This window comes from Dama dama, chromosome 6, assembly GCF_033118175.1.
Source record: "Dama dama isolate Ldn47 chromosome 6, ASM3311817v1, whole genome shotgun sequence".
Classification (NCBI taxonomy): domain Eukaryota; kingdom Metazoa; phylum Chordata; class Mammalia; order Artiodactyla; family Cervidae; genus Dama; species Dama dama.
The window spans coordinates 675,304-810,000 of record NC_083686.1 but is presented as its reverse complement, the minus strand read 5'-3'; the positions used below and the strand labels follow the sequence as shown (position 1 = coordinate 810,000).

Here is a 134,697-nt window from a genome sequence, read left to right as displayed (position 1 = left end):
TGGCAGGGTGGGATGCCCAGGAAGCTGGCTCTGAGGTCTGTGTCTAGGGTACAACCCCAAATGAAACCGACGCGGGGGGCCCAGTGGCGATCACCAGCAGGACCCCCAAGCGGGGGCTTCCCTGGGCTCAGGGTCTGCGAGGAGGGGCTCAGAAGGGGCTCCTGCACCCCAGTCTGGGGATGGCTGCCCCCCCCTGCTCTGCCTACCGTGTCTGTGACTCCGTAAACTCCGGGAGCTGGTGATGGACAGGGAGGCCTGGCGCGCTGCAGCCCATGGGGTCGCAGAGTTGGACACGATGGAGCGACTGAACTGAACGGGACTGGAGCTCCGGGGGGCACGCGTCTGCCTCCCCAGCACCCTCCCAGGTGTTCACATCCCGTCCCATCCCGGGATGGCCCTGTGGAGGTGGAGGTTCAGTCTCCTGAAAGCTGCTCAGCAGAGAAGCACCCAGGGGCCTCTGCATGCTGGGTCCACCCAGGCACTCGGGTCTCACACAGGAGGCCCGAGGCACACATGCACACACGTGCTCACGCCCCTCGCTCAGCCTGGGGGCCCTGGAGCTCCCCACTCCAAGCCCAGTGCGGTCAGCCTCGGGTCCGAGGCCTCCAGCACGGCTCAGGCAGCCTCGGGCCCCACTCCCTGTTCCTGGCAGCCACCTGGTCATGGGCAGAGAGAGGAGCAGCCTCCAGGCTGGGTGCCACGAGAGTGCCAGTGTCCCCCGAGTGGACCCCCGTGGCTGAGTTTAGCATCCGGGAAAGCGAGCTTCTGCTCTAACCTGGGAGCGCTCCAGCCCCTGGACTGGGTGGGAACACTGGAGGACGCGGCAGTCACGTGGCAGCCCCCTCTCAGGGCCGAGGAGGGCCCCCCAGCGGTCCTGGAGGTGCCAGCGGGGCCTTCAGCAGGTGTGGACGAGGCCTGCCCTGGGCCCGGCCCCGGAGCTCAGGCTGCCAGAGGCTTGGGCAGGGGCTGGCTCAGTGTTGTCCATGGTGTCTTTCCAGCCCTGGAGGCCGTCAGGTCAGCTGGTTCAAGGGAACCACCGCCACACCTGCCGCCCGTGAGCTGGCTGTGGCAGGGCCTCCTGTTCTCCAAGCACAGCTGCTATGTCGGGGGCGGGGGTGCCAGGCGCGCGGGGAGCCCACGCATGACCCCGGAGGCAAAGTGATCTCAGCAGCGAGGTGGGGGCTGCTGCGGGGCACGCAGGGCAGGGCGCTCCTGCCGACGCATCTGTCCCGCGCCCCGTCTCTGCGTGAGTGTCCACCCGGAACCAGGGAGAGGGGCCTCCTGCGTGGCCGTGGCCTGCGGTCACCTGGCTTAGCTGCCGGGCTGTGAGGTGCCCTGGAGGGGCAGGGGCCACAGGCACGTCAGTGTCTGCAGATAGGAGATAGGGGGCAGGGGGACGGCCCAGCCAAGCACCCGCCGTGGGCCCCATCCTCCGGGCACAGGGGCCTGGCCGAGCCCCCAGCACAACTCTGTCGCCCCCACGGAGGCAGGCGGAGCAGTTGGGGCCCCGGAAGTCACGTCACGAGCACAGTGAGTGCATGGTGGTCTTGACCCGCTGGGGACGCCGTCGGGCCGCCCCTGCTGCCGCCATGCCCGCCCTGGGCCTTGGTGCCCGGCAGCCCTGAGCACAGTGGCCGAATTGGATGCAAGCCGCTCTGCCCTGCCCCTGCCTGACACTCGGGAGCCAGTGGGCAGGGCCCGTGTGCCAGGGCCCCCCAGTCTCACCCCAGGGGCACCCCGCCCCGTGTGTCAGGCCCCCTCCTGCCAGCCCTGGGCAAGCAGGACAGCGGTGTGTCGACCCCTGGGCCAGGGGGGACAGCAGGGTGCACCACATAGGCACCCCGCCGGTGCCCGGCCTGGCCAGCCCACAAACCAGAAGGACGAGGAGGGAGTCCGGGGCCAACTGTTCCACCCACGGAACCAGGGCCTCCCCCCACACCCACGGACAGCAGTGAGGGGCCGGGGAGACTCAGTTCTCTACTAAAAGGACTGTCTTCTGAGCTCCGTCCTGCTTCGTTAAAGGCAACTGGAGCTGGATCGCGTGCAGTTGGGGGCGGGGGTCCTAACCAGCTGGAGGGTCACCTCCACCCACCGAGCAGCCCTCCCGGGACAGTGACCCATGGCCGGTACCACCCGGTCCCCATGTCTGTGTGGCCGCTGACCTCCTCGCAGTCATCAGCTGCTTTTTAATTAACTTCTGCCATCTCACCCCCAGCAAGGAGGCCCTGGAAGAGGCAGGGGTCACCGTTCCTTCTGAAGCCTCTCTGGGCTGACTCAGGGTCCCTGCCTCCATGCCCCCAGCCCTGCGCTCCCTCCAGCCCGCAGTGCTAGGAATTCCACCAAGCGACCACAAGTCCTTCAGCCCTCACGGGCGTCCACCCCCAAGACGCTGCATTTGCAGAGGAGCCAGGGGCCTCGGGGAGGGCGGGCCGTCCAGGGGACACCCGGGGTGGGGCAGGGGTGAGGCCACCTGAGCGTGGATATGTCCCCTCGCAGGAGCTGGAGCCGCCGGCCATGGGCCCGCTCCCCACAGCAGGCTGCTTCTAGGGCCATGGCCAGCCAGGACCCTGGCGGCACCTGGGAAGAGCTGGGCGGTGCGCCGGGCTGGCCCCCGGGACAGGGCCTGCTGCAGGGAAGGGCCCAGCAGCAGTCACTTACGCGGTGACCGCCCCTGGGGCTCCAGAAACCTCCTCCAGCAAGGCTGCCCGATCGTGAACCCAGGCCCGCTCCCCCGTGTGGGCCTGTGCTGGCCAGCGTCCCCACCCTTCCAGGTGGGGGCCTGGGGGAGAGTGGACGGCACACGGCAGGGGGGAGGGGCGCCATCTCTACCCGGTCAGGTCAGGGGGTGCTTCCCAGAAGCGGCAACACTGAAGTCAGGTCAAGGTCCTAAGGCCGGAGGTGACCGTGGCTGGAACACAAGAGCGTGAGACTGGGGGCGGGAGGGGGGAGGCAGGAGATGGGGCAGGAGGGGCTCTGAGGGGAGTGGGGGTCCTCTCTTGGAGGCTCTGCAGGCCAAGCTGCCTGGACCCCAGCCCGCGGGCCCTGGACGGCAGGCAGACACCACCAGGCAGCTTGACCCCGGGACCCCAAGCGAATCAGGTGCGGACCTGCTTTAGCATCCCTGTGTCCACCCCGCCACGCCCCGCCCCGCCTCACCCCGTCCTCACCCCCATCTCACCCCCATCTCACCCCGCCTCACCCCGCCTCACCCCCATCTCACCCCCATCTCACCCCACCCCGCCCCACCCCGCCTCACCCCGTCCTCACCCCCATCTCACCCCACCCCGCCACGCCCTGCCCTGCCTCACCCCCATCTCACTCCCATCCCACCCCACCCTGCCCCGCCCCGCCTCACCCCATCCTCACTCCCATCTCACCCCGCCTCACCCTGTCCTCACCCCATCTCACCCCACCCTGCCCCACCTCACCCCCATCCTCACCTCCGTCCTCACCCCCATCCTCACCCCTATCTCACCCCGCCTCACCCCCATCTCACCCCATCTCACCCCACCCCGCCCCGCCCCGCCTCACCCCCATCCTCACCTCCATCCTCACCTCCGTCCTCACCCCCATCTCACCCCGCCTCACCCCCATCTCACCCCATCTCACCCCACCCCGCCCCGCCCCGCCTCACCCCCATCCTCACCTCCGTCCTCACCCCCATCCTCACCCCGTCCTCACCCCCATCTCACCCCACCCTGCCCCGCCCCGCCTCACCCCATCCTCACTCCCATCTCACCCCGCCTCACCCTGTCCTCACCCCATCTCACCCCACCCTGCCCCACCTCACCCCCATCCTCACCTCCGTCCTCACCCCCATCTCACCCCGCCTCACCCCCATCTCACCCCATCTCACCCCACCCCGCCCCGCCCCGCCTCACCCCCATCCTCACCCCTATCTCACCCCACCCCGCTGTCGGCCCCACCTCCTCCCTTTCCTCCCCTGACCCGTCATAGGCTCCTGCGCTTCAGCCACGCTGACTCCCAGGACGAGGGAGGAGACGGGGTGGGCTACACCCGGGGCTGCAGAGACGCACACTCACGACCACCAACGCAACCACAACACTGACATACAACCAGCGACACACACAGCAACACACGGGGTCAGCAGCGCACAACGGGTCACCCCTACGAGCACTTGGAGACTCCCCAGTGCACACGCACACTTCTGAGCACACACACACACGTGCACACACACACTTCTGAGCACACGCGCGCGCACACTCGTGAGCACACGCACATGTGTGCACACACTCGTGAGCACACAGCTCTCAGCAGCGCACCAGCCCCCCACCATGGCGCACAGGGGCCACGCCGCCCTCCCCCTGCCTTGCACACCAGGTGCCCTCGCGGGACAGCAGGGGCCACGGAAGCCAGGGTGGCCGCCGGGAAGCCCAGGGCCCCGTGGCTGTGTGGGCCCTGCATCTCGCTGACAGCGCCCTGGAAGCTGCCCCCCTAGACAGAAGGTGCCCACACTGTGGGCTCGTCTCGGGGAAACACGGTCCAGCGCAAGGCCACCCGGGCCCTTGGTCGGAGGATGGCGCCTGGCGGAGGGGTCTGGGCTCGGCCGCTTCTGTCTGGAGGGGCCATTGGGGCTTACTGGGTGGCCCCAGGGCAGGAGGGGACCCGGCTGTACCCCGAACTCCAGCACAGGTGGTGGGGACAGAGCCCAGCCCACGGGCGTCCTACAGGCCTTCCCCTTGCCAGTCTGTCCCCAGGCCCAGCCCAGGGCTGGTGGCCCCCGCACGGGGCAGGCCTCAGCCGGTGGGCTCCCAGCCATCCCCCCCAGCCATCCACCCACCGCCCGCCTCGGGCTCCTCCCTGCCCACACCCAGGGTGAAACCCCCGGCCCCTTCGTCCCCTCCCCATGTTTAGTGGTGGCAGGGGCAGCCAGGCGCCAGGGAGAAGCCCGGATTTCTCAAGTCAGGCCCCTTGGGTGAGCGGTCAGGGCCCCCGCCAAGGTTCCTGAGCCGGAGGTGCCTGAAGCTCAGCGCAGGGCGCAGGGGGCAGCCTCCGCCTTCATGCTTTATTCCCTGACAGTATCCATCTTTCCAAATTGATTTTTGATATCCATAGTGACCTGGAAGGGAGACACGGTGATAACTCTCGGAAAGTGGAAAACAATATTATCGCCACAAATATGAATTACTGGCCGCCAGGTTAAATCTACTGTGCGATGAGTTATGTGACCCCGGCACTCCTATAATTCTCGGGAATTTTATAGTCAGGAGAGGACTGTGGACGCTGACAAGCACTTAACAGCCAGAGCCGGCCCCCAACAAGTCTCGGGGCCATTTGATTTAGCCGCCCCGGGCACCACGGGCCAGTCGGTTCTGCCTTGGGGGCGGGAGGCGAAGGGCAGTCACTCCCAGACTCAGAGACTTCATTTGCCGGTTCCTGTCGCTCTCGGGGCTGGGGACGCCCGCCTGCTGCCCCGACAGAGCGGCAGAGCCGCCCGCCCGATAGCACTGTCATCCCGGGCCCGGCGGGGAGGGCCATGCAGACCACTGTGAGGCTCGCTGAGTGACCGCACGCCCTCCAGGGTGGGGGGCCCATGGGGCTCTCCGGGACCTGCCCAGATGTCACAGGAGCAGCCCCCGCCCCTGCAGGTGAGGACCGGGGGCCTGGCCGTGAGTGGACCCAGCGGGACGCAAAGCGAGAGCCTGTGGTGAGAAGTGGACCGGCTCTCCGGGGGCCAGGCCCACCCCTGGGCGGGCCGCATGGCAGGGAGCGGGCACCCAGGATCTTGCTGTAAGCCTTGCCTGAAGCTACCACCCCCTAGTTGAACAAGAAGAATGAACAAATGAATGAACAGGCAAATGAGCGAGCGAACAAGTGAACATGGAGCCTGACAGGCCACATGAGGCTGGGCACCCCCCACCCCCGTCAGAAGGGGCAGCTGGGGCCGGGGGAGGGGCGGTCCTTCCAGGCTAGGGTGAAGCCCAAGAGGGCATCTCCTTCCTCCCTGTGGGGACCTCACCCAGCTTGCCTCTGCCCCGGGGAGGGGCTTGGGCCTGAGCGCAGAGGTGGGGAGCCAGACACCTGGGGTGGAGGGCCAGAGGTGCAGGGGGAGGGGGCCGCCCAGCTGGGAGGGAGGGGCCACCGGACGCAAGGTTGCTCAGGGCACCCTCTCCGCAGCGGCAAGGATGGTGCAGGCCCCTGGGTCACGCCTCTCGGACCCCAGCCCTGAGCGGGACTCCAAGGAGGGCCTGGGTCGGGGGCTGCAGAGAGGCCGGGACCGTTCAGGGTCCCTCGTGTGGAGGAGGAGGGTCTGCGCCTGGTCCGATGCCCGTGGCCCCCAGCTCGGGCTGTGGGCCCTCCTGAGGGTGGTGACGGAGGGCTCCAGGTGGGCTGCAGGGCCCGGCTCTTGCCCTGACGTTCGCAGGGCCGGCCAGGTGTCCCCTCCGCTGCCACCCTCGGACACCAAGACCCGCCCCTGCAGGAGGGGCCTGGGGGCACAGGAGGGGACGGGACACGGCCGCAGCTGAGGGGCGGGGTTGCCCTGGGAACCTGCTGGAAGCTGAGCCCCAGAGCCTCCATCCCTGGACTCTGCGGGGTCTCCCTCCGTCCTGGGGCCTGGGGCCCACGCTCTCCTCGGGGTGGGGGGCACCCGGCCGTCATGCCCGCGTCAGGGGACCCTGGGGAGGGATGGGCCAGCCTGCGCTCCCCCTGCCCCTCACAGCGCCGCTGGGCAGGGACAGGCTGACCGCGGCAGGACCTGTGGCCCGTGGCCGCCGTCTCCCACGGAGGAGCCGGGAGACAACAAACTGTGTCATTTAATTTACATGACAAAGTGCCACCATTATTGCAGGCTGACAGAATGCCGCTCGGGGCAATTTCCGAAAATTATTTAAACAATGTAATGAGTTAAATGTCAGCTGCTGGCTAATTATGTTTATGCTAATTGTTAATTAGCGCCATAATGGAGACAGTCTTAATTAACAATAGTTATGAGTGTGGGAGGTGGGCTCACTCGTCGTGGGCTCCCACGGCCCCACTCGGAAGAAAGCAAGCCGGGCTGTCGTGCCTCTGGGCTCAGCCCGGGGGGCCCCTGCCAGCCAGCCCGGGGGGCACGAGCCTTCTGCCCCTTCCCGCCCCGAAGGAAGGTGCCCACACCCCACCAGCCACAGTCCCGGCTCTGCCCACCTCAGGACGGCCCACAGGTCCAGCACTCAGCCACCCGGGACAGGCTGCCCGGCAGCACCGGGCCGCACCAGCTTCCTCTGCCCAGCGGGGACGGGGCTCGCCGGCACAGCGGGCGGGGGTGGGGGGCAAAGGGCAGGTGAGCAGCGTCTCCTCCACGGCTCTGTGGAGGGTGGCACACAGCGGCTGCACACACACACACGTGCACGTGCACACACGTGCATGCACGCCTGCCTCACGCCAGCTCGGCTCTCCTGCTTCCTAGACCTGGAGTCACAGCAGGAAGAGGCTCCACGGGTGAACCCTCCAAGGGGGTCCCCGACTCAAAGCAGCTGTGACAGTAGCGGGTGAGGGGCCCAGGACAGAGTCCGCTGGAGAGGCTGTGAGCCTGCGACAGAGACAGAGGCAGGCAGACAGACAGACGGAAAAACCAAAGCAAAGGAACACTTTCCAGGAACATGTTGCCAAAGAGGAGACAAAAATTTGACCAAACAGTTCTCTATAAAAAGCAATGAATTTGCAGATGACAGAAATGGCCTCCGAGAGATGAATCCAGAGTTCAAACCAGAAATAACAAAAGCTCAAGAAAGAAAGACAATGAAAGGGAATGATAAATGAGCTGACAGTTCTCGGGGAAGAAGCTAGAGTGAAAAATACAAGCTTCACGTGAGCCACTCGACCTGTTGATTCAAACAAGGGTACTTTGGTTGCAGCAAAAGAGGGCACCCCACCACGGAGGGGGGGCCACGGAGTCAGGGTCGTGGAGTCGGGGTCACGGAGTCAAGGCCACAGAGTCGGGGCCACGGAGTCAGGGCCATGGAGTCGGGGTCACGGAGTCAGTGTCACAGAGTCAGGGCCACGGAGTCAGTGTCACAGAGTTGGAGCCATGGAGTTGGGGTCACAGAGTTGGGGTCAGAGTCGGGGTCACGGAGTTGGGGTCATGGAGTCAAGGCCACAGAGTCAGGGCCACAGAGTCGGGGCCATGGAGTTGGGGTCACGGAGTTGGGGTGATGGAGTCGGGGTCACAGAGTTGGGGTCATGGAGTCAAGGCCACAGAGTTGGGGTCACGGAGTTGGGGCCATGGAGTTGGGCTGCTGGGATCGGTCCGAGAAGCTGACGCCCACGAGACAGACGAGCGCTGCTGAACCAAACCAACACACGACACCAAGATTCCAGGAAATTTTAAAAGTTGAAGAAAACATCACTGAGACTTGAGAATACGGTCCAGGACACCTAAGCCAAGAGAGAGCACAGCCGAAGGGCACCCATGGGAGGAAAGCGGCAAAACTGGAGCTAGACACCTGGGCAGGCTCAGATTTCTCCAGGACAGAAAGGTTACTGGAAGTGACAGCCCTGAAGCATCACACAAACACGTCCTGAAGGAGCCCCCGAAAGCCAACCCAACTGACCAGGAGAGACGCGGAGACCGCAGTGGGAGGGCAGCATGGAGCTCCGTGCGGGAAGCAGACCCTGCGAGCTAGTGGCCTTCAGCCTCTGGGACCGTTGCCAGGAAGGGAGGAGAGGAGGGGGGCTGCAGGGAGCCGTGAAACTGGGGGGGTCCCAGAGGGGACGCCGGCCTGGAGCCCGTCTTCCCAGCCCCCCATCTTCAGGGGCAGCAACTGGTCCTGGAGCCCCCAGCCCCTCCTCCAAGCCCACCCGTGGCATCCCCTTGTGCAGACACTGCGCGCCGCAGGAGGACGGGACACACCCCCCCCTGGCGTCCATGCCTGCCGCCCACACACAGCCGAGAGGCCTTCCCATCCGGGGACCGCCACCGCGCCCCCTCTGCCTGAAGGTCACGGCCACCGCATGCCACCCCTCCCTGGGGGGTCACCGCCCAAGCGCAGCCTGGGACCTAGGCCTGAGAGCCCCCTTCAGCCTGCAGGAGGCGGCGGTGGGCTATATGTGTCCCTTCGTGTGACAGACACTTAAAGCAGAGAGGGGGACTTGCGGACCCTGAAACGGTGGCCCTGGTCCCGGACTTGCTTTATTTCTGGCAACAGCAGTAAAAGTTCCATTAACGGGGCCTCCTGCTCCTGGCTCCCCAGTTTCGCAAGGACGTGGTTTACGAGGAAGCTGACCAAGCCACTTCCTAGGCTCTGGCTCTGGGGGGTGGACGCCCGCAAGGTGCTGGGCTTCGCCAGCATGAAAGCCAGGGGCGGGCAGCGCCGACCCGGGACCCACACCCGCCCCGGATGGCGGCCTGAGGTCCCAGCCGCCGCCCTGCAGGCCCAGGAGGGTCTGGGGGCTCGTGGCCCCTCAGGGTGGCAGCCTAGGCAGGCAGGAGGGGGAGGTCGAGCGGCTGACTCTCAACCCACCAGCTGGCGGTCTGTCCTGCCCGATCACTGACCGCAGCGCTGGGCCCCTCCTTGGGGAGAGACCGGCCCCGTCACACAGCGCACCACGGCTATGCTGCGGATGGGGGCCCATCCCAGGTGAGAAGTCAGCTCAGGTCTCTCAGAAGAGGGGCAACCCCCCAGCTGTGCCAGGGTGGGGGGCGGCTGCAGGACCTCGTGCGGGGACTGGGCATCCAGGCGGACGTGGGGAGGCCTCCTGGGTGGTGCACATTTAAGGACCAGGTGAGGCGGGTTCTCAGGGGAGCCAGGGCGGCCCGTCAGGCAGCACCCCAAGTCCAGAGTGTGAGGACCGCGTGGTCAGACAGGAGGTGAGGAATGGCTGGGCTGAGTGGTGGCGATGCTACCTGGCTTGAGGGGGTGTCAGGGGCCGGCGGGGGCCCGGGGGTCTCTCTGGGTGTGTGGCGGAGAGGGACTCTGTGCTCCCCAGTGGGCAGCCAGTGGACGGGCCTGGAGCCCAGGAAGGCGACCTGCCCGGAAGCCTGCAGAGGAGACGGAGGGGGTGGGGCCTCGGGGTACGGGGCAACGGGAGAGAGCCAAGGGCACAGAGTAGGGGGCTGTGTGGGGCAGCGGGACCCTCCCGGAGGCCCCACCTGACCCGGAGCGCACAGGCCCCACCATTGGATGGTCTGATGCAGAAAGCTCTCTACCCAGCCGGGTGGGGGGAAGGGAGCGGGGCCAGTTCTGACCATGTGCCCTCAGTCCTGGCCTAGCACTGGGGGACAGTTTAGGGTGTTGACCTTGGTCTTGATATGAAGCCAGTGTGGCGGCACGGGCAGAAACATCCTCAGGACCACGACCCTCCTCTGCCTCAGAGGACTGACACTCAGAATCGACTCCCAGGACGTCTCTGACAGCGCTTCGGCCAAGTCTCCTGCCCCTTCTCGTCCGTCCTGTAGCTGCAAAACCAAAACCCCACTGCTGGGCCTCGAGGTGGGAACACCAGTGAGATTGGATCTGGCGCCTGTGAGCTCTGGGAGACCCTTGAGGCCTGCTGGGCTGGGTTCTGGGTGCCTGCTGGGGGTGGTGTGGGGTGGGGTGGGGGTCCCATCCCCCTGGGAGTGAGGGGCCCTGAGGACACTGCAGTCACGGCAGCCCCCTGACCCCGGGTCCCCGCGCTGACCCTCCACCGCCCTGGGTTTCCCCCGAAGTGGGCCTGGGCTTTCGGAGGAGCGGCCAGAGTGAAGAGTCTGTACTGACATGGAGCAGACCGGTGGGGCTGGCTGGGCCAGGAGGAAGCCTGTGGGCAGGCGGGCGGTGCTGGGGTCTGAGCCCCCACGCGGCCCCAGCCCAGGGAGGCCACCAGAGACCGCGTGCATCTCCCTGACGTCCATGTCCTGCCTGATCGGACGTGACCCACACCCCACACCTGCTGAAGACCCAGGGCATCACCTGGGGAGTGAGCGCCTCATGGGACTGGGCCTGCCCGCGCCGCCGTCAGCCACGCCCACTGCTGCCTCCTAAGGCTCATGGGGATCGGCGCCTGCCGCTCCCGCTCCATCCTGGGGGGGTGGGCTCGCGCACAGAGAACAGGCTGGCCCGAGGCTGGGGTTGGAGGGGGACCAGCAGTGCCCAAGGCTGCCACTCCAGCCCCTGGTGGAGGAGCCCCAAGGTCTCCAGCCCCTCACCGCCCTCCCAGCTCCTGTCCCTCCCCCAGCACCTTCCCAGCCCACCCAAGACCCTGCCCCGCAGACCGGGATTTGGCCTGCAGCCCCTTGACGTCAGCTCCCAGCAGGCGGAGGATGCCCACCGGGCCCAGAGCCCTCTGCCCTGGGGACAGTCGTCCCGGCTCAGGGACCCTGACCTGGGCCTGGAGCCTGGAGATGGTGCGGGTGGCTCTGTGGACACTTCTGGTTGTGGGGGGCCCGCCAGGAGTGCGGGAGGCCAGACCAGGTGTGTGGCCGGCACAGACACGTCCCTAGAGGCCCTCCCAGCAGCTGGAAGGGTGGGCGGGAACCCCGGCTCAGACCCCCTTCACCACCACTCGGGGCCAGCACTCCTGCCGCCGGAGCCCCCCCGCCCGCTTCTCTCAGCCCCGACGGCCCCCACTCGGTTGTGAAGGTCATCGTGGGGGTCCACCCAGCCCCGGTCCCTCCCCCAGCCCTGGCCCAGGAGAAGGCCCACTCCGCTGCGTCCACAGCGAACGCCCTGGTGCGGGGCCCGCCTGAGCCCGCTCTGCTTGTCTGGGCATGCCTGCCCTCGAGGTGGGACGCTCCTGGGCAGGAAGCCCTGAGCGTGTTCACTCCTGTGTCCCCAGGCTCCGTGAGGTTTGTTGACCAACGGATTGACTGTGCTCTGAAACCGAGCCTTCTGTGGACCCCGGAGCCCAGCCCTGGCCCGTGGGTTGCTGCCCGCGTTTCGGCTCTCACAGCTCAGACCGTGGGCCCAACCCTGCGGGAAGCCCCATTTTATCCAGGGGCGGCAGGGGTGGGGGACGGGGAGGCTGATCTGCTCCCCCTACAGGCCCACCTGCCCCCAGGCCAGGAGCTGCACCAGCTCCCGCAGTGGCCACTCCGGCCCTCAGGTTCCCCAGCTTCAAGCCAAGCAGTGGACCGCAGTGGCCCTCAGGCAGCTGAGCCCTGAGTGGGAGCCGTGGCCAGGGCACGTGGCCGGCCACCCTCCCACCCTGCTGTCCCCACGCCTCCCCTTACACCTCCGCCCGTGAAAGGCCGACGGCCTCGGTGCCATGGCTCTGGCCCTGGTCCCGAGAGACGGTGCTGAATGAGGGCCTGGAGGCCTCCCTCCCAGGACCAGCCCTTCGGCCTTCCGGCAGGCGGTCAGCCTGACAGAAGGAGATGAGAGGTGGCAAGGATGAAACCAGAGAGGCTGGGCCCCAGGTGCCTCCTACAAGCCAGGAGCTCTGGGCACGCTTCCAGGACGCCTTCCAGGAGGAAGCGCTTCAGTTCCTGCATCACCCTCTTTACAGATTGGTAAACTAAGGCTGGGGACCGACGTGGTTGTCACAGATCCCATTCGTTAAAGGGCCACCCAGTCCACTCAGCTCCCAGGAAGGAGAGCCTCAGACACCAGGCGGGGACGTACGGACCCTCACCCGCTGCGGTGGACAGGCGTCCTGCAGCCCGGGGGTCAGCGGCACAGACCCCACCTTGGCAGCCTGTCCAGCTATGGAGCAGGGCAGCGGGGACTCCTTGCTTCCCGGGCCCCAGTCCGCCAAGTGGTGGTCGGGCTGGGGGACGAGGACCAGGAGAGGAGGCTGGAGGCATCAGACCCTGCAGGGTGCTGTCGGACCAGTCCCAGACCACCTCCCCCCAGCCAGGAGCCCCTCCACCAGCCAGGGCCCGGGGAGGGGCTGCGGAGGGCCGGCCTCTCCTGCGGCCTCTGGGGCTCCTGCCGTCCTGCATCCTAGGCAGGCGCCCTGGCCCCGCGGCGCTCACCACTGCGCTTCAGACCTGTCCATGGAACGCGCAGATGGACCGCAAACATGGCCAAGACCAAACATGCTGTCACGTGGAGTTTTCTGAGAACCGGCAAAGTGATGGGCGTGCAGGGAGGCCCCACCCAGCGCAGCCCGGAGGAGGCCCGCCTTGCCCCTCCCCCTGCCTCGCCCCCTCCCCCCGCCCCCCAACGGCGGGTGGGGGTGCTTGGGTCGTAGTCGGGTCTGGTGGCGTTAACTGCCGGTCCAAGGGCCAAGGCAGCTTAAGATGAGGGTGTCTCACGGGGCACAGCGGCAATGGGGCTCGTTTTAAAGCCAAACCCGAGGGCACGCTCCCTTATCCCCAGACACCCCAGGAGCGGGGCTGGGGCGGTGAGGATGGAAGGGTGAACAGCGCCACCCTTGGGTCCGCATAGGGCGCAATGGGTGGTACCTCTCTTTAGGAGAAGAGAGGAGACTGTGGACAGCTCTGCCTACCCGCCGGTGTTTTCAGGAAAGAAGAATGAGAAGGTGGACAGAACATAAATTAAAGCAGTTACCTACGCGGTGGAGAGAACAGGGTGGCGGCCGGGAGGGAGGCAAGACAACTGTGCAGGCCCTGAGCTGTGGGGTTTGCACGCTGGAACCACACGAAGGTTTCACAATACTCTGGCCACCTGATGCCAAGAGCCGACTCGTTGGAAAAGACTCTGATGCTGGGAAAGGTCGAGGGCAGGAGGAGAAGGGGGTGACAGAGGATGAGATGGTTGGATGGCATCACTGACTCAACGGGCATAAATTTGACCAAGCTCCAGGAGACAGTGAAAGACAGAGGTGCTTGGTGTGCTGCAGTCCTTGCAAAGAGTCAGACACGACTTAATGACTGAACAACAAAGGTTTTACAAAATAAAAAATTTAATAAACAAAGAAAATATCAATTCACCAAATTTTAAGACAAAATAGAACCAGTGATCCAAACACAGAGAAAAGGCTCACTCCACCCGACCGCAACGCCCAGCGCTTTTATTGACACGTATGTGCCGAGCGAAGTGCTGCCTAAGCACAAACAAATGAGCTGCATTGAGAAATCTTTATACTCGGAGATCTTCTTACTGACACAGACAGTGGCACTGCTACTCTGAAATTACTGTAGGTATATTGTAGGATGAGGCATACAAGTAATCATGTTAACATCATTAGGAAATAGGATTTTTAGCATAAGAGAAGAAAAACGAACTTGCAAATCAAAGAAATGAAATTTAAAACTGTAATCTTAATAAACTATCTGAAAATGAAATTAAGAAAACAATTCCATTTAAAATCCCATAAAAATTTTTAAAAATAAATTTAACCAAGAGGGTGTAAGACAGGCACACTGGACACATTGCTGAGGAGATGGAGCGATACTCTGCGGTCATGTTTACGAAGACTTAATTCTGTTTTAAGACGACAGTGCTCTCCAAACTGGTCTTCAGATTCACTGAAATCCCTTTCAGAATCCTAACTGACTTCTTTGTACAAATTGACAAGCTGACTCTGTAATTTCCATGGAATTGTGGGGGACTCAGAATAGCCACAATGATCCTGAGAAAGAAGAATACAACAGAAGGACTCGCTCTCCCACTTCAAAGCCTGTGAAGTGATGATCGTTCTGACAGCGTGCTGCTGCCACAAGGACAGACATAAAGGAGAGTGGGCTCGAATAGTCTAGAAACAGAGCCTGTGTCTCTGGTCCACTGACTGCCTGCCATGGTGCTAAGACTAGTCAACAGGTAGGGAATACTCTTCAACAAATGGTGTTGGGAAGACAGAATATCCACATGCAAAAGAATAAAGCTTAACCCTTACCTCACACCACATACAAGGATTAACTCTGAATGGATTGAAAACCATGTAAGAACCAGAATTATATAACTCTTAGGAAAAAAGAGGGGTAAATATTCATGGTCTCAGACTTGGCAATGGCTTCTTAGATGTGATGCCAAAAGCATCAACAACAAAAAGGAAAATAGATGAACTTAGAGTTAATAATATCTGGGTTTCAAAGAACACGGTCAAGAAAGTACAGTGACATCCTTGAGAAGAGGAGACAGTATTTTCAAATCATATATCTGACAAGTATGTTGTATGTTGAATACACAAAGAACTCTTAAAATTCAATAATAAAAGACCAAATAGGGATGGGGAGGGAGGTGGGAGGGGGGTTCAGGATGGGGAACACAGGTAAATCCACGGCTGATTCATGTCCATGTGCGGCAAAGACCACTACAATATTGTAACGTAATTAGCCTCCAACTAATATAAATAAATGAAGAAAAAAGTAGATAGGATGAGCCTGAAAATTTAATTACTTTTTTTCTTTTAAAGCAGGGCATAAACATATTACTTTCAATACAATAATTTGGGGGAAGTATTTTAAAATTAATTTTGTAAGGCTGCCAAAATACATATTTTTATATAATGATAGCTGCTGCTGCTGCTGCTGCTAAGTCACTCCAGTCGTGTCCGACTCTGTGCGACCCCACAGATGGAAGCCCACCAGGCTCCCCCGTCCCTGGGATTCTCCAGGCAAGAACACTGGAGTGGGTTGCCATTTCCTTCTCCAATGCATGAAAGTGAAAAGTGAAAGGGAAGTTGCTCAGTTGTGTCCAACTCTTAGCGACCCCATGAACTGCAGCCCATCACGCTCCTCCATCCATGGGATTTTCCAGGCAAGAGTACTGGAGTGGGGTGCCATTGCCTTCTGCAATATAATGATAGCAAGAATAACAATAAAAACTTTATTTAATAAAAAAAGACCAAATAATTGTTTAAAAATAGGCAAATGATCTGAATAGACATTTCTTCAAGAGACATGTACAAATGGCCAATAAACACATGGAAAAGATGCTCAGTGTCACTGGTCATCAGAGAAATGCAAATCAAAACCAAAATGAGATACCATTTTACACCCCCTAGGGTGGTTAAAATCAGAAGGTCAGATAATAGTAAGTGCTACAAGGAGGTGGGGAAATTGGAACCCTTGTGTGGTGCTGGAGGGAATGTAATATGGTATAGCCATTTTAAAACTTTCAAAACAGTTTGGCAGTTTTCCAAATGATTAAACAGAGTTACCCAGTGACCCAACAATTCCACTCCTAGGTATCTACCCAGGAGAAATAAAACCATTACACCCACACAAAAACTTGTACAGGTATGTTCATAGCAGCATTATCCATAATGTCCATCAACAGATGATTAGAGAAAGAAAATGTGGATGTCTGTACAGTGACATACTAATAGGCAAGAAAAGGGAATGAAGAACTGATATATGCCCAACACAAAGTCCCAGGAGGAGGGGAGAGAGTATAGAACACATATTTGAAGAAATAGAGACCCCAAACTTCCAAGATCTGCTAGAAGACATACATTTACAGGCTCAAGAAGCTCAGTAAACTCCAAAGAAGGTAAACTCAAAACAAATTCATTCCCAGAAACATCATAATCAAACCACTGAAAACCGAAGACCAAAAAGAAAAAGAAGAAAACCACAAGAGCAGCCAGAGGAAGGTGGTTATCTGAGGGAAACAGCGTAGGAAAGACTGTGGGCTTCTGGCCGAGATCACGAAAACAAGAAGGCAGGGGAACGAACGTTTTTACGTGCTCACAGGAATGAAATGTCAACCCAGATTCTGTATCCAGTAAAAATGCCCTTCAGATATTAAGACAAAAGCAAGACACTCTCAGACAAAGGAAAACTAAGAGAATTTGTCACTAGTGAACTTGTTCTAGAATAAATGCTAAAGGGGGGCTTTCAGGTAGAATGAAAATTATATCAGAACGAAACTTGAAACTTTAAAAATGAGGCAAGAGAAATCATAAATGTCTGGGTAAAATCGTGTTTTCCTTCTTACTTTTTAAAATTTATTTTTGTTTTAAAAAAATTTTTGTCTGCACAGCAGCACAACCTGGCCAGGGATCGAACGGTGGAAGCGCGGAGTCTTACTCAGTGGGCCATCAGAGCAGGCCCTCTTCTCACTTCTCTAAAATACATGATAGCTGAGGGCAAAAGTTATAACATTGTCTGAGGGAATTCTGAATATCTGTAGATGTAACGGGACTTCCCTGGTGGCTCAAAGAGTATTATAATCTCAAGAACAATCACTAAAAAAATAATTACCCCAGATGTTCACTAAACGATTGTGATAACCGCTTCGTGATGTATGTAAACCAGACTGTTACGCTTACACCTTAAACTTACACAGTGCCATGCATCAATTACATCTCAATAAAACCAGGGAAAAAGTTAAAGAATCTAAACAGATATCACTTGGAAACAGTAATGAAAGCTGAAGTGGCATTAATAATATAAGATGAAAGGAAACTACTTGGGGTAAGTAGATACATTACATAACGATAAAAGGGCCAATTAATCAAGGAGACACGCAAGCCCAGATGTGCGTTCACCTAACAGCCTGAGCAACACGACCTTCAAAACACATGAAGCAAGAACTGAGGACTGGAAGCAGGACCCACAGCTGTGGGGTCCTCTCTCCGTGTCAGTAGAACAAGTAGACAGACCATCCCTGGGAAAACAGAGGAACTGGACAACACCATCGACCGGTGTTTCTAAATGACATTATAGAACAGCACTCCACATCTAACAACAGCAAAATAATATCCTTTTCAAACGCACAAGCAACACTCTCCAAAGAGAGCATATGCCAGGCTATAAAATCAACCTAAGAAATTTGAAGAATTCAACTTATGTAAAATGTTCTCGACCACAATGAAATTAAAGTAGATATCAGTAATGGTAAGAGATCTTCAAAAATCCCAGATGCAGGGCTTTCCTGGTGGCTCAGTGGTAAGGAGTCCACCTGCTAATGTAAGAGCCACGGGTTCCATCCCCCGTCTGGGAAGATCCCACATGTCGCAGAGCGACTAAGCCCTCGCGCCACAGCTACTGAGCCTGTGCTTTAGAGCCCTGCTCTGCAACGGGACGCGCTGCCGCAGCAAGAAGCCAGCTCTCCACAACCAGAGGAGAAAGTCCCGCAGCAGCAGGGACCCAGCAGGGACCCAGCCAACAATAAATCAACAAGCAAGAAATCCCCGACGCTTGGAGGGGAGCAAACTTCAAAATCATCTGTGGATCAAAGAAGTCTCAAGGGAAACTGGAAAACATTTTTGAACTACATGAAAATGAAAAACTTTAAATATCAAAATTACTTGTGGATTGCAGTTGAAGCAGTGTTTAGAAGGGAAATTTATGCCTTTAGTGTTTATATTGAAAAAGAAGACGACTTCAGTGATCTAAGCTTTCTTCTTAGCAAACTAGAAAAACAAGAGCAAACGAAATGCAAAGCAGCCAGAAGGAAGGAAATAACAAAGGTGAAGCCCAGATCACTGAAGGAAAAAACCAGAAAAACGTTAGGTAAAATCAATGAAATCAAGAATCAGTTCTTTGGGAAAGTCAAGTTCATCAACCTCTAGGTGGACTGAAACGGGAAACACAAAAAGGGAAGACACGAATGACCAGTAACAGGGGTGAAGAAAGAGCCATCACCACGGAGCCCACGGACACTCAGAGGACAGTCAGGAACAGCTCGACTCACTCGAACGCAACAGTTTCAATGGACGGGCCGACTTCCTGAAATCCACAAACTATCAAAACTTACCCAAGAACTAGCAACCTGAATATCCCCCATCTACTGAGGCAATTGGCTCCATAGGTAATGACCTTTCAAATAAGAAAACTCCAAACTCTGATAGTTTCACTGACAAACTCTTCAAAATAGTTAGAGATTAAAAATAAAACCAATTCTACCTAACCTCTGAGGAAACAGAAGAGACTACACTCCCCTTTTATGAGGCCAGCATTACCCTAATTCCAACAGCTGACAGAGGCAGAACCAGATAAAAAGCTACAGAACAACACCTGTGAGGAATAACCATGCGAAAACCTTCAACACAATGCTAGAAAACTGTATCCAGCAACAGATAAAAAGAACAAGCTGCTAAGACCAAGAGGGTTCATCCCAAGACGGCAGAGAGGGTCGACACTGCAGCAGCCGTCCTCGTCCATCCTCGTCCTCCAGCCGGGGCTGGCGGAGCAAGTGCTCCAGGCACAGACCAAAAGCTGCTGGGTCACACCAGCGGCTGCAGAAAAGACGTCACAAACCGCGACATCCGATCATCATAAGACTCAGAACCAGGGATGGGAAGGAGCCCCTAGGCCTGAAGCTACTGTACATTTTTCAAGTTTCCAGTGGCCGATCGCTAGCAGATAGAAATGTGATTGACTTTTCCAGAGCGCATCCTCTGAGCTGCCAACCTTCCGAGCCCCGGGAGGTCAGTTCATGGGATTCTCTGTGGGTAATCGTGTTGTCTGTGTGTGTGACAGTTGTGTTTTTTTCCTTCCCCATCTGGATACCTTTTTTCCAGCTTGTTTTCTTGGTGGAAATAGTCACAGGTGAAATGGTTTGATATCTGGAGATACACTTTAAAATATTCCGGAAAGAAAAGTGTGGCTATGAATGGATGAACCCGCAGAGACAAGACGTCGATAATCATTGGAGCTGATTATACGCTTCTCTGTTTCTCTGTGTGTCTGAAATATTTTATAATTAAGAATTTTTAACCTATTATTACAGCACAGCAACCCCAACAGTTGAACAAATAGAAGAGGGGCAAAGGCAGTTCGCGAAACCCACACAGGACCAGCGTCCACCGAACAAAACTCACGGCCGGACAGCGGATCTGCCTGCCTGGCGCCTGGGAGCTCGGGACCAAGCAGGACTTCGCTTCCACCTGGCAGCTCGTGTCTGCTGTCTCCTAAAGAGGGGATCCAAGATAAACCAGACCCCACCATGGCACATGAGCACCCCGGCCACCTGAGTGATGAGGGGTCGGCTGAGGGTTGAGCCCGGCTCGCGACGTCACACGGGGCACGCAGCACGGAAGGCTGAGCTTCCAAAAACAGAAAACAGGATGGGAGGGACGCGGGCGCCCGGGAGACGTTCTAACTTCTCGGCACCTTCGTCAGCATGTCCCCTCTGTGGTCAGAGGGGGACACCACGGGCCCGGCCCAGTCAGCGGGCTTCCCCCTCCCACTGGGAGCCTTGCCCCCAAACCAGGGCTCCTGGCCCATTGTCTCCGCGGGCCTCGATCCCGGGGGCCTAAGTGTATCACCCCTTCTCTGCTGACAGTGCTGGAGCGGTTCCACATCCGCTGTACACGGGAGGTGAGCGGGAACCCAAACGCCCACCCATGCCGGCGGGAGGGTGACGGAAGGCCCCAGAGAGGGGAGAGGGGCGGGGAGGAGCCTGGGGCAGGGGCGCTGCACTGGGGCCCCAAGAGCCGGCGGCCACCAGGATTTGAGACCAGCGGCACACAGATGGTTCTTGCCAGCAGTTATCAGAAGATAAGCAACCACAGCAAGGCGATCCAACCAGTCCATCCTAAAGGAAATCAGTCCTGAATATTCATTGGAAGGACTGATGCTGAAGCTGAAGCTCCAACACTTGGGCCACCTGATGTGAAGAACTGACTCATTGGAAAAGACCCTGATGCTGGGAAAGATTGAAGGCAGGAGGAGAAGGGGACAACAGAGGATGAGGTGGTTGGATGACATCACCGACTCGATGGACATGAGTTTGAGTAAACTCCGGGAGTTGGTGATGGACAGGGAGGCCTGGTGTGGTACAGTCCATGGGGTCGTAAAGAGTCAGGCATGACTGAGTGACTGAACTGGACAGACAATAAACACCAATGGTGAGGATTTTCTTTTATTGAATTTTTACATCATCAGTAAAAAATCTAACCAATTTAATACTAAAATGCAAAGAAAAGGAAAAGGTAATGGGTTGGTACTTTTAGATCATGTTAAAATTTTAGTAATTTTAATAATTTTAAGTAAAATTTAGTATTTTAGTAAAATTTTCATCTGGGAATAACTTCAGGTCTGAGGGAGAGTTGCAGAGTACGGCAAGGAGCTCTGGAAGGCTCCTCCTGGCCCCCGGGTCAGCTCCTCCCCACTGCCCACCACACACCTGTCCCCACAAACGGCAGGGCTGGGAAACAGTCAAGGGAAGCCTGGCCGGGGTTTCGCCAGCTTTCTCCCACTACTGTCCTTCTTCCGCTCCCGGGTCCGGGGCAGGACCCCCTGGTGCACTGGAAGACGCCCTTGGGGTCCGCTCCGGAGCCGTGAGGATGGCACCTGGAACGGCAAGGCGGGGTCACACGTCCTGCATCTCCGTCTCTGGGTCTTCACATGGGGCCTGCTGTTTGCACGAGGCTGAGAGTAGAACACCGAGACGGCGACAGGTGCGGCCGGTCTGGGGCCTGGGGTCCCGATCAGCGTCTGCGTGGGTGACGCTCACACACAGGGAGAAGCTGAGCGATGTGGAGTCGGAAGTTCACAGACGTTTCTACAGACTGCAGTAACTACAGCCACCATCTAGAGCTTGGACCGACAAAGCATTTTTTTCCGGGAGGAATATTTATCACTGACATCGTTTAGACACGCCATGCTGGTGACAGTCGGAGGGGGCCAGCTGCTGATGGTCTCACTCCTGTTTTAAATTCCCTGCAGACGGAGGGCCCTCCTCCCACCACCCAGCACCGCAGCAGCTGGCCGTGAGGAGGTGCGAGCAGGAAGGGGCAGGCTGGGCAGTGGCTGGGGGCTGACCCGGAAGAGGAGGCACCGGGGTGAGGAGTGGCAGCCCTGCAGGGTTCCCACCCCATCAGGACGTCCAGACCCCGGGCTCTTCTGAGGCCCCGGGCCCCCAGGCAGGGAGACAGAGCGCCCCTTCCCACCTTCCTGCAGCCCATCCTAGCAGGACTGCACTCCTGGGAAGCAGCCCACAGCGTGGTTTGGGGGAAGGACCCCAGCAAGGGCAGGGCAGCTCCCGTGGCTGGAGCACAGCCAGGGGGGCGGTGGCCCCGCTGAGCTCAGCCGGGACCGCACACCCGCACGTGACCCTCATCCAGACCCCGGTTCCCTGGTTCTGTGCCCTCAGGAACAGCAGCACCGACCCCCCCATTCCCGCTCCAGCAAATCGACAATCGTTTGTGGTGGGGGCGTCTGAGACGGGGCCTTTGGGGAGGCGCCGCTGGAAATGAGCGTCAACGAGAAGTGAAATGTGTGTCAGTGAGAAGGCAGGCAGTTGGAACAACAGCAAAGGACCTGGGGCTGCAGCAGGAAGGCCTCCTGGCCGGGGGTGGGAGGAAGCCGGGGCGGGGGGGGGGGGGGGGGGGGGCGGGGTGAGTGGCCAGAGAGGTCCTCCAGACTGAGAGAGCAGGCCTGGGTTTTGTTCCCTGTGTTGGAAAGAGGTTGGATGGGCGTGAGGCGAGGCCTGTGATCTGAGCTCTGAGCATCTTGGACCAGGAACCCTCAGTCCAGCTTCCACGTGAGAGAGACCGGGAAGCAGAGGGGGCCTCCGGGGACCAGAGGCCCGGAGCATCCCTGGAGGAGGTCCAGGTCCCCCCCTCGCCCTCCCCCAGCTGCTCAGAGGCAGAGACCCACACCTGTGACCCACAGGCCCTGCTTCCAGGGGCCGCCGCTCTGGGCTGGTCCAGGGCAGAGGCAGCCGAGGCGCGCACGGGCGGCAGCGTCCTGGGCCTGCACGCGGCTCTCTTGCACCTGTCCTCAGATTAGATTTCCCCTTTCTCATTACCACCGTAATAGGTCCTTCAGACCTCATTCCAGCCCGAGATATTATCTGACCCGTATAATTAATTAATTATAGCCCAAATATTATAGATTATTAAAAATAGCATAACTAATAGTGTAATATCTCAAGCTGTCGACTTTAATAGTCAACATTGTCTTGGCGGCGCTTATCAGCCCGGGACACCCGGTGAGAATATTGATTCCGGGTAATTTTAGCCGTCATCTGCCATCCTGACGGCCGATTGTCGGGTCCTCACCCAAGCCGGGGCTCATTTGAAATCGTTAAACCGCTGTGCGGCTCACAGTGGATCTTAATGTTTCCTTTTTCTCCCCCTTCAATATGTTTCTGCAACAGAGGAAAATAAATTGAGAAGTGGAGGGGGAGGGGGAGGGGCTGGGGCGGGGAAGGGGGAGGGAGGGGAGGGGCGGGGGAGGGGCGAAGGGAGGGGAGGGGAGAGGAGGGGAGGGGGGCCTCTCTCCGCAGAGCAGCCCCTGGACCCTCCCCAGCGCTCCCAGCCCGTCTTCTCCTCTCCGGAGTCTCTGGGAGGAGCTTTGCAGGGGGCGGGGCCCGAGGGCCGGGCGGAGGCTTTGGAGTGTGCTGCCTAGAAAGCCCCCCAACCCCGCCCCCACCCCGCCCTCGGGGTGTCTCCCCTGGACCCCCGCCGGCAGGCTCACAAGCACGCCGGTTACCGACACGCAGGTCGGACCCACACGACACACAGGGGTTTGCACCTCCCCACACACGGGGGCAGACATGCAGAGACGCGTGTGAGTGACACGCGGCGCAGGACGCGGGTCGCGCGGCAGGCCCCCAACCCTGTGGAGTGCCTGGGGGCCTCCTGGGGGGCGATCGGGAGGGCACCGTGGGGGTGGGAGGGGAGGTGCCGTCACAAACCCCCGCAGGAGAGGGGCAGCCGTGGGGGCCGCCGGGGCTCCCAGTGCCCCCCACCCGTGTCCTGCTGCCCCGCCCGGGGGACGGCACTGCGGGTGACTGCGCGGCAGCCCTCGGACACGCGCGCGCCTCCACCCCGGCAGACAAGGCTCGCCACGCCAGGACACTTCCCTCTGCAAACACAGCGCCCCCCACCCCTGCCGCCGACACCCCTTCAACGCCGCACGCGCCCCCACCCCGCCCCGGGCCCTGGGAGGTCACGGCGCGCCTGAGTCGCTGCTCCGAGCTTTCCCCTGGAGCGTTACTCAAACTTCTAATTATGATTCATGCGCGTGATAATAATAATTTAATAATCAGGGAGCCGCGCAAGAGGCATTAACCTCAATTAAGCTCATTACGCCGCCTGACCGCCCCCCGCGTGCCCTTCCGACCTGCGGCCGCAAGCCCCTGAGTGCGGGCGGCTCCTGTGAATTCAGTTCCGGAGCGTTATCTGCGCTCCCTGCCCCCCTCCCTCTGGGCGGGAGAGGGGCACCTCCTCCCCCACCGCCTTCACCCGCCCTCCACCCCTCAGGCTGCGGTCACCGCCCACCCACCCTCCCTCCCTGTGGCCGGGGGATTGCAGGGGCTCCCCAGGCAAGACCTGCAAATCTTACTCTCTGCTACCCCCAGGCCCAGCCTGGGGCCGCACTGTCAGACCTGTGGCGAGAACGCAGAGTGATGAGGGGAATGTCTGGGGGGGTGGGCCACGCTGTGACCGAGGGATGGCTGAGCAGCGCTAGGCCAGCTGCTGGACAGGTAGGGGTCTGGCCACAGAGGGAGAAAGGACGGGAGAGCCAGGTGAGCGAAGCCCGGGCAGACGGGTGAGTGGGGCTGACAAGGGCGCCTTGTCTCCGCCCTGGCGCGTGGGCTGCCAGGGGTGCACTGTGTCAGTCAGGGCTCTGCCCCCACCCCGCTGTGTGACAAACAACCCCAAAGCTCTCGGTGGCCCACAGCATGGTCACTCGTTTCCTGCCGGTGGGCCAGGATCTGCTGCCAATTGCCACCCCGCTCCCTGGCCAGGAGCGTTAGTGGGGTTCTGGCAGCCTCGACACCTTCCTTTCTAGGCCCAGCCGAGGGGCTGTCAGGGCCTTGGACCGTGTTCTGATGGAAGAGATTGGAAGCGTCCACAGGCGGGAACAGGAGGCCTCTGAAGGCCTGAGTCAGGAGGCCTGGTCACTTCTGCCCGTGCAGGTCACATGGCCAAACCCACGTGGCCAAAGCTGGTTTCAGCAGTGGAGAGCATCCGTTCCCCACTGGCAGGCCTTGTTGGGAGGGAGAGTGAAGGGCAGGGGACTTGGGCTACACCATCCACCCAGGAACGTTTCTGATTTCATTAGAGTTCTTCCAGTTGGATGGGGCTGGGGGAGGGGAGGAGTTACTGTGAAAGTGTGTGTGCGCGCAGATGCATCCAGAACCCAGCTGTGCACCAAGACAGCAGGCCCACAGGCTGACCATGCTCCCTCATGCAGAGGAAGCCTAGAGTAGACCAGGTCCATCTCCAACCTCTGACCCCTGGGGAGGCCCAAGCAGCGATGCGGGTGCCTGGGATTTACTGAGGCAGGAGAAATCCAGGCGGGAGAGAGGAAGAGGCCAAGCCAGGTCAGAGCAAGGACACCGCCCTCCCAGTCCCGCCCCTGAGGAGGGGGCCCCTGGGACAGGCGCCTCCCAAGCAGCTCGTGGGTGTGAGCCTGACCCGCTGCACTCAGCAGCTCGAACCGGGAAACAGGCAGGGCAGCACCTGTGTCCACTGCACCCGGCAGAAACCTGGTCAGCGCCAGGCCACCCTGCCAGCGGAGGACACACCCAAGGTGGCCAGGGCCGTCTCCCTGTTCCCAGGGGAGGGACAGACAAGGGAGTCAACTGCTACGGGGGTGCAAGTGCAGTGCACGAGCGGAAACACACTCTCCACGCTCAGCATTGCTCCCTCCAATTGTTCTTGTCAATGTAAACCCACTTTTGCATTTTGCATCCTGCATCTGCTCTGACGGGAGACAGGGAGCTAAGGGAGCCACACACATGATGTCCCGGAGCCCACGGTCTGCGGCCAGAGCCGCGGTGAACACATAGAGGCACCACTGCGTGCTACACCATGACAGCGTGACGCTTGGGGTCTGGACAGGCCCCCAGGCTGACGCTGCCTCCGTGTGGGGAAGTCAGGCGGCCTCTGGGGGGGGCTGCCACTAAGGCGAGCAGGCAGGATGTGTGTGCACAGTAGGGCACCATCAACAGAGGCACTCTGCAGCCACACCGTCTCGGCACAGGACCAGGCTTAAGGGCCAGCAGGACCACCCCCAGGACCCAGTCAGGAAGGCCTTGCCTGATTCGGGCTGCAGAGCCCTGAGTCAGCCCTGGACCATGGCAACCTCAAGCAGTTGCTGGAACAGGAGGCCTGTGATTGGATTTGTGCTTTAGAGTGATGGGGGGCAGACGGAAGGGCCAGGCTGTGGCAGAGGCAGGAGAGGTGGCCACTGTCAGGGAACCCTGATACCCAGAGCTCAAGGCACCTGTCAGTCCACTTGGGAGGGGTCTTCTGAGCATTCACCCCTAGACAGAGGGACCTTGGGCATTCCCCAGGGCGGGGGGGCGGGGATCCATAGAAATCCCAGAAGCCTCTGGTGAGCGCTGACTGAAAATGCCTGAGCTTGGAGCTCTGCGTCTGGCAGGACCCTGGAGGACAGGGAGGGGAGGTGGCCATCCAGGGCTGGATCAAACCTGGAGCCCCTGCTGCCCCGCAGGGATGGACAGTGACAGGCAAAGTGGCTGACGAGGACAGAAACCTCAAGGGGGAGTCTGGAGGGACAGGGTCTGCTGGGGCAAGGACACCTCCCCCCCCCCCCTCGACACCGCATCTGAACTGTCTTCCCTGTCATCAGCTGGTGGCCGATTACCTGTCCTTTGTGCCATTAAAGATGCTGGCACCACGCGCCGGTGCGGCCAAAGGGCCGCAGGCACCGGGGCACGCTGCCCGGAGCAGAGCGCCAGGGGCCGGAGCGCTGTCCGCGGTGCCGAACACGGGCCTGGGCGTGCGCTCTCCGCGGTGCTGACGGCGCTCTGGACGCCAAGGCTGCGTGAGGCTGGGTCCCCCTTGTCCCGAAGCTTCCGTGCGGCAGCCCAGGCCCCCTCCCTTCTTTGGTGTCCTGAGTGTGGGGTGCCCTTTCTCGAGTCGTCAGGAGACCCCAGGTGAGGTCTCAGAGAAGACGAGAAAGCAAAGAAGCAGAGAGTTACCCTTTCATTTGCCAAACTTCAGGTGACCCACAGCCGTTGCCGGGGGGTATTTGGGGGTGCATAGGAGGGGGAGGGCGCACAGAGCCTTCTGTGGCCAGCCTCCGCCTCTGCCGCCTGCATTCTCCCCACAGGCTCCCGGGAGGAGCCCGCTCAGAGAGGACGCAGTGCCAGCAGAGGACCCAGTCCGGACTCAGGGACTGAAGCACTGGTCTGCAGACGGAGTCACCCCTGCTCTGCGTCCCTCATGGAGATGTTGGGAGGATCCTGGGCCATCTGGGGTGGGGTGTGTTTTGCATGAACCAAACATCACTCAAAGCGGGGGTTGTTTATCCATGTGCCCTGGAGACCCCCAAGCACTGCTGCTCTTCCAGCTGCAAGAGGAGAAGGGAGCTCCCCTCCCCCCCACCATGTACAGTGAAGGCTGTTAATTCTGTCATCCTTCGTCCTTTGAGGGGAGGATATGGGGACCTTAGAGGTCACATGGAATCCAACTCCCACAACTCACAGATGAAAAATTGAGGAGGGGGCTCACAAACGCGTGAAGGGATAGTGGCAGCGATGGGGGTCTGCTCCTCCTGCTGACGCATCCAGGCCGGCCAAACAGGAGGATGCTGGCAGCGGTGAGAGGACTGAGAGCTCAGCGCTCCCCCAGCTCCCTCAGGCACCTCCCTCCCCTCCCCTCTTCCACATGATCTCAGCCCTCATCCACACTTCGAAGGCCTTTTATCACCAGTCTCTCCCCAGATTTCTAACTTTGTCCATGTTGGTTCCAGCCTTGACACTCCCCCTCCCAACCCACCAGTGACCCCCTCTGGTCCTGACAGATGTGCAGAGTGTGGGGCTTAGTAATGAGGGGGGTTTCCTGGCCACCAGGCAGGTGGAGCCATCCCCACATCAAGCCCTGATTTCACCTGTCATTGCCCACCTGGGGCCCCCGCAAGTGAAGCTGGTGGCTTGGAGATAACCCGATATGGCAGATGGGCAAAGATTGCACAAATGAGGTTCTAATTGACAATCAATTGTGATTAGGAGCAAAAGGACGTCTTTATAGCCCCAGACGCTCTGAGCTGAAGTTGGGGAGATGGGAGGCCATCTCCAGGTCTGGTAGAGGAGGGGGTACTGCATATCTCCATGACCACGGCCGCTCCTTAGAGATGGGGGAGGGGTGAGGCGGTAGAGGACGCGACCATCTCCCCACCCCTGTCCACACACAGCTTCCCATGGGGAAGCATCCTGGGGTCCCCCGTGTACTCTGGAGGACCCCCCCACACCATCGCCCCACACTGCTCTGGGCTGCACGCTGCAGACTTCGAGATCCTTTCCCTGCCTGCCTGCCTGCCGAAGCTCCCAGCAGAACGCTGCGGGGCGGGGAAGAAGGGGCGGGAAGGATCTCCACACTCTGGGACAGGCACAGGGCTTCCATCCATGCCATTCATCCGAGTGGCCGTCAGCCTGGACCAGCCCGCACCCCTCGGGGCAAGAGCGCTTTGCTGCGCTGAGTGTGCGCATGTCCTTTGGAGAGGAGCACGGGTGGTTGTCTGTTCTGGTATAGTATTCCATTACGCTTATTACATATCGTATGTAATATACTGTGTTCTGTTTACTGTGCTTTAGTGATAATCACCATACATTACACTACATCTACATTATACAGGCCGTCATTTCATATGTGTGTGTGCTCGTGTGGAATGAAAGTTGTACCAAGAGAGCTCACATCTCTCTTCCTCACATGAGCGTGTAACCAGAGTAAGCGCAGGCTCCTGCCCGCCCCCCCCCTCCACCCACCCAGCAAAGGGTGGGGGTCTTGACTGCGGTGTGTGTGCCTCGCCTGGTGACCTGCAGTGGGGCCAGGCATGGTGTGTGAGCGTGCCCTCCAGGGGCTTGCCTCACTCTGAGCCTCGGCCACCCAGAACCAGGTCAGGGCCCAGGACTGCCCAGCAGCTGTGCCTGGGGGTGGGGTGGGCTCTGAGCAGTAGCTCAGGGGGCAGGGACCATGTGCCCCTCCTCATGGAGAGAGTGGAGGGGCACCAAGGCCAGCTTGGAGCCGGCGGGCAGGGGTGAGGCTGGCTGCAGGGATGTGACTGCGTTTTCGTGCCTGGGTGCTCTTGAATGAATTTGTGCCTGTGTGTGGTGTGTGCTGGTGAACAAGTGTGTGAGTGCGTGCGAATGGGTGTGCGCATCTATGTTCAAACTTTGCTGGGGGAGGGGTGGAGAGAGCCTAAGAGTCCCTCCAGGAAGGTGGGGGTGGGAAGGAGATAATTACCTCTCTGTGATGAGAGATTATCCACCCTCCTTCCCCCAGAGGTGATTTATAATTTAAAGATAAAGAATAATCAAGTCCTGGCAAGGAAGGACACAGTGTTGTGGGTCTGATTAGAATCTCCGGACGGACCAGCACGCGGGGGAGGGGAAGGGCTGGGGGAGGGGACGTCTGGCCTCCCCATCCCCCCACCCCGCCCCCACCTCCCTGAGGATCAGCCTGTCCGAGCTTGGCCCAAATTACAGCCAATCGGTCCCCCATTATTTCTCCCAACTTTTAATTTCTGCTTCCAAAGGATCATTGCCCGCGGTAATTGCGAAGGACCCGTCCTCGTGTGCAGAGCAGGCTCCGGGGACCGCAGTGAGGGGCGGCGCACACCGCTCGTGCACACGCCCGCGCGCACACCCCGCCGCCAACAGCGCACACCCTGAGGACCCTGCACGCGCGCTCCCACCGCCGGCTCCCACCTGGGTCCCGCGGCGGCCGGTGTGCTCATCGGCGGGCGCTGGGAGGAGAGAGCGGCGGCCCGCCCTCGGACGCGCGCCGGCCCCCCGAGGGCCGCAGGGCCGGGCGGTGCGCACCTCGCGGTGTGGACAAACGCACACGTAACACCCGGACCGAAGGACTTCTCCGGGAGCGGGGAGGGGAGTTTGCGGTTCTGTCTCCCCTTCCAGGAGGCTATCGATTTTTGTGTAAGCCTCCTGCACTGGGCACGAGTTTTTCGGCCCCTGATTTGTGGTGGGGACGGCAGGCCCAGCCAGCCGTCCCCGCGTTCGATTCCACTTCTGATGAGCGACCCCGGGGGCCGTCGGCCCCGCCCCCGGCGCGGACAAGAGGCCAGGCCCTAATTTGACGGCGCGAAGGGGGCGGGGGCGTGAGGGGACGCCGGCCCGAGTCGCTAAGCGAGCGAGACCGGGAGACTCGAGAGCAGAGGGACGAGGGAGGCGGGACTGAGGCCCGCGAAACGCCCGGGAGAGGGCTGACGACGCGGCCAAGATCCCGGGGATCGGTCCGCGGGGACCGCACGGCTCGCCCAGCCACCGAGGGGCGCGGCAGCCTCGCGAGCCGCTGGGATGCCCCAGCCAACTCGCCGGGCGCGCCCCGGGGCCCCCGCAATTATTTAAGGGGGCTGCGTCCCCCCGCCCCAAGCCTGGGGGGCCGGCGGCGTTTCCGGACGAGCGGAAGCGAAGCGAACCGCGACAGCCTCTCGCGCACCGCACTTGGCCCCGGGCTGCGCGTCTGTCGGTCGGGCCCGGGGTGCCGTCCGTGTGTCCCGCGAGGGGCCCGCCTCCTCCGCCCGGGACCGTTCGCAGCCAATTAGGCGCGCGCGCTAACGAGGGCGGCGGAGCCCGCGGCCGCCGGCGGGCGCACGTGTGTGCGGCGAGTGGGCGCGTGGGCGCCGCCGGCGGGGCCGCCATAAAGGAGCCGGCCCGGCGCGGCGGGCGCCTGAGGCGGCGGCGGCGGCGGCGGCAGCAGCACCGGCCGAGCGCGGGGCGGCTCGGGGAGCGAGCGGGGCGCGAGCCGAGCCGCGGCCGCCGGCGCAGGACCCAGCGGCGGCGCCCGGGCCGCCGGGGATGGGAGCCCAGTAGCCGGAGGGGCCCGAGCGGCCGACGCGGCGGGAGGCCGGCATGAGCGCGAGCGGCCCGGCAGCTCCCGGGGACGGCCCCGCGCTGCCGCCGCCGCCGCCGCCCGCGCCAGGCCCAGGGCCCGCACCGCCCGCGCCCGCCGCCGCCCGGGACGCCATGGACGGGCGCGCGGAACTGCCTGCCTTCCCGCGAGCCGGAGCCCCGCCGCTAGCCGCCAGTGACACGGTGCCCGCGGCGCCCGAGGGGGCTGGCGCGGCCCGGCCCGGCCCTCCGCCGCGCCCCACCTCCTTCTCGGTGCTGGACATACTGGACCCCAACAAGTTCAACAGCAGAAGACGCCGCTGTGTGCTGCTGGGCCCCGTGGCGCCCGCTGCCTGCGCCCCGTGCGCCCCGACCCCCGCCGCCCCGGGACGCCCGCCGCGCTCGGAGGAGCTGGAGCGCCGCGCCCTCGTCGCCGCCGGAGCTGGAGCCGGGACCGGAGCTGAGCCGCCGCGTGAGTAGGACAGGGCCGGCGCCGGGTCTCCAGGGCAGGGGCACGGGCCGCGGCTACGCGTTCGCGCTCCCGGGACCCCTCGGCGAACCTGGCCGGCCCGGCGCCAGGGCTCTGTGGGAAAGTTCGCAGCGCGCGGGGCCCGCACCAGCCCGCCCGCCGCCTGCGTCCGACCCGGACTCCCGGCCCGCACCGCCCGGTGCTTTCCAGATGGCTCCCCGGGCCGGGCGCAGGGCTGCGGGCCGCGCGGCCGGCGCAGGTTTGGCTACTGCGCGCCCTGGGCATGGCGGGCTCGCACGCCGTGACCTCCCCACTCCCGCCGCAGCCTCCCGAGGCCCCCGCCCTCCATTCATTTTTTTCCTTTTTTTTTTTTTCTCTTTCTCTCTCATTTTTTGGGGGGACAAATCAGACTAATTGTGACAAAACGCTGGTTATCTCTGGAAAAACAATTAAATCCCTTCGATTACAGTTAAGGGGAAATGTGCTTAGCGGCGGAAAGCAACCGCTAATGGGGCGGCCCGAGCCCCGGCCCGGTCGATATCCCATTATGGCTGCATGCATATCTCTTTCAAGCACCTTGCAAACTCCCCCCGAACATCTAAATTATAGGGTCAAAATTCGGATAATTACTCGATTAAAACCTATTACACTTATTAGGGGCCGCTATTGATCGAGAATTGCATTCGACCGGCTCCTGATTGCTTTCGGTGCCCCCTCCCCTGGCCCTTCCTCCAGCCAACTTCCCGGGCCCTCTGCCTGGCAGGGAGAGGTGCGCAGGGCGGGCAGGGCTGGGGGGCCTTTCTAGGAGAGGGGTCTCCAGTTTGGGGCACCCTCAGAGCTGGACTAACACCCGGGCGAACTGGAGGGGACCCTTCAGGCTTCCCGCCTGGCGAGGTTCTGGGAGTTCCACACAGAGCCTCCACTCTAATGGGGAACAGTCAGAAGGCCCAGTTTCTCGGGTTCAGGGAGGGAGCAGTCAGGCCCCCTCTTCCTCAGTCCAGCCCTGGACAGAACAGGAGCAAAGTACTCTCGGGCTCATCTTGGCACAGTCTCTGCTTGCAGCGAGGGGTACCTGGGGGCCTGGAGGCCCGCCTCCGGGCAGCCTCTGTGGTCACCCTGGAGGAGTCTCCCAGGACTGCATTTGTCCTTTATTCTCCAGTTCTCGGTGCTGTCCTCACGGGGCCTGGTGCCCCACCGCCTGGCACAGTGCTGGAGGCTGTCCTGGCTTCTTCCCTGGTTGTACGACCACCTGTGGAGCCGGGGCTGCATAGAAACTCCCCAGCCCCACGCCAGGCCACCACCAGGTCAGACGCCGTCCTTCAAATTTCTGAGATTCGGATTGCAGCCACCTTGCGGGCCTCTGCCTGGAGGATCCCAGGCTGCTGCTCAGACAGGCCAAGCAGAGACTCCATCCCTGGGATCTCAGCGCTGCCCTGGACCCCCACCACCCAGGCTGGGATTTCCCTGTCAGGCCCAGTCCAGGCCTGCTGGGGCCTCAGCCCAGGGGCCAAGTTCTAGGCCCCAAGGCTCGAGGTAGGGATGGATCCAGGGCAGCGTTTTTGGTCCCCCGAAATCGCCTCCGGCAGCGGGCTCCAACCTCACCCCAGGCCTCTGGTCCGGCCCACTCTTAAATGCTCAGTAATTGGCTGGCCCGGAGCCTTGCGGTAATTGGAGGGTAATATACGCCGAAATAAATTAAATGGCCGTTTAACTAGTTTGTACATTACACAAAATGAGTTTAATTAAGTTTGTATCTGCCCCGCGGATCGATGGGATCCTTCCCCCCGCCGTAAACCCGGCGGCCCGGTCCGCCCCGCTCGGGCAAAGGCGCGGACCCGGGAGACTGCGGGAAGAGGAGCCGCGGGAGAGGGGGGGTGCGGGGGGTGCGGGGCGCGCGGGGCGCGGGAGGAGGGAGGGAGCGGGCAGGGAAACGAGAGTGCCCGGGGCCGGGGAGGCGGCAGAGAAGAAACGGAAACAGGCGCGGGACGGCGGGGACGAGCGCGGAAGGGAGCGCGCCAGTCCTAACTGTCTTGTCCTCCCGCCCCGCCCGGCCCGCAGACGCCGGCGACCCCTGCAAGGCGGACGAGGCGGAGGCCAACGGCTACAGCAGTGGTGGCGGCCGCAGCCCGAGCGCGGACAGCGGTGACGAGGCGCCCGACGACGACGACGACGACGAGGACGAGGCGGCGCGCGGCGCGGAGGCGCGGGGAGGCGGCAGCGGCGGCGGCCTCGGGGCCCGCGGGTCGGGCTGCCAGGGAGAGGCCGAGGCACCCTCAGGCGCCGTCGACGAGGCCGCGGCCCCGGGTCCCCGCGGGACCTCGCCCGGAGCCCCGGGCCCGCAGGGAGCCGCGGCGGCGGCGGCGCCTGGGGGCGCAGGGACGGCCTCGCAGGGTGCGGCGGCGGCGGCCGCGAAGCCCAAGCGGAAGCGCACGGGCTCCGACTCAAAGTCCGGGAAGCCGCGGCGCGCGCGCACCGCCTTCACCTACGAGCAGCTCGTGGCGCTGGAGAACAAGTTCAAGGCGACGCGCTACCTGTCGGTGTGCGAGCGCCTCAACCTGGCGCTGTCGCTGAGCCTCACCGAGACGCAGGTGAAGATCTGGTTCCAGAACCGCCGTACCAAGTGGAAGAAGCAGAACCCGGGCGCCGACACCAGCGCGCCGACCGGCGGCGGCGGGGGCGCGGGCCCGGGCGCGGGGCCAGGCGCAGGGCTGCCAGGCGGCCTCAGCCCGCTCAGCCCGTCGCCGCCCATGGGCGCGCCGCTCGCAATGCACGGCCCGGCGGGGTACCCGGCGCACGGCCCCGGCGGCCTGGTGTGCGCCGCGCAGCTGCCCTTCCTGTCGAGCCCGGCGGTGCTTTCGCCCTTCGTGCTGGGCTCGCAGACCTACGGCGCGCCAGCCTTCTACGCGCCGCACCTCTGAGCGCGGCCGTGGGACCGGCCGGGCGGCCCGAGGACCCGAGGGCGCCCGCGGGCTGGCTCTTTGGCAAGGCCGCGGTTGCTGACTCTGTATATAGCCGATTGCTACAGAAGAGTTTTAAATTTATAAACGACTGTCCGCGTGCATCGGGGCCAAGCTCGGTCCGCTCTGAAGCACTTTGCCGAACTCTACCCAATCAATAAACCGAAGGAGGCCCGCGTCCCTCAGGCTCCTCGCTGCCCTTCCGGGGGGACTTCGGCGCGACCCAGGCGCCCCAGGGTGCTGGACCCCGCGCGAGCCGTGGACCCCCGTTTCCCCGCCGGCCCGGGTTCCCGTGGCCAGGCTGGCACGTCCTGCGCCCCGAGTTCCCCCACGTGCTTGGGCACCTTCGCCGTGGAGCCTCCAGCCCCAGAGAACCGGGTCCCCTGCCTTCCCTACTAAAGTCCCCCAAGCCTCCGGACCTCCTCTTCCCCTCCCCCCGCGGGGGGCGCCCGGGGATGAGGAAAGTCGCGGGAACTTTGCCAGGGCTGGCGGGGCCGCGGCAGGGATTGGGTCTGCCCCTGCCTGGTGCTCCTGCCTCACTGCGCCTCGGCCCCGCCAGTCCTGAGCACCAGGCCTGCCGAGGTGGTGGGGGCGTCTGCTGCTTCTCGGGGAGGCGCCTGAGCCCAGCCCGTGGGGTCCCTGCAGCGGCGCCTCTCTGCCCGCAGCCCGGCACCGAGCCCCTCCTGCCGGCTTCTGGAGCGCGGGGTCAAGGAGGCAGGCGGCGAGGCTCCGCATGCGGGCGCTACCGCGCAGTGATGGGGTCCCCTCCGCCGGCACTCAGGGTGGCCTCCCACGGTCGCTGGACAGTGAGTGGCAGGGCCGTGTGCCTGCCCAGCCCTGCGGCTGCTCCGTGGCCGAGCCCTGCGCCCGCGGGGGTACATCTCTCTCCGTGACCAACTCGTGTGTTCTCAGAGGGACTCTTCCCTGTGCTGGTCACTGACCACGGGGCCAGGGCTGGGGCTGAGGCTGGGGTCGTGGAGCAGGATGACCCTGCGGCCAGTGGGTGACAGCCACCCCCGGCCGGTGGGGGTGGAGGACGGCGCACCGCGTTGTCTCGCTGTCTCTGGTGGGCAGAGGCTGGAGGAGGTGTGGGGGTTGGGTGGGGTGGCTGAACTGCACTGCAGCCCCCACCCTGGCCTTGGGCCTCCATCCTCACCCGCAGCACCGCCCCTACCCCGGGCGCCCCACCTGCACAGGGCCGGTGCTGCAGAAATTCTGCAGTAACCTTCCGGCTGGCGGTCAGCACCCTTGGGATCCTCTGCCCAACCTGCAGGCAGCCAGGAGGCCCGAATCTCAGGACGGGCGGGTGTGGAGTGAGAGCGCCCCCAGTCTCACCGCCGAGGCCTGGCTTCCCGAGGGCGCAGGCAGCGGACATTGGGCCCCCGAAGTCTCCTGGCCTCAAGCTTCCCGGATTACTGTGCACTTAGCCCAAGCAGGGTCCCCGGGCTGCGGAGCAAGAAACCGCAGCCTGCACTTCTGCTGGGCACCCCCTCAGGACTGCGGAGGGGCAGGATCCATCATCCCCCCCCCCCTCCCCCGGGACCCCTTGCCCGCCTTCCCCACGCCCACCTTGGGGAACCGAGGGCAGGAAGGAGGAGGGAGTTTCACGCACAAGAGGCAGCAGCTCTGGGCTCCCTCTCCCCACCCGACCTCTCACCCACACTCACAAGGTCACCCGGACACATGGCAGCCACACCTCTGGACCCTGCAGTATCACCAGCCCTGGCTCAGGATGGGGGGAGGTTGGAAGCCGTGAGGCAGGGAAGTGATCCCGCCCCGCTCCCACACTCCGCTCCTCCTTGGGGCCCCCAGACTTAGCCCCGATCTGGTCCCACGGCACCTGGGCAGACTGCCCCGGCCACTCTGGGCACCTGGGCAGGCCCTGCTGCGGAAGTGGGGGCTCCCTGTCACTCCCCTGGGCCCCTGAGGTCTCCCTTCAGTGCTGAGCCCTTGTGGGGATGGACCCGTGTCAGCCTGTCTGAGCCTCCGGCACCCCGGGGGCAGGCGCGTCACTGGGAAGAACAGGCCTGGCGCGTGTGGGGCTTGCTGGGGGGCCCTGGCCCAGCCCAGGTACCCTTGCCCGCTTCTGCAGGCGCTCACGGGCCCAGCTCCCCGCCCCCCTCCAGCTCTCTCGCTCCCACTCCCACATGTCATCAGAATCTGCCACGAACCCAGGGAACTCAGAGGTGCAGACGCCACTTCCCCGGGGACCCTCAAACTGTCCCCACCAGCCTGACCCCCGAGAGGCTCTTCGGGGGCCCCTGCCTGCCCAGTTATGGGGTTCCTGAGCTGGAGGCAGAGGGGCGTGCTGGCCCCCCGGCACCTTATCCCTGTCCCCCTGTGGCCCCACTTTGCTGTGAGTGCTGTGAGGCTCAGCCCAGGATCTGGGTGCACTCTGGGGAGGCCCTCCTCCAGCCCCCAGGACCAGCCCTGGCCCCAGAGAGCACCGGCCCCCAATCCTAGAATGGTGCCCACGCAGTTCATCTTGTGGAGGAACAGGCAAGACACGGCCCCTCCCTGCCCAGACGTGCACAGGCACCCAGAGCCCCCCTGGGGCTCCCCTCCCTACACTACCCCCATCTCCTATTGCGTGAAAGAGAAAAGCTCAATGGATGGAAACTGAAGGAGACTTTCTTTCTCCTGTGTGAGGGAATGCTGGCTGCTGGCGGCCCTGGGCAGCTGTTGACACCTCCCCAGAGTTCTTGGGGGACCAGCTTGGAGAAATTTCCCAGAGTTCTTGGGGCACCAGCTCTGTCCAACTCTCCCATTGCCCCATCCTGGCTGGGCTGGGCATCATCCTCACAGACACACATGGAGGGTGAGGCTCCAGCCATCACACCCACATTCTAGGCAGCAAACGAGAGAGGGGGAGCAACCGCTTCCTTTAAGCAGCTTTCCAGAAGCCCTTGTAACAGCTGCTCAGATCTCATTGGCCAGAACTTGGTCACTTGATCACTCCTAGCCAAGGGTGTTTGGGAAATGTAGTTGCTTAGCCGGTGAGACCTGCCCCCCGCCCCCCGCCACCCGCCCCACGCCATGCGTGGTAAGAAGGGGAGTGGGCATGGGGGCTGCCAGCAGACCCACCCCTCCACAGAGCACCCAGCAGCTTCACCTGTCTCCCTGCCCACCTGCTCCACCTCTGACCAGCGCTGTTCCGTCTGGGCTTGCTGGGGACAGCCCTACCATCGCAGCCACACACTCGGGGGCACTCGCCCGGCCAGCAGCCTGCCCTGGCCCGCTGTGCCCGCCACCCCACTGCCCTGGCAGGCTCGTGCCCCCTGCCCATCCTGCCATCGCCTCCCATCCCCCTGCTGTTTGCACCCGGCCTCACGGTGCCTCTGGCTGCCTGCTGTGCGGTCTTCTTTTGGAGCCAAAGCTCCAGGCTGTCCACACGGGCCGCCCTTCCACCGGGGCCCGCTCCTTCCTTCTCGGGGCCCCAGCACCCCCGCTTGTCCTGCTGAGGTGGGGGGGCCCATCTCACTCCCTGCCTAGGACCCCCCAACACTGCTGCCACAGCCCAGGCGCTCCTGTCCTTGTCCCCACGGGCCCCTCTCCTCTGGCAGCGAGGCTCTCCTGGTGCCCAGCCCTGCCCACGCCAGTGGTATAGCCCGTCGTTCAGTGGCTGGTGCCCCTGCCACCCCACCCCCAGTTCCCCACTTGTGACCATGTGCCCTTGCTCCCGGGCAGCCAGCGTGACTTGGCACCCCTGCCCAGGGTGACCCCTGGCTCTCCCTCCTAGGCCACTGAAACGTCACCCAGCTCAGAGGGACCGTCCCTGGCCACCTGCGGCTTTCTGGAGGGTGTGCTGTTTCCATGGGGAAGGGCAAGGCTGGACAAAGTGGGCGACCTAGGGGTGGGCAGGAGAGTAACAGGTCATCCTCAGGAACGCAGGGACTGTCACTCGGGGGGCACAGTTTGCACGGGACAACTGCAGGTGCCCTGTCCCGCCCCACGCCAGACAGCGGCGTGGTGGCCCCCTCTGGAGAAGCCCCTGCCGGGCAGTGACCACTCTCTTTTGCCAGGACACAGAGCTGATGGTAGCTGGGTGCTGATCCCTGGGAGACAGACCACCTCTCCTGCTTTCTAGGCAGCTGGACATTCCCAGGGGATTAGGTTTGGCCAGGTTGATATGAGCAGTGTCTGCTGCTGGAGGCGTCCCCGAGGAGGCTCCTCACAGGACATGGCTGAGGCTGAGGTGCAGCCCTCTCTTCTGCAGACGCAGTGATGGCTGGGGCTCCAGCAGCCACCGTGGGCCAAGAGACAGTCTTGGGGATGCAGGCCTTGTGCTCTGATGCTGGGAAGGCATGGAGCCCAGTGGCTCCACGCAGTTTCCTCACCAACCTGAGCACCACCTTAGGACGTAAGCATGTTAAACCCTCGTGTCACAAGGCTCTGTCACCAGAGTTTTCCATTCTGTGCAGCCAACCTGACCCCCGGCCGCTGTGACGGCCCTGCCACCCCTCTGCTGCCCCCTGGCTGGCCAGTCAGTCTGCACTGGGCAAGGGGGCCGCACCATGCCACCCCACACCCCACAGCAGCCCCATGGCCCCAGGAATATCAAACGAAGAAACCATGAAAGGCTGGTTAAATTCAACTACATTTTAAAAAATCTACATGGCAGAAAACAATGTAAGCAAAATCAGAAGATAAAATTAGGATGTATTTGCAACTCATCATGTACAGCTTGTTTTCTCACTGAATAAAGAGTTCCCACAGTTTAATAAGAAACCAATAAACAGAAAAATGAGCAAATGGTATGGAATACAATTCCCAGAAAAGGATAAACAAGACTGCTTTAACATATGGAAACTGCTTGCTCTCACTCCTAAGAGAAACATCAACTACAACTATAAGCTACTTTCTCGTGGAGCAAAGATCAAAACATTCATGAAGGGAAAACCAAGTCAGGGTCAGCATCTGGCTAGTAGGACACTGAAGGTATGCCCAACACACCCACACACACTCCCACACACATGCACACACACCCCCAGTGCACACACTCATGCACACATGCATACACTCATACATGCACATGCACAATTACCCCCACATGCACTCACACACACGCACCCCACACATGCACACCCATCCATGCAATGCACCCCATACTCCCATGCACACTCACATGCACTCATGCACACTCACCCCATGTGCATGCACTCATGCACATGCACACACATCCCACACATGCACACCCATGCACATGCACGCACACCCCCCACTCCCATGCACACAGGCATGCACCCTCATGCAAACACCCCACACACATGCACACACATGCACACACAGCTAGTCGGCAAAACTACAAGACTCATTGGATCAAAGCATTTGAGGAAACCTAATGAGCTGATCAGGAAGCTGCCAGACAAGGACTCACATGGCCAAGCACAGCAGGTGCAGATTTGCACAACTGGTCCAGGAAACACACTAAACAAACAGAAACAACAATCTGGGGGATGGGAGGATCTTCCAGAGTTGCCACATCATATTACTTAAAAAAGAGACACAAGAAGAACCAGCAAAGTAGAGCCCACACACAGAGGGAGAAAGTGGTCAACAGAAACTCTTCTGCAGTAAGCCCAGATGTTAAACTTACTAGACAAGTACTTTAAGTCAGTTACCGTATGTTCATGTCTAAAGAATTACATTACAAGAATGATGTTTTACCAATAGAGTATCAATAACAAGAAAAAATTAAGAAAACAAAATAGACTTTTTCTGGACTGAAAAAGTACAATCACTAAAATGAAAAGCTCACTAGAGCAACTCAACACCAGACTGTGGTTGGCAAAACAAAGAATCTAGGCCCTTGAAGATAGGTCAATAGGTCCAGTCTGAGAAACAGAAAAAAGAATGAAAAAAAAAACAAACAGGCCTGAGAGGCCAGTGTGCACACATGATGGGGGTCCTCAAAGAGGAAAGAGGGGCAGGGCAGAAAGAATCTTTGGAGAAATAATGGCCAAAATCTCCCAAGTTCAAAGAGAAACCACGTCTACAAGCAAGCAGCTCAGCAAAGCCCCAGCAGCACATGGACCATGAGCCCCTGACTAGACAGCCTGTAGTTAACAGCAGGACGGTGAAAACAGAGCATCTTGAAAGCAGAGGAAAACCCAACTCAGTATGTAGAGGCTTCTTTCTCTGAAAGACTGACAGCTGCCTTTTTGCCTGGAACCCTGGAGCCTAGGAAGCTGTGATATGTATAACACATTCAAAGTGTTGAAAGAAAAAACTATTACACCAAGAATTCCATATCCACCAAAACGACTCAAAAATGAAGAAATGAAGATATCCCCAAAGAGACAACAACAAAGACAGTTCACGGTTGGCAGATTCAGATCCTCAAGGAGACACAGAGGGCGCGGGTGAAAGCAGCCTCAGGGCCAATAAGACAGTGTAAACACGTCTATGAGCCTTTTCCTTTCCTACTGAGCTAAAGAGCGACTACATACAGCAATAATCACACACCTATGTTGATGGGCTGACAACCCGTAAGATGCAACTTGTATGATAAGAACAGTGGAAAGGAGCTGGAAAGAAACAGAGTTCTAAGGAAGCAGCTTTGTAACCACTGAAATCAAGCCAGCATTAATCCAAACTAGAGTGTATTAAGTTGTTCATCATAATCCTCAAGGCAACCACTGAAAAAATTACCTACAAATAATGAAAGGCACAAGGGAATTAAAGTATTACAAGGGAATTAAACAGTTATTTAACACACAAGAAATCAGTAATAGAGGGAGAAAGGTTTTAAAAGACATGTAGAAAAAAAAGAAAAATGGCAGACATAAATCTTACCTTATCAGTAATTATATTAAAGGTAAATAGATTAAATGTTCCACTCAAGCAACAGAGTTGGTAGAACAGACCAAGAAACATGATCAAATACATACCATCCATAAGAAAGACTTTAGATTCAGAGATGATGACAGTAAAGGGCTGGAGAAGGATGTGTCATGCAAACAACAGAAGGTACACTCACATCGTACAAGACAGACTTTAAGGCAAACGTCGTTACTAGAGACAGAGAAGGCTATGCTCTAAGATACAAGGTCCGTCCCTCAGGAAGAAACACCAAATAGAAACATACATGCACTTAACAACAAAGCCCTAAAGTACATGAAGCAAAACTGACAGAAAAGGGAGAAACGTAGCTTTAATAGTTGGAGATTTCAACACCCCACTTTCAATAATGAATTTAACAGCTGGGGTAAAGATCAACAGGAAAAGAAACCTGAGCAGCACCAGACGCCAACCAGACCTACAGATTCCACAGGACGCCCACCACCCGCCGAACACTGGGCTGCACATAAGACTCTCCAGGACAGACCACAAGCCTCAAATCCTGAAGAATGAAAGCACACAGGACGTGCTCGATGAAATCAGAAATCAAGGAACAGGAGGAAGTGGGAAATTCACAAGCATGTGGAGATTAAGCAACAAACTCCTAAATAAAAATGGGTAAAAGAAGAAATCACAAGAGAAGTTAGAAAATAAGAATAAATAAATATAAATACACAATATGCTAAAATGTATAGGATGAAGCTAAATCAGTGCTTAGATGAAAATTTATACCCATAAACATCTACATTAAAAAGGAGACCTCAAAACAATAAGCTAAACTTCCACTGAAGAAAGTATGACAAAACTGAAAAATTATAAATGCAAAAAACCCAAGGAAATAAAGGTGAGAGTGGAGATTAACCAAGCAAAAAATGAAAAATAATGGAGGACAACTTCGAATAGATCAATAAAACTGACTAATTCTTTAGCTAGACTAACCAAGAAAACAGAAGGAGACTCACATTTCTAAAATCAGGAACCACAGAAGCGACAGTGCTGTCACCCTTGCTTTTGTTGTTTCGTCTCCGAGTCGTGTCCAACTCTGGGCGACCTCATGGACTTGGCAGCACCCACGCTTCCCTGTCCCTCACCATCTCCTGGAGTTTGCCCAAGTTCATGTCCATTGAGCCGGTGATGCCATCCAACCATCTCATCCTGTCGTCCCCTTCTCCTCCTGCCCTCAATCTTTCCCAGCATCAGGGTCTTTTCCAATGAGTCAGCCCTCTCCATCAAGTGGCCAAAGTATTGGAGCTTCAGCATCAGTCCTTCCAATGAGTATTCACGGTTGATTTCAAGATTGACTGGTTTGATCTCCTTGATGTCCAAGGGACTCTCAAGAGTCTTCTCCAGCACCACAGTTCAAGACCACCAATTCTCCAGTGCTTTGCCTTCTTTATAGTTCAGCTCACAATCGTCTATGACTACTGGAAAGACCATAGCCTGACCACAGCCTTGACTATTTGAATCTTTGTCGGCAAAGTGACGCCTTTGCTTTTTAACACATCATCTAGGTTTGTCACAGCTTTCACACCAAGAAGCAATCATCTTCTAATTTCATGCCTGCAGTGATCTGAGAGCCCAAGAAGAAGTTTGTCATTGCTTCCCCTTTTCCCCTTCTATTTGCCATGAAGTGATGGGACCGGAGGCCATGATCATAGTTTTCTTAATGTTCAGTTTTAAGCTGGCTTTTTCACTCTCCTCCTTCAAGAGGTTCTTTAGTTCCTCTTTGCTTTCTGCCATTTGAGTGGTATCATCTGCATATCCGAGGTTGTTGATATTCTTCCCAGCAGTCTTGATTCCAGCTTGTGCTGCATCCGGTCGGCATTTCTCATGGTGTGCTCTGCATATAAGTTAAGCAGGGTGAAAATAAACAGCCCTGTCCACTCCTTTCTCAATCCTGAACCAGTCTGTTGTTCCATACACGGTTCTAAACAACAGCTTCTTGACTGGCATACGGGTTTCTCAGGAGACAGGTAAGATAGTCTGGTATTCTCATCTCTTTTAAGAGTTTTTCACAGTTGTTATGATCCACTTTGTCGTTTTGGCGTAATCAATGAAACAGAGGTATATTTTTCTTTTTGGAATTCCTTTAATTTCTGTATGATCCAGCAAATGTTGGCAATTTGAACTCTGGTTCCTCTGCCTTTTCTAAACCCAGCTTGGACATCTGAAGTTCTCAGTTCATGTAATGCTGAAGCCTAGCATGAAGAATTTGAGCATTAGCTTATTAGCATGGGAGATGAGAGCGACTGTCTGGTGGTTTGAACATTGTTTAGCACAGCCCTTCCTAGGAAATGGGATGCGGACTGACCTTTCCCAGTCCTGTGGCCACTGCTGGGTTTTCAAGTTTGCGGACGTGCTGAGGGAGCGCTGTGACAGCGTCATCTTTTGGGATTTTAAACAGCTCTGCTGGAACCCCATCACCGCCCCTAGCTTTGCTGACAGCAGTGCTTCCTAAGGCCCGCGTGACTTCACAGCGCAGAATGTCTGGCTCTGGGTGAGTGAGCACTCCATCGTGGTTATCCGCATCATTAAGACCTTTTTTAGTACAGTTCTGTGTATTCTTTCCATCTCTTCTGCTTCTATTAGGTCTTTACTGTTTCTGTCCTTTTTTGTGCCCATCTTTGGCTGAAATGTTCCTTTGCTATTTCCAGTTTTCTTGAACAGATCGCTAGTCTATCAACCTTATGGAAACAAATGATTATAAAGGAATACTATGAACTGTATGTATAACCTAGATAAGATGGACAGATTTCTAGAAATATACAAACGACTGAACTGACCATGTGGGATTTATCCCATGAATGCAAGGGTGGTTCAACACATGAGAAGCAGCTAATGTGATGCACCGTACCAACAAAATAAAGGGTAGAAACCACACAGTCATTTCAACAGACACAGAACGTGCATTTGACAAAAATTCAACTCCCTTCATGACAAAACACTCAACAAACTAGGAACATAAGGGAACATCCTCAACCTGCTACGCGGCAACTACAAAAAGCCCAGATACCGTCACACTCTGTGGGAAAAGACCGAGAGCTCTTCCTCTCAGATCAGGCACGAGAAGAGGTCTCTTCTCTCCAGTTCTCTCTGGCTCTGCTCTGAGGCTCCAGCCAGAGCAACTAGACAAGACAAAGAGATAAAAGGAATCCAAACTGCAAAGGAAGAAACACAACTTTCTCTTGCAGATGACTTGACAGTATGTACAAAAAATCCTAAGGAATCTACACACGCATACACAGCCTTAGAACTAGTAAGTGAGCTGAGCGCTTTCAGGATATACGATCAATGTAAAACAATCAGGTGTAATATCTAGGTATTAGTAGTGAACAATCCCAAAACGAAATTCAGAGAACCACATTTACAATGGCATCACACAGAATAAAACATTTAAGAATAAATTTAACAAACGACACCTGGTATACGAAAAACTACAAAACCGTGAAAATACAAAGAAAACCTAAGTATATGGAAAGATGCTGTAAGTTCACTAAGTTTAAAATTTAAGACGACATTATGTTTGACCTCAACATCAAAGGGGTTGGGGGTACTACCTGCCCTGCATCTGTGGTTCTGCCTCCGAGGATTCACCCAACCACAGTTCATGTGGGACCCCAAAGTATTTACTGTTGAAAAAAATCCTCGCATAAAAGTCAACACAATCCGTAAAATCTCAGACACCTTTTTATTTTTTGGCAGAAATTGACAAGATCATCCTAAAATTTATTTGGAAATCTAAAAGACCCAGAACGGCCAAAACAATGTTTAAAAAGAACAAAGTCGGAGGCTTTCAAAACTTCCCACAAGGCTGCATCAGTCAAGACTGTGTAGTAGCAGCACAAGGTCAGGGAACAGAAGTGAGACTCCAGAAATGAATTCAGACATTTAGTGCCAACTTACAGTCAATAAAGGTGCCAAGACAATTCAATGGGAGAAAGAAAAATTTTTTCGATAAATAATGCTGAGACAACCAGATATCCACACAAATGATGCACAGACAGAAATTAACTCAAAATGGTTGATCCACACCAAAGACCTAAGTTTAAGAGCAAGATCATAAAACTCCTAGAAGAAAACATGAATTACATTCATGACTTGTGATTAAGCAACCGCTGCTTAACTATGATGTGAAAAGCACAAGTGACAAAATGAATAACAGACATATAGGATATCAAAATTTACAGTTTTTGTGTTTCAGAGAACACTGTAAGAAAATGAAAACGTAGAATGGGGGAAAATAATCATAAATCCCATAAGGGTCTAGTATCCAGAATATACAAAGAACTCTTACAACTCAAAACAGCAACTCAACTGAAAATGGGCAAAGGATCTAGATGTTTCTCCAAAGAAGATAAACAATGACCAACAAGCACATGAAAAGATGTTCAACATAGGTGGTTGGATGGCATCATGACTCAATGGACATAAGTCTGAGCAAACTCCAGGAGCTGGTGACGGACAGGGAGGCCTGGCATAATGCAGTCCCTGGGGTCACAGAGTTGGGCAAGACTTAGCGACTGAACAACAAGATGTTCACCATCATTCATCATTAGGAAAATGCAAGTCAAAACCACAATGAGATGCCACTTCACACCTACTAAGATGGCTAAAATTAAAAGGACTGATGATAACAAGTGTGGCAAGAACATGGAGAAATGAGCACCCAGATGCACTGGTAGGGATGTAAATGGTGCAGCTGCTTTGGAAAACATTTCAGCAATTCATCAGTAAAGTTATACACAGTTACTATACAACCCATCCATTTCATTTTTAGGCATAAACCCAAAAGGAATGAAAATATACGCCCATGCAAAAACTTGCACACAAACGGTCATTAACAGTATCTGTAATAATCCCAAAGTGCAAACCACCCACATGTCCATGATGAACAGGTAAGCGTGGTCTTGTCACACAGCGGAGCGTCATCTGAACCTAAGAGGACAATGCGCTGACAGCACCAGAGGGGACGGCCTTGAGGACACTGCCACGAAGGCAGCCACACCCAGGGCCGTGTGGGGCTGTGACTCCAGGCACAGGAAACGTCCCGCAGGCAGACCCAGAGGAGAAGGGGAGAAAGCTGGGGGCAGGGCAGGGCTGCATTCATCCTGGACGTTGAGCAACCCTGAACCACGTCACAAAGCGCACAGGCCGTACAAGATGCCCCCAGGGAGCCAGGCTGCCCGGTTCACCCCAGGCGACCAGGCAGGCGGCCCATAAGTGCTGGCCGAGGTCCCCGCAGCAGGAACGTCCACGCCTCTGGGACATTTAGATTAGAGTGTGTGCCAAGTCCTCGCATTAAACACACTGGATGATGACTGCTGTTATCGCCCGCACCCAGAGAGGAGGCGCTGACGACCACAGGGGACCATGAATGGGGTTGGCCCTAATTTAGGGCGTAGTTAAACTGGTTTGCAAACTTCTCATGCTTCTTCTGGTCCATCTGGTTCATGGCGGTGACCACCCTCTGCACAGCTGCCCTGAGGGGAAGCACAGCGAGATGTGACCAGGGAGGCCGGTCGGGCCCCAGGCCCCCAACTGCAGTCTGGCGGGACTGGGACCTCGGTGCTGGGTGGCTGCTGCACTCGGGACCGCGTGGGAGCCCCCCGCCGTGGCGCCCGCCTTGGCCTGGCCTGGCACATCTCCCACTGCTCCTTGAGCCCCAAGGGCAGCCTCCAGACCCCAATCTTGCCCTTGAGAGCACAATCCCCCACCAGCCAGGTGGGCAGAGGCAGCAGCCCCCGCCCAGAGCAGACACGCCACCCGTGTGCGCGTCGCTGCCCCACTCGGCTCCCGTGACAGGCGGCACCTGTGCCTGGGAGGCGGCACGGCCTCTCACACAGCACGCTGCAGGCCACACAGCTTGCCGCAGGAAGCCCCCTTGGGGGGCGCAGGGAGAATGCCGCAGCCCACACTCCTCCCGGCATCAGCAGCCACCCTGCCCTCCACCCCGGCCGAGCCACAGGGAACCAGCCATGAGCCCAGAGTCACGATGCCCTGGATGTAGCCACTCCCGTGCCCGCAACACAGGGGCTCTGCGGGGAGCTCAGGGAGCCACCCTCTGCACCCCCCGGACATGGTGGTCACTGGGAGCACATCCCCTGGCCAGTGCAGCGAGCGGAGCACTGTCGCAGCGTCCAGCCTGAGGACAGCCCCACCCCGAGGCCTGGGTGCTGACCTGGCGGGCGCCACTGCACCTTCCCCGGGCACTGGCCACAGCAGCGAGACGGACAGTGAGGCGCTGGGTGGGCGGCCCCTCCACTTGTGTCCCAACACCCAGGGCAGAGGACGGGATGCCGTGAAGAGCGCTTACTTGGCGAACACTTTCTTGGCAATGCGTGCGCGGGCCGTGTCAGCCTGCCGCTTGAGGTCGGTGAGGCCCGGGTGCTTCCGCCGCTTGCCCTTGCCTTTCCCGCCAGGCCTGGACGAGCCCAGATTCACCCCGGTGGCCGCCTCCACGTCCCTCAGGAATTCGGGGTCCTGCCAGTCTGCAGACAGACCCTGAGATTTCAGAAAACACCCGCACCAACCTCACCAAGGCCCGACCCCTCTGTGGGGGGTTAAGGGGGGGTGTCCCCATGGAGCCCCTAGGCAGGAAGGCAACCAAGTCTGGCGGCCGGGGGACAAGGCCACAGGAAAGTGGCTGCGTCAGCCTCCAGGTGGATTGTGGCCTGCTCGGCCCCCAGCGGGGCCCTTGGGCTGTCCCTACCAGAGGGTGGACGCAGGCCAGCCACGGCCAAGGGGGCAGTGCCCGCCGCGCCTCCTGATTGGCCTGAAGCTAACTTGGCTCCAGGCCCTGGTGAGGAGGGTGTCAGCTCCCCCAGGCCCCTCAAGACAGCAGGAGCAGGTGGTCCAAAGGGAAACAAATGTCCCCCAGCCCCAGCCTGGCCTCACCTGCCCTGGCTGCACCAGGGGCCATGTCCGTGTGCCCACTTGCCAGGATGGAAAGCGTTAACAGTCCAAACCCGGGAGAGGAGCTCCCAACCCACGGGCAGAGGCCTCAAGGTCCACTCCCCTCAATCTGCTTCTCTCCCGGGGGGCGGGGAGAGGCAGGGCTGTGTGGAGGTCCCTGAAATTCAGCGTCTATCCAACACAGCCCCTACCAGTGTCCAGACCTACGGACCTTGGCCCCAGTTGGCAGAAGGGTGCCAGACACCCCAGACCCCAACGGTGAGCAGCCGGAGCTGGCGAAGGGGCCGGCAGTGAGCAGGGTGCGTCCAGTCGGGGGGAGCCAGGCGCCCAGATACAGAGATGGCGTGGCCTCCCCAAGTTCATTTCTAAAGTGAAGGGATACGGGGCTGCACAATCCAGATACAGGAACGATTAATCCAAGATTAAGGAAAACTGTCCAAACAGTTTATCTCCCAGTAATGAGAAGGCGTCACAGTTTAGGAACCCAGTGAATGGAGCAATTGTTTAAACACAACGGAAAAACGCCGGCACCCAGTAGAGATGGAATGAGCATCTCAGGAAAATGAAGGAGCAATTTAAAAGCCTTTGAAGAAAATCAATAGGAGCCGGCAGCGGGCCGTCCTGCGTGCTGACGGGCCATGGAGCCCCGCACGCATTGTCACCGAGGTGAGCGCCAGGGAAAAGAAAATTGCCCGCGTGCGAGGGAGGCGGGATCGATACTGCAGTTAGTAAAGAGACGCTATTTCACATCTGACTGGCCAGCGCCGGCCGCGGCCCCGGCCCGGTACCTGTTGTTAACAAGTCACCGAGGGCTGCAGAACCTGATACTCTTCAGGGCTGACACAAAAAATAGGCACTTAATTTGCTCCTGAGTGTGGGCCACCAGGGAAGGCCGTGGCCGATGGATTAGCAGGTCAGGCCCTGCCTGCCGCCCTCCAGGCCCAGGGCCCAGGGGCTGACCCTGCTGTGAGGCTGAAATCCAACACCGATCTCGTGTGACGCAGGAAGGACCTGCTAAAGTGACACGTGGCCTGGCTAGGACCTGCAGGCCGCCAGCACCGCCCCGAGGACACAGCCACCCTCCGCCTCAGGAGGTTCTGGGCCTGAGCCTGTGGCCTTTGTCAAAAAAGTGGGGGCCTCCAGACCTCAGCCCAGGTTGACAAACCACGGGATTCTGACACAGGTCAGGCCCCCACCCCACCCCGAGGGTACCCGGGGCTGCCCTGGCAGGGGGCCGCTTCTGTGGGTCCCCACCCTGCTTGCAGCTCAGGGGCCTCTGGGAGCCAGGCAGCGGCCAGCGCACGGCCCACGCCAGGACGGAGCACCGGCTCCCTGCAGCACGAGGAGAGCTCCATGAAGGGCACAGAACAGTGTCTCAAGGGCTCCAGTCCCATGTCCATTTTGCATGAAACTGGCCTATGGGCCAGAAAACGGGGGCCCCGAGGACGTGCCCAAGAGAGCACTCCACGCTCAGAGGCCCAGCCTGGGGACTGCCTGGGGCCACGGGCAGGACCCTGGCCTTCTGCTCGCATACCACACACGGTCCACATACGCTGCACACCACACGCACCCACAGCCCTGTGTGCACACGCTGGCCAGACAGCAGGTGAGCAAGCAGACGGGAACTGGCAGCCTCCAGGCAGCCCCAGGGCCCAGCCACTTACCTTCCTCGCCTTGTTCCCTCACACGCTTAAACACAGATTAAAAAACCCAGAACCCCAACAGACCACCGGTGACAAGGCAGTTTCCAGCCGTAGGGGAACCCATGCCACCCAACAGGAGCCGTGTCCTGAAGACAGCAGCTGACCTCCGCAGGTGCCACGGGCTGGTCAGGAGGCTGCTAGGTGAGGGCATCCTCACGCCAGGCCTGCCCCTCATCCCCCAGACCCACCTGGGCGCCCCGCTGGCCTCTGCAGCTGCTGCCGCTGCTCCCGTGCCCTGTCCTCTGCGTGGAGGGGCTGGCCCGCGTCGTCTCTCGGGATGATCTTCCCGTGAAAAGGGCACTGCGCAGAGAACGGAGCTGTTCTGAGGCGGGCCTGGCTGCCGGCCACCCCAGCGACGGCTCTGAGGAGGGCCGGCTCACACCCCCCGCCCTCCAACACATGCCCCACAAGGCGGGGGCCCCCAGGTGCAGTGGGACGGAGCTGGGCCGGGAGAGTGCTCTGCGCTCAGTCTGCCTCCGCGGACCCCGGGCCCAGCACCACGCGGGCGGGGACGCAGGGACCGAGGTGCAGTGGCCTAGCGCTGTGCCCACGGGGTTCCTGGTGCCAGAAGGCTGGAGCGCAGCCCAGCCCTGCCCCGTCCACAGCGGGCTGCCCGGCCCAGCCCCACCTTCAGGCGGTCCTGGCGTGCACAGAGCTTGCCGTCAGGCCGCGGGGCGCGGCAGCGGTGCTGCACGGGCTCAAACCGCCCCGCGAAGGGGAAGCAGCGGCTCCTCAGGGCCTCGGAGACGCCGGCGCTGTCCACCTCGGCATCCACTTCGCAGGGCTTCCAGAACCGGTGCTCCGAGTCACACCTGCACACAGACCCACCGCTCAGTGCCCACAGCAAGGCTGGGCCTGCAAGTTCACACAGGGGAAGCGAAGATGCCGAGCATGGCAAGGGTATGCCAGGCACAGCTCAGCGGCCTAACACCCAGTGTGGCCTGGACGTGGTGGGGGGGTTCCCTGACGAGCGTTAACAAAACACAGACCTGTGTCCCCCGCCCCTCAGGTCTGCAGATAAAGTGCGGGCTGGTGCAGCAATGCAGCAGTGTCCAGGAAGCTCCTCGTAAAGCCCCGGGCCCGGCCCACAGGAGCTCAGGCAGAGGACAGAAGGGGGTGGTGACAAGGGCCTGGGGCAGAGCTGGGAGCATGGGCTGAGCTGGGCTGAAGCCCTCACACTGTCCTGAAGCTCCACCATCAGGGCGGTGACAGGGGAGGCCCCTCAGGGGGCCGCAGGGAGGTTCAAAAAGCCCACAGGCCTCTGGGAAGGGCCGGACCACCGCCCAGCCCTGGGGCTTCAAGAGCCCATGGGCCTCAGTGGGCATGCTAAGAGCTGTGTCCACTGCACGCAGGGGGCGCGGGGCCCTCACTCACTTGAGGACCTTGCCGGCCATCAGCTCCTCCTGGCCCCAGTAGCACAGGTCCACCCCAAAGGGGACAACAGGCGCTCGGGCCTGCTCTGCCGCCCGCCGCGCAGCCTGCTCGGGCGCCAGCAGAGCCCTAGAGAGCAAGCAGGGCTCAGAGACGGGGAGCCCGGGGCCGCCCTCGGCCACCCGCCTCTCCCACCCCCCAGGCCCCAGGGACACCCCTGGGCCCTGACCCCTGACCCCTGCACCTCGGGCCTGGACCAGGGGAGCCAGCCTCACACCATGCTCCTCACGCAGGGCTCGAGTGCCCTGACGTCTGTTCCTCTGGCCCCGGAGCCTTGGGCCTTTCCTTGGGGCAGCCCTGGCCTGCATGCCAGGAGAGAGGACTTGGGGCCCCAGGTCCCCACCCCAGGACGGACAAGGCAGGCACTGCCCGGGGGGTGCGCACACAGGGCCGCCTGGGCGTCACCTGGGGCTTGGGGGCGAGGCTGGGGGCCCGTGGGGCCGGAGCCGATGCCGCTGGGCGGCCGCAGAGGTGGGGTCACAGGCGTCCGTGTCCATCCCAGGCTTCTTCCTCGCTTGCGAGCCTGGTGCGGCCAGACCTTCCTCCAGCCCTGGAACACAGAAATGTCTGCTCTCGGTCACCACCCCCGTGACCCTGCACAGACCCCCTGGTGACGGCACAGCCTGTGTGAGCATCTGCCCGGCTGGTCCGGGCCCCACAGCTGGCCTCTCCCTGCCGAGGCCGCCGGACACCGATTTCTGCGGGCCAGGCGTCTGGGCCGAGTGCCCAGAGCGGCAGGGGCTGTGTCTCTGACACCCCTGGACCGCATTCACCAGGCCCCCTGCCCCACCGGTGCCAGTGCCCGGGCTGTCCCTGACCCCTGCCAGCCCTTCTCAGCTGGGCACGGGGCCAGCGTCCCGGGAGGCAGGGGGTGGAGCCATCAGGACCCAGAGGCGCTCCACCCTGAGGGCCTCACCCTCTCTGAGCTCTCCTCCGCATGGCAGGAAAGACAGCGAACAAAGCACCCAGGAGACGAGAACTGAAGAGGTGCTGGAGAAGGCAGCAGAAAATAAGAGGGGACGCAAGCAGCCTGGGGAGGACAGCCCCGGCGGGGATGCGCGATGGCAGGCGGCCACACACACGCACGGGCAGCTCTCTGCACACTGAGAAGTGACGTGTATCCACGTCCTCGTCACCTGACCCCAGAAAGAGAGGAAATGACTGGAGCAGGGGAAACAGAGTCCAGGTTTCCTGGAATCAGAGGAAGATGGAGGGGTTCCCTGAGGGCAAGAAGGAAACAGGAAGAACAGTCAAGTCTCTCAGAAGGGTACTTAGAACCATCAGAGGGGAAGAAAAAGGTCTGAGCAGCTTTTCTCCCGAGGCCGTGACCATCCACAGGCACCACATGCAGTTGAGTATGAGGTCGGGGGGATGATGTTCAAACTTAGAGGTTTTCACCCAGCTCCACTAGGTGTCAAGGTTGCGGCTTCTACAGTAGATACCTTGGACCTCCCATCCAAGAAACCCTTCCCAGGACACAGAGAAAACTGATAGGATGGCCAGGCGGGCAGCTCCAGGGGCCAGAGGCCCCGGAGGAGCAGAGCTATGAAGACACTGACACAGTACAGACCACCATGCCCTGCGCCTGGCCTCCTGACGGCACCTCCATCCTTCCATCTGTGTGCAAGGACTCACTCAGAGAGAAGCGAGAGCGAAAACAGGCTGTGCAGAGTCTGGTGTCTGCACGCGGCCTCCCTGCGTGCACAGAGCCCGGTGTCTGCACGCGGCCTCCCTGCGTGCACAGAGCCCGGTGTCTGCACGCGGCCTCCCTGCGTGCACAGAGCCCGGTGTCTGCACGCGGCCTCCCTGCGTGCACAGAGCCCGGTGTCTGCACGCGGTCTCCCTGTACGCAGAGCCCGGTGTCTGCACGCGGCCTCCCTGTGTGCACAGAGCCTGGTGTCTGCACGCGGCCTCCCTGTGTGCACAGAGCCTGGTGTCTGCACGTGGCCTCCCTGTGTGCACAGAGCCTGGTGTCTGCATGCGGCCTCCCTGTATATACAGAGCCTGGTGTCTGCACGCGGCCTCCCTGCGTGCACAGAGCCTGGTGTCTGCACATGGCCTCCCTGTGTGCACAGAGCCTGGTGTCTGCATGCGGCCTCCCTGTACATACAGAGCCCGGTGTCTGCACGCAGCCTCCCTGTAGCACAGAGCCTGGTGTCTGCACGTGGCCTCCCTGTAGCACAGAGCCTGGTGTCTGCACGCGGCCTCCCTGTAGCACAGAGCCTGGTGTCTGCACGCGGCCTCCCTGTCTGCACAGAGCCTGGTGTCTGCACGTGGCCTCCCTGTCTGCACACAGCCTGGTCTCTGCACGCGGCCTCCCTGTGTGCACAGAGCCTGGTCTCTGCACGCGGCCTCCCTGTGTGCACAGAGCCTGGTGTCTGCACGCGGCTTCACACCTGCCCACGTGCTGTCTGGTGCTTTTGCAGAAGCCTCACGATGCCCACAAATCTGAAAACATTTCCTCCAAGCCCCTCATGAGACTCGCCTGCCCTCCCTGCTCCAGATGCCCTCCAAGCTCACGCACAGACTGAGTGTGGGGTTCACCCCTGCTTCTTGAGTGCTTGTGGCTGAGAGTGGAGGACCCGGGGCAGAGCCACTCATCAGTACGGCAGGTCCGTATGGGTCACCCACAGCCCCCAGCTCTGAGCACACTCGGAAGGCAGGCGGGGACCAGTCTCTGTCACTAGCATACCCCAGGTCCAGGGACGAGGCCTTCCAGAGGCCCCCGACCCGCGATCTTGGCAATGCAGTGCTCCCAGCCCGTGCACACGCATGGCCACGCGCATGTGAGTAGGCAGGCTGATAAGTGGCCGCAGTGGCACTTACAAAGGTGGATACAATCACTGCCCAACAATCGATACAAGAGTTCCTAAGAGTTACAAGAATGAAATATATTTTTCATTGATTTGTTGTTTTAAACCATTAAAAAGATGGGTAAGCGTGTTGAAGCAGGGTAAACAGTCAGGGCACTGAGAAAACACTACCATTCTCACACTGTTGTAGAAAATCAATCTCCATGACACACTTTCAAGCAAAAATCCAAAAAGCAAGAGAGTCCGCGGCCCCGGAAACCGTGCTGTTGGGGAGAACACCGATGGGAGCCCGGCAGCCATGGGCCCCACCTGCCAACCAGGGCACCGGACCCAGGCCCGGACCTCAGCTCAAATTCCTCCCACAGCGGCTCTAGGAAGAATCACAAAAACGTCTAAATCCCCTTTTTGTTTAAAGTGACCAAGTGGCACCTATTTGCGCTGCGGCAGGCGGGGCGGCGGGATCGATGGCAGGAAACGGGAGGCGGGGGCTGAGCGTGGAGCTGGGCTCAAGCCTGACACTATTGATTTTACCTAGTTCAGCTGGCCTTGTAATTAAAATGTAAATTTGAGAAAGAGATTACGTCCTGACAGAAATGGTAGGATTAAGGAGAAGATAAAAGCCCCTCAGTGAAAATTCAGAGAAAGAAATGAGAAAGAAACGGGTGCCGTCTCCCCAGCTGCGGGTTTAGACGAATCTACTGCAGAGTCATCACCTTTAATTGAAAACCAGTGACGAAGATCAACTGGCATTATGAACTGGTGCCCAGCACTTCCTGCGCTGTCCCGCAGCGCTGGGGTCCACAGTGCAGACCTGGCCCCGGACCCCTTGAGGAGCAAGGGGTCTCCCACCGCCCGCTATCAGAGGCCTGTCCTGGGGCACAGAGGCCCCTCCTGCAGGGGGGCCCGGCCCACAAACCCCCGGGGAGCAGCTCGGCTCCACTCTGCGTGCCCGGCCACCATGAGGACAAGCGGTGGGCTGGCAGCACCCGGGCGTGGTCACCTACGCTGGTGCCTGGAGACCGAGCGCCCCCTCGAGGGGGGCAGCCAGGGCAGACCGAGGAGACAGCCGGGCCCCTCAGGGCTCCAGCACCCACCCCTGCTGCCTCGAGGGCGTGGGACGAGGCCTGGGGGATGCGGGCCCAGACCAGGCACCTGGAGGGGCGTGGCAGAAGGCCAGGCCCCAGGAGCGGCCCAGGGTTCAGAGACCCGCGCTGGGACAGCGTGGCCAGTGAGGTCAGCGTGAGGCTGAGGCGGGGGCTAGAGGGCTGTGGTGAGCAGTGGCTGCACCCTCAGGTGCCCAGGGAGGGCCTCGAACACCGGGGTGGGGGGCACCCTGGTCACGTCCACACTCCAACTGCCTGAGCACCTAACTCCTGGACAAACTCAGTCTCCTCTCACACACCACCTCAAACCTCGAGTCAACTATTCACTCACTTCCCACACAAGCCACATGTGGCGCCAGCTTCACTCGCTCCCTCTGGACACAAGGCGCCCCAGCGCACATGCGTCTCCTCAAAGTTTTTCGAACAGAAGCCCCCTGGCAAAGGCAGGAGGCAGCGGTGCCTTCCCAAGGGGCCCTGGGGCTCCTGGACCAGAGGCCGAGCCCATGACCCCACCGACGGGACCAGGACTCGGGATGGCCCAGGTCAGCAAGCGCCTGACAGGGCGGCAGAGACCCCAGGACCATGTGGCACGGACTGGGCACCCCTGCGGCCGGCCCCCTGCTCCGCGGGCCCAGGATGGACCCAGGTCCGCCCTCAGGGGCCGCGTTCTGAGGGCCCCCTCCCGGCCCACGCCCCTGCTCACCGCACTCAGGCTGCAGGTGCTCGGGGACACAGGCCTCGTAGCCCTCCTTCTCCGGGACCTCCAGGAAGTCGTCCTCATCCTCGTCCTCATCTTCGGGGCCTGCTGTCTGTGGAAACACCGCGAGCTGTGAGTGACGGCCGCGGGCAGAGTCCCAGCCCCGCTTCTGTGGACCACCTCCAGGTCGGGATCAGCGCTCACCACTCGGCTGCACTCACGGTCGGCCCGTGTCCCTAAACCACAGCGGCCCGCGTGCGCCTCACCGGCCAGCCTGCCGAGACCCACAGATAGGCACGCTGCAGCCCACAGAGCCCCATGGGCCCGAGGTCCCAGCTCTCCACCCAGCTCCGGCCAGAGCAGAAGCAGCGCCCTAGGCGTCCAGCACTGCGGCTGTGACTACGGCACTTCCAGAACGTTTTGTCCTTGAGCGGCTTGTTAAAAGGCCACCGAAGAGGATGCCTCCCCTGGACGGGGCGGCCCTCCCTGTCGCTCTGTGAGCCTGGAGCCCCCACCCGCCCCACGAACCCAGGGCCCCGACATCCACTCCCCCTCCGCCCCCTCCCTGGCAGCACCCAGCCAGGTGGGAGCAGCAGGGACCTGGAGCATGAGGGGCTCACTGCAGGGGCCAGGGGCTCCTCCGGAAAATAGCTTGGCAGCTGCCTCGCGTTCACGCCACGCGCTGGGGCCACACGCAGCCTGGGTCGGGGTCAGCAGCCCGTGCCGCTCAGGCCCAGAAAGCCCCCTCTCCTCACATTCTCAACCCCTGCACCCCTGGGACAGGGTGTGGGGGCCTGTCCTTCCCAAGAGGGTCACAGCACGGATGTACCTGGGAGCTGGGTCGCATGGCCAGCACCACCCGGAAACACCCCGGAGTCTGAGGGGCTGCAGCCCCAGGCCTGACTGCGAGAAACGTTCAGAGGGGAGACTGCGGCCAGACTGATGCTCGCACGGACCACAGACCGTCACCCTCCCCACCAGGGTCCATCCCGACAGCCAGGCCCTGCAGCACACGGCTGCCCAGGGCAGACAGACGAGGACTGGCCCGCAGGCCCCAGGGCAGGCCACAAGGCACCCAGGACCCAGAGGCTGAGGAGCGGCTGGGAGGCCTAATCAGATGCAAATGCTCTCAGCTTGGGCGCAAGCCGCAGCGCGCGTCTGGGAGGCATGGAGACATTAATCATTGGAAACTGTAATTTTTGTTATCAGTCTAACACTGATCAAAAGGGAAGCCTGTCTCCACCGCTGACCTGTGAAACGTCCCAATTATACTCTTTGGAAATGACAGGGGCACTTAACTCCAGAGCCGAGCAAATGACGACGATCAATCACGTTTGAATAACAATGAGCCGCGGACCTGAAAATTATTTTTGTATAGAATCTACCCAGGAATTTATGAAAGGTGGAAAGCAGCCCAAGGTTTTCGGGCATTACGGTCCCGGCTAGTGCCGTGCGTATCAAACACTAAACAGAATTTATGTGTTTTAATTTTCCAAAAGGTAGATGTGGACTGGGTGCTACAATGCATAACACGCCGTGCCAGACTTTAAATATGGAGCTCATTTTCATAAAATATTATGCTTATTGCTCACACCCTTGAATTTCACCTGGGACTTTTATTAAATTTTCATTTCCTAAAAAACATTTGGCTGCTTAGCTAACTATTTGGAATTATACCCTCTCCCCCAGGTAAAACTGTTTATCCCTCTGACCAAGCCCGGGAGCCGGCTCCCGCGCCTAGATGCGCGCTGATGAGGCCCGCAGGCCGGCCTCCTCGAGCCCCAGACCCTGGCGCACAGCTCTGCACGGGCAGTGCCAGCATCCTCCCACAAGAGCTACTGCAGCCGTCGCTGCCACTCTCGCGTCCCAAACCCCTCGGAGGCCGGGGTGACCCTCAAACCAGGCCCCCAGGGAAGCAGGGGCTCCACTGTTGCTCTGAACTCGGGCTGGGACAGCTCCACTCGCAGGAAGGTCTAGTTCTCCATGTTGTGCGGGGCTCAGAGGTGCTGAGCACCCTGAGGCCCTCCCACATCCAGCCCAGGGGCACCCCATCCCCGGAGGGCAGCGGAAGGGAACCCCCCCACCACCTAAGTCGGGCAGTCCTCTCCCAGCCTTGGAGGAACACTCAGCTGGGGACGTCCAGGCCCACAGAAAACATCTACCTGCACTTGAGGGGCCAGCCCAGCGCTCCCGGGCACCACAGTAGCAACCTCCTCTCAAGGTTAAAGGTCACAGATCAGGTCAGAAGCCACACCAGGCATGGGTGGGAGGCAGCTGGGGGCACAGCAGGGGCACAGAGACCCCTGAGGGTCCTGGGGGACGTCATGGCCTGCGGGCATCAGGTGAGGGCAGGTCGCCTGCACAGCAGGGTCAGACTTGCTAACGGTCCTCAAGAGCAGTCTGCTGGGAGCCGAGCTTCCCCATCATGAAGAGAGACCACCAGACACGCTTGAGAAAGCAGCCTGCCCTCGCCCAGGGGCCCAGAGGGAAACCTCCCTGCCAGGTCCAGTCCTGGGCCCGTCTGGGAGGCTGGGCAGGCAGGCCAGGCCCTGCAGCTGATGCCCAGGCCCCAGGACTGAACCCTCAGGGCCCCAGGGAGGCAGAGGATGCCCCGGGCCTTCCTCTCATTCCACACAAATTGATTCTCAGCCAGTTAAAAGGATTTAGAAAAATGAGGCTCTGAGATCATAATTAAACAAGCAATAAAATGGCTAAAATATACAACGTAATCCGATTACAGAAGTAGGGTAGCGGGTTGCTAATTACTCGAGAAGGATGGGAAGGGCCACCTCCCAGATCTACGCGCCCAAGGCCTGCCTGCGATAGAGCTGGACCATTAAACACATTCTGTGCAATCTAATTAACTTGGGGCACCATCGCCATTACTTTTCACCCAAGAAATCACTTTTGTTCAGTTTTATGTGTGTATGTTTCCCTTTTAAAAAAAAAAAATGATGTAAGGCCCCGTCAGACAAGTGAGCGCCAAGCTGCATCTGTCTCCTCAGCTTGATGGCAATGCACTTAAAACCCCATTCTATCTTATAAACCAAAAATTAACCGTGCTCAGCTGTGAGGGTCGTCATCACAGCTGCTATTTATATGCTAATGCCCTCCCTGGACCGCGTGCAAATTGCCCAGCCAGGCCAATATCTCATGTGCATCTCCACTGCCTGGACGCACCTCGGCAGGTGTGGGCCTGCTGTGGGCGGGTGCTGACCATCACAGACCTCAAACGGGCGCGGGGCGCTGCTGCTCTCCTGCACGGAGGGGCCTGGAGCCGCCAGCCCCCTTCCCACCTGCCCCCGCTGCTCCAGCACCGAGGCCAGCCGGCCAGGGGTGTGCGAGGCCGCCACTGCCCCTTCAGGTCCACCAGGCGCCCGGCCACCATTTCCAGGCGGAGGCTGGGCAGACCCTCCTCCCGGGACCCTGCCTGGGGCCTAATGTGGGCTGGCTGGCCTCGCCCAGCCCGGCCTCTGGGCGAGATCACATGCTCACCATGCACCCTGGCCTCAGTGAGAAGACCCATACCACTCCCCCAGACCCAGCCTTCCCATCTGTAAAACAGGGGTAAGGATGGAATTGACCTCATAGGGCTGAGTCTGGAATTAAGGAGACCACACGTGAAAGTATTCAGGAGAGAGCAGCCGCCCTGGAGGGTGCTGGGGAGCTGGGCTGTAGGGCAGGGAGGGCCCAGGGCCTGTGGGGTGGGAAGCTGCTCCCACAGCAGCCAACGTGCTCCCGGTCCTCAGGAGAGTAGGGCAGCCCTGCCCCGGCTGCCGCCCCCTCACAGCGGCCTTTGGTGCGAGGGTGATGGAGGCAGCGGCCCCCAGGAAGGTTTACTGGCCCGGCCAGGCACAAGGCCCTGCTGGCAGCTGATTCAGCTCCCTGCCTCCCTGGGGCCACGGCACGGTCAGCACTTCACCCCAGGCTCTCTGCTCAGGAAGCCGGCATGCGGCTCCTGAAGCACAGTATAGCCGAGGGAGCGCCCACCCAGCCACTAACAGGAGAAGCCGTCACCCAGGTCACGCGGGATCTGTGCCCTTGCAACGAGTGGGAGTGTGTGGGGGTTAAACCCGAGGCTGCCGACAACGGGAGAAGGGGAGCGTCGTGGGGGTGCTCCAGGGGCCGCAGCGAGGAGTCTGGGCTGAGAGAACACCCGCTCTGCGGACAGCCTGGACAGACTGATGCATACAATCATTATTTTCTGACTTACTGGTGGGTGGAGATTAACATTTTGTGACTCACACAATACAAAGTAAGTGGTGATCATCGCTACATAATTAAACAGCAGGCAATTTAAAAGTTTTCCAAGGATTTTTATCAGTGTAACAGACGTAGCAGCCATGGATTATTAGGCCTGTCCTCCAGCAACAGGGCTGGAAACTAAATCTACCAATGATGCTCCACATCGACCTAGCTAAGACCAATCTCTGCCTGCTTCCACACGGAGCTGGAACAGACATGCCATAAGACAAAAAAATTACATAAAACAAAAGTTACACATTATTTAAGCTGGCTTAAATTCGCTTTAAAGACAGAACACCTACATCAAAAGGAAAAGAACACGGCAACACAGACTAAAATGGGAAATCTGACCAGAGGCCCCAGTCAGGTGGTGCCTACACGGTGGGAACAGCAGGACCTCAGACCCGCCCGTCTCCCACGGTGTTAGTCCCAAGTACTGAACCACACGCTCCTAACTCAGCCTGCACTAGCAGAGACACCAGGCAGAGACTGAAACTGCAGACGTGTCACGAGAAGACGACCAAGCAAAGACGGTGGTCTGTGCGTCGTCACCGTGGCCGCGCGGAGCCGCACAGACGACGCCGCGGGGCTGTTATGAGAGGTGGGCTGCCTGAGCGGGCGCTGCCACTCAGCCGCACGCCCAATCACTTCATCTGCCGGCCCGCGGCCCAGAGAACTGATGAGCATGTGCTCACGGGCTTCAAGCCTCCAAGTCTGCTCTTAGAGGAGAAGACAGGGCAGCCCAGCTTCCATCTGCTGAAGCCACCACGCTGACCCCATGCCCCCCGACCCAACTGGACCACCCTGAACACCCGTCAGGTCCTCAGCCTCCTCCCTGCAGAGGGCCCCCTCTGACCTGATCACGTGCCTCCTAGCCTTCGGGGCTGCCCGGCTGCAGACAGTGACCCGCTGACACTCAAGCTGGATCGGACCCAGGGGCCATTCAGGGCTGGTTCCCAGCAGCTGGCCTCTCCCGGCAGCCCTCGAGGGAGCCGAGTCAGGACACTCTGAAGGCTCTGCTGCTGGTCCTGGGCCTGGAGCCCTGCAGGGCAGGCTGGTCCCGGGCCGTAAGGTGCAGGCAGGGCTGCCGGGCCCCCCCTTATGGGTCTCCCCAAAGCCCTGGCTGCCTCCAGCCCAGCAAACCTGGGAGACACCGGGGCGGGTCACCCAACCCCACCGACACAGCAACCGAGATGACCTTTGCATAAGGTGGGCCGGGCTGAGCCGGCCGTGAAGGGGCGCACAGCGCTGATCCCCGACCCCCACAGCACATGCTGCCCTCAGGCCAGGCCCCGAAACGGCGCCCAGGCTCTGCTGAGGCTCAGAAACAGGGTCCTGCGCACAGAAAGCACCCTCTCTCACTGTGAAACAAGTATCGAGGTCACAACTCCCAGAACTGACTGACTTCTCACTGAGCTGTGTGCTCAGCAAAGCCCTGCAGAGAGGCGGCCTCGGGAGCAGGGCCAGGCTGCCAGCGCGTGACCGGGTCCGCCCGCCCGCCGCAGAAGGGCGAGGGCGCCCCCTGCCGGCCCCCGAGGGCCGCGCAGCGCAGCGGGCGGCAGCGTTGGGGGTCGGGGGTGGAGTGCGGAGGGCGGCCTCAGAGCGCCCCCTGCCGGCCCCCGAGGGCCGTACAGCGCAGGGCAGGAGGCGGAGGGCGGCCTGAGCTCAGAGACCCTTGCAACCCGCGCCTCGGGCCCAGGGGCAAGGACAAGGGTGCGCAAAGCTTAGGGCGCTAACCACTCTCCACTCTAAGTACGGGGGCCTACACCTGACTTCGTCCTCAGCAAAAAACGGTGCCTGCCCACCCCGGGCCCTCCCGAAAAACTGGAGGGGCTGGGACCCATCACCTGACACCCACACCCACCCTGTCTCCTCCAGGTGGCAAAGCGTGACTCAGCGGCGTTCAGCTCCGCACGCCTCATGCTCAGGGAACTCTGCTGCTTATTGTTGCAGCAGTTCTGACCACAGCTTATGTGTTCTAATCACTAACAAGGTCCAGCTGTGGTTCCCCACACCCAACACACACACCCACCCACTCTAGCTCTAATTCCACAGCCTACACACACACACACACCCTGCAGCTATGATTCCACACACCCGACATAGACACCCTGCAGCTGCGGTTCCCCAACCCTGCGCATACCCCCTGCAGCTACGGCCGGCCCCTGTGCCCACGTACACCCTCCAGGTGCTCCACCCCTCTCCCCTAGAATATTCTTGGAGGACCCAGGTCCCTCTTTCTACGGGTATCTTCCAGACGTGAAGTTTCAGGCCCTCACAGGCCACCAAGCCCACAGGATGGGCCCAATGGGCACTTCAGGAGCCGCCTCCCCTGGGCCTTCTCCTCCTGGGCCCCTCACTAGAGCCCCAGCCCTCCACCCAGCGCCCTAGTCCACCTCCGCCACCTCCTGCCCAAACCCTGGCCCAGCCCCTCCACCTGCGGGGAGGGCCTGGCCATGGTCTCTGGTGCTCAGATGAGTCAGCTCCTGGTGAGGATACACGAGGACACCTGGGGCTGAGCTCCCATCAGGGGGATGGCCCCAGGCTATCCTCACAGCCAGTGGGGGGCACTCACCTCCCCCCTGCGGCCCTCCTCGGGTGCGATGTCCAGCTCCCGGGACCTCTTCAAGGCAGTTTCCAGCTTGGCCTTCAGGTGGATGGCGCCCTCCAAGTGCCCGCCATGAGTCCCCGCACGAGTGAACAGCTGCGAGAACACGGCATCACTTCCTAGGCCAGGTACCCGCTCTCCCCCCTTGAGTCAGCCCTGCGCCCTCTGTCAACCCATACAGACCATCTGGACCCAGGGCCTGTCCAGACCGAGGAGCACGCCCAGGCCAGGGGCCCGCCCTGACCCAGGAGAACACCCAGACCCACAGGCCTGCCCTGACCCAAGAGAACACCCGGACCCACGGGCCTGCCCTGACCCAGGAGAACACCTGAACCCAGGAGAACACCCGGACCCAGGGGCCTGTCCTGACCCAGAACACCCTGACCCAGGGGGCCCGCCCTGACCCAGGAGAACACCCTGACCCAGGGGCCTGCCCTGACCCAGGAGAACACCCGGACCCAGGAGCCCGCCCTGACCCAGGAGAACACCCGGACCCAGGAACCCACCTGGACCCAGGAGCATGCAGCCGGCAGGAGCTTGTTCTGGATGAGCCTGAGCGCATCCTGCGCTGCACGGATGACGGCCGAGTTGTCCTCGTTCTCACGCACCCTCAGGCTGTCTGCGGCAAATGCAGTCATCGGAGGGCCCACCACCCAGGCAGGTCACTGGGTATCCCAGACTGGACCACCCGCCAGCCACTCATCACCCGGCACCCAGCACCCAACCTGCTGACCCAGGAGACTGTCTTGTGGCTTTGGCCACAGCGGATCTAGCCTGATCCCAAGGCCCGTCTCCAGGCTGTGAAGTCAGGGGACCACCACCGCCCCCCACGCCCACACTGCCCTCGGGATGGAGGCCCCACCCGGCCCTCGGCCCCGGGTCCTCCCCGTGAGCTCTGCCACCCCCGCAAGCCTCAGCTGGCACCCCCTCCAGCGCAACCCCTGCGTCCAGGCCTTGACACTTCCTTGTAGGGCACAAGGTGCCCAATGGGCCAGGTCTTCCTGTGGCTGCGGAGGCCAAGTGACCTCCAGCCTCAGCCTCACCCCACTGGAGGGGCCCAAGCCATGTGGGGTGGGACAGACGGTCTGCCTCTCACCCACGGGGGCTGGAATGCAGGAGCCCCATGGTGCCAGTGGGGTCACGGCCCATGTTGTCACAAACGTGGCAGGAAACTGTTTCTCTCGATTCCTCCCCCAGCTGCCCTCTGGCCCGAGCCGGGGAGCCCTGCATGTCAGAGGGCTGGCGCCCCGCGGCCCCCACGCCGGAGTCCCCTCCCGCGCCTGCCTCACAGCCCCGAGAGGCCCAAGCACCGGAAGCGCCCCGGGCCCATGGACCCGGCGGCCCAGCGTGCGGGCAGCCCTACCTGGGGAAAGGTCCACGGCCAGCGTGTACTGGCGGGAGCCCAGCCCGTGCTGCCGCACGAACCCATCCTGGTCGCCGTCCCCGTCCTCCGGGGGCGGCCCTCCCGTGCCCACGGCTCCTGGGCTGCGTGTGCAGGCGGGCAGGCTCTTGCTGCAGCAGGGCTGCTCCTCGTCCCTGTCGCCTTCCTCAGGCACGGGGCACCCAGCGGCCCCGGGGACCAGGTCGAGGTCGAAGGGCAGCAGCAGTCGGAAGCAGCTCTCTAGCTCGGTGAGGCAGCCCCGGATCTCCGCGGACATCTCTAGGAGGACAGGACGCGGCTCGCTCAGCCCCAGCAGGAGTGGCGTCCAGGAGGGGACACAGCGTGCCCCACCCCCTCCCCCACAAGCAGGCAGGCGCCCTGCTCCGGAGACCACTCCGGGACATTCGGGGTGACACCCTCAGCCGTGCCCAGCAAGAGCCTCCCTGGACAGCACTCCCGGCCGCTCCCTGTCGAGCTCAGCTCCGCCCCACCAGCCCACTCTGGCTGTGGCTGCCCGCGGGATTCCCCGGCTCTGTGGCCTTCCTGAGGCCAGGCTTCTGGAAGGGTCTCTGACCCCCGCCCTTCAAGGTGCTCCCAGCCCTGGCTGCCCCCCACAGGGAGGGCTGGCACAGGGATTTGGGGAGATGGGCAAGACCACAGGTGGTGGCTGTTGGGGCCAGATGGACGGCGACGCTCAGACCACCGTGGGATGTGGGTCTGCAGCGTGGCCGTCGGGGCCGCAGGAGAGGGTAGACGGCCTGCAGGGGGCCTCCCCCGCCCTCAACTTGAACCAACTCCGTCCAATTTGTCTACCCGCCTGCCCCCAAGCCCCCAGTGAGCCGGAGCCGGCACCTCCTCCAGGGCGACCCCTGTGCCCACGGTCCTGGCAGCTCCTTGCAGGGCGCCAGGTGCCCGGGGATCTAGGTCTTCCTGTGGCTACGAGGTCAACTGACCTCCGGCCTCCTCCTTCCCCCGCCCTCCGCCACCAAACTCCCAGAGCAGGCCCTGGGACAGGGGTGCACTGCTGGGCATGGACCTGAGCTCCTGCCTGGCAAGGAGCAGCAGGAGGGGAGGGGAGCGGCACCCCCATTCCCCATAGCTCACCTTCCATCTCCCTCGCTGCCCACTCAGACCTTTCCTTGTAGATTCTGTCCAAGCGCTTCTGTTTCTCTTCTGCTCGTTTTCTTTCTGCCAGAGTGCGAGCATCCGAGTCTTGGAAATCTACCTGATAAGTTTAGCTAAAGGTCAGACCCAACTACAAAGAATCCAACGAAAACGTCACTCGCAACCAGGCCTAACAGAAGACACAGCAGCACCACTATCCTCAAAAGCACCACGGGCAGAAATGCTATGATCTTAAGTTCACACCTGCTGCTTTAACACACCCAGTAACACACTCGACGGCGACACTACACCCCAGGGTGAACACAGCTGTCGGCGTATCCCGGTGAAGTCAGGTAAAAAGGCTTCCAGTCACACATATGCTGCAGGTGGGAAGGGAGGCTGCTGGCCAGACCCAAGGGCCTGACAACAAAGCGCGAGGGGACCCCAGGGGGCAGCGGGAAGGGGGCAGCAGCCACAGGCCTGGAGCGGGTGGGAAGGAGGGGGCAGTACCGGTCCTAGCAGGTGTCATCCACCCAGACTGGCTAGGCCCAAGCGCAGAGCCCGGCACAGAAAAGGGCTGTGTCTGAGCAGATGACTCTCACACTCCTTTTCATCTTGTGGAAACCAGGGCCAAGACCCCACGGGCCAGGCGGTGCAGTGCAGGGCTTGCCCACCTGTTTGCTGTGCTTTAGGAAGTGGAAGCCTAGGGCCAGCTTCTTATAGGCTGCGCCGTACTTCTCGTTCCAGCCACGGATGGCCCGGGTGGCCGCCTGCCTCAGTCTCTGTGCCACCTCCCTGGGGGGTGGCAGGGGCCGCTCATGGTCGGTGCCCAGCGTGAGCTCCAAGAACTCCTGGAAGTTGGAAACAACCAGCGTCCTGAACTGGTGAGACCTGGCGAAGAGCTGGTCCAGGACCTGGAAGGCGGAGAGGCGGATCTCCGCATGCTCCTGGCTTAGCTGGGTCATCAGCAGGTGGTAGGTGTGGCCAAGCTGCTCCTCTGAAGACCTGGAGACACAGCCACGGTGGCAGGGACACGGGCACTTCCAGAGCCGTCTGCCCTTCCCCCGGGTCAGACAAGCGCTGCCCACATGCCAAACCTGGGCCCTGCCTGTTGCTGGATGGCCCACAAGCCAAAGTTTTTACTACCTTCATTAAGACGAACAGAAAAAAAAACATTTCCTGACACGTGAAAACCCTAGGAGGTTGTGTCAGTGCTCACACTTTCACTGAGACCCAGCCAGGCGCTTTCGTTCGTTCGGCCGGCTGACTGCCCATCCACAGCCAAGTGCCCACAGGGCCTGAAGGACTCTCGGCCCACCCAGCTGGCAGCGGTGCAGAGACCCCAACCCAAAGGGAGACCACCCCCGCCCCCCAGCCCCTCCTGGAAAGCTCTGTGGCCTTCTGGGAGCCACCCTGGGAGGTGTACACACAGCAACCCCTCTTTTGTTCCTCTTCCCAGCTATCCTCACCCTCCCCACCCCGCATGCCCTGCTCTTTGGGGGTTTTCGGGGAGTGCAGCAAAACCTGACCTGAGTCACCATTTTACCAAAATGTCAATTCTTATCACTTAAATGATCACTTAAGTTCTGTTCTGTAAACACATGATAAGAATAACCAATAAATATCCTCACTTCTGTTGCTAGCACCTGAGAAGCTCTTGGCTAAGAAGAGTGGTGTCCAAAGACATACAGGACCTTCCCCCCAACACAAGAGTCCACCTCTGTGACCTCTAACCTTCCTCCCACACATGTTCCAACACTAAGTAACCCTTAAATCATACACATGCGCTCAAAGATAGGCACCCACACAGAGAATGGAACAGACCTGTTCTCCCTAACGCTGCTCACCCCTGCCTGGAACTGCTGCCCCAGAACAGGACCAAGCCCTGCAGGGCCCTGGGGAGATGTCCTGGGGATGCTCGTTTGCCGGTTCTTTCCCAGCAGAGAAGCGATCACAGGGACAGGCAGCAGACGGCTGACCCCAGGGTAGTCCCACAATCTCCTAGGCTTGTCACAGGCTTGCTGAGACATTGAGCCTTAAGACATACTTGCAAATTTTCTTCAGTTCCTTCATTTTCTCGGGGTTCACTTGGGGCTCTCCTGAAGTTGTGAGCTCTTCTACCAACTCTGAAAGTTTCTGATCCATATCTAGAAACAGGAAACACAGAGACGCTAAAAGACCACCTAGTATTTCACAGCTCTGGGCTTTATTAGATGTTCGCTGGGTTCCACTATGTGTTGGGCACAGGGTGTAGGCACAACGCTGAAAAGTCCTTGCGACCTGACCTCTGACCCCCTGATGCTGAAACTTAATTCAAGGTGAGATTCCGGGCCGGGTCAACAAGACATTTTTGATGGTAATTAGGAAAAGGGCAACAACAGAACGGTGCTCTGGAAGTCTACAATCTGAGACCGCCAGCGAGAGCCACGGAGCACGCAGTCACGCTCGGCGGGAAGGCAATGACCAGAACGCCCTGAATTACACTCAAGTTAGCTTTCCCGCAGGACAGCAGGCGCACCTCTTCCCCCGCCAGCTTGACCATGCCTCCCAAAGCCACAGGGTGGCCTCTAGACCCGCAGGGCGATTTGGTGCAACTCAATCTGCCCGCGGGCAGCCGCCACAGGCGGGTATGGAGGCCGAGGAGCCCGCGCCGCAGGGAGAGGGCCGGGGCCGCAGGAGTCGGGGGTGGCGAGGACGACCGGCGGTCCGCCGCGTCTCCCACCAACAGTAACGTCTGCCCTCGCCGACGCTCGGCCGCCGGGACAGGCCCGCCCTCCGGAGCAGAGCCCCAGCGCCCCGCCGCCCTCGGGCCAGTCGGGGCCGACGAGCCCCCGTCCTAAAGTCCAGGGTGCGGCCGGACCGAAGAGGGCGGCGTCCAGAGAAGGGCGCAGCGGGGGCATCATGGGGCGGTGGACGAAGGAAGCAACCCCGAGAAACGGCTGCACTCCGACCCCGGCCCGCTCGGCCGCCCCTCAGCCCCACCTACCGCGCTACGGGCCGCTCGCCTCAGCCCGCCCTTCCGGCGAAGGGCCCGCCCCCATCACGTGCTCCAGATCTCGACAGTCATTGGCCCGCCCTGGCCCTGGCGGAGCGGGGGCGAAGGTCTGACCGGCCGAAGCCCCGTCTAGCCGGCTTGGCGGCCGCTCTCTGGTTAGCCCGCCCCTTCCGGCACAGGCACCGCCCTCCTACTGTCACGTGACCCCAAGCGCTGCGATCGCTGGCCCGCCTGGACCCCCGAGGCGTGGACGCGGGGTCAGGGCCGAGACTTGCGCTGTGACGCAGGCGCGCTCCCGAACTAGGGGGTGGGGTGGGGCTTACGACGCGCGAGAAAAAAGGAGGCGGGCGGGCGCGGCAAGGCCTTAAAGGGGCCGCGTGCGCGTGGTCTGGGCCCGACTCGGGGTGCGCGTTCGGCTTTTCGGCGTCGGCGCCGGAAGCGTGGCGGCTCCCCGGCTCCGGGCCTCCAGGTGGGCGCACTTCTCCACGTCGCGGCGGACGCTGCCCCCTGGCGCTTCCCAGAGGGCTCCCCGGGCCGGGGCCTCGGCGGACGCCCCAGCCGTCCCCGAGGGGTGGTGCCCAGGTCCGTGGGCAGCGCGGGGAGCCCGGCCCGGGTGACCCTCCCTAGAAGACCCTTCCTGGCTCGTCCCGGGTGCGGGACCGGCGCGGGGCTGGGCGTTGGTCCTCCCGAGGCCGCGGCAGGGACACCCCCAGGCCTAACGGCCCCGCGTGCTCGGACACCCGCCGCAGCCGGGCCCTCGGGAGGCTCCCCAGGCTCGCGGCGCCCGCACGGACCGGCGAACGGCAGCTTGGGTGTGTGCGGGGGCCCGGGTCGGACAGAGGGGGCCGACGGCGCCGCAGGCCGGCTGGCCCGCGCCCCTCCGCGGGCGGCGGTGCCCGACGCGCCGGGCTCCCGTCTCGGGACGGAGAACAGGACGCCGATTGGACCGTGTGGTACCGCTGGCACAGAACGCCCAGAAGAGGGGGACCCCGAGCGGAGGGAGGGGCGGGGGCCCCGGGATCAGGGTTGGTGGTTACCCAACCTCGTCTCTGTGTTGAAAGGTCGAGTTGTACCTTTGCAAAGGGTGGCTCTTGTGGTGTGTGAATTACAGCTTAATAAATAGCTATTAAGAAAGGGGGGAGGGCGGGGGGAGGAACGAAAAATGAGGCAAAACGAATTAAAAAGCGAAAGAAGTGACCGCCGGCCTCCCTGCGCAGGCCCCCGCCTCTGGTCTCCCTTCTGTGGCCACAGGGTGTTTCCCATGAGAAGCCCCTCCCCCTCACCAGCTCCCCTCCCTGGACTCCTCTCCGCGGCCCTCTCCTGGAGACCTGTCTCTGCCCCACCGCCCACTCGTCTCAGCCGATGGCGGGGGTCCTCTGTCCTTATACGCGCTTGGGCCAATGACCTAGGAGGCCCCCTGGACCCCTCTTCCTTTCCCCCAGCTCAGATGTCCAGACAGCCCCGCCTTCAGAGGGAATTCAGAATCTGCGCACTTGGACATTCTGCCGCCACCACCAGGTCCCTGCCACACCCTCAGCCGGTCCCGCAGTCACCTCTGCCCTCTCCTACCCCCTAGAGACCATTCACCTCGTCGCAGCTAGAAGGACCCCCTAGAGGCTAAAGTCAGATCGTGTGATCTTGCCCCTTCATTGGCTCCCATCCCACGGTGAAGCCAGAGACTTTAACAGACCACGGGGCCTTCCGGGTCTGTGCCGGTCACCCCACCACCTACCTCCTGCTCTCCCCGCCTCTGCAGCCGGTGGGGCTTCCGGAAGCCACCCCATGCCTGCAAAGCTGTGCATCCTGCCTGGCATGTCGTCCCTCAGCCTCTCACCTCCCTTGCTGTAACAAGACCCCCTTGCCCCAGCCCTTTCTTTTTGGCTGTGCTGGGTCTTGGTGCACATGTGGGTTTTTCTCTAGTTGAGGTGCAGGGCTTATTTTGGAGCACAGGCTCTAGGTGTGCAGGCTTCAGTACTTGTGACTCCCAGGCTCTAGAGCACAGGCTCGGCAGTTGTGACACATGGGCTGTGTGTGGAATCTTCTGGCCCAGGGACCAGACCTGTGTCTCCTGCACTGGCAGGCGGAGTCTTTACTGCTGAGCTATCAGGGAAGCCGCCCCTACCTGCCTGTTCGGGACTTGGTCCACTTTGTCCCACAGTGCTTATAACCCTTTCTCACACAGGTTCCTAATCTCATCTTAAGGTTATTGGGGTTTTTCCTCTTCTGTTCTCAGGAGGTATGCTCCATGAGGACAGGGATCTTTGTCTTGTTTCATGATGTCAGGCACACAGTAGATGTTCAATACTGGTTGAATGTTGAATCAACAAGAACAAGGAAGCACCTTAAAAGCAGTTGGAGAGAAAAGGGACATTACAACGACAAGAAAGCAGCAAATTTCTTGGCCAAAACAACACAAGCTCCAAAGCAATGAAAAAAAACCCTGCAGCAGTAAAAGAAAAAACACTGTCAACCTTGGATCATATGTGCAGTGAAATGTGCCCCCCAAACTAAACTATGGTGAAATGAAATCATTTCAGGCAAAAGCTGAGTGAATTCATCACCAGTGGTTTTACGGTTTAAGAAATATTACAAAACTTCTTCAGAGTTAAATTAGAATTTAACTGATATTTGGAAAGTTTCCACATATTTGGAAATTAGCCATCAGACATCTAAATAGTCCGTGGGTCATGTAAAAAAATCACAACAGAAACTAATATATTTTTAACTGCATGAAAAAAACATTAAAATGTAGGGATGTTTGTGTTAGAAATGAAAGGCTCCACAGCAGTAATCTTCCCCTTAAGAAGCTAGAAAAAGAATAATTAAATCCAAAATAGACTTTATTTTCTTGGGCTCCAAACTCACTGTGGGTGGTGACCACAGCCATGAATTTGAAAGATGGTTGCTCCTTGAAAGGTGTGACAAACCTAGACAGAGTATTAAAAACCAGAGATGATCACTTTGCCAACAAAGGTCCATAGAGTCAAAGCTATGGTTTTTCCAGCAGTCATGTATGGATGTGAGAGTTGGACTGTAGAGAAGACTGAGCACCAAAGAATTGATGCTTCTGAACTGTGGTGTTGGAAAAGACTCTTGAGAGTCCCTTGAACTGCAAGGAGATCCAACCAGTCCATCCTAAAGGAGATCAGTCCTGAATATTCATTGGAAGGACTGATGCTAAAACTGAAACTTCAATACTTTGGCCACCTGATGTGAAGAGCTGACTCATTTGAAAAGACCCTGATGCTGGGAAAGATTGAAGGCAGGAGGAGAAGGGGCTGACAGAGGATGAGAAGGTTGGATGACATCACCAACTCAATGGACATGAGTTTGAGCAAGTTCCAGGAGTTGGTGAAGGACAGGGAAGCCTGGTGTGCTGTAGTTCACGGGGTCACAAAGAGTTAGACACAACTGCGCGACTGAACAACAACAAACAAAATAAGCAGAAGGAAGAAAACAATAAAGAGCAGAAATCAATTAAAAAGAAAATGAACAATGGGAGGAAATAATCCAAAATGTGCTTTGTAATATCTATAGCATTGAAATTCTGATTGATAGAAAACTGACTGTAGCTAAACTGATCGAGGAAAAATTGAGAAAAACTTGATCAAGAAGAGGAATGACCGCGCATCACAACGTGTCCTACAGGCATTGCAATAGTAGAGCACATTACAGATGATGTGCTTAGCAAAGTCCTAGCAGATCAAATCCAGCCATACATAAAAAACATAACAAACCAAGTGGGATTTATCCAGAAAGGCAAGTTTGGTTTAACCATTCAGAATCAAAGAATGTAATTTTCCATATCAACAGAATAAAGAAGAAAAATCACATGGTAATTTCTTTAGACAGAAAAAAGGACATTTGACAAAATTCATCAATTCACGATAATAATTCTCAGGAGACTCCCTCAACCTGGTAAGGAACACCCAGAGGAACCTGCAGAAACCTCATTCTTAACAGTGAAAAGTGACACTTTCTGCCCAAGAAGGGAGACAAGGCCACGGCACCCTCCTCCTGTTTTAACCATGAGCTGGAGGCTCTGGCTGGTACAAGAAGGGAAGAAAAAGAGACACAAGACATGGACATTAAGAAGAAAGAAGTCAACTGTCTCTATTTACAGATGATACAATTGTGTACATAGAATAGGCCTTAAAATTTGCCAAGAAGTAAGACTAGTGAAGGACTTTAGCAAGGTCACAAGCTACAAGGTCTATATATAAAACCACTATGTCTGTTACCATATTGGAACTACTGGAAAGAGAAATTTAAAGATTAAGTGTACAATAGCATTAAAAATCTTGAGGTAATTAAGGTTAACAAAATATGTCCAAGGCATGTACACTAAAAACTATAAAATGTGAATGAGAGAAATAAAGTAAATCTGAGTAACTATGTGGTGAGAATGTGTGTCATGAACTGCAAGACTCAGAACTGTTGATTTTTAAGTCCCTTTTATGAACTAAATCAGGCCCCCCTTCCTTAAACCATTATCTCCCTGTGACTCTATTTGGAGGCAGTTACCCAACCTAAATAGCATATTAAAAAGCAGATACATTACTTTGCCAACCAAGGTCCATCTAGTCAAGGCTATGGTTTTTCCAGTCATATATGGATGTGAGTGTTGTACTGTGAAGAAAGCTGAGCACTGAAGAATTGATGCTTTTGAACTGTGGTGTTAGAGAAGACTCTTGAGAGTCCCTTGGACTGCAAGGAGATCCAACCAGTCCATCCTGAAGGAGATCAGTCCTGGGTGTTCATTGGAAGGACTGATGCTGAAGCTGAAACTCCAATGCTTTGGCCACTTCATGTGAAGAGTTGACTCATTGGAAAAGACCCTGATGTTGGGAGGGATTGGGGGCAGGAGGAGAAGGGGACGACAGAGGATGAGATGGCTGGATGGCATTACTGACGCAATGGACATGAGTTTGAGTAAATTCCAGGAGTTGGTGATAGACAGGGAAGCCTGGCGTGCTGTGATTCATGGGGCCGCAAAGAGTCAGACACGACTGAGCAACTGAACTGAACTGAACTGAAGGCTAAGTGAGGTCAGAAGGGTGCAAGGGTGGTACTCCAATGCTGTAGGACCAGTGTCCTCCTGTGTGGACAGGGCCTTGCCAGGATCCAGTGGCTGGCACCTTATTCCTGGATCTGTGGCCTCCAGGATCACAGGAATATCCTCCCATCTCAAGTAGACCGAGACCATCCTCAAGTCAACCTAGGAATTCTACAGAATTCCAGTTTAAACCCCACAGACTGGTTTTTTCCCAGTAGACCCTTATGAGCTGATTCTAAAACACAATCTAGAAAACCTAGAAAATAAGTCAACAAAAGGGACCCACGCTCCCCGATTTCACGGTTTCTGGGGCACCAGGAAACAACAACTCGACTTCCAGGCGTCTACTCAGGAGGAATGAAGGAATGTCCAGAGTCGTGGGTACCAGCTGTCATGGGTACCAACTGTTCTGGGAAACCGCCTGCATGCCCATGGCGGGTGGACAGCCAGGCTGGGTGTGCGTGGAGAAGCAGGGCTGCAGGGACCACGGATGTTTCTGGGTGAGACTTGGCAGAGACCCAGAGCTCAGTCTGTGATTCGTTTTGAGTGGAGGCGAAACTCACCTGAGTCATGAAGACAGGAGCGATGGCTGTGTGGGGCGAGTGGAGAGTCTGGGGGCCGGGGTCCTGGCCACCTGGGCCTGCTGGCTGAGGTGTGTGAACATTCAGCAAAACTTATCCAGCTGTCTGTCTAGCAAATGTTAACACACAACCAGCAACCCCACATCCTCCCATAGAACGCGAGTGCATGCTCAGCACAAGTGCCCAAGAATGCTCGTGACCAGTTTACCTGGAAGCAACCCAATGTCCACCGGTGTGCAGACAGGAAGTCACCCTCACGTGCCAGTGGGAACCATGGGCAGGAAAAAGGATGAGCTGCCCTGCCCGTGGGTGAGCCACCAGGGACCCGACAGTGGGGCTCTGTTTTCACCATGCCTGAGCGGCCTGGCTGAGTCACTCTCAGCGAGAACCAGGGTCGCCCAGGACACTGGCCTGGGAAGGCCTTGGGGGCAGCCCGGAGGGCTGGACTGGCTTGCAGGCCACACACACCAGCATGCGTGGCAGAAATCCCATCTCCTCCACATGCTCAGTTAAGACCTACTTCCACAGACAGGAAAGAGCAAGAAAGCAGGCAGAGATGGGGGCGAGGCCAGCAGAGACCCCCACTGTCCCCCTCCCTGGGTATGGATGGCAGCAAAGAACCCATCAACCCACTGACAGCTCTGCCCAAGTGTCTGCAGAGCTGCAAGCCCACACGTGTGCCAGGCCTGATGGGCGGCATGTGGACTTGGGGTCCAGGGAGACCCCACTTAAATAGTGCTCCATTCTTGGCCTCAACTAAGCAGAGCACAGTCACAACCTGGAGGCCGTGGTCTCCTTGGGACGTGGACCCAGGGGTCAGAGTGGGCACCTGGCAAGGGAGCAGAGAGCCAGACCGAGGCTTCAACCTGGAGTGGCCAGCACCAGCAAGGAGCCCAGGTGGGCTGAGGGCCAGCGAAGTGCAGCAGTGAGTCCAGGAAGGAGATGGCCAGGGAACATGGCAGAGAACAGGTGTGAGGAAGTGGTCAGCAGAGGCCACAGAGCTCACCCTGATCCTCACAGGAGGTGTCTGCAGGACAAAAGGGACGGAGGTGAGTGGACCAGAGCTCACCCGGGCTGGGCACTGGCGACCTGGTGGACCAGGCGGCCCAGGAGGTGCACCCTGCCTTCACCAGGCCAGGTGAAGCTGCTTCCGAGCCCTCTTTGGCCACCGTGACAGAAGCTGTACCAATTAAGAGGAATTTGCCCAAGGGAAGTGGGCACTCCTGAACTGCGGGGGCCAAAGCGGTGGATGGAGGGGCCCATGTGGCCCCTGAGTTCTAATCCTTAACCCCCAAGGGCACCATTCCTGCTGACGATCAGCAGGCAGGGCTGAGCAGCAGACCCCCATTCCCGCTCAGGAAGTGGCGTTTCAGATGCCAGGAAGGACCCCAGGGGGACCCCCCTCAGTATCGGGGGTTGCTTAGGGGTGCCATGAGGCTGAGGGGGCCCTGGGGCAGGACACAATCAAGTGAGTGCAGTTCTTGAGTGCCCCGGGGCCCACCCTGGACTGACAGGCAGGTGGCAGACACCACCCACGGTGTCCAACGTGCTGTTGCCGCACACGAAACAAGAAGTAGCAACGCCTTTACTGGCGAGTCTTACGTTTACAGTTTATTAGCTAATCAACATCAACATGCAAAAATAAGCGCTGAATACAAACCTCTACCATACGGTTTCGTGTAAACTACAACAGTTCGTTTGATTTGAAAAGTCATTGGTGGTTACTTTTTAACTGAACTACTGGCTTCTGTAATGAATAGTGTTTAGAGCTAGAGTCACTGAGCCGTCGGCAAGGCCTCTGCAGACACTGGTCCAGTGGGTTTCCACGAGATACATTCTCAGGCAGGAGATGAGGTGGCACGAGTGACGTGACACTGAACCTACACGGCCAAACGCGGCCCCCCGGGTGCGGCCTCGGGCAGGCGGCGGTCCTGGAGGCCAGCCCCACCTGCAGCCGTGGTGCCGGCCTTTTGGCAGCAGCTCTACAGAGAAGTGACAGGGTCCCTCATGGCACCCAGTTGCCACAGGTCGGCCTGGCGTGGCCACCAGTGCTCCCAGGCCATGGCCGAGGACCAGTCCGTCCCGGGGGCTCCTTGTCAGCAGAAGGGAAGGAACTGTGAGAACACGGGGAAGGAATCAGTTCCTGTGGTGAAAGGTTCCAGCCTCCCTCCGCATGGTCAGTCTGTAAAGTCTCTGAAAGGTGAAAGCACCTTCAGAAGCATCAACAGCTGACGGTTTCAAAGTCGAATGCACGCTTGTTCAATCTTTCTTCCTCTCTTCCCAGGAGTGTTGTCGTTGCTCACTGATCTTTGGTCGCAGAAACAGAAAGGCAGGTAGGCAGGGGCCCAAGGCCGCCCGGCGTGGCGACCGCCTACATGATGTACACCTTCTCGGCCTGGGAGAAGTGGAAGACCTCTTTGGTTCTCGGGCAGACGACCTTATCATCCTGCCGGATAGAGAGCAGGGACTGAAAAGAAAGACCAGGCGCATTAAGAAGGGCCAATCCAGTTTACATCAAAGTTTCTTATGAGAAACCCACAGAACCAACTCTCTGGAAACAAATCACTTCACAAAAGTCACTTCCTGCAAGTACCCCTGCCAAGAAGTCCTGGGCTTTCTCCACAGTCCCCCAACCCGCCTTGCAAAGGACAGCTCAGGGCCCAACCCGCCCCACCCCGCCTCCCGCGCGCTCTGCCCTGGCCCCGCCCGCCTGACCCGGCCCCTCCGCAAGGACCCGCCCCCCGGCCCTCACGTTGTAGCCGTAGACGTAGCCGTTGGGCAGCATCATGGGCGGGTTGTTTTCGTTCATGACATCTCCCGAGATCTTGCAGACGAGGCGCGAGTTGGCACAGTGCGCCATGGGTAGGGGCTGTGCCAGCTTGTTCAGCGAGCGGCTGCACACCGGGCAGTCTGGGCTCCGCGAGCTGCCGTCCTCCTTGTAGCACTGCCTGGGTGCGGGTTAAGGAGGGCGGGCTGGCCGAGGTCCCAGGGTCCCGAGCACCCCATGGAGGCTACTGAGCACTATGGTCCCTATCTGGGCACGGGAGCCCTCCCGGCACTGTCTCAACACTGAGGCTGCAACGCAGTCAAGGCACGATCTGGGCCTGGGGGACACTGCAGACGCTGTTTCAAGGGCAGGGACCAAGGCTGGTAAAGAGCGGGGTCTGCACACCAGCCCCGCACTAGGAAGGGGGCACATGGGGAGCACTCCCAGCGTGAAGGATACGGTGTCTTAATGGCCGAGAGGCCGGCCTGCAGGGTGAGGGTGAACACGGAGTTGTTCCCCAGCTGGTGCAGCCGGTAGTTGTCGTACCGGAACTGCTGGATCAGCATCCGCCACCGCGCCGGGTCCAGCAGGTCCTGGAAGAAGCGGGGCAGAGTCGTGACAACAGCAAACAAACTCCCAAGTCTCTTCCCTGCAGACGAAGATGAGCACCACCCCAATCAGCCACGCGCTGGCGCCCGGAGGGCAGCCTCGACTTCCACCCACAGCCAGGCCACTGCTGCCTCCCTTTCTGGGACACTGACTCCTTCTGAGCCTACGCTGATGCCCTGGAGTGTGTGTCCTTTGTCCCCGAGACAAGTCAAGGACTCAGGGCTGCAAGGAAAGCCACTCATGGAGCGAGCTCCAGAACCTCTTGCTAAGAGCATTAAGGTTTGCAAGAAGCCTTATGCCAGGGAACAGCTTATTAGAACAGAGAATTAAATCTGACTCATGTTGGTCCCTAAAACCACCCAGTTTTAGACTCAGAAGGGGCGGGGGCGGGCAGGGAGGGAGGAGGAGGCAGCCAAGCAAGAGTGTGGTCAGAGGTTCTGTAAGCTCCTCAGAGCCCTGGCATAGGACACGATCACACTCCCAACATTTAAAAAATGATTTTTAACATTTCTTTTATCCCACAGTCCATAGTGAAGGAGGCCCACGCTTGGGGCGGCCACGCCCAGCACCAGCTGAGCCCTGCAGCCTCTGCTATAGCCGCTGTCAAAACAAAGCGCTCTGTCCATTCCCACCGTGACCCATTTGGACGTGTCTGTGACCTCTTGCCACGAGGGACGAAGGCCTCGCTCCCTTAAGGAGGCTGCTCCAGCTCGTGTCAGCAGTGTCTGGTCCCCTGCTCCTGCTTCCAGGACACTGTCCCAACTGTTTCTGAGCTTCCTGCACCTGAGACCTCCACCTGCTCGAAGTCACGGCTCTCCTGTCATCCTGGTCTCCTCTTTGGTGCCGCTTAACCTGCCAGACCAACTTTCTTGGATCATAAAGAGAGCTGAGCGTGGAAGAGCTGATGCTTTTGAGCTGTGGTGTTGGAGAAGACTCTTGAGAGTCCCTTGGACTGCAAGGAGATCCAACCAGTCCATCCTAAAGGAGATCAGTCCTGAATATTCATTGGAAGGACTGATGCTGAAGCTGAAACTCCAATACTTTGGCCACCTGATGTGAAGAGCTGACTCACTGGAAAAGACCCTGATGCTGGGAAAGATTGAGGGCAGGAGGAGAAGGGGACGACAGAGGATGAGATGGTTGGATGGCATCACCGACTGGATGAACGTGAGCTTGAGTAAACTCTGGGAGTTGGTGATGGACAGCGAAGCCTGGCGTGCTGCAGTCCGTGGGGTCACAAAGAGCTGGACACGACTGAGCGACTAAACTGAACTGAACTGAACCTGCCAGACCAACCTTGACAGCCAAAGGCTGTCGTGTTCCAGTTGGTGGAGAACTCTGCCCAGGGGAGGGGATGCCCGCCCTGGGGCCTATTCTGAGGCTCGGTCCCTCTGGATCCCAGAGCAGCGATGACATCGCTGCCTGGCTCTTTACAGCTGCTGTGAGGCCTCACCAAGAAGTGAAGAGATGTGCTCCACACCCTCCTGAGCTGGGAACCTCACCCCCAAGGGGAGGCTGGCCCTTGCTGCACTTTGAAGAGAAAACACTCTGAGTTAAAATGTGAGTTTAGACCTGAAGATCTTTGTGACCTGCTGATTTATTATATTCCCAAACACCACAGAAAGTGTGAATTCAGGTGGGCAAGAAGCTTCCAGCAGCTTTCAAAAGGACCTGCAGGCACTTTGGGCGGTGGGGGCAGGGTCTGCCCAGAGGCTCCCACAGAACACCGAGGGGCAGCAGGCCTGCAGCGCAACACTCAGCCTTGGACAGCGGCCAGCTTCAAGGCCCAAAGGACAGGGTGGGTCCACCACCCAAGGGTTTTATTCTCTCCCCTACAAGTACACCCGCTGAAACGCTGAGGCCCAAAACGATGGTCGGGAGAGGCCCTTTGGGAGGGAATGAAGTCATGGGCGGGGGGGCTCACGAATGGGATCAGTGCCCTTATAAGAAGAGCCCCCAGAGAGCACCTGACCCTTCTGCTATGAGAGGACCCAGCAGAAGTCGTGACTCAGGCTGGCACCTGACCTTGGACTTCCAGCCTCCTGAACCCTCAACAGTACATTCTGCTGTTCATAAGCCCTGGTCTCTGGTATGCTGTTGCAGTGGCCAGAAAGAACTAACACAGAGAACGGCTACCAGAAGTGGATGCTGTGGTAACAAGTACCTAAACACGGGGGTGGAGCTTCACAACACAGGGCAGCAGCTAAACGTCTGGAGACAATGCCCAACAGAACGGACCATTAAAAGTGAGGGTTCAGAAGAGACGAGAATGGCAGATCGCACCCCAGTCTCTGGAGAGAAGCCTCAGAGTTGCGCACCGTCAAGCCCACTGTGCTGAGGCCTCAGGCCCAGCGAAGCCCGAGTCACTGGGGACCGGAGAGAAGGCTCCGGGGCACAAAGGGGGGCGGGCCTGGCAGAGCTGAGCTCGTGGACGGGGCTGTGGGTGATGAATCTAGCTGCTACTGAAGCTGTCTCTGGGCAGAGTGCTGAAGGGGTGGCTTGGCTTCTCTTGGGTGTTTAGCCTGGGGGTGGGGGGATGAGGGGAGATGAACCCAGTGATCCTGACGCAGGGAAGAGAATACAGGGCTGCAACAAGTGAGGTCAGGAAAGACGCCAGCAGAGCCACGCAGAGGCCAGGCCTGTCCAGCCTTGACCGGGCCTCCAGAGGAGTGAGCAGGCACTCAGAATTGCACTTTCCAACTGAAGTGCTTTAGGAGCTATTGTGATCAAAGATTTTGCCAGCAAAATGAGAACAAGATGGGGAAAAAGGCCTGGGTGGTGTGCGGGCCACGCTGGTCAGTGGCAGTGACGGCAGGCCCGGCCCCACCCTAGGCCCAGGGCGCGCCGTACCTTGTAGGGGGAGATGTGCGTGTCCGGCGGGAAGGCCAGCATGCCCATGACCTGGCGGACCTCGTCCAGCTGGCTCCCCTCAGCCTGGCTGAAGTGCTTCCTCGCATGTCTGCAAAGACACAGTGCAGCCTGAAGACGTCTGCACTCCCACCACCCCCACCCAGGCACCGGCTGCGCCTGCCCAAAGCTAGCCCGGGAGGGGCCCAGAAGCCTGCCCCGCACATTGGGGGGGGGGGGGGGGTCCTACCTCACCGCATCCAGCCTCTTGTTCTGCCGGATGAGCTCAATGAACTCCTGGATCCTCAAGCTAAACTCCAGGCAGCTCTGAGGGTGAAGACAACAAAATGACCAGCTTAGCCAGGCGCACCCAAAGCTGTGTCCCGGCTCGAGGCTGCACGCACTGCTACAGAAGCTCGGCGTTGCCGGGGAGGCAGGGCTGCTGCTGAAATCCTAATTTCAACCTGCAGCCAACACTTGCTGGGTCCTGACAGGCCATTGCCCAGCCCCACCCCCCATCTCTCAGGGCCAGGCCAGGGAGGGCCAGGGGACGTGGGGCGAGGAGCATCGGGGGTGCTCCCAAGCCGCAGCTGGCTGCACGGACGTGACAGCCTCGTCACCACAGTCAGCACAGTGCCGTCGCTACACCCTCCTACCCGCAGGCCTCCTCTTTCAGCCCCGGGCCACGCTGAAGGCTGGGGGGGACGGAGCGCCGCATGAGGACCCTCACAGTGTGGGCCACAGTGACTCTGGGAACGAGCCAGCTCAGAGGCCCTGGATGGGCAGGGCCTCAGCATGTGGCCAGGACCGGGCGAAGATGGCAGAGGTCGGCAAGCAGGTCAGGGCCGGCTCCCGGAAGAGCCCAGGACATGTCACGGGTGCAAGGGCCCGAGGGCTAGGTCTGCTGTGCTGGGAGGCAGCCATGGCCCAGCTCCATCTGGAAGGCATCTGTCCTGAAGCTCCACAGGAGACCCCAGGGGATGCTAATACGGCCGCCATCAGCAGGATAGCTTGTAAGGAGCCCAAGCGAACTTTGAAACCTTAGCAATATCAACCCAATTTGGGCTAAAACTCCTGCAGCTAGGGGTAGAGGGCAAGCAGGCAAAATTAACTTTTGTGACCTAAGATGAAAAATCTGGATTATTTTACAAAAAAACTAAGACTATAACATCTTCAACCTGGCTTCAGAAAAGTGTTTCCAACCAGAAGCAGAGTACATGCAGTACACAGCACGGAGGCCAAGCTTGGGACCTCCGCTTACTGTCCCGCCCACAGTGCCCCGGCCTGGAGATGGTATAAACGCTGCCCTGCACCTGCTGCTTCCAAAATCCTGCCAACCTCATGACTTGCTCCCTGCCCCCCAGCCTGGCGTACACACTGCATTCTGGGGAAGCACCTGGGCTGGAGGGACCCTGGGAGGACACCCTCCATGAGCGCCCAGCCTGGCCCCAGGCACACCAAGTGGAGCGCGGGCAGACCTGACTGCAGGCTGTGCCGCCCGGCGTCAGGAGCACGGCAGAGGTGCAGAACCACTCACCTGGTACCCACATGTCCACTCCACAGGGGCTCAGAGAACATGGTCTGTCTCCCTGCCCAAGCCCCCCTCCCCACCCTCGTGCAGGGCACTGAGCCCCGGGCAGCAGCCTGTCCTGACCCCAAATGGATGAGGCAAGGCGAGGGTGGCGTGGCAGGTGCTGCACAAACCAGTGAAGAAAAACTCGGCCCCTTTCAGAGGCCAGACGAGCAGGGCTGAGCCGGGACCGGAGGCCGGGGCGCCGCCTGCTTCGCAGGGAGCGATGAGCACTTCCATCTGGGGCTGCCCGCTGTGGAGCGTTACCAGTAAGCCCTAGGTCAGCTCTAGAAAACCGACACGTGGAAATGCGTCTCCTTATTTATGGTGGCTCTTTGCTCTCCAAGTTAACCCTCAGACAGTCCACTGAGAGGGTGGACACACGCAGGTGTCCAGACTGGACAAGGACGGCCAGCATCTGGTAACCACATCACACGTGATCTGCGAGGCTCCGCGCGCTCCTGTTCACGGCCGCACTGAGGCTGCAGACACACAGCACGCACGCTGCCTCTGCCAGCCTGACGTGTCCAGAGACCCGCCTCAACTCAAGAGACTTCTGTGGGCTGTACTCACTACTTTGGAGGTATTTTCAACTATGGGAAATGTGGGTGTCAAACTTTCTTTTCTCGCCTAGAGCCTCACCACTGATCTGAGCGACCCTTGGCATCTGGCATGGGCCCCCTGAACCCCCGCCCCCAGCCTGCATGTATGATCAAGTACCGGAGCTCACATGTGCCCACAAGGGTACAAACTGGACAGAGCCTGCACACCGGCTTGTGCTCAGCCGGAACTTTGTAATGAGACGTCCTGACGTCCTTTCATCCTCTAGGTGCACTTCTGGACAACTACTTATGCTCCTTCAGTTACGTGACCACAGGACTGTGCCGTGGTGGGTTCGCCCCGCCAGCCCACCCCCTGGCAGGTAGGTGCAAGGCTCCCCGCTGCGACCCGACCCCCGTGGCGTGCCTGGCCAAGCAGCAGTGTTCTCGGGGAGGGAGCAGGGCGTGCAGAAACTGCCTGTTGCACCGGAGGCCTGTTTTCCTTCTGCCCTGGTTCCCGCCGAGCGCACAGCCGTGGGGGTGGAGCAGAGCGCGGGCGCGTGTTACATACCAATTCTGGCTTTCCTTTTATGGTTTCCATACCAAGATCCTCACTCTCTTTAGGGGAGCCACTGGCCACTCTACTTTTCCGTCCCGTCTTCGCGTCGTGCTCGCTTTGGCGGCCCTGAGTGGCAGAGAGTGTCACCCTTGGCTGGTGACTATGTGCACACGACAAGCTCAACGGGGCGGGGTTAAAGGCACTCAGTTTAGAACACAGTTTTTCTAATGGAGGCAGGAAAGGTTAATACAATCAAGCATTTCTGCAAGCCCTAAGGCATTGATACCTTTCAGGAAACATGTTTAAATTCTGCAATTTATGTTTAAGTGTCTATTTTTTAAGCTGCTTCTGGGTCTCAAGAGAAGCTGTATTCCAGAAAATCCCAGCCTGGAACTCTGCACTCTCACAGGCGGGCACCCACTCCTCGCAGGGTGCCTTCCTGAGTCAGTGAGTGGGTGGGTAGGAGCTGGGCCCACCCTGCTCCAATCCCCGGCAGCACATGCGTGGTCCACACCACGTGCCTTCAGAACTTCACTCAACATCTGTTCAAACCATAATACAAAGAGTGCCCTTTTGAGAATTTCCCCTAAAACCCAACACCACCCTCTTATATAAAAACCCCAAACCCACACCAAACCCAACAACCCGCGCGTTATGAATCCACACAACTCCGAAACAGGCTCTGGTGCAGGTGGCGCCGCCCTGCCGGCTCTGCAAGCTCTGCCCAGGCACGCCCTGCCCCCCCCAGGAGCCCTGCCAGGTGCAGCCCCGCCCCTCCGGGAGCCCCGCCCCTCCCCGGAGCCCCACCCCGACGCAGCCTGTGCACCTTCATCTTGCGCAGCCGGGATTTGTTGTCATGGCACCAGGCCAGGCAGGTGGCGGTCTCGCGCCTCTCCAGGGACTCCTCCACCTCTTTGGCAGTCAGGAACATCTCGATGTTCACTAAATCCTGCAGTGAAGGGAACCATGGCTCGGAGCACTGGACCGCAGATCCGCCCAAGGCTGGACGGTCACGGCACCCGGCAGTTGGCATCCCGCGCCTCCTCTCACGCAAACACCCTCTCTGGCGCTGGGACACCTCGCCACGGGCCGGGTCTTCACAGCACGCAGGCCTAGTGACAGGCCAGGTCCTGCCAGAATCTGGGGCCCCAACGGCTCTCACAGGGCCGACATGGAGATCCCGGTAGTCCATACTCTCAATTTCTATGGGTTTTGCTCTGCAGATTGATTTCGAGTTTAGGTTTTTGAGAAGGGGCAAGTTGGGGGGCTGCACGTCTCTCACCTCCACTGTCTGCTCCTCTCTCCCACCCCGAGGAGTGCAATCTGGGCGGGCAGGCCCAGTGCCGCTGAGCTAGAGGAGCCCAGCAGAGCTAGGGACCCACAGGAGCCAACCCACCCACTCCAGTGCCCACATGTCGAAGTGGAGGGGGCGCTATGGTGCCAGAAGTGCGGCGGCGGCGGGGGGGGGGGGGCGGGAGCAGGGCAGGAAGTGTGGGGCCCAAGAAAGAGGTTGGAGTAGCCAGCAAGAAGGACCTCCCTGGCCACAATGGGCAGGTGATGCATGTTCCGACATGATAAATAAGGGGTGGCTGGAAGAAAATTTCAGAAAGTGAATTTCTCTTCCCTCAGGCACAGACTGAGCTGGTCATTTTCTGTTATCCGGTAGAGGAACACCCAGCACACAACAGCCCTGGAACTCTCCTGTCTCCACAGCCTCCACTTGGGCCTCACAGGCCACTGGGGCCGCGGACACCGCTTCACCCACGCTCTGTTGGCCAAGGCCGGCCACGCAGAGCAGCTTGGAGCTCACCACGGACGTTCCGTGTGCAGCACCAGAGCCACCTCAAGCTCTGTGCAGGAGCTGCAGAAGGAAGCAGAGCCCTACTGGTATGAGGAAGAGACACCTGCTCTACTTCAAGAAAAAGTCAGTAGAGGCATACAGTCAATGACGTTGCCATGAAACCAGGCACTTATAGCAAAATTAACGAGAAAAAATAATCAAGTACTGTTACTAGGCAGCGAGATGGTGCCCGTGGACCAGCTCCTGGGGCACCCTCTGTGGACCCAAATGAGCGCTGGTCACGGGCACAAGAGCAGCTGATCAGAGGGCCCGGGGTGTGCTGCTACTGGGGCCGCTCTGGACAGCGCGAGGGCAGGGCGCCACAGAAGGGGGGCCCCACCTGCGTCCCCAGGAGGGATGTGGCGGATGGTGGCTGGGGCCTGCAGGATGTGCCCTCAACCGCCCCAGCCCGACCTCTCCTCAGCTCCACGTCCTGACTGCCAGAGCAGGACACGGTCAGAGGGCTGGAGCGTGGCTGGGCCAGCACCAGACTCCAAGGCTTCCCACCACAGCCCGTGCTCTGCCCAGCTGTTCCCCCAGCCTCGCCCTGAGCATGGGGTTCAGGTGAGGAAGTCTCCTGTGGTTGTCCAGCCAGGACTGACTAATCCAGACCTTGACTCGCCGCCCTCCCTACAGAGGGAGCTGCGTTCTGGTGCTGCTTCCCTGGCCATCTCACCATAGTCTTCTTTTTCCTGAATGTTCCCTGCTAGGCCAAGGCTAGGCTCCCAGATGACACGCTGCCTTCCTTCTCTCTTGTGTCCCATCCTTTCCAGGCCTTTTCTAACTTGCAAGCGGTGGCCTCTCCCGCCCACACCCCCAGAGTCTGGCCTTTCCAAGTCTCTCCCTTTCCTGTGCACAGTCCTCTGATGACCATGGACCCTGGGCTATGGGAGCCCCAGTAAAGATGTTAAAGCAGCTGGCCAGAGGAGAGCCACAGCGAGCAAGCACCACCCACAGCCCCCTCCCAGGAGGCGCCACCATGGAGGCGGCTAACATGGGGCCACGGCTGACTCCACCAGGCCTTCCGCCCGCCACAGCCGCCGCCGTGGCCCGCGCTCCCCTCCCTCTTCATGGTGTCTTTGGATGAGGAGGAGCCCCAGCGCTACAGCCTCTTCCTGGGAGGCCTCACCCACCCCAAGGCCAGGACAATGCTGCTTCAGAAAGAGCTGCGTTTCTGTGCTCAGTGTGAGGCTGGGGGCTCCATGGGGAAACACCTTCTGGGACTGGCTCCTAGACAAGGTTCACGCCAACTGACCTTCTTCTGAGGACCACCGGCCCCCACCCGCCCCCCACTGCCCCTCTGCAGACAGGTGACCACTGGCCCCTGCCTGCCCCCCGATGCCCCTCTGCGCCTCTGCAGACAGCTCACCTTCACCACATCTGGTCTGGCTTCACACTTCTCCCCCCACGGAGCACACCTGGGGGCCAGGAGGAACAGGGAGCTTGGGCCTCACCAGCCAGTGCGGGTGGGTGAGCCTGGCCACACCCTCGCAGGTGCAGGGGAGGGCACAGGAGTGAAGCCTGACAGATGGGCAGGCTATGCCGGGAAGGTGAGGCAGGGAGAGCCTGTGGTGAGGCGGAAGCTGGCATGCCTGGTGAGGGATCGGGCGCCGGGGACCACCATGCACCAAGCTGAGACTGGCAGCCCCGTCACCCACAGCAGGAGCCTGGAGCCAGGCACACCCAGCTCAAGGAGCTGCCCAGGGCTGGGGTGCAAGTGGGAGGATGCCCACCCCTGACGCCCCCACAAATGTATCAGCCACGTCGGAGGAAAGGCCTGGAGCTGTAACTAGGCAAGGACACGGAGCCCGTGGGAAGCAGCTGGGCCGGGCACGCTGCTGGGGACACCAGGCACCTCCTGGAATGGGAGCAGGGTCACACACTGAGATTCAGAGCGACCAGAGCTGAGCCCCGTCGGCCCAGGGCGGGAGCCACGCACACAGGGTGGGGATGGGATTGTGCTGGGGGCCAGGGAGCCTGAGGACACGAGGGTGAGGAGGCTCAGGCCTGGGGGTCCCCAGTGCAGCAGAGGAGCAGGCTGGGGCGGGACGCGGGAAGGAGAGACGAGAAGGACATCGCCCTCGACAGAGGTGCTCCCACCAGAAGCTCCTCCCATGGGAAGTGGGCACACAAGTGCAGCCACCTGCCGGGCACCCCTGACTGCTGGGCCTGCTGCAGTGAAGGCCGCCCTCGGGACATCGGCCCCCCCAGCACCCAGCCAGCAGCATGAAGGGTGCAGCATGGTGCGGGTGGACCCGCAGAGGCCAGTGGAGGGCACGGGTGGCTCGATCACCACTGCACCCAGCCTGGGGCATCGAGCGCTTCCACACCTGCACCCTGGGGCCACCACAGAGGGACTGACGGAAAGCACACCCGGGCCCAGAGAGAGGCGCACACACAGGAGGCCGCTGGCGCGGGGCAACCCCGTCCACACCCCTGCTCCTCCAAGCCATCACGCGAGGGAGGAACTGCCCGGCTCAGGACACAGTGGGGCCCGTCCCTGCCCACCTCGATGCCGCTCTGGCGCGCCAGCTTCACGGCCGTGTTGTAGTAGCCGCAGCGCAGCAGGTGCTCCACCATCATGCGGTCCATGCGCTTCCTCTTCCACACGCTGGCCGCCGCCGGCTGGTCACTGCTGTGCTCCTTGAGGTGCTCGATCCGGCGCTTGCACAGCTTGGCGCTCTCGTCCTCCGCCTGGATGGACTCCACCGCCTGCAACACACTCAGGCGCTCAGGACCCGCGGCTGCCCACCGGAATCCCACCCGGGCCGCCCACCGGACCTCCCACCAGACTCCCACCCGGACTGCCCACCAGACCATCCACCGGACTCCCACCCAGGCCGCCCACTGGACCTCGCACCCGGACTGCCCACCAGACTCCCACCCAGATTGCCCACCGGACTCCCACCTGGGCCGCCCACCTAGACCACGGAAGACTGGGTGGAAGGGAGGTCAGAGGGGGAAGCAGGCCCCTGGGCCACACAAGAGGAGAGGGGAGGAGAGGAGCTACCGTTTCCAAGGCGACGGCAGGGTCTGTCCTTCCCCCACAGGGATACTGCTTTCTGTTTTATCTATTCAAGCTGCACTGCCCGAGGCAGAGAACTTTACATTTGTCCAGCTTCTGGGTTAATGAATCCACCTGTCATTATATCTTTTATACTACTTTCTCTAAAGGCTGTTTAGTTCAGAATTAAGACGGCCAACTGGCAGTGCCCTACACCTGCTTATCACGCAGCAGCCACTGGCGACCACCTGAAGCGTGGGTCCGTGAATCTCCCATGGGAACGTCAGTGGCACGGGCGGCTGGTGGCTGCGCACTGGACGCCAGGTCCGGAGTCCCGGTCAGCCCCTGACTGCTCCCAGCCCATCCCACCGTCAGAAGTCAGCTATCAGGGTATTTGCTGCTCCTTGACAAGGGGACTCTCCTCTACCTGCTTTTTTAACATCTTCAGTCTCACTGAGTGAAAATCCCATGTGCACTTGTTTCTGTTTATCGTGTTGAGGTCTCTGAGCTGCGGACCGGCGGTGAAAACCTCCCGGTCACTCTCCCTGCACTCGGGGCTCCCGTCTGCCCCTCCTTGAGCTCTGGCCCACTCGCCAGTCTCTCGCCCTCTTTTCATCTCTGTGCTGTATTCCAGGTAATTTCCTCAGACCCACCTTCCAGCTCTTTAACTCTCTTTTTAGCTGGATCTGATTGTTAAATGTTAAAATATTTATTGTAAGTAAAATCTGAGTTTTTCATTTGCCATCTTTCTTTTCTTGAATTTTTACTTGTTTTTTTTTTAAACTTCAAATCACTTACACTATCTACTCCCTGCAGATATCTCCAAGCTGTTTTTTCACCCTTTAAACAGTGAAGTGCGGTATCTGCTAGTTTCTACCTCTGAAGTCTGTGCGGATCTCCTATTCCTGTCGAGTCTCAGTCACGGTGTCCTGTGTCCCTGTCCCCTCCCACTGTGGTGGCTACTGTCGCGGAACAACCTGATGCTCAGGCGGAAAGCAGCCTCCACCGAGGAGAAACCACGTTCATTCCACCGGAGCCCCGAGGCAGCAGCTGCTGGGACCACGCCCACCAGACGGGGGCTGGGGGCGGGGCCATGGCGCACAGCTCACGTGGCTGTAGACCACCGCTTCTGGGCCCTCTCACCCGAGGTACAGCGCTCCTGCCATCAGACCCCCACTCTTAACGGCCCGAAGCCTGGGCCAGGGAGGCCCTTGGTGGGGGGCTGTCCCGAGGCAGCAGGGGTCCCTCGCTTTCTGCCCCACCCTACCCCGGACCGAGTGCTCTCCAAACCTGATGTTCCTGTCTCATGAGCTCGCGGTACTTTCGACAAAATGTTTTCAAATATCTTATCTCACTTTGGGGGTATATCTACCATCCTCAGAAACAAGAAAGCCAATGTGCTGTTTTAAGGTGAAATGGTGGAAATAATAAACCTGCTCCCATCCTGGGCCGAGGACAGGTGGAGACAGGAACTGGAAGGGGGGTCAGGAAGGCTGCCTCCCGTGACAGAGCAGGACAGGGTGGGGGGCCGCCCTCCGCCATAGCTCCCCCAAGGGCAGGCGGGGAAGGGGGCGCCCGCGGGTGCCCGCAGCTTGGGGCAGGGCAGGCGGCACAGCCCGGGAGAGCACTGACCTTCCTCTTGAGGACGCTGAGCTTCTCCACCACACCATCCAGGAGGCTGACCACAGAGTCCACAGCCGGACAGCCACTCAGGGTCTTCTCCAGCTCAGCCACCACCATGGTGACGTGGCTCGTCTCGCGGTCGATGTTCTTCTGCGCGGCACGGAAGCGCTTGTTCAGCGTCTCGTAGGGCACCTGCAGGAGACAGAAGACCGCTGCGCCCGTGCCCTCAGCGGGCGGGGCCGCTTGTCCTTCACACAAACGGTGGCCTCCTTCGTGGCACTTTTGGAAGCAAGAGGCTTCGGCTTCTCATTTGCTAAAAATGTGTCTCCTCTAAGACCTGTCCGAGCCTCACAAAAGGCCCATGTGAGCGAGGGTCACCCGCGTTCCTGGACAAGGACACGAGGCTGAGCTGCGCCCGGCCCACGAGACGCAGGGCAGCCTCCACTGTCCCCAAAACCTCCACCTGTCGGTGACCAGAGGGCCCCCGCATTCGTCTAGAACAACACAGAGTGAAGGAGAAGACCAAAACGGAGAGCCATGCTGGGGGCGGGAAAGCCCATGATGACCCTGTGATGGCCCCGGTGGGAGCGGCCGGGACGCTGCTGAGGCCCGGAGCACAGACAGGAAGCAGCCCCGTGGACACGTCGGTCAGGAAAGCGGAGGCGGGAGTGCTCACAACAGAGGACAGGCCACGGACTCTCAGTCAGAGGACGCCTGTTCCCCAGAACACAGGATGGCACACAACCCGTGAAGCGTCTCTGAAGTCAGGAGCCCTGGGGACTCTGAGGGACTCCCCCGCCACGAGGGGGGCTCCCCCCAGCACATGGAGCTCACAGGGCGGGTCTCCACAGAGCTGTGCAGCAGCTGCCCCAACCCGCCCTGCCCGGGGAGGGCTGCTCGAGGGGGCCCCGCCAGCCGCCCCGACACTCGGGGAGCCACCCCATGCCAGGTGCTGTGCTGGGCAGGGAGGAGACGGGGCCTGACCCAGAGCCTGGGCTTCCCAGGAGCAGAGACCCCCGGGCGACGGCGGGGCCAGGGCGGGGGCTGGCCAGGAGACCGGGAGACCCGGCAAGGCCACCACCTGTCCCCCCCGGCTGCCACGCCCCTCAGCGTGGAAGCATGCCTGCCCCCACCTCGGCTCTCAGCAGTGGGAGGCTGAGCCAACCTGCCGGGCCCTGGGCTCCCTGATGACCACGGGCAGGGAGTGGCGGCTCTCAAAACACAACTGAGCTACGAGAGGGGGCCCAGTGGACACGGGCGATGGCCTGACAGGGCATTCAGGCCCCTGCTAGTGGTGGACAGCACGGGCTCCCCACACAGACCATGGACTGGTCCCCTGGTCCACCCCCCACACTGCCGCCTCCTCTGGACCCAGTACTCCTGTAAGAAAAGTGGAGGCTCCTGAGAGGTCCACTGCTCAGGAAGTGACCACTGCACACAGCACTGCGCCAGCACCCAACACAGAACCAGGCTCGAGGCAGACGACCCACCAGTGACTCCCACAGACACACCCTCAGCAGAGGTTTCTGGAGGGACGAGGCACACCCAGCCTCCAACCACGGCCTGTGGGAGACCAGACTGGGGCTGGGGGCGTCTCTGCAAGGAGACGAGCGGTAGGCAGAGCCCCCAAGACCACAGCACGGCCACACTGGGGAAGATGCCTCAAGGCCGACCCGGCCCCCATGCTGACCCAGCAGGCCGCTGAGCAGCCTGCGCGGTGAGAGCACCAGAGACGCTGTGGGGTGGACGGTTTGCTGATGACAGCAAACCCCTTCGAGAACCTGGGCAGTCTGTTAAACCCAAGTGGCACTGCTGGTTCCACTGCCTGACCGAGTGAGCGGGACCCCCGCCCCCGCCCGCGCCCTGCTGGCTGGCTGCGTGGACACGCTGTGTATTTCCAACCTGAGCTGGACCGACTCGTCCGTGAAGTGAGTGGACTCGCGAGAGAACACACGGAGCACACCCCCTCTCACACACCGCCGTGAGAGAGGCGCTCCTCCGCACGGCATGCGTGCGGCCGTGGGCCTGGACACCGGCACAGTCACCCCAGGCTGCAGACCCGGCTTTTCCCTTTTATCTAAAAGGACACCTGTGATGGACTCAAGCTCACAGCTCACACCATGCAGTAACTAAGCTGACTGCGGCCCTTCTGGGGAAAGAAGCCGACTCGAGATCCGGCAGAGCCCGGCCCTACTCGGCCCACACCTGCGCTCAGAGGCTCCAGACTCCCCCCTCCCTCCCTCCCCCCGAGTGTGCCCTGGCCCGGCCGTCCTGCCACACCGCAGACCCCGGCCGCACTCAGAGGCCACGTGCCCGGGGCCAAGCGCTCCAGTCCCCCTTCTACCAGTCCCGGGCGCCCCGCGGACAGGGCCTCCCCCCCCACCCCTTCACGAGCTCCTGGGACCCATGTCCTTCCTGGGACACCAGGCCACCCAGTCCTTGCCTCTCCCACTGTCCCCAACTGTCCTGTCATCAACAGCTCCACAGGCGCCTTCCTGAAGGGCTTTTGCCAAAAGAAGGGATGGAATTTCAGAAATGCTGCAGACTATACCACTCTAAAGTATCACTGAGAACAAGGCAAAACTGAGATGCTTTCATATTGGCGAGGCTCCTGGCTCAGCTGCCAAATCCTCTGGAAGGAGAATTACTCAGAGACAGTCCTGGTGCAGACAAGAAAACCACGGAGACGCAAGACACGGCAGTGAGAGTGGACACCAGGGAAGAGAGAGAATGCGTCACTCCTCAACACACTCCTGACAGGACAGGCAGCAGAAACGGGACGAGCAACATTCAACCTTAGAACTTCCGTGAAACCAAAAAAACCACCATCAGAGGGAAAAGGCAACCCAGGAACAGGAGGAAATGTGTGTGCACCACGTGACCAGGACAGGGTGGCCATCCAGGCTGCGTGAGGAGCCTGACGGCCCCCAGGACAGACAGACAGACAAGAGCCGGCTGAAAAACAGGCAGGGGGCGGGAACCGACACTTCTCTGAAGCAGACAGACACCCCCGACACGTGAGAGCGGGCGCTCCGCCCCCCGCCGCGTGGGGGAACGCCCCCAAGCCTCCCAGAGCGCGCGCACCGGGGACGCGCGGCAGGGACAGGGGCAGCCGTGCTGGGGGCGTGCGGGTGCCCCCCGCCCTGGGACCCTCCGCCAGGAGCAGGAGGAACGCGCGCGCTGTGGCATGCCATCAGCTCATCGGGAGCTGACCGAGAGGGGCACGGAGCTCCGTGCACGACGCGGCTCTGCCGGGTGCTCAGAAACGAAGAAGATGGTCAACTGGCTTTTACCACAGTAAAAAAAGACGCTGAACGATTTTGTTACCATTCGGACAACGGCGCCTGATTCAAAGCACTGGTTCAGGGAGGCTCGGAGACCAAGGAGGGGGCAGACCTGGTGGGAACCCACGTGCACAGTCTGTGTGGCCAACCTAGGAGGCAGGGCGATTCAGGACAGAGGGCCAGCCACGCCCACAGCAGAGGTGCAGGACGGACCCCTCGTGGGCAGAGGGCCAACCTGCGCCCCGTACAATCTGCACAGATTCCCTTGAAACGGACCACAGACCTAAACGTAGAAGCTAAAACTGTAAAACTCCCAGCTGGAAAACACAGCGGGAAACCTTCCTGGCCCTCAGAGAAAGGTCTCCCGCAGGGATACAGAAAGCACCAACTGGAAGAGAGAAATCAATTAGTCTTTATCCAAACTAGAATTTCTGCCTTTCGAAAGACAATTTAAGAATAAGGACAATTTACAATAAGCTGCATCGCTTTCTATTTTACAAATTTCTGACATATAATTCAGACACCATAAAATTTACCCTTTTAACTCAAGTATACAATCCAGTGGTGTTTACTATGATCGCAAGGCCGTGCAACCATCAACACCATCTACTTTCAGAACATTCTCATCACCCCAAAATAGAAACTCCTGCCTACAGAATTCTTGCCCCCAGTCAAGGAACCAGCCGGGGATCTCCTGTCCACCGGACCAGACCTGCCTGTGCTGGACACTTCGTATAGACCTAACACATAATGTACTCTGTGGCCCTTCACGCCTGGCCTTTTAACTGAGCGACATGTTCCCACGGCTCAGTCTATGACGCAGCACGCGCTTCACTCCTCTTCATGGCCAAACGGCATCCCCTTACGGGACCCACATTCGCTTCTGTACCAGTAGAGAGATGGACACTGAGGCTGCTTCCACTTCAGAGAGATGCCTGCATGGGTTTTGTATGGGCATGTTCGCATTTCTCTCGGAGGGGAACTGCTGGGTCTTATGGTAACTGTTTAACCAGACGGCTTTCCTCAGCGGTCGCGCCATGTTACACTCCTTAGCAAGCACAAGGATTTTGGTTTCTCCACATCCTCATCCAACATGAGTACTGTCCATCTTTCTGATCAGTCACTCCTGCGGGTGTAAAGTGGGGCCTCACTGCGGTCTCGCTGTTTCACTGACAATGATGCCTGTGTCTCTTCTGTGCCTATCAGCATTTGTATCTCTCTTCAGGAGTGTCTCCTCATAACCATCTGCTCGTTTTTACGGCTTGTTTTTATGTTATTGAACTCTAAGAGCTGTTTATACATTCTGGATACTAGATCCTTAGAAATTATTTGCAAATATTTTCCTTCTGTGGATAGTCTTTTTACTTCCTTAAACGGCATCCTTTGAAGTGCAAGCTTTTTTGGTTTAATGAAATCCAATTTATCATTTAACTGTAAACAAAATTGTTTCCTCCATTTCCCTTTTCACTGTTCATTTCTAGGGTGGAGAAATAAAAATTACTTTTATTTACTGATCTTGTACCCTGAAACTGTTTTGTCCCAGATTATCAGTTCCGGGAGATGTGTGCGCGCTGTGCACACGTGTATCCCTTGGGATCTTCCACAGACACAACTATTTCACCTGCAAACTGTCGTTTCTTCCTTTCCAGTCTGACTGCCTGCTATTTATTTTTCCTGCCTGAGCCCCAGTGAGGATCTCCAGGGCAACACTGAGTGGAAATGGTGAGTGGACATCCTTGTCTTTTTGCTCACCTTTCCATGTTTCACCACGGAGTGTGATGATGGCTACGGTTTTCTCAGAGATGCTCTTTATCAGGTTGAGGACATTCTCCTCTATTCCTAGTTGGTTCACTGTTTTTATCATGAAAGGGTGATGGATTTTGTTAAGTGCTTTTATCTGTGTCTGTTGAGATGATCATGTGGCTTTTGTCCTTTATACTAATAGGATAACAATACACTGGCTTTCACATGTTGAACCAACCTTGCATTCCTGAGGTAAACCCCACTTAGTTACGGTGCATAATCCTTTTCATATGTTGTCAGATCCAGTCTGCAGGCACTGTTGAGGATTTCAGCACCTATATTCATTCATAAGACTGGTGCAGTTTTCTTGTGGTCTGTCTGGTCTCGGTATCAGGGTAAAACTGACCTCATTAAGCTGAACAGTGTTCTTCCTCTCCTGTATTTTGGTTCTCTGTGAGGGAGCAATGTTACTTTTTCTTTAAACATTTAATAGAATTCACCAGAGAAGCCATGAGGTCCTCAGTTTTTCTTTATGTTTTTTTTTTTTTAATCTCTTTACTTGTTACTGACTATTCAGTCATCATTTTTACAAAAGAGCAATTTTTGATTCAACTCATTTTTCCTTCTACATTTTTGTATTCCTTCTACATGTATTCTTTCTACGTTTGTATTCCTAGTCCAACACTCAACAAGGAAGAGAGTCTTGGAGCTTTCTCATCAACTGGAACCAGCTCTTTATGGTTCACATGTGGTGGATTTTTTTAAGGTTTGTCATTTGCTTTTGGATTCTGGTTTTGGGACTTCCTGGTGGTCCAGTGGCTAAGATTCTGTGCTCCCAATGCAAGGGGGCTCAGGTTCAACCCCTGGTCAGAGAACAAGACCCCACATGCCTCAACTAAAGCTCCCCGTGCCAAAACTATGGCCCAAGGCACCCAGAACAAATAGAAATAAATAATATCTTATCTAGTTATACCAAAGATTTAAGCCTGTATTAATCAAATCTACATAGTGTTTCCGTGGTAACGTGTTGCACTATGGCTTTTAAGGTTACAGGGCTTCTCCACTCCAACAGCTGCTGTTACACTTTTTCCTCCAGCACCTCCTCGCCCTTCAGGGGCTCACGGAAAGGAACCCTGTCTGTTTTCGTAACTGAGACAGATCCTGGCAAACACCCTCAGCTGAGACCTGCGAGAAGCCTCTGAAACTCCCTCCAGCTCTGCGGCTGCCCTCCCACACACTGTCCTTTGCTTCAGGATGTGTTGCTTCAGACCTTCTCCAGGGTTTGCTGTGGGTTTCCTCACAGTATTTGCTGACAAAGAAGTGCATTTTCATCTGTCATCATGTTTTCAGCCACTTTCACAAGCACGGGAAGGAAGCATCTTGCCAATGGCACAAGGCCTTTTATCTTTCACAAGAACCTTTTTATCTTTCACAAGAACCTCAGAAGAGGATTCTACACATTTATCACAAAGCTAGCAGGAGTCCTCTGAGATTCTGGGCTGCACCCCAACACAGCAGATGCCCCTCCCTGTCCTGGGCTGGCCTCCCCCGGCGCAGCACACCCCTGCAGAGGCTCGTGAAGGACAGAAGGGCTGCAAATCCCTGTTTCTGAACAGGCTTCTTAAGAAAATGACATTTCTGGTTCACGCCTGTGGGCATGGGGCGAGATGGACAAAGCTGGAGGAGGGAAGGGCATCGCTGGCACCTCTGTGCTCCCTCTCTGGGGGGGCAAGGCCCTCTCAGCACGATAGCTGGTTCCTCACCAGCATGGAGTCTTTCCATGCCACTGGTCCATCTCAGCAAAGCCAAGAAGTCACAGGGACATGGGGGAAAGGGTTCTGCACAAAGTAACAAGAGCAAAGACTCTCAGGCCCCTACTGATGGCACGTCCTGTAGCAGCAGGGAGGCCACTGTGCCTCAGTGTCCAAAGCAGTGGGGGAGCCGGTGGGGAGGGGAGTGGGGGAGAGAGGGGGAGGAAGTGGGGGCAGTGGGGGAGGGGAGTGGGGGAGGGGACATGGGGGAAGGAGGGGAGGAAGTGGGGGCAGTGGGGGAGGGGAGATGGGGGAAGAGTGGGGAAGGAAGTGGGAGCAGTGGGGGAAGGGAGATGGGGAGGGGAGACGGGAAGAGGTGATGGCGCAGGGAGATGGGGGGGGTGGGAAGGAGCAGTGGGGGAGGGGAGGAGGTGGGTGGGGGGAGCTGGAAGGAGGGGAAGAGGGGTCAAGTCACCCGCCGGCCTGGGGCCACTCTTAACAGCCCTGGAAAGTGAAAGAGTTAGTCGCTCGGTTGTGTCTGACTCTTTGTGACCCCATGGGCTGTAGCCCACCAGGCTACTCCGTCCATGGGATTCTCCAGGCAAGAATACTGGAGTGGGCTGCCATTCCCTTCTCCAGGGGATCTTCCCTGGGTATCCGGTACTGATTCTTCACCGTCTGAGCCATGCTGGACTTCAGCCCAAGTGAGGCGTGAGCTGTCAGGTCAGGAGGACGGTGCCACTGCGGCCCAACAGCTGTGCAGAGCACGTCGGCGCTGGGACAGTGAGGGGCGCTCCACAGCCCAGGGAGCCGGGGCGAGGCCAGGGCGGCCACGGGAGCAGAGGCAGTCAGAGTGCGAGTCTGTCCTGCAGGCAGAGTGAGGAGGGCGCGAATGTGAGAATGGGGCTCAAGGAGGGCTCTGCGATGCAGCCCTCGGGCTGACTCAGCCAAGTCTCCTCACCAGGACTAGGATGATGGGGAGCGGGTCTAGGGAGGCAGCGGGCTCGGGGACAAGCTCAGACCCTCAGCTGCTAAGAAGCTGGACAGACCTAGACGGCACATCTGACAGGCTCCAGGCCACAGCTCTGGGGCTGGAAGGGGTCCCGCTGGGAGTCAGGACACGCACAGGGGTGCTCAGACAGGGTCATCAAGACCATGAGTGGCCCCGACGTGGGGATGAGGCGTGGCCGGGAGCCCAGGAGGACCACGCGGGTGGCACTGTGGGGGCCAGATGGGGCCGGATGAGGAGGAGGGGCCCGGGACAGGAGGCGAGGTGAGCAGCAGACACCGTCAAGGGCGCACCTGGAGCCCCTGGCCAGAGCCCTGCTGGGCAGCAACGGGGAAGAGCCAGCGGCTCACGAGGCCGGGCCATGGCCATCTCAGAGGCAGCCTGAGATGCTGCCCACTCGTCACCCAGACGGTCACAGCGCGCACAGCTTCGGGCCAGGGCCAGGGTCGTGAGCAGACCCTCCCCCCCGTCAGCTGACCCTTACAAGAGGATAGGGGTGCAGGCTGGGAGGGGTTAGACAGGACCCCCGAGGCCTCACACCCAGACTGCCGCTCTCAACAACAAGTGAGGCCAGTGCCTGAGGGGCCCCTCGGACAGAGGGGAGGCTTGCTCAGAACAGCGGGCCCCGGCGCCTCCCTCCCTCGGGGCCAGGCACCCTTCCAGACGTGGCCCCTCCAAGAGGACCAGGGTCCCAAGAACAGTCTGACAGAAAAAGCACCAGATGCTGAGTGAAGACAGAAAGAAGACACCAGGGCGTGGCGGTGGCCAGGGCACGGGGGCCACGTCCTGGTGGCAGTGCGCAGGCCCATCCGCTGCTGGGGTTTCCGGATGCCGGCTCTGACAGGCAGGGGCCTGGTGTGGGGGGGCCGGGGCCGCGGCCGTGAGAGGAAAGGAGGGGGTGAAGGCTGGGTCTCTGGTCCACGAGGCCCCGGGCCCAGCCAGGGCACCTCCACTCAGCCTGACACATCCCAGCGTCAGAGTGAAAGACAGTTACTAAAGGATCTCTTTAACTGAACAGACTAAGGTACCTCTTTAGTAACTCAGCAGTTACTACTCAGCAACATTTAGTTAAGTAACAGCTAGAAGTGATCAAAACAGTGAATAGTTCTCATTTTCAAAAGATTCTGAATAACGTACCCCTGAGAAACACCAACCATTACGGGGGAAACTGCTCAGCCACGTGCAGGTCAGTGTCAGACATCTGCCCTGGGCCTTTCTGCCCATCTCCCCACCCCGTCTCTTCCCGGCCCCCAGGCACACAGTGGCCCTGCCCTCTGCAGGGCTTCTGGGACGCCTGGAGCCGCCTGCTCCAGCTGGACCACAAGCCTTCAGGGTCAGGCCTGCCAAGATTTCAACTCAGCCCACGCGGCCCCTCCCCAAACCCACCTCCCCAGCCGCCCCTAAATCGCCAGCCCGCCCCGAGGGCCCACCCCCTCGCAGGACCTCCCTGAACCCCGGGTCCCCACTCGAGGCCGCCTCCACCCAGTGTGCGACGGGGACGTCCCAACGGGGCCTCACCCGGCCCTCCACATGGCCACCCAAACTGCGCACAGAGACGGAGGCACCTGTGGGGATTCGCCTCCCGGGTGTGTCCCTGAATGTGCCCCAGGTGTGTTCTGAGCCTCACTAGAGCACAGAGGTGATGAGCTCCGTGGTCACAGTCATGACAGACCCGCCTAAAGCCTGGGGCCTGCAGCGCGTGGTGGCGGCGGGCCCCTGGCCAGCACTGCCTGAGGCTGGGGTCGGCGCCAGCTCCGACAGCCACACAGGGAACTTGAGCCCAGAAAGCTCTTTCCCAGACTTGAATCTGTTCAAAATACAATGACACTTAAAGCACAGTCAGCCTGCAGAGTGTGCGGAGCATCCTCCCATCAAGCTGCATCTCTGCGGGAGGGCCGGGGGCAGAGGACACGCCATCGGGTCTCCTCCATGAAGTCACACATCCCAGCGTCAGTGAGCAACGCGGGCGTGTCGGGCCGGGAGACCATGCAGGGTGGGCATGTTGGTCTGAGGGTTCTGGGAGGCCAGGGCCGGGCCGGGGGCACTCTCGGGGGTGAGAGCAGACAGCACTCTGCAGGTGTGACGAGGCTGGACCTGAGAACAGGAGGGCAACCGTGCTGCAAGTGTCTGTGGGAGAGACGGTCACTCTGTGATCACAGAACCTAAAGTAAAAAGCTTCTTGGCTGGTGCTAGTGGTAAAGAACCCGCCTGCCAACGCCAGAGATGTAAGAGATGCGTGTTCAATCCCTGGGTCAGGAAGATCCCCTGGAGAAGATGCAACCCACTCCAGTATCCTTGCCTGGAGAATCCCACAGACAGAGGAGCCTGGAGGGCTACAGTCCAAGTCCATAGGATCGCACAGAGTTGGACACGACTGAAAAGACTCAGCACGCACACAAAGAAAAAAGAGGTAAGGACCCAGCCCACGGCCACCATACACCCGTCTCTAAAGTCCACATGCTTCATGCTACCAGCGCCTCTCAAACCTGAGACCATGCGGATCCTCCAAGTGCAGCTGAGACTAAGTTTGGAAAACTGACCTGAAAGCTGTAACTTTAGGCATATACTTGGCACGAAAAGTACAAACCTAGGATTTGAAATTGCAGGTAAGTACCTGGTCAACAAAACTGTCACCACGCTAAAAGTAGAAAATTTAAATACTTGTATGCAGAATTAAAAGACACAGGCGAACTCATCCCCAGATAGAGTTAGGAGCAATGTGCCGAGTGGGGGGTGCTGGGAGGGGGTGCTGACGCAGGAGACCCCTGGCCTAGGCGCCCAGACGAGGCTCCATGTGCCCAGGGGTGGTCTCCCACCACCAATGCCACGTCCCCGATCCTGGCTGAGCGGACCCGCTGATCCGTGGGGTGAGAGACAGGCCTCTATAAAATGATTTTCCTTCAGCTATCTGAAGGGAAATAAACAGAAGTAAAAACCCCAAAAACCGAATGGGATGGTCAGCAAAATAACTTGGAGAACAAACACAAATTGCTTTCATAATCAGAAAACACTTCCAAAGACAAAACAGTGTTTCCAGTTCACAGGTTTCCGCTTCTCCTTCCCTGAGGCCTGGGGGGCACGACCCACAACCCCACACCCGACAGCACCGCAGGGAAATTTGCCAGCCAGGGCCCAGCACGTCCCCCGCGCCCGCTGCGGGAAGAACGCCCTCCCCACAGCGAGGGCATCCAGGCCAGCAGCTCTCGCTCGGCGGGGAGGAGCCCAGGGCTGCTGCCGGGCCTCCCACAGCCCCCGCTGCAGAGACGCATCCCAACGTCCCCAGGCCTGGGGCTGGGGGAGGAGGGCGGGCCAGAGGGTGCCATCAGCTTCAAGCCAGGCTGCGCCCACCGCCCTCCTATCTGAAGGAGGCTTGCCCACGGCATGCTCGTGCCCACTGCCTGCGGTAGGACCTGCCTTCACGCTGGAGAAGCGCGGCCTGCCAGCACCGGCCTCAGCCCCCACCCCACGGCACCTCTGCCCTGCTCAGGACAAGACTAGCAGAACTCCCGAGCCAACCGCTTTCCTGGGCTCTGTTTAATTCTACTTCCACCTGAGCAGCCCTTGTTCCCAGTGAAACTTCCTCATCACCCACCGGGAACTAGTCCTAAGAAAGGTTTACCAGCAGTGACACATGTGTCAAGAGGAGAGCTATAATTCTGTGGGATCTAAACAATCTGTAAGGGAAAGATGGAAAGAGTACCTTGTGAAAATTACACTTTCCAAAACCATTCCAATAAAGAAGAGAAAGATTTCTATCTGGCAAGCTCACCTGAAACAACACTAGATCATTTCTCTGCCTCTAAGACGGTCGCCATGCCTATTCTGTGCCTGTGCGCTCAGTCATGCCCGACTCTGCGCCCCCATAGGCTGCAGCCCGCCAGGCTCCTCTGTCCATGGGATTCTCCGGACAAGGGCACTTGAGCGGGCTGCCATTCCCTCCTCCAGGGGACCCTCCTGACCCAGGGATCGAACCCACGTCTCCTGTGTCGCTTGCATTGGTGGGTGGATTCTTTACCACTGAACCACCTGGGAAGCCTGCATGACTACTTTAGTCAAAGTCTATTTAATAAGTCTGGAACTCAAACTGCGTTCATGATTATGAAACGAGAGAGAAGGACTCCGAGGAGACAGCCTTCCTGTCTGGTGTTTCCCATGTTCTCATCTCTCAACTTTCTCATCTGTCAGTCGAACAGCAGGCCTGATGGGGTCTGAGTGAGATAAAAGGTCAGCAGTTAGCGGTTCCCTACTCATACTTCTTTTTTTTCTTTGGGTGGGGAGAACATTTAGTTGCGTGTCTGGGGCAGCAGAGAACCCTGGCCTCTGAGTTGCAGGGTCTTGCCCAAGTTGCATGTAAAAACACCACCCCCTACAAGTGGGGTCCAGCAAACAGGCGTCTGGTTCAGGCCAGCGGTGCAGGGCTTCCCTCCCTCCCTTCCCGTCAGGGCTCAAGGAGTAAGGACTGTGGCAGCTACCTCCCACAGCCGGAGTCCACACTTCACCCTGAGTGGAGTAAACAATCTCGAGGGGTTGAGGACCCTCCCGAGGTCTCCCAGGAAGTGAACAGAGCTCACAGCAATCTTGCCACATCAATCCACCACCTGTCACCATTTTGGTGGATAGGGAAGCTGGGCCCTCCAGGAGCAGAGACAATACCTGACCCCCAGGGAAAGGAACTCACACTCACACAGGCTCAGCTGCAGCTCTCCTGGGAATGTTATAACCTTGATCGTTGAAGGAATTTACTCCCAGGTGTTGTTTCATTGTAGCCAATTACCATTGAATCCTCTAACTAAGAACTAGTAGGGGGTCCCTCTCCCAGGAACAGCGATTCCACTGCAGTCTAAGTCGACTTGCCTAAGTGACCATCCAAGGTCACGCAACTGGCGACCGAGCGGTAAGGGCTGTTTTTCAGGTTTGGTGACGCCCCGCAAATGGGCTCCCATTGGGTCGTGAGGCCTCTCCTCACAGGTCCCTAATGAGAGGCTGGAAGCCATCCGTCAACACCGTCTGACAGAAGCTTCCGGGACGAAAACTGGACACAACCGCCGATTATGGTCTCTCTCTAGCTAGGTGCCCCCGACCCCACACTCCGGAGACCCCCGTCTCCAAAGCAATCAGCCTGCCTACGGCCAGAACGGTCCCTGATGCGGTTCGCGTTCTTTTTAGGACGAAGGGGCCACCATCGGGTTCCAGCGGGCGAAGTGGGGCGCAAGGGAGACGCGCTCCCTGCCCTGTCACGAGGGCAGGCGGGGGCACAGACGGCCACACGCCGCACCCGCCCGGCCAGCAGGTCCCCGGCCCCCGGAGGGCACGACCTCCAGCCCCCAGGCCCCCGGGGAGCCCGGGCCCCAGACAGCACCGCACCCAGGCCCCAGACCCCGGGGAGCCCGGCCCCCGGGGAGCCCGGGCCTCCGCTCCCGGGCCCAGGGGAAGCCCGGCCCCCAAGCCCTCGGCCCCCGCCTGGCGCCCCAGGCCGCGCCCCGGCCTCGGCCCCGCCCCTCCCCCCCCCCCCCCCGGGCCCGGTCGCCGCCCAGCCCGCGGCCCCTGACAGGCGCGGACGTACCGCGGTCGCAGACCCCACCTTGAGTGTTGGGTACTCCTGCACCTTCAGGGTCATGGAGAGCTGAGCGGCGGACTCCTGCACCGCCATCTTGGATCGGCCAAAACATTAGCGGGCGGAGGGGAAGTGCGGCGCGCGGCCCGCCGGGTAGTGACGTCGAGGGGCGGGGCAGGCCGGCGTCCGCACCAATCGCCTCCGCTCCCCGTTCTGCGGCTGAGGAAGAAGGCGCGGCCACCGGGCGCGAGGCGAGAGGCGTCCGGCCCGCCCAATCACCGCCCGCCTTTCTCCCGTTCAGCCAATCAGCGGGAAGCCCGGCTGGGCGGGGTCCCTCCTTGAACCTGAGGCGGGGTGGGCCTGCCGATCCGTGCGGAAAGCTCCGGGTTCCCGGCGGCTCCTGTCCCGGCGCTGGCGGCGGGCTCCCGCGAGCAGCGCGGCCGTGGCAGTCACTGGGCTCTCGCGGGCCGGCTCCGCTAGTGAGCCCGCTGTGCCAGGACGTCTGCATGCCACCAGCGCCTGTCCGTGGGCTGCTCTCCGCAGAGGTGAGCAGAGGTGCGGCTGCAGCCTGAAGCGGGGCCCAGGCACCCCCGTCGCGGACGGGAGGCGGCGGTTCTGAACTGGGTAAGGAAAGAGGCCGCCACAGTGTACAAAGGCCCGGTGCGGGCAGAGCCTCCGGCTTCCCTGGCTTCCACATCGACTCGAGTTGCCTTTCAAACCACTCCATATACTCATCCCCTTTTAGTCCTTTCAAAAATAGAAACTAAATTAGGTTTCACTAGTTAGAAGACTTTAAAATTAAGCCAAATTTCACACTCTTTTTTGAAATTATTTTTTAAAAGAAACAGCGTTAAAAACACATACACACCTGAGGCGACTCAAGAAATCCACTGTTGCAAGGGGAGCCGCCTGGACCCTCTACACCCATCTCCACCAGCCTCACTACCCGCCCCCCCCCCCCCCCCATGCCCTGCAGCATTCTAGCTTCTAGCAAAATCCTGGTGATAACAGAACCCCAAGAGGATGAGAAGCTTCCTGTCCTGGATAAACCGAGTTCCTGGAATCTGACCGTGTCAACCTGAGTAAATGCATCAGGGCAATCAGAGTCTGCGCAGCTCAAGGCTAACGAAGCCTCTGTCAGCTGTAATAATATGACAGCCAGTTGTTTTCATCAGAAAACGAGGAATAAGTAAGTGAAAGTCGCTCAGTCGTGTCTGACTCTTTGCGACCCCGTGGACTACGCAGTCCATGGAATTCTCTAGGCCAGAATAATGGAGTGGGTAGCTTTTCCCTTCTCCAGGGGATCTTCCCAACCCAGGGATCGAACCCAGGTCTCCCGCATGGCAGGCGGATTCTTTACCAACTGAGCCATCAGGAAAGTGCAGAATAAAAGGATCTGTAGGTTAACAATAACTTTAATTTTTTACGTGGGCAACACATTTCACCAAAGAAGGTACATGAACAGCTAAAGAACAAATGAAAAGATCCTCAATACCATTAGCCACAAAGAGATACCACTTCAACCACCAGATTAGCTATAATAAAAACAGTGGAGGAAGTATAAACCAGAACACGCAGACAAGGACCGACCACAGTCAAAAGCACTGGGAACTTGCTTTTATAGGAAAAAAAAATCTGGGCGGGGCTCTGATAGCCAGAGTCCACTGGAGGGGCAAAGCTTGGACTCATCCGATTAGCTGAGTTGCTGCCGTCTCTGATTGGCTGGGCTGCTGGGGGCAGGGGCGGAGGGAAGTTATCTTTTTCCCGCCGGAGTGTAAGTAGAAGTCTCTTCCGGTTAGGGAAATTGACATACGAGGTGGGTGTGAGAGCGCCTCCTACAGGCCTGCCTTAACTCCAAAGGTTAGCTGACTACTCCTTAATGAATTCCACATTTTCCCCTTTTGATCAAGATCTTTCCTTGAAAGCATCACTGATCAAGAATCAGGGTCTTCCCACCTAGCGGTTTGCCAGTGGCTTGAACTGTTAAACTGTGGAAAATTCTGAAAGAGATGGGAATACCAGACCACCTGACCTGTCTCTTGAGAAACCTGTATGCAGGTCAGGAAGCAACAGTTACAACTGGACATGGAATAACAGACTGGTTCCAAATAGGAAAAGGAATACGTCAAGGCTGTATATTGTCACCCTGCTTGTTTAACTTATATGCAGAGTACATCATGAGAAACGCTGAGCTGGAAGAAGCACAAGCTGGAACCAAGATTGCCGGGAGAAATATCAATAACCTCAGATATGCAGATGACACCACCCTTATGGCAGAAAGTGAAGAGGAACTAAAAAGCCTCTTGATGAAAGTGAAAGAGGAGAGTGAAAAAGTTGGCTTAAAGCTCAACATTCAGAAAACTAAGATCATGGCATCTGGTCCCATCACTTCATGGGAAATAAATGAGGAGACAGTGGAAACAGTGTCAGACTTTATTTTTTTGGGCTCCAAAATCACTGCAGATGGTGACTGCAGCCATGAAATTAAAAGACACTTACTCCTTGGAAGGAAAGTTATGACCAACTAGATAGCATATTAAAAAGCAGAGACATTACTTTGCCAACAAAGGTCCGTCTGGTCAAGGCTATGGTTTTTCCAGTGGTCATGTATGGATGTGAGTGTTGGACTGTGAGGAAAGCTGAGCACCGAAAAATTGATGCTTTTGAACGGTGGTACTGGAGAAGACTCTTGAGAGTCCCTTGGACTGCAAGGAGATCAAACCAGTCCATCCTAAAGGAGATCAGTCATGGGTGTTCATTGGAAGGACTGATGCTGAAGCTGAAACTCCAATACTTTGGCCACCTCATGCGAAGAGTTGACTCAATGGAAAAGACCCTGATGCTGGGAGGGACTGGGGGCAGGAGGAGAAGGGGACAACAGAGGATGAGATAGCTGGATGGCATCACCAACTCGATGGGCAAGTTTGAGTAAACTCCGGGAGTTGGTGATGGACAGGGAGGCCTGGCGTGCTGTGATTCATGGGGTTGCAAAGAGTTGGACACGACTGAGCTACTGAACTGAACTGAACTGAACTGTGGGAAAGGCTACCCACTCCAGTATTCTGGCCTGGAGAACTCCATGGACTGTATAGTCAGGCACAACTGAGCGAATTTCACTCACTTCACCTTGTAGGATCTTAGTTCCCCCACCAGGGATGAAACCCAGGCCTCCTTTGAAGTCTTAACCACTAGATCACTGGGGAAGTGCCAGCTCACCCCCTCTTCTTAGGACATCCCATCTCTGAGGGCTCTGCCTCGAAGTACCTCCAAATACAGCAGGTGGGATGTCAGTATAAGACTCTGGGAACATGAACGCCCAGAGGTTTGCACGTCATAGACATCGTGTAAATACCCCCACAGTCTGTCTGGGGGAATTCATTCTCAGAATTCTTGTATTTGAAGCTAAAACTGCATTTCAATTACTTGGCCCTTTTTTAATAACCTTTGTTAGTATAAAAAAAGTTACTTACTTTGTGTCCTGTGCCATAAAGATGAATCATGCCCCGACCCAAGCTTCTGGAGCCATGTTGCATGACAGGCCAGGCTTTGTGGCCAGTGCTCTGGCCAGTCAGCCCCGTGGAAATGGTCACCCCTTCGATTCTGAGGGCCCAGGGACTGCACGACCCCATTCTTTGAGGGAAACAAGTTGATGCCTCATTTAAACACCTTCAGTTACCGTCTGTCCTGCGACCCGCTGGATATGAAGGATGCTCTTACCCCTTTTGCTTGAGTGGACTGTGAGGTGCCCATGTAACAGAGATGTTGATGCCGGCGGGGGTGAGCATAGGGGTGGGCCGTGAGCCTTGCAGCCTCACCCCCTATTCACCACCCCACCATTCTCCAGTTTCACCATTCGAGAGCTCTGACCCTGTCTCCAGTCCCGTCCTCTTCCCCCAGGTCCAAGGGTGGGGGCTGGGGGTTCTCACCCCTGGTCACTTTGCCCATCTGGTAACTGGCCCTGTCCTGACGCTATTTGGGGCCCCAGCAGAGTCACCTCACTGGCATAGACTCAGCTGTGCTGGGAGGGGTTGGCTGTGAGTAAGAGAAGACTCTCTTGTCACCCAAGAACTATCAGGGATTCAAGGAGCAAAAGCCAAAGCCGATTTTGTTATTCCTCAGTGCCCACCAGCTGCTGGGTCCTCTCCAGCAAGCTTCCAGAATCTTGATAGCCAAAGTCCACACTCATGAGCTGTGCCAAGGCAGAGGTGGGTCACGTGAGGGTTCTGAGACCCCCTTCTTGGCAGGTCAGGGGACCCAGAGAAGAGAAGCTGGCGGCTCAGGGTCACTGGGAACTCGACCCTGGGGCATGGGCTTTGCAGATGAGGGTGCGGGCTGTCTGTCACAGGGTGGGGGCCACCCTGTCTGGACCCAACGGCTTTCTTTCATCTTGGCAGCCCAGAGAACAGCAGAGTGTCAACCACCCACCAGTGCTCAGGAACACTGCCCGGTCCAACTGGAACTAACCTCTGATGATTTTGAGCTGCATTTCGATCTTGTCGGGGGCAGCCAACACCTGTTAATTCTGTTTCAAAAACTGACTCTTCAATTAAACATGTGCCCCCCACAGAATGATGGATTTTACACATAGTTGGCTGCTTACTGGTAAGAAAATAACATCACTTGGTTTCCCCCTGAAATTATTTAGTAATACAACCTATAGTTAGTTTCTATGACAACTGTAGAGACTGAATCCAGCTAAACCACATAATTGTTATTTTGATAAACTCTCCAGGGGAGCAGCTTCCAGGGTCGTGAGGCTGCAGGCCAGGGAGCTGCTGGGCCAAGGGGACCCCCGGGTCCTGAGGTGGGTGCTCGAGAGCCTTCCGTCCGAAGATGCTATGAGCCTGAAAGTAAGAAGCCTAGGACTCAGGACAGAGTTGAGACCTCACTAGTGTGGCCGACATCACTCGCAGCTGCAAGCAGATGGGCGCTGCTGTCCAGGCGTCCAAGCAGCTCCAGCTAAAGAAATCAGGCAGCTGTGTGCATGCGTGTGTGTGTGTGTGTGTGTGTGTGTGTTGTGTGCGCAGCTCCTGCTCCCCAGTGTGAAGCCTCCCTGAAAGGATGCAAGCTGTGTCTTGGGAGATCTGCCTGGAGACAGCCCCTGGGTTTAATTTGGGAAGCGGGTGTTGGGAGGGAGAAAACAGCACCCAGGGTGGAGAGCAGGTGTTCTGGGTGCAAGGTCACCATGGACAGAGTTTTCTTCTTCCTTGGGGTCACAGCAGGGGAACAGCAGCACCCTGTCCCTAACTCTAACCAGCCAAGCCCCGCAGATAATCCCGGCGCTCATAGCAGAGGCGGGAAGACGGCCACGCACTCCAGCAGGTTGCTAAGGAGACCAGGACCCTTGGCTTTCTTGATCATGCTGCACCCAAACTAGGAGAAAAAAAGTGCATTTACCCCTGAAACAGCAAAGCCTGTCTCTGGAGCCAAGGAGGAGCTAGGAGCAGAACATGGAATTTCTAGAGAACAGTTTAAAAAAAAAAATGAGCACAGTGAATTCACAGCTTTAAAAAGTTGCATTAAAATTAAACCACAGTGAGATATCACCTCACACCTGTCAGAACGGCTGTTAGAGAAAGAGCACAATAACAGACACTTAGGAGGACATGGAGAAAAAGGAATCTCTGTGGGCTTTTGCTGGGAATGTAAACTGCTGCAGTCGCTGTGTGAAAGAATTTGGCCTTAAAAACTAAAAATACACATAGTTTGACATATGATCCAGCAATTCCACTCCTGGGTATCTATCTGAGAAAAACAAAAACATTAATTCAAAAACATGCATGCACCCCAGGACTTCCCTGGTGGTGTAGAGGCTAAGACTCCTTGCTCCCAGTGCAGGGGGCCACTGTTTGGTCCCTGGTTGGGGAACGAGATCCCAAATGCTGCAACTAAAGATCTTGAATAACGCAATTGAGACCTGGCAGAGTCAAATAAATAAATAAATGTTTTTTAAGTAAAACAAAAATTGAAGATCTCTGCATTTACATGAAGCATGATAGGTTCAGTAAGAAGCGTGAGATGCATTTTTAAAAAAGATACATGCACCCCAATGTTCACAACAGCACTATTTACAGTAGCCAACACATGGAAGAAAAGTAAGTGTCCATCGACAGATGAATCGATAAAAAAGATTCGGGTTATATATACAATAGAACATTGGCATGTGATGTGCGTGCTAACTTGCTCAGTCGTGTCCGGCTCTTTGTGACCCCATGGACTGTAGCCTGCCCAGCTCCTCTGTCCATGGGATTCTCCAGGCAAGAATACCAGAGTGGGTTGCCATGCCCTCCACCAGGGGATCTTCCCGACTCAAGGATCGAACCCATATCTCATACATCTCCTGCATTTGGCAGGCGGGGCCTTCACCACCAGCACCACCTGGGAAGCCCACAATGGAATATTAGCCATAAAAAAGAATGAAATTTCTGCCATTTGCAACAATTTGCTAAGGGAAATTTGCTAAGAGAAAGACAAATACTGTATGATATCGCTTATGTGTGGAGTCTAAAGAAGAAAACAAGCAAATATATATGAGAAACAGACTCACAGAAAAAGAGAACAAACCAGTGGTTACCAGTGGGGAGAGGGAAGTGGGGAGGAGAAAGAGTGAAGCACTAAAGACTCTTTCATTCAATGAAAAAGTTGTATTAATTACAAAAGAAAGAAAGAATAATCTATGAACTGTATTTTTTAGACAAGATAACAGTAAGAGGAAGCAGCAGGAAGGAGAAATAACAAAGAAAAAATTAAAAAGTTAAAAATTTTTACAACAGTAGAAGCAATATATAAATGCAGAATATGGTTGTTCAAAAAATAAAATAGATAATTCTACTAGCTGACCACACTCTTTTTAAAGAAAAAACCAAAATGACAGAAATATGGAAAGTAAGAAATTACAACAGGGAAACCGTTAAGAAATAAAAGGAACTACAGGAAGCATAGAAGAGCAGAAGCTTCTGGAAATGAGCAGCGCCCTGCCTTCCACCCAGTCTGTCCCTCAGATGGACCCGCACGACACAGGGACGTTCTGACCTGGCTTCTACCATCAAGCGAGCAGGCGAGGTCCACACAGTCCATCAGTCAGCAGGTCACCCCCTCATGTTGCCAGCACAGGGCTCGTCCATCCATCCTGGTGAGACGGGTGTTTGGGCTCTTTCCAGTTGGACGTCCCCGCCGAGCACTGCTGTGCCCCAGCGCTCAGTCCTCTGGGAGCGTGTCGGGGATGGATTTGCTGGGTCATGGCTGGGGTGTTGGGTTGTTCGTTGTTCAGTCATTCAGTCATGCCTGACTCTTTGCGACCCCATGAAATATAGCACACCTGGGCTCCCTGTCCCTCACCATCTCCCAGAGTTTGTTCAAACTCATGTCCACTGAGTTGGTGATGCCATCCAACCATCTCATCCTCTGTCGTCCCCTTCTCCTCCTGCCTTCAATCTTTCCCAGCATCAGGGTCTTTTCAAATGAGTCGGCTCTTCGTAGCAGGTGGCCAAAGTATTGGAACTTCAGCTTCAACATCAGTCCTTCCAATGAACACCCAGGCCTAATCTCCTTTAGGATGGACTGCTTGCATCTCCTTGCAGTCCAAGGGACTCTCAAGAGGCTTCTCCAGCACCACAGTTATAAAACATCAATTCTTCAGCGCTCAGCTTTCTTTATTGTCCAGTTCTCACATCTTTACATGTGAGATGTTGGGAGAGGAGGGTTAACTTTATCAGAAACTGCTAAACTGCTTTTCAAAGTGACTGTCCCAACATCTAATGCCACCAGCAGCAGACAGTTCCAGTTCCCAATATGTGCCTTTTCAGTTTTAGTTGTTTTAATGCATGTGGTTTAAATTTACTTCTCACCTGACTCATGACATTGAGCATCTTTCCATATGATGATTGTCTATCCATAAGCAAACGTAGCGTGCGAGCTTGCTAACTCACTTCCATCATGTCTGACTGTGTAACCCTGTGGACTGTAGCCCTCCAGGCTCCTCTGTCCATGAGATTCTCCAGGCAAGACGACTGGAGTGGGTTGCCATGCCCTCCTCCAGGACTCATACACATACGTAAATTGGCTGTTTAAATGGTTTGCTTCTGTTTAAAATGCTCTGTTTAAAATGTTTTCATTGTTGACTTGCCCAAGTTCTTTGAAGTTCTTCTTATATTCTGGACACAAGCCTTTTCCCAGAAACATGTTTTGTGATATTTTCCTCCCAATCTGCTCGGCTTTACTATTTACTGAAATTGCCTTTCACCCAGCAGATAATGTTAATTAATGAAGTTTAATGTATCTATTTTTTTTCTTTTATGGAGCATGGTTTTTGTTTCTTATTTAGAAACATTTGACTATCTGAGAGATTAAATATCCTAACTCTGGAAGCTGGGTAACTTTAGTTTTCACATCAAGGCTTCTGTTCCACCTTGAATTAATTTGCAATCTGTGACACAGCAGACACGGGGCGGGGGGTGGGGGGAGGGTGTTCCGCCCTGTGCATTTAAAATGTTTCCCTTTCCCCGTGGAATTGCATTGACAGCTTCATGTAAAGTCAATTGATTGCTTTTGTGCTGGCCTATTCCTGGATTCTTTATTGAGTTCCACTGACCACTTGGTCTATCCCTACAGCAAACCACGCTGTCCTGATTTCTGCAGCTTTGTAATCAATAAGTCCTGAAATCACAGAGTGCAGGCCCTCCAACTTCCCTTTTTTCATCAAGATGGTCTTGGCTACTTTAGGGTTTTTCTGGTGGCTCAGGGGTAAAGAATTCCCCTGCCAATGCAGGAGACCTGGGGTTGATCCCTGATCCGGGAAGACTGCACATGTTGTGGAGCAACTAAGTTTCTGCCCCGCAACTACTGAGCCGGTGCTCTGGAGCCTGGAAGCCAGGACTCCTGAAGCCCGAGTGCCCCAGATCCCGAGCTTCTCAACAAGAGACGCCACTGCAACGAGAAGCCTGTGCACCAAACCAGAGCGTAGCCCTCGCTCAGCATGACTGGAGACGAGCCCGAGCAGCAGAGACCCCTACAGCCGGCAGTTACTCTTTAGGGAGGTTGTCTTCGCTATTTTAGACGCTTTCTGTTTCATTTAAATTTTAGAATAAGTTTGCCAATTTCTTTTAAAAAAAAATAGTCCTGTTGGGGGTTTGATTAACAGGTGTTGAATTTATACGTGAGTCTCAGGGACAACTGATATCTTATACAAAAAAAGATCTTCATGACCCAGATAACCACGATGGTGTGTTCACTCACCTAGAGCCAGACATCCTGGAATGCGAAGTCAAGTGGGCCTTAGGAATCATCACTGTGAACAAAGCTAGTGAAGGTGATGGAAGTCCAGCTGAGCTATTTCAAATCCTAAAAGATGATGCTTTGAAAGTGCTGCACTCAATATGCCAGCAAATTTAGAACACTCAGCAGTGGCCACAGGATTGGAAAAGGTCAGTTTTCATTTTTTTTTTTTTTTCAGTTTTCATTCTAATCTCAAAGAAAGGCAATGCCAAAGAATGTTCAAACTACTGCACAATTGTACTCATCTACACACTGGCAAAATAATACTCAAAATTCTCCAAGCCAGGCTTCAACAGTACATGAACCGAGAATTTTCAGATGTTCAAGTTGGATTTAGAAAAGGTAGGGGAACCAGAGATCAAATTGCCAACATCCATTGGATCATAGAAAAAGTAAGAGAGTTCCAGGAAAATATCTACTTCTGCTTTATAGACTACACCAAAGCCTTTGACTGTGTGGATCACAACAAACTGTGGAAAATTCTTAAAGATACAGGAATACCAGACCACCTTACCTGCCTCCTGAGAGATCTGTATGCAGGTCAAGAAGCAACAGTTAGAACTGGACATGGAACAACAGACTGGTCCAAATTGGAAAAGGAGTACATCAAGGCTGTATATTGTCACCCTGCTTATTTAACTTATATGCAGAGTACATCATGAGAAATGCCAGGCTGGATGAAGCATAAGGTGGAATCAAGATTGCTGGGAGAAATATCAATAACCTCAGGTATGGAGATGACATCACCCTTATGGCACAAAGTGAAGAGGAACTAAAGAGCCTCTTGATGAAAGTGAAAGAGGAGAGTGAAAAAGCTGGCTTAAAGCTCAACATTCAGAAAACTAAGATCATGGCATCTGGTCCCATCACTTCATGGCAAATAGATGTGGAAACAGTGGAAACAGTGGCTGACTTTATTTTTCTGGGCTCCAAAATCACTGCAGATGGTGATTGCAGCCATGAAATTAAAAGACGCTTACTTCTTGGAAGAAAAGCTATGACCAACCTAGAAAGCATATTAGAAAGCAGAGACATCACTTTGCCAACAAAGGTCCATCTAGTCAAAGCTATGGTTTTTCCAATAGTCACTTATGGATGTGAGAGTTGGACTATAAAGAAAGCTAAGCACTGAAGAATTGATGCTTTTGAACTGTGGTGCTGGAGAAGACTCTTGAGAGTCCCTCAGGCAGCAAGGAGACCAAACCAGTTAATCCAAAAGGAAATCAGTCCTGAATATTCATTGGAAGGACTGATGCTGAAGCTGAAGCTCCAATACTTTGGCCACCTGATGCGAAGAGCTGACTCATTGGAAAAGACCCTGATGCTGGGAAAGATTGAGGGCAGGTGGAGAAGGGGACGACAGAGGATGAGATGGTTGGATGGCATCACCGACTCAATGGACATGAGTTTGAGAAAGCTCTGGGAGTTGGTGATGGACAGGGAAGCCTTGCTTGCTGCAGTCCATGGGGTCGCAGAGAGTTGGAGATGACTGAGCGACTGAACTGAACTGAACTGACATCTTAAAGATACCGAGTCCTCTAAATCATGACCATGGCATTGCTTCCCCACTGTTCAGGCCTCTGTGGGTGCTGTAGGCTGAACATGTGTGTCCTGGGCTGGCAGTGGGTGTGGGGATGAGGAGGGGGCTGAGTGCAGTGGTCTGCAGAAATCTCCTAGCTTCCTGCTCCTGCCTCAGGTCAGTCCGTCTTTGGGCCACAGAACGTTGTCCTTGCCCTTTGTGTGGCCTGCTGGTGTCTCAGTCCTCCTGGGGAGGATGGCCTTACTGCATCCAGCCCAGGTGGACAGTCAGAGACCCTTATAGACATTCCACCCAGAGGCTCGCTTTCCTGGACGGTCACTCACTTCAATTGCTGCTAGAACACAAGTGCTCACAATCCCCATGGACGGAGGAGCCCGGCAGGCTACAGTCCACAGGGTGGCAAAGAGTCAGACACACCTGAAGTGACCAAGCACGCGTGCAGAACACAGATGGGCAGAGTGCTCACAGAACCCCCCGTGATCCACAACTGCTGTTAACTCGCTCCTCGTTCCCACTAGTTCGTCTTGTTTTCCATTCTAACAAAAGGACATGCCTTCCAGATGTTTGTGTACTTTTTAAAGACCAAACTCTATTTTAATTGGCAAACATATATACAGCAATCTACTGCTTTTATAGATCAGAAATTGAAAAATATCAACAATTTCTTTGGGAGTTCAACCTAACATCACTTTTACTTTTAAAAAAATGTTTAAGAGCAGTGTTAGGTTCAAAGCAAAACTGAGAGGAAGATATAGAGATTCCCACGCACCCCGTGTCACCCCCCCAACCCCCGCCACGAATATCCCTCATGTTCCGCCATCAAACCCCCCCACCCCACCCCGCTGTCAGCATCCCCCCTGGGATCCCCCCACCGGGAGCTGTGATGTCGGAGCCCCGCCTTGTCCAACGCCTTTAGGAAGGATTTGGCTTTAACGATTTTCCCGTTTTTATTTAGTGTTTATTTATTTGGCTGCATCAGCTCTTGGTTGCAGCATGTGAGATCTTGCTCCCAGACCAGGGATCAAACCCAGGTTCCCTCCATTGGGAGCTCGAAGTCTTAGCCACTGAACCACCTGGAAAAGTCCTTTAAAAAATGGTTTTCTAAAGTACAATAAAACTAAATTTATTATCATCTGCAGTTGGATACCCCTTTTGCTTTCTAGGGGTAATTATTCATTCTAGGTTTTCCACATTTCACACTGTGACTCCGGGTTTTTGTTTTTGTTTTAGGCTGTGCTGGGTCTTCATTAGTGCTTAAGGGCAATCACCGGCTGCTCAGCCTTCTCACGGTAGTGGGTTCTCTTATTGCAGAGCACAGGCTCTGGGCGTGTGGGCTCAGAAGGTGCAGCCTGAAGGCCCTAGAGCGCGCAGGCTCGGTAGTTGTAACACACGGGCTTAGCTACTCTGCGGCATGTAGGATCCTGCGGGACGTGGGATCCTACCCGTGTCTCCTGCATTGACAAGCAGACTCTTAGCCAGTGAGCCACCAGGAAGCCCCAGTAACTCCCTGCTTTCTGATGATATTTTCATGCTAAATCACCACTGCACTCTGACAGGCCTGTTTATTTTATCCACTTTAGCTCACAGGCAGAATTTTACTGAGAAAATCTCTTCAGAGCACTAATAGTAATTTTAAATCTCTTTTTGGAATATATAATGAGACAAAGAAGGAAAGAGTTGAGCTGACAAAATAAGTCTCCCAGGTCCCCCCTCCTGTCTCCATGTAAGCCCTCCTATGTGCGCATGCACGCTCAGTCGCTTTAGTCACGCCACTCTCTGCGACCCCACAGACTGTAGCCCGCCAGGCTCCTCTGCCCATGGGCTTCTCCAGGCAACAACTCTGGAGTGGGATCCCATGCCCTCCTCCAGGGGATCTTCTCAACCCAGAGATCGAACCCAGGTCTCCTGCAGTGCAGGCAGATTCTTTACCGTCTGAGCCACCCTAGAGAAGCCCAGGAACACTGGAGTGGGTAGCCTGTCCCTTCTCCAGGGGATCTCCCTGACCCAGGAATCAAACCAGGGTCTCCTGCATTTCAGGCAGATTCTTTACCAGCTGAGCTAGCTGGGAATCCCAAGCCCTGCTGTACTGGTGGTTAATTCAACTTATACAGCCCTTTCCTGCTGGGAAAGTGACCCTGCATCCAGCATGGTTTGCACTCTCGCTGCCGAATGGAGGCACATCAGACAGCGTGGTTCTTGGCGTCCATCTCAGGCCACGCCTGCCCTGCCCCCCAGACCCTACTGCAGATGCCCACAGCCTAGGAGCCCCATCACCCACCCTGGAGCTGTCCCGGCACCTGTCCCCCACAAGCCAGGGGTCGGCTGGGGGCCGGTGACAGAGGAGGAGGGCGGGGTGGCCACAGAAGTGGAAGTGGGAGGACAGAGCGCAGACGCGAGTCCTGTCCGTGTGCCCGCTGCCGTGTGGCAGGACGCGTGGAAACGGAGGCGCAGCCTTGGAGCAGGGAGCGTGAGACAGAGGCCGGGGCAGAGCCTCCCTCAAGAGACCGAGGACTCAGCTCGGTCATGATGCCTAGATATGATGCCAAGCGGCAAAATGTAAAAATACAGAGATCACACTTCATCAGAGCTTAAAACTTTTGTGCATCAAAGGACACCATCAAGAAAGGGAGATGGCAACCTACAGAATGGGGGAAACACCTGCAAATCGCGGATTTGGTGTCTAGAATACAAAAGAGCTCTTTCGACTCGGTGACAAGGACAGACTGTAGTGACATTTCTCCAAAAAAGACATAGGGACAGCGACCAGGACAGCAAAGAACGCCTAGCATCGCTGGGGCGGGGCTCAGACGTGCCGCTCCATGCAGTGCGGGTCGCGTCTGAGCTCTTCTGTGTTAAAGGCACTCGAGACATGGCAGGCACAGGAAGGGCGGTCTCATGGCCATTGTTTTTCTGAAAGCAGAGGTGAGAGCCTGTGTGGAGGACACCCTCCTGCAGCGAGAGGACACCAGAGAGGGGTGACTGGGCGAGGACTCAGCAAGCAGATGTGCATAGACACGTGAAATCTCCCCCACAGATATTTCCACTGCTCTCCCCAAATCGCCACTCTTCTGTTCCGTCTACTTAGTGACACCTAGTCCTCAGCACCTCTCAGGGCGCTGTTCTGAGTACCCCCACGCCCATGTAGAATTTTGTTATAAATAAAACATGCCTGCTTTCCTCCTGCAGACGTGTCCTACATCCATGTGGCTGATGGATGAGTAGATAAAGAAGCCTGACCTCCAGTTGCCAGGAACAGAATCCAAAGCCAGGAAAAAACAAAATCATCCAAAAACAAAGTAACAAGTGCCAGCGAAGGTGTGGACAAGCCGGAGCCCACCCACTTTGCAAGCGGGAAGGACACAGGGCCGCTGCTGTGGAAACCAGCTGGCGGGTGCTCAGCAAGTGACACTGGACCCAGCAATCACTCCCAGGGGAACCCCAAAGAGCCACCCAGAGAACCCGATTCAATGTGGTCCCGCCCATCGTGCCATCGGAGGTGAGTCCTGGAGGGTGGCGGGGGCCGGGCCTCTGAGCTACCAGACCGCCCAGTCCTCTCGGAAAGATAGGTCCTGGTGCACAGCTGGAGGGACCAGAGTCAGCGGGTCAGGACGTTTGGCCGTTGCTGCCGAGATTGTCCACAGCCATACCTCATCAGTTCTGGAGAATGAATGGAAGCCACGAGCCCACAGGCTCTGTGCCCATGACAGAGACCCCTGATGGGGGTGTGAGGCCTCAAGCCGCGGGCGCACCATGCTCCGTCGCCATGCGGACGCCTGGCCAGGCTGCAGCTCCCCTGGGCTCCAAGCTCCTTCCGTCCCAGGCCTGGCGGCTGGGCTGAGTGGACAGCCCAGCAGCTCCCCCAACCCTCCACCCCCATCCTCCGTCTTGGGACTGCCTTGGGCCCCGCCCCCGGGGGCACTGAGAGCGGGCTGTCCGAGCCGCGGCGCCCCCGTGTTCTGTCCCCACCAACTCAGAGCAGCCGGCGCCCCGACCCATCTCCAGACTGGCCTCGCTGCGCCACGCCCCCCCACATTTGCTCCCTGGAGGTCTGCGTTAGCCTGGCACCTGCTGCCACAGCGTCGAGGTCCAAACCCAAGTTCTGCCACCAACTGGCTGGGATGCCTCTGCCAGAAAGGGTCTCTGTTGGAATCCCTGGGTGCGGCCCCCCTCTGCTGGCTTCCCTCCCATCAGAGTGGCCCCAGCACTGGCTGTGAGCCTGGGGGATCTGCAGTTCAGACCCGTCTGGACCTGGCTGGCTAGAGGGTGAGGACACGTGTGGGCTGGAGCAGCCCGCGATCCTGGCGCCACCATCACGGGACACTGCCTTCTAACACAACTATTTATTCAGAACTCATGGTGAAGGTCAGGCCAGCTCCGCCCCCGCTTCCAGGCCTCCTTCCTGGGGTTAGGGGGCGCACGGATGACTGGCCATCGTACTGTGAACCTGTCCTGGGGCACAGGCTTCCAGGAAGCTCCAGACTGTGAGGAAGAAGGCCTCCAGCTCTCGAACCCGCGCCTCCTGACGCCCCAGGTGCTCAGCATGTTCTTGTAACGCCTCCACCTCCTCCTCCAGGTGGGAGAACCTGTCCTTGAGCAGCCTCAGCTCAGCCAACGAGTCCTCTGTACGTGGGGCCTGAGGCCTGGGGGCCTGGGGCTCTACCGGGACAAGGCCACGGGTGCCCTGCTTAGCATCAGCTATTCCACTTGACAGCTCTTCCAGCTTCTCCTGTTCGAAGGCAGGGCATCCCTCTCGCCCTCTTGAGAGAATTCTCCAGAAGATCAAGACACCCCAGCTGACACAGAACCAGAAGAGCCAGCTAAACCTGGTCCCAGGCCAGAGGTCTCCAGGCCCGCGGCCCAGTAGCACCTCAGCACTGAGGCCCACCAGGGGAACCACACCCTGCACGGCTCCAAGCGCAGGCCACGAGGCGCTGGCGTTTCTAAGCCTGTCTCCCAGCGACAGAGCCACCACCAACGCCTGCACAGACAGCCGCCTACCCGGCCCCAGTGGTGGAAGGCCGAGGCCCGCCTGGGCCAGTGGTCTTGGGGTGCTCCCGCCTGGGTGAGGATGCCTTGCTTCTTTGGATCCAGGTGGCTCTTCCGTCCCCATTTCCCAGTCTCCCGCCGGTCTCACCGAGTGATTGAACTGCTGCTGGGGGTAAGGGGCTGCCGGAGCCGGCCCTTCCCTTTCTAGGGGTTGGGGCGTCCCCGGGGCGACAGGGAGCTGGTGGGGGCCCAGGTTGCCTGGCGGCTTCCGGAGGGTTCCGAGGCCTCCGTTCTCACACTCTGCAGACTCTGGGCACTGTTTCTGGGAGGAGCGCTCAGAGGTGGGGCGCACAATGACAGGGATGAGGTATTTCTCTTCCACCAGGTAGCAGCCCCTTCCAGCCAGCTCCCTTGGGCCCAACAGAGGCACCGAAGGCCACAGGCAGACAAGGACTCGGGGGACATTAAGGGAAAGCTCTGGGCTGGGTTTCCAGCGTGCATGTGGGTGGTATCCTGAATGAGGGGGCTTGGGGACTGGCCGCTGCCCTTGAGGGGGTGAAGGGTCAGTGTTGGAAGGCCTGGAGGGAGGGTCTGTAGGGCTGTGGAGATGCAGGTGGGCCTCTTTGCGGGCGGGAGGTTTCCCTTGGCTGAGTGGGGAGCCCATCTTGGGAACAAAGGGGCTGGAGAATGCAGGTGGGCGAGCACACGTGGCATTCTCAGGGCAGGCCAGGGGCAGCCCCCCACCAAAGGCACAGTCAGGTGCAGAGACGTTGGAAGGAGGCTGTGCAGGCAGACAGAGTTTCGGGGGGCTCTTACTGTGAGGGGACTGTTGCTCTCTGCTGACCAGGGAGTGCTCGGCGCAGACGCCAGCTTCATGGCCCATGAGAAGATGAGGGTCTATGGGCTTCTGTCTGCTCCTCCTGGATGGCCCTTGGCTGAGAGGGGCCTCAACTGCAGGCAGCTTGGTGGGTGGTGGGCAGGGGTCCGCAGGGGCACTCTCAGCTGGATATGAAGGTGGCCCCTTGTCCTGGGTGGAGACTGGGCCAGAGACCTTGGACTTTGGTTCCCCAAGCTGCCGGGCACCCAAGGGCCTGCTGGTGCTGGTGAGTGGCAGTCTCCTACTCAGCGGGGCATCCAAGGTGGGGACCCTGGATGGAGAACATGCAACTGCCCAGATGTTGCAGAATGGCTGACCTTGGGATGGGGCTTGTCCGGCCACGGGAGGACACTCAAGCACAGTGAGATGAGGTGTAGGGCCCCCAGGCTCAGCAGGGGCCAGGGGGATCCCAGCGTGCATTAGTGGTTGACCTTTGCCCGGCTTGGAGTCCAAGGGGACCTTGGCTTTAAGGTTCCTGGGTGGGTCACGACACAAGAGCCTGTGACCGCTGGTCTGTGGCTGCCCTCTGCTCTGCAAGGAGCCCACTGTGAGGTTTGCTGGCCTTGGGCAGGAGTCCCAGAAACTCTATGAGCCAGCGGCTGTCCTTGGTGGAGCAGGAAGTTCCAGGTGGAGACCCTGTGAAGGAGGAAACATAACAGGCTCTATTGAAAGCAGGACTCCATCTTGGGCCAGACTGTGGACTTTGAGCTATATGCCCAGTATCTATGGAAATGGCATACCAATGGAAAACCAGATCCCCCCTGGATGAAGGAGCCTTCGGACTTGTACCTAGACTCTCCTTGCCCAAAAGAATATGCTAATTATCTCTAACAGAACAAAGTTGTAAATCCCATTATGCTTATCGGGGTATGACCACAGGCCTATTGATAAATGTCCACTGTTTAACTATCTAGGCTTATGACACATGAATCATGGGTTAACCTCCATGGTATCTCTCTTTACCTTTTCCAGACTAGTTTCAAGGAATTTGGGGAGGTGGCTTTGCACACGGACACTAGTGTATCTAGGTTTTCACAGAAACTGTTCGGGTCCTTGGCTAAGAGGAGACCGCCTTGGGCCTGCCTGTGTGTAACTCTCCACCGTTTGCATTGTCCTTCTGAGTGAGTTGTTTCCCGGAACGGGTGGCTACCACACCTGGACCTGTTGTACGGCGCTGCTGCAAAATCGACGAGCCTCAGAGTTGGGGTTGGAGGCCGCCCTGTGCTCAGCGCGGAGCTGGAGGCCAGGCGCGTTTCGGGGGCGCTCCGCTGGCTTGTGCGGAGCCGGTGTGCGACCCCGGAGGTCTCGGGGTCCCCTGTGCTCCGGTTCTCGGCGCCCGATCTCCCGCTGCGGGAGGGGAACACCAAGGCGAGGAGTCGGGCCAGCTCTGTCGGCGGGAGCAGGTGCGCTAGGCGCCGCGTGCGGATGCGCGGACTCGCAAGCCCGCAGAGAGGAGCGAAAGCTGCCGCGAACATGAACGTGGAGTGCACGGTATGGGCCAGGGGCCCGGGGCAGAAAGAATGGACGCTGGTCGCCAGAAGGGCGGCCGAAGAGGCGGCGAGGCAGAGAAGCAGCAGCAGCCGCCGCACTACAACCGTCATCTCGCCTCTCCTCTCTCCTCTCCCTGGGAGACTGGGCGGTGCCCCGAATTTATACTCGCCCAGCGTCACCCCCGCCTCCCTGTGACGTCACGCACGCCGCCAGCCAATCGCCAGGCGGATTCCACCGCTACACGCCAAGGGCCAATTGTGGGGCGGTTCTCGCCTTCCCCCTCCAGATCTGGCCCCGCCCCGCTCCCCGCGTTTTCCCTGAGACCCTGGGGGGCGGGGCGGTGTATCTGAGAGCCGGTCGGTGGAGGGCCCTCCAGGGGTTGCCATGGTGACACTGAACCGGCCTGGATCCTGACGCTCCAACGGCTCGCTTTGGTGTCTCAGCTTCTGACAGCGTCTGATAGCGGATGGAGGAGAGGCGGTCAGCGAAAGAGAGGTGGTGTGCAGGGGGATGGGCTGAAGGAGGTGTGGAGAAGGATAGAGGAGGTGAGATGCTGGGAAGAGGGGCGGGGGCTCACACCAGAGGGTCCGGGGCAGCAGAGGAAACAAACGGGTGGCCCATCTGGTCAGGCGGGTGTGTGCTCCCTAGACGGATCCCAGCACTCCGGTGCAGGTGAGTCTGTGTGCCCCTGGCACAGCGAGGCCAAATGGTACCCAGTCCTCGGAATCTGGAGCAGATAAAGGTTTATTGCTGCACGATGCTAGGAGACGCGTGGCTCCCACCTTAAAAACCCCAAACTTCCCAAAGGTTTCAGCAAAGCCCTTTCCTGGGAAAAGTAAGAGAAGGCGTGGTAAGTCGTTGCAAACTTCCTGGTGTCAGATCCTTTGTTCTTGAGGTCAGGTCATGGTCAGATAACAGTGTTCCTGTAAATCTCTACCAAATGAATGCCATCCTCTGTTATGACAAGAAAAGACAAGGTCTCAAGGCTCAACTTTCACCCTCCAAGGTCCAGGTCCTGGCTAAGAGGAGGCAGTCCCTGCTAGGGCCGGTCACCCTGCCCGGGAGTCTTCATCCAGCACCCAGTCTGGGTCCTCCCACTAGTGCCCAGGCTGGGCTGAGGAGGCAGATCTCAGCTGGTGCTGCCCTTGGAGCCAGGTCCCCAGACCCTGTCCAGCTGTCATCTCTGAGGGAGCCAGGCACCCAGGACCCAGCTGGTCCTCAGGCCCTCCAAACAGCAGGGGGTCAGGTCTCTCGCACAGCCCACCAGGCAAACTGCTGCTGCCCTTCGGTCCCAGTGTGGGGACTGGGGAGAGCTTCACTGCGGCCTCTCAGCCTGGGCCCGGCCAGCAGGCAGCATTGGCGAGGGCTCTGGAGCCCAGCAGGACAGAGCCCCTAGCCTGTCCCCCACCCCCATCCACTGGCCTGAGGCCGGGTGAGCAGGAGGGCTCCGGGGTGAAGGCTGGGGTCTGCCTCTTACCTCCCTCCCTGCCTGAAGACCACCACCCCCCTGACCATTGGCCTAGCAGTCCTTTAATCACCACCCTGGCTGTTTCTCAGCAGTGGCTGCCTGGTGACTGCTGCCTGGTAACAGTAGTCGTCCTGGCGCTGCACCCATGCCTGTCCCCACCACACACTTGCCCTTTCGCTGTCACGCACTCATCCTTGGAGACGTCAGCCCCACTTGCTGGCACCGCGACCCTCCTGTCTGTATTTTCCACCTTACAGTCTGTTTTCTACTTCGGCTTCTGGTGCTTGAACTTCTTGCCTCCCATTGCAAACACTGCTGCTCTTTCCCCCAGCAGCTGTTTCTTCTATGCCTAATGCAATAAATACTAATACATAAAATGTCAGCTGTCCTGGTCTCCTGATGAAATGGGCTCACAGAAAGTAGGCCCATCCCCAGGGGATGAATCTTGACTGGAGGAAAGCAGGCATGGCCCTCTCCTTCCTCTGCTGGAATTGGTGGGGGTGGGGAGAACACGTGACCTAGTTCTGCCCAATAGAGCTGAGAGAAGGCCTGTTTAGGAGGCAGATGGTGTTTGGGAAAGTTTCATCTCTTTAAAGGAAGGCGGGTGGTGGAAATCAATCATCACCATTTTCCTTCGACCTGGTAGGGAGAATGTGATGGGAGGAGATGTAGCAGCCAAAGTGAGACCGTGAGGAAAGAGCTAAGGAGAATCCCAGAGGAGCTGGTGCAAAGATCCGCCCTTGCTGACCAAATAAACTAATCAACCCCAGAGCCTCTGGACTCTTGTTGGCAAGATCATAACTGCCTGCACTGAAGCCATGTTGGGCCAGAAGTTCTGTTATGGGATCCATTTTGTTCATTAATTCAGAATAATCTAAGTATCTTATTAAATATTTCTTGTGCTGATTCCACTTTCTAGCCAGCAAAATCTGATGTGCACAGAGATGATGAGGGCCAGTGGAAAGGATGAAGGTGCAAGAAAGAGGTCCCGGAGTGGGCAGACTGTAGACACAGCCTGAGGACACGCAGACCCAGGGTGCCGCAAGGGCCCTGAGGTTCTCTCCAGTGGGCTCGGCCACAGCTCGCTCGCGGGTGGGAGAGATGCTGGGGGTTGCTAGATGGGCTGAGATGGTGCTGGTGTGGTGCACCCTGGGAGAGAGACTGGGGAGGGTCATCGGGTGGCCCTGAAGACCAGTCCAAAGGCAGAAGATGGGCAGCCTCAGGGCCAACCCTTCAGGGCGCAGGTGAGGTTCTCCTTGGTAATAAGCCCTTTCCAAGTCCACCCTATGAACACTCCTGCTGGTATTTCAACCCAATGCAGGCAGCACTCCTCCCTGCCCTCCCTGCACTGTGCCCTCCAAGCATGTCAGCCTGGTCCTCTGTAGACCCCACATAGGGCCTAGCGGGGGTCAAATGGCCACATCCTGCCCACCACTGCCAATCCCTGGCTAGGAAGAGGCAAGAGGTCATAGCCTCCATTTTCCATTGCCATTTCACCCCCTCCTGTCTCCTTCCCCCTGGCTCCATTCAAAAAACTAAGATCATGGCATCCAGTCCCATCACTTCATGGCAAATAGATGGGAAAAAATGGAAACAGTGGCAGATTTTATTTTCTTGGGCTCCAAAATCACTATGGACAGTGACAGCAGCCATGAAATTAAAACATGCTCATTCCTTGGAAGAAAAGCTATGACAAACCTAGACAGCATATTAAAAAGCAGAGACATCACTTTGCCAACAAAAGTCCATATAGTCAGAACTATGGTTTTTCCAGTAGTCGTGTACGGATGTAATAGTCGGACCATAAAGAAGGTTGAGTGCCAAAGAACTGATCCTTTTGAACTGTGGTGTTGAAGAAGACTGTAAGAGTCCCTTGGACTGAAAGCAGACCAAACCAGTCAATCCTAAAGGAAATCAGTCCTGAATATTCATTGGAAGGATCAGTGCTGAAGCTCCAATACTTTGGCCAGAAGAGCCAGCTCACTGGAAAAGACCCTGATGCTGGGAAAGATTGAAGGCAGGAGGAGAAGGGGACGACAGAGGGTGGTTGGATGGCATCACCAACTTGATGGACATGAGTTTGAACAAGCTCCGGGAGCTGGTGATGAACAGGGAAGCCAGGAAGCCTGGCATGCTGCAGCCCATGGGGTCGCAGAGTCCAACACGACTGAACAACAGCAACGCCCCACCTGTGGGGACGAATTTGTGGAGATGAATTTCCCACCAACGTACTTTAACCTTCCAGCTGCCCAAAAGAAAATCTTGTCAAACACCCATCTTCTCTCAGCCCTCTTTATCCTCCCAACAACCCTCAAAGAGGGGATGTCCCGGGCAGTCCAGTCCTCCGCACTCCCACTGCAGGGGGCACGGGTTTGATCTCTGGTCAGGGAACTAAGATCTCTGAACTCCCAGCTGCCCACAAGGAAGGTGCTACTGCGGCCTCCACTGCCACGAGTGGAGAAGCAGGCTCAGAGACCGTGAGCCCCTGGCCACACCTGCTGCTGAGCGGAGGCCTCAGAACCAAATGGGCACGGAGCCCTGGGGCCCATGTTCGACTCCTGACAACAGCAGCTTTCCACAGGACTCAGGAACGTGGACATGGATATGTCAGAGACGCCGGATAACCAACTGGAAAGGAAACCGGAAGTTTATCTGAGCAGAACCTAGGAGCTGAGAATGGGAGCAGAGATTGGAGGTGACAGCATGAAAGGCCTCCTGACCAGTGAGGGATGCAGAGGACAGCACTTTCCAGGGATTTCATCTGGATGTGGGCTCTGCTGGGAGCAGCCGGCGGACCCTGGCTCATCCATGCTCCGTCCCCGTCTGCCCACAGGAGGAAGAGGCCCTCTCCCAAGCCCCAATGCCCACTGGTGCCGCCCCCAGGGCGGGGGAGACGGCGGCATCCCCGGCTCCCGTGTGGTCAGCATGTCTGGTCGTCTTGGTTCCTCGGGTGCTCAGCACGGCGCAGAAGGCTCAGATCTCATCTCACTGAACAGTCTAAGCTTGAAATGGGGAAGTGAGGGTCTAAGGAGCCAGGGAAGCTTTGTCGACCCTCCCAGCAAGGGTTTCCGGGGGGAGACAGCAGCTCCCCTGAGCCTGTGGAGTCGCTTCTGTGCCTGACGGGGTGGGGGCAGGGGAACCAAGGGTCTCCCCATGTTCATTCCCGAGTCATGGCCACAGCCATCCCCAGGGACCACCACCCACGCTTCCTATTGGAGGAGGAGAAGCAATTTCTGCTCAGTGAGAAAGCTTCCCCGCCCCTTACCCTCCCAGCAGACCAACTGCAATGGCGCCCAGAGGTGCTAGAGGCCTCTTCCACCCTCCTCCCTTTTGGCCAAAGCCTGACCTGCCATCCACCAGCTCCAGAAGCTGGCCCCCTGGTCAGAGGCCCTGTGTCCTCAGCCTGCCTGGGCCCCTCGGGATGGACTGTAGTGGAAACAGGAGGCCACTTTCTGGGAAGGGCCAACTCCGAGGAAGGCCGGGAAGGCAGCAGGAGCTGCACAGAGGGCTCTGCAGGCAGGCGGGTCCCCGGGTGGGTAAGTAAGTTGGCCAAGACAGATGGCGGGGTGGCTCAGAGGGTGTCTGTGCCGGGGATGGGGGGTGAGGGAACGTGGAGCCTGGAGCAGGAAGGGCCCGAGGAGTGCCAGGTCAGCGGTCTCTGTGTGCCTTCCCCCAGCTTGAGGGGTCTTCCCTCAGGTGGGCCGGGGGGGAGCAGTTTTGGAGAGACGGTCAGAACCCAGCAGCTGGGGACCCTTGGGGTTGCAGGCATGCCCATGCCATAAGGGCTGGCATTCTGGGTGCTACTCTGCACCCGACTCGACCCCCATGCCCTAAACAGTGTCAGCAGGAGGAGTTCTGTCTGCAAAACAAGAGCAGCTTGGCGTGGGGAAGAATCCATTACCCGCGGAGATTACTCTCTTTTAGGTTAAGCTGGGTTGATTGGAAAGTGCTGCTGAGCGGCCAAGAAGCTAGCGGCACAAGCACACAAAAGTTTTTCTGGAATCCAGTACTTGGGGATAAAGAGGTAAGAAAGCAAGAAGGACAAATCAAAGAGCAGCAGCATTCACCCTCTGGCAGCGCTGCAGGGGCTGGGCGGCGCGAGCGGCAGGACCCAAAGGGGCTGGATCCTCCGGAATCCTAAGCCTTGACAAGCAGGCTGCAGGGGCCGCTGGCTGAGCAGGGGGCAAACTGCAATAGAGCAGAGGGGCGGGGGCAGCCCTCGCCCTCCCTGCTGCAGGCTCTGCTGCCCGCGCCATCGAGGGCTCTCCACAGAGGGACACCCTGCATGCCCCACTTCCTCCCGGAGCTGCTCTTTCCTGGCCTTTCTTCTTGGCCCTTGTCAGCGCCTGGAGTTATGGGATCTGTGGTCTGTGCCCCGTGGCCTGGCAGTTCCACGAGCCAGGCTTTGTCTTTCTTGTTGCTGGCCACGTGCCCAGCCCCTGGAGCGGCCCCAGCATAGAGGAAGTGCTCAATTAATATTTTTGAATGAGTGAATTGTGGTAGCATATCCCGTCAAAAAAGCCACTAGAGATCAAAGTCCACTGCCCACAAATGAACAGTAATCTCATTGACAGCAGACTTCTCCTCAGCACCACTGAGCGGTATCTCCAGATGCTGAGGGGAAAGAACACGCAGCTGGAATTCTACGCCCAGCCAAGGGATCATTCAGGACCGGCCAGGAGCCGCCTTGTTTCCTGGCATACAAGGATTCCATTTAATGCTCAAGCTCTCTGAAAGAATCATTAAAGCTAAAAGAAAACCAAATCTTGCATACAAGGAGCAACGATGAGCAAAAAATTGCTGTTGTTTACAGTTGAGTTTAAGGGTATGTTAGTGAGCTGGTGGGTTTTAAAAATAAAGTTTTAAACAATTATCTGTGCCTTTAAAAATAATGACTTTGATTTTAATAATGATAATGATTATAGATGATATCAACGTAGAAGGGGCACGTGAGCAAAGGTCATGGGGGCAACCCTACATGCATAGAAAGCGCGTACGAACAGTGGACCCCCAGATCGTCTTGCAGTGCTGAGTCGCTGGCCAGTGCCCACCCTTGGACTTCTCCACACCTGGTATCTTCGGCTGGGGCCGGGGGCATCTCCACCAGCTCTGATGGACAGCTCTGGAGGAAGATGGATCTGCTGAGGAAGTGAGAGGCCCTCTGGCATGTTGGACCCCAACCAGGTACTGGGGGTTGGATTGCACCCAGCAGTGAGATATGCTGACGTTCTAACCTCCAGGAACTCGGGAAGTGACCTGAATTGGAGACAGGGTCATCGAAGATACAATTAAGATGAAGTCATACCAGAATAGGGTGGGCCCTTGGTCCAACATGACCAGTGTCCTTATTGGAAGGCAAGAAAGACGAGAGCATGTGTGGCAATGGAGGCAGAGACTGGAGTCTGCACTGTTTATCCAGAGAACTGGGACTCTCAGAAGCTGGAGGAGGCAGGAAGGACCCTACCTGGGAGAATGCAGAAGGAGTGCGGCCCTGAAGCCACCTTGATCTCAGGCCTCTGCCCTCCTTGACCGCAGGACAATAAACCTGTGTTGTCAGAAGCCGCCTGGCTTGTGGGTTCATTGTTATGCTACCCACATACGGTACCCTGGACTTCTGGAAGCAAACCTGAACCCTCCAGCCCGTGTGTGGTAAGCCCATCCACGGCCCCAGTCGTGGTGAAGGAAAGTGCAGCGTTTATTGTCGGGCGCCCAGCACGGAGCCCCCAAGGAGAGTGGGCAGCTCGGTGGGGGCTGCAGGCTGCCTACTGAGCCTCTGCACGTTCTCTGATTAGTAGGGGGTGAGGCAACCGGGAGACGTTTCCAGGATCTCAGCGATCAGTTTTCTGGTTCCAAGCGGCCTGGGGTCTGCAGTGCATTTCCTGGTAGACAGGATGAATAACCTCTCCCACCTGGTGGGGCGTTCAGTGTGGGCATGACAGCTCAGAGATAGGGCTCAGGGTGTCACCTGCAGCCTTGGAGGAAGAACTCAAGTTCCTCGACTTCACATCTAAGCTACTCTTATTTTGTCTTGTTGACTGTTTTTGTTTGTGCATTTTGTCACTTCAGTTAAATTTGCTCTTTGGACTTCAGGGAAGGCCTAGGAGGCTGAAGCTTGTCTATAAACAAGAGGCAGGCCAGGGATGTGGCCTCCCCGAGGCCCAGAAGGACCCTGCTTGGTTACACTAGGGAACCAACACACCAGGTCAAGATGGTTTTCTCTCAAGATTTTTGAATCAATGAAATAGTACAAAACAACACTTAGCAGTGAGAAAGAGGGGCTTCTGTAGGGGCTTCTGTGGGCGCTGGCTCCCGAGCGACCTGCTGTCCTGCCCAGCAGCATGCTCCACACCTGCAGCTCCCAGGTCTGTCCGAGTTCTTTAAATCTGCTCAGATAGTACTGTTCTTAATAAAAAATAATGCAATCTTACGATAGCAACCCAGGAAACAGGGAAGTATCAAACTTCCAAAAGCAGCTGCCAGCTCCTCACCCGCCGTCCGCCTCTCACCCGGTGAGGGTCCTTTTGGATGGCACTAGAGCCCACGTTTAGGGGGCGAATAATGCTGAGGAAACAAGAGGATGAAGGGGGCAGATAAAAACAGAAGTGACTCCATCACAAGGCTGTGGCAAAGCAGGTGCTAGTTTCATAGCATTCATTTTTGTTTTCCATCAAAGTAACAGAAGAAAAAAAGCAAGGGGAATGTAACAGACTGGTGAAAGGCAGAGGTGGGTTTTCTACTACAAAGAGATACTTGTTTCCCCAAAGCCCCTCCAAATTAAGAATAAAGATGATGAAAGGCAACAGGAGAGTGAGCTCTCTGCCAGCCCCCCGCATCAAAGCCACGCAGCGGGGGCGCTCATTCAGCTCCGGGCCCAGAGGTCAAGGCCCCTAGCGGCTCCAGGGCAGGCCCTTCCTGCCCTTTGGCTTCCATGTGCCTGGCGGCCTGGAGCAGTCCTGGGCTTGCAGCCATGGCCTTCCTATCTCTGGCCCCCTCCCTGTGTGGCTTCTCTGTGTCTGTCCACGTTCCCTTCTGCTCATAAGGACATCTGTCAGGTTGGCTCAAGCCCTCCTAAGGACCTTGTTTTAACTTGACATCTGCAGAGACCCCAGCTTCCAAAACAGATTGCACCTGCCAGCCCACATTAGGTAGAACGTGCCTTTGCGGGGGACACAGGTCCACGCATACCAGTCACTCTGGGTGCCTCTCAGAGCAAGTTTCTGGTGTGAGCCAGCACCTTCCATACTGCCTGGAACCTGTACCCCCCACCCCCACCCCCGCCATCCTCGCCCCCTCCTGCGGTCTGGGCTCTTTCTAACTTGCTGGCTTCGGGGCCTCCATAGCCTGTGCCACCCCTGTGACATGGCAGCTCTCTGCCTTTGGTTCTGTGCGTGAGTGTTTGATTTCACCGCAGTCCGCTCCCGATAACTCCTGGGCCCGGAGATCCTGAGCTGATCCAGGCCTGCAAGGCCGCCCCACCGCCCTGGGGAGAACCGGCTTCCTGCCCCCGGTGGGTCTGGGGGTTCCTGGGGCACCTGTGCTGGGAGAGGAGCTTTGCTTGCTGAGCCGAGGCCCCGGTGACTCAAGTTGGTCGGGCTCTGAGGAGGGCCCCGCTTCGGCTGCCACCGCCCAGTTCTCTGCAAGCACCACCTCACTAGGAAATGCAGTCTTTCCTTCCCTTTGGACGAGCCCTGCTGCAGGAGGCTCAGCTGTTGCTGTGGTGACAGTTCTCGCTCCTCCGCCCTGCAGGCAGGACCGTCCACCTGTCTCTGAAGACCGTCTGTCTTCAGAGCTAAACTGTCTTCAGAGCCGTGGTGCTGAGACGCTCTTACACCCCAAGCTCCTGTCACAGAGGGAGGGAGAGGGGAGGCAGAGGGGGAGGGGGTGGGAGGAGGGGACATATTTAGCATGATTTTTGTAAAAAATAAAAACGGAGTAGCTATGGTCCAGGTTGGAGGAGGAAATGGCAACCTGCTGCAGTATTCTTGCCTGGAGGATCCCATGGACAGAGGAGCCTGGCGGGCTGCAGCCCGTGGGGTCACAGCGGGTCAGACACGACTGAAGAGACTGAGCCCAAGCACACACATGGTCCAGGCACCCACAGAGCAGCCAGGCGTCCAGTGTGGATGTGGTTCAGACACTTCCTGCATCGCCGAGAGCTTGCAGGTCTCTGAGGCGCGTCAGACTCAAGGACACCACCAGCCCTCTTCACAGCAGCACCTGTGAGCAGCTGCCAGCTGCAACCTTGCAGCTTCAAAGTCCCCACCCACACTCACTTCACTTCTTCCAGCTCCGACCTGGATTCTTGGGAAGCATTTTATGCCACCAAGCCATGTGCTACATTTCTAAGCCCTCATCTTGTAGGCTGCAGGACACAGTTCCAGTGCTTGGATCTGGGCTGCAAACCCCAAACAAACCCCAAATAAATGCCTCCTTATTACAACCAGGCCTTCATTCTTGGGTACCAGAGGGAAGAAACAAGCAACCATTAGGGCTTTCAGTCCTGGGGGGGCTGACAGCTTTGGCTTCGTCCTGCCTTCTTTTTGGCACTGGGCTGTTTGCCATGGACGTGTGTGACTCTGTGTGGGGTTGAGATTCGGTGTCAGATGATGAAGGAAGCGCATCAGGGAAGCCCCTCCTCCCCTTCCCCACCCTGACCCTGGCCCTGGGAGGACCGCATGGTCCACACACTTGTGACCTGTGACAAAAACAACATACAGGGGTGGGGATGGGATCAAGTAGGAGCCAAGTTCTGTAAGCTATTGAAACTGTGCATATTAATTCAGACTAGATTATTGTAAATTAAGATGTTACTCATAATACACAGAACAACCAATAAGATAGTAAAAAATATATGTATACATTCCCTCCTCCCCAAGTAGCAAAGTTGGCAGAAGGAAGTCCTTGTTTATCAGTAATTACACTAAATATAAGTGGATTGAATTCTCTAATAAAAAAATAAGCCAAAAAAGTGGAAACCACTCAAATGTCTATCAACTGATGAAGATAACAAAATGTATATCTATACAAGGGAATTTTTTCCAGCCAGAAAAGGAATAACACACTGACACATGCTACAGCATGGATGAACCTTGAACACATTATGCTAAGTGAGAAAAACAGACACAAAGACCTACGTATTGTGTGACGCCATCTAGATAAGTTATTAATACAGGCCATGAAAACCATATAGCCTGTATTAGGCTATTGAGCCATAAAGAAAGCTGAGCACTGAAGAATTGATGCTTTTGAACTGTGGTGTTGGAGAAGACTCTTAAGAGTCCCTGGACTGCAAGGAGATCCAACCAGTCCATCCTAAAGGAGATCAGTCCTGAATAGTTATTGGAAGGACTGATGCTGAAGTTGAAACTTCAATGCTTTGGCCACCTGATGTGAAGAGCCAGCTCACTAGAAAAGACTGTGATGCTGGGAAAGATTGAAGGCAGGATTAGAAGGGGATGACAGAGGATGAGATGGTTGGATGGCATCACTGACTCGGTCACAAACTCCATGGGGTCCATGGGGTCAGACACAATTGAGTGAACAACAACATCATTAATATAGGCAAATTCATGGAGATATTAATCTGCAGATTAATCTGAAGTTGTCAGGATCTGAGAGGAGGGGGAAATGTGGAGTGCCTGCTAAATGGACACAGGGTTCCTTAACAGTTCAGTTTAGTTCAGTTGTTCAGTCATGTCCGACTCTTTGCGACCCCATGGACTGTGGCACGTCATGCTTCCCTGTCCATCACCAACTCCCAGAGCTTCTTCAAAGTCATGTCCACTGAGTCGGTGATGCCATCCAATCACCTCATCCTGCCTTCAATCTTTCCCGGCTTCAGGGTTTTTTCTAATGAGTCAGTTCTTCACATCAGGTGGCCAAAGGATTGGAGCTTCAGCTTCAGCGTCAGTCCTTCCAATGAATATTCAGGATTGATTTACTTTAGGATTGACTGGTTTGATCTCCTTGCAGTCCAGGGGACTCTCAAGAATCTTCTCCAAAACCACAGTTCGAAAGCATCAGCTTCTCAGACAGAGGTGTCTGACACCAGGGAAACGACAGTTGTGTGGCCCCTTACCCCACCCGCTGGCTCTCCATCCTCACCCTGTGTTCACTCCCTGGCCCTGGCTGGCTGTTCACAAGCCCTGTGGCTGCGCGTTCCCTATTCCAGCACCAGGACGGTCTTCCAGGATTATGGCCTTAATCTTGGCCTGAACCATGGCTCTTCAAAGGGACCCCAGGAGAAGATGATTCCACTGCTTTTACAGAGAAGCACATCGGAATGTTGAACCCTGGGTGGATGGGCTAGGCCTGACGTGAGATCATCAGATTTATATTCTTTCCAGATGAAATGTGGAGCCGCTAGCAACAGGAGACCAGAGATCAAGCCCTGAGCCTTTGGACTGGGAGCACTGACTCCAGGACCTGAGACCACCAGAGAACTAACCCCAGGGCATGTTACACAGTGAGAACTCCCACAAAGGAAACCACGTCAATACAAGACCCGGCATCACGCGGCCCCCAGTAGTACCCTGTGCAGGATGCCTCATCCAAACAACAAACAAGACAAAAAACACACCCAATCATCAGCAGACCGGATTACCACCTCACTCAGCCCTGCCCATCAGAGGAAAAACAAAAAAACTCAGCACAAATCTCACCCTATGCGAAGCTTACACAAACCACTGCACCAACCTTAAGAGGGCAGAAACCAAAAGGAAGAAAGAATCCAACCCTGAAGCCTGGGAAAGGGAGACCTCAAACACAGTAAGTTTAAAAAACAATAATAATGAAAAGGCAGAGAAGTACTGAACAAATGAAGGGACAAACTAGAAACACAGACGTCCAAATAAATGAAGGGGAAATAGGCAAACCACCTGAAAAAGAATTCACAAGAATGATAGTAAAGATGATCAAAAACCTTGAAGAAAATACAAGAATCAATTAAGAAAAACCCAGAAGAATTAAAGAATAAACAGACAGAGACAAACAATACAATTATTTAAATTAAACATACTCTAGAAGGAATCAGTAGCAGAATATGTGAAGCAGAAGAATGGATCAGTGAGCTGGAAGATAAAATGGTGGAAATAACTGCTGAAGAGCAGAATACAGTAAGAAGAATGAAAAGAACTGAGGATAGTCTCAGAGACCTCTGGAACAAAATTAAATGTGCCAACATTTGAATTATAGGGATCCCAGAAGAAGATGAGAGAAAGAAAGGGTATGAGAAAATTTTTGAAAAGATTGTAGCAGAAAATTTTCCCAACATAGAAAAGGAAATAGTCAATCAAGTCCAAGAGGTGCAAAGAGTCCCACACAGGCTAAACCCAAGGAGAAACGCACCACAGTTGGAAAGCATCAGCTTCTCAGACAGATATGTCTGACACCAGGGGAAAAACTACAGATGTGTGGCCCCTCACTCCACCTGCTGGCTCTCCATCCTCACCCTGTGTTCACCCGCTGGCTCATACTAATCAAACTAACAAAAATTAAACACAAAGAAAGAACATTAAAAGCAGCAAGGGAAAAGCAACAAGTAACATACAAAGGAAACCCCATACAATTAACAGCTGCTCTTTCAGCAGAAACTCTGCAGGCTAGAAGGGAATGGCAGGATATATTTAAAGTACTGAAAGGGGAAATTCTACAACCAAGATTACTCTACCTGGCAAGGATTTCACTCAAAATTCATAGAGAAATCAAAAGCTTTTCAGACAAGCAAAAGTTAAGAGAATTCAGCACCACCAAACCAGCTTTACAACAAATGTTAAAGGGACTTATATAGTCAGGAAACACAAGAGAAGAAAAAGACCTACAAAAACAAACCCCAAACAATTAAGAAAACTGCAATAGGAACACATATATTAATAATTATTTTAAACCTAAATGGATTAAATGCTCCAACCAAAATACACAGACTGGCTGAATGGATAAAAAAACAAGACCCAAATATATGCTGCCTATAAGAAAGCCACTTTAGACCTAAAGATGCATATAGACCAAAAGTGAGAGGATGGAAAAATATATTCCATGCAAATGGAAAGCAAAAGAAAGCTGGAGAAGCAATCCTCATATCAGACAAAATAGACCTTAAAATAAAGAAGATTACGAGAGATAAAGAAGGACACTGCATAATGATCAAGGGACCAATCCAAGAGGAAGAGATAACAACTGTGAATATCTATGCGCCAGATCACGGCATCCGGCCCCATCACTTCACGGCAAATAGATGGGGAAGCAGTGAAAACAGCGGCTGACTTTATTTTTTGGCTCAAAAATCACTGCAGCTGGTGACTGCAGCCGTGAAATTAAAAGACACTTGTTCTTGGAAGAAAATGTATGACCAACATAGCATATTAGAAAGCAGAGACATTACTTTGCCAGCAAAGGTCCATCTAGTCAAGGCTATGATTTTTTCCAGTAGTCATGTATGGATGTGAGAGTTGGACTATAAAGAAAGCTGAGCGCCAAAGAATTGATGCTTTTGAACTGTGGTGTTGGAGAGGACTCTTGACAGTACCTTGGACTGCAAGGAGATCCAACCAGTCCATTCTAAAGGAAATCAGTCCTGGGTGTTCATTGCAAGGACTTATGTTGAATCTGAAACTCCAACACTTTGGCCGCCTGATGTGAAGAGCTGACTCATTTGAAAAGACCCTGATGCTGGGAAAGATTGAAGGCAGGAGGAGAAGGGATGACAGAGGATTAAATGGTTGGATGGCATCACCGACTCAATGGACATGAGTTTGAGTAAACTCTGGGAGTTGGTGATGGACAGGGAAGCCTGGCATGATGCAGTCCATGGGGCCGCAGAGAGTCAGACATGACTGAGTGACTGAACTGAACTGATGCACCCAATATAGGAGCACTCCAGTACATAAGACAAACACTAACAGACATAGAAGGAGAAATTGACTGTA

At 57.5% G+C, this 134,697-nt stretch overlaps 3 protein-coding genes across 11 annotated transcripts; 1 reads left to right on the top strand and 2 right to left on the bottom strand.

The window, feature by feature from the left end:
* The first annotated feature begins 30,566 nt into the window (after window positions 1-30,566).
* On the top strand, window positions 30,567-33,932 carry NKX1-1 (NK1 homeobox 1). The gene is made up of 2 exons (XM_061145345.1): window positions 30,567-31,017; window positions 33,073-33,932. The coding sequence occupies exons 1-2, from the start codon at window positions 30,567-30,569 to the stop codon at window positions 33,930-33,932; spliced, it is 1,311 nt and encodes a 436-aa protein (XP_061001328.1).
* A 4,618-nt stretch (window positions 33,933-38,550) lies between these two features.
* On the bottom strand, window positions 38,551-67,931 carry UVSSA (UV stimulated scaffold protein A). Of its 3 annotated transcripts, none has more exons than XM_061145341.1 (14): window positions 67,795-67,931; window positions 66,856-66,955; window positions 65,483-65,813; window positions 64,809-64,929; window positions 63,687-63,983; window positions 62,830-62,942; window positions 62,291-62,419; window positions 55,477-55,582; window positions 51,263-51,407; window positions 50,801-50,926; window positions 50,055-50,238; window positions 49,615-49,726; window positions 47,125-47,299; window positions 38,551-46,291 (listed from the first exon to the last, which is right to left on the bottom strand). In XM_061145341.1, exons 2-14 carry the CDS (start codon window positions 66,951-66,953, stop codon window positions 46,198-46,200), a joined length of 2,031 nt encoding a protein of 676 aa, XP_061001324.1. In that variant the 5' UTR covers window positions 66,954-66,955; window positions 67,795-67,931; the 3' UTR covers window positions 38,551-46,197. The 3 variants fall into 3 exon arrangements, with proteins under 3 accessions (XP_061001324.1, XP_061001325.1, XP_061001326.1); XM_061145342.1 differs by lacking the exon at window positions 67,795-67,931 and adding an exon at window positions 67,327-67,462; XM_061145343.1 differs by lacking the exons at window positions 50,801-50,926; window positions 67,795-67,931 and having other exon boundaries at window positions 66,856-66,985.
* Window positions 67,932-75,024: 7,093 nt separating this feature from the next.
* On the bottom strand, window positions 75,025-102,299 carry MAEA (macrophage erythroblast attacher, E3 ubiquitin ligase). Of its 7 annotated transcripts, none has more exons than XM_061145335.1 (10): window positions 102,167-102,299; window positions 88,808-88,990; window positions 86,680-86,883; window positions 83,158-83,280; window positions 82,344-82,457; window positions 79,914-79,990; window positions 79,667-79,775; window positions 76,667-76,800; window positions 76,193-76,388; window positions 75,025-75,907 (listed from the first exon to the last, which is right to left on the bottom strand). In XM_061145335.1, exons 1-10 carry the CDS (start codon window positions 102,233-102,235, stop codon window positions 75,812-75,814), a joined length of 1,305 nt encoding a protein of 434 aa, XP_061001318.1. In that variant the 5' UTR covers window positions 102,236-102,299; the 3' UTR covers window positions 75,025-75,811. The 7 variants fall into 7 exon arrangements, with proteins under 7 accessions (XP_061001318.1, XP_061001319.1, XP_061001317.1 ...); XM_061145336.1 differs by having other exon boundaries at window positions 75,025-75,886; window positions 102,149-102,265; XM_061145334.1 differs by having other exon boundaries at window positions 102,149-102,263.
* Window positions 102,300-134,697: the final 32,398 nt, after the last annotated feature.

Coding starts and splice junctions, on each gene's coding strand:
- NKX1-1 (XM_061145345.1), top strand. CDS start 30,567: ATGAGCGCGAGCGGCCCGGCAGCTCCCGGGGACGGCCCCGCGCTGCCG. Junction 31,018..33,072: donor GACCGGAGCTGAGCCGCCGC/GTGAGTAGGACA, acceptor CCCGGCCCGCAG/ACGCCGGCGACCCCTGCAAG.
- MAEA (XM_061145334.1), bottom strand. CDS start 102,235: ATGGCGGTGCAGGAGTCCGCCGCTCAGCTCTCCATGACCCTGAAGGTG. Junction 82,458..83,157: donor CCCGGCTGCGCAAGATGAAG/GTGCACAGGCTG, acceptor TCTGCCACTCAG/GGCCGCCAAAGCGAGCACGA. Junction 76,389..76,666: donor CTCTCGGCCATTAAGACACC/GTATCCTTCACG, acceptor ACCCGCACCCAG/GCAGTGCTACAAGGAGGACG.
- UVSSA (XM_061145341.1), bottom strand. CDS start 66,953: ATGGATCAGAAACTTTCAGAGTTGGTAGAAGAGCTCACAACTTCAGGA. Junction 49,727..50,054: donor CACGCCAGGACCGCCTGAAG/GTGGGGCTGGGC, acceptor TTCTCTGCGCAG/TGCCCTTTTCACGGGAAGAT. Junction 46,292..47,124: donor GCCAAGAAAGTGTTCGCCAA/GTAAGCGCTCTT, acceptor GCTTCCCCTCAG/GGCAGCTGTGCAGAGGGTGG.